A 144179-nucleotide genomic window follows, 5' to 3' on the forward strand; every position below is an offset into this window, starting at 1 on the left:
TTATCTTGTATGTGTTATTGTCGTAGATAACACAGGAGAGTCTTGGGGCCGTTAATTGTTAAATGAAAGCCTGTATATTTTCTTATTTTATTACTTCAATTTCATATTATCTGATCATTAATAGCATATATGGAATCCAGTGTGTAAGAAAGCTAATAATAATAAACTACTTACTCGAAATCGATGGAATTATCAATAAAATTAATGTTAATGAAAGTAATACTATTTTCAAACGACTTATTATCAAAAAGTTTTTTAAGCTTTCAACGAATTAACTATTATTCAATTTAATGTTTATTTCAAATAGAAAGCAATCTTTCTTTGTGAATATCAAAGTATGATTTCTTTATGGATGTTCTCTGCAAACATTTTCTTAATCAAGAATACTAGGAAAAAGAAAATTTGCAATTATAAGTATTAAGCCATTTCGTGAAGGAAACAAGTTTCGTCTCCGTGTTAATTTCTGATGTATAATTATTGTAGAACAAAAATAAAATTTACATTTGTACACCGTGAAGGTTTCATTTATATATTAATACGTGAAGCAAAAATTTTGTATCCCTTTTTACGAAATGTGCGCGGACGGAGGAGTATGAAATTTTCCACACTTATAGAGAATATAGAGAAGAAGTGCACAATGCTAATATTTTTTTTAAGTAATGCATAAAAGATACATTAAATCAATAAAGAAAACATTACATAAGTGTATGTAATGTTTTCTTTATTGATTTAATGTATCTTATGTAGTGACATATCATGTATTTGATGCACACACGCATGCATACTATTTATTGTCAAACTTTTGTTCTTGACGTCTGTTGTCAAATTGAGATTAAATATTGTTTGTCTTTGTTAATACTTTTTATAGTGTAGTCTTGGCAAAATTTGTGATTATAGAAGTATAAAATACAATCATAATAGTGTACAAACTTACAATTCCAATCAATTATAGTCGAATTTCGACTACTGCGGGACCTCTAGTTTTGAAAATTATTCCTCATCTGTGATGTCTGTGTGAAATGTACTGGATTTATTTTTATTTTTCTAAAAGTTTAATTTAGGAAAAGTGAAGTTCTTTATTTCATTTTATTTCTGTAAAAGCGACAAATCTATAAAGTAGCTACCGGAAACAATAGACGTCACAACATATAGGCCGTTATATTTCTTACATGAGGTCGAATTCACTAATGCGTTCAACAATTTTATTACTATAGTGTTTAAAAATTATAATGGTTTTTAAATAAAAAAATAAAGTTAATATCCAATTAATGTGTTGGTCAGCTCCAACGCACGACTGACTTTACTCTTTAATATTTTTTATTTATTGATAATTATTGATTGCAGAGTAGATATTTCTACATTTCCAGTGATAAATGAAAATTATTATTTACTATTAATTAAAAAAATCCTTTCGACCCCGTAAACAGGAATGGATGCACACGATGGTGGAATTGAACCCTTGTTTAAAACTCGGTCTCTTAACCCACGAGGCCACGAAATATTAAAAATACTTGTGTATTCATAATTGAAATATTGTAACATATAATATAGTACATAATATAGCAAAGAAGCCGTAAATTTTTCATGATGAAATCAATTCTTATACATATAACAACATTACTAAGCTCTTATAGTTTGCTAGTATTGATTGCAGACTGCTTGCGACAAACAACTCATAAAAAGTTACATTGAAAAATTTAAGTAATCACAGTTGTTTTTCTTTAGTTATACTTGGCACAGATTTAACAGCCACTCTAAAGTTTCCACAGGAATTTTAGTATAGAAAACTCGCGAAGAATTATATTTCATCCTTTCAGTGGTTGTTAAATGCGTAATCTTCTGTTTTCGTTTTCACAGCTATTAATAACTGTCATTATAAATAAATTGTTTGCTGAATAGGGAAATATAAAAAATATATATACTTTGGTAGTAACTGTCTTTTTAGAGTTATTACACAGACCAACTCATCACGGAACACGTGATTGCCTCTGCTTGCTGCCATCGTGAAACCTTAGGTCAAAGTTATACTAAAAAATACTTCAAACGAGGCTTGTGGAAAGTATTAAGCGGTAGTCAGCGGCTCGGCTCTGCCCCTGGCATTGTTGAAGTCCATGGGCGACGATAACCACTCACCATCAGGTGGGCCGTGTGCTCGTCTGCCTAAAAGGCAATAAAAATAAAAAAAAATATAGGGCATTAGAAATAGACTGGCAGAGATACATCGCTACCATGGATATTATTTTGATTGATACAAACAAATAAATAAAATTAAATAAATTAGGTAATTAAAAAAATACTTTAACTTTGTGAATATTAAACGGCAATTTTTAAGTAAACACCCAATATTACGATTATATTATACGAGATATTATTATACGATTGATTACATAATATGGCTTTAACACGATGGCGGCGCATCTAAATTAATGTAAAATAATGTAAAATTTTGACATATTTACGTGATAAGGTAATATGATATAATTATGTGTAAGATTAAATTAGGTACTATATTTTCTAATTTAGTGAAGTATCGCACCACAAGGCCCACAGAAAATTAAGAGGTGATTGATATACATATAGTTATATACCAAACACCCATGAAGGGAAGGTCCTACTATGATCTCAATTGCACGAATAAGTTATGGGCATAGGGAATGGAATTTATGTATATACACGATTTTTGTACCCGATCTAAATATAATAAAATACGAACCTTTGTAATTTGAACCTAAGCCATTTATTATTCTCATAATTTATTTCCCTCGTGAATGAATACTGCGGATTAGTGTGTGTGTGCTTCATTATTTGTACAATAAGTAAATATGAAAACTACATGTTATTGTTATGTTCAGTGAGAACAAAATATTATTATGCAGAATTGTTAGTAAATAAGATTTTTTTTTTTTTATATGAAAATGTAACTAAACTACCCCTTTGTCATTGAAAAACTTTAACAAAATTGTGTCTGCTCATTGAAGCACAAAAATGCAGACGTAATAAGCTGCTTGTGGCCCACCTGATGGTGAGTGGTTACCGTCACCCATGGACGTCAGCAATGCCAGGGGTAGAGCCAAGCCGTTGCCTACCGAAAAATTTCAATGCCCTTCTCGAAGAAGTACTCGAGGTTTACGGGAACCAAGAAGCTCTACAAATGTATTTGTACTGCCTTTCGGGTACTGAAAATTTTTCGTTATTGATTTTAGGTTTCGAACGACCACGCGGTTCGTTTTTAGATCAACATTTGCATGTCGGAAGCGTCAAAACCAATAACGTGTCGTGCGTTCGTTTATAGCGTCCACTCCGTACACGTCATTGATGTTGTGAGGCAATGCTTATACGGCTTTACTCCCGCGGCGGAGCTCATATTCCAAAAGTACTCGTATTTTTATTATGTCCATATTCTTGAAAAAGTTACAAATGCACAAAACATTAATTAATAAACAAATGAATTAGGACGTAGATTTTTTTTTTCTTAATTAAACTCATTCATTCAAACATAAAGTAGGTTTCAAATGGTAACTTCATAGGTAAAAGACTTATTACGATAAAATTTAGCTAGTATGATTATTACATTTTGTCATTTGGACTAAACAACCGATTGGGACGAAATAACGGAAAAAATGCATACAATTTGTGGTAGAACCTCTTGTGAGTCCGCGCGGGTAGGTACCACCACCCTGCCTATTTCGGCCGTGAAGCAGTAATGCGTTTCGGTTTGAAGGGTGGGGCAACCGTTGTAACTATACTTGAGACCTCAGAACTTATATCTCAAGGTGGGTGGCGCATTTACGTTGTAGATGTCTATGGGCTCTAGTAAGCACTTAACACCAGGTGGGCTGTGAGCTTGTCCACCCATCTAAGCAATAAATAAAAAAAATACACGTTCTCAGCGGCACAGTAAAGAACATAGGGTACCGTCATGTATTTTATGGTAATTAGGCTACGATAATTAATCAGATTATTGAACTACGATATGCATGTTTAAAAAAAATTAAAAAATAAGTCTTTAAGCAACTTTTATTCTTACCAATTATATTATTTACAGTCGTTCGTCAACACGAAAACTGTGCAGTATTCGAACCGCTCTAAGCTTTAATTGTCTTCGACTCAGAAAAACCAGAAAGAGAGGAGGGGATGTCGTATCCCCCAACAGGGCACAGAACAGGCCTCGGAACGAACCCCTCTGCCTGGACAGGGATACCTAGACAAATTACTAATTGTCTAAATTATTGTGTATTGCACTGTATTTATGTGATGCCTTCGTCTTGCAAAAGTATGTAGAATGTAGTTTTAATGAAAAAAAGTATAATATCGGTGCAGGAATTTTAATTTTTAAATGATAACTACAACATACCCAGTCATTAATGAACGTTCTTAGTTCATTAGAAAGTATCTCGTGTTGCGAAAAAACCAATTGCTCATTAGTTCTTGAAATTTTTGCTGCGGTCGAGAAAAGATCGTGTTTTCGAGTCAAAGCATCGGGTCTCTGAACTTACGGGTCTCATGGGACACAGCCGTAAAATATACTGTGCCCAAGAGGAAAGACTGCAGTAATTTCCTCGGTAACTGCGGATTTTGAATCATTAAAAATACTTCGAAATCGATTTTATCGTTGAATTTCGAATATTGCATCGGAAAATTGAATTAGATAAAAATTTGAAGCTGATTGATCGAAAAAATAAATAATAATAAATAATAATAATAATAAAGATCATTTATTGCCTTTCACATCATAAAATGAAAAAAAAAAAAAAAAGAGAAAAAGGCAAAAGGAGGTGGCTCTGCTATTGCTGTTCAAGGTTGATAAATTGAACAGCGCTGATTTTCAGTCACCCCCGTTTCCCTTTGGTTCTTTGCGGGAATGAAGACTCCGTACGTGTGTACATACTCAGAATATGGTATAAATTAGTAAAATTAGTAAATTATATAAGAAATGTTTTTCAAATCGTATACTAAAAATTATATAGGAAGCTCCAACGAAAACAAACACCTCGCGCAAAATTTTGTCGATTGCACATTCGACTGAAGCTCTCTCAATACAACCCGCATCATGCACTGCATTATAAAGCTCGATTTATATCTACACGTATACTTCAATCGCCGATGCAAGTATAAAAATATTTTCCGTGCATTCTGTCCGAACGCATCGCGATCTATAGTTAGGGTTAACTTAAGGGTCTAGTGCGTCGTTCTCAATGGCACTTTAAAAATAGTCGATTCATTTTTATTCGTATAGATAAACTAATTCATAGCCAACCTGATTGCAGGCAACCATAGATAATACAACAAACTAGGGAACTAAAATATTTTTTCTATTGTTTTTCAACAACGAAGCGCGCGCTATATTTGTCAGCGTTATTCCGGACAAAGTTGCAATGTAAACTCAAGCAATTAAAATTTGTTGGGGACGTGGAACTGAAATTATGCATGAAGTGAGAGCAGTAGCCAGTAGGTTTTCCGTCGACTATTAATATTAATGAACCTGTGACACGCCGTTCAGGCGGGCCCCTGCTTCTGTTTCTTTTGATTGTAAATTCAGTTTTGTTACCGTACTTGTTGCGTTTTGAATTTCTAATGTGTTCCAAATCTATGAGGGCGGACGCGAGGAGACTGTGAAATTATAAAAATTCTGTTTATCGCTGAGACAAAATTATTGAATGTGTAATCGGATTTTATTTAGGTTTAAATTTTTTCGAGAGAATACGAAGTTAGGTTCATTTATCATTTATTTTATTTAAATAAGTACATATGTTAAGCAACAGTTAAACACAAAAAGGTACACGGTCATCAATAAATAGAAGTCTATTGATTGCACTTTCAAATGTAGTAATAGCCATTTCTTATATAATCGTGTAATAAAAATCAAACCCGCAAAATTATAATTTGCGTAATTACTGGTGGTAGGACCTCATGTGAGTCCGGACGGGTAGGTACCATCGCCTTGCCTATTTCTGCCGTGAAGCAGTAATGCGTTTCGGTTTGAAGGGCGGGGCAACCGTTGTAACGATACTGAGACCTTAGAACTTATATCTCAAGGTGGGTGGCGCATTTACGTTGTTGATGCCCATGGGGTCCAGTAACCACTTAACATCGGGTGAGCTGTGAGCTCGTCCACCCATCTAAGCAATAATAAATAAATAAAACTTAAGTATGGACACATGACGACTCACTTGATTAAATGACCCCCATGAATATCACGACAGTGCTTCAACATGTTTCAACATATAGACATGTCTTAATACTAATTTCTTATATTAACACATTGAACGCCAAGCGGGCCCTCCGGTGGGCCTAGCCTAAGTGCCAAGAAATCGATATATTTTATCAACAATATTAGATTTTCATTTTAAAATTTATAAAATGTGATATATTGCACGGCAGATAAAACTTAGAGACTTTTACCATCCAGTTTTTAAGATATTTTAAAAGGCTTATAATCTCTATATTAATACGTGAAGCAAAAACTTTTTACGAAAATTGCGCGGTCGGAGAAGTATGAAATTTCCCACGCTTATAGCGAAGGAGTGCGGAATGTTATTTGTTTTTTTAAAATTATGCATTAATAATATACTGAAGCAATTAAAAAAACATTACACACCCTACCATGTATTTGACACACATACATATATTATACTCTTTGCTTACTGTCAAATTTTTATTGCTTAAAGTCTGCGGTCAAATTGAGAATCGGTTAATATTGTTTCCACATCTTTAATATTATTTGTCTATAGTGTAGTCTTGGCGAAATCTGTTAAGAAGTGTGATAGTCTTTGACAATAGAACCATAATAATAATGTTCAAACTTATAATTTCAATAAATTATAGACGAATTTCGACTACTGCGGGACCACGAGTCATGATAAAAACTACAACATTCTATTGGATTCAAACAAAGCGCTCGATTCGGCTAAAAGGCCCGGCTCAAATATCATTTAGACTTTAAATACGGCGCTTAGAGTGCAGAGTTATACTGTAGGATATTTAAAGGTTGAAACCCACACTGGCTGGTAACACAATACTGTCTATTTCAGTCGCAGTCGCAGTTGTAGGCAGCGGCTTGGCTCTGCCCCTGGCATTGCTGACGTCCATGAGCGACGGTGACCACTTACCATCAGGTGGGCCGTATGCTCGTCTGCCTACAAAGGCAAAAAAAAAAAATTAAAAAAAAATACCTTCATAATTGGAAACCCGAAAGTGTCTTTCAGTGAGAACGGTGACTAGGCAGTTAATTTTTTTTGATTATTTCTCGCTAGCACTTTTAAAGCTGTGTTGAAATGCAGAGCTGCAAAAAGTGTTCGAGTATTGAACTGATCTACTAAGGTGTTTAGATTTAAATCTTTGTGAATCTGAAATGTTGTCTTTCGTTATATATAAAAGCTTCGTGTTTCCAATTGTGAATCGTTTTAAAGCTGGCAGCTGACGCGTATTATGATAGTGTATTATGACGTACCTGGATCTTTCGATTTTCCGATACACATATATGTATGTACTGGTATATAATTTTACATACGTATAATGATTGTATAGTTAGTTATACGAGTATGTATAAATATCAAAACCTGTTAAAAATGATTACCGGCGATTGCGTGAACTGCGATTTTGGAACGGCGAATTGTGAGCTAACATGAACATCTACCTATTTCTACCGCTTAGTAGTCACAGCTTGAAGGCTGAAACAGCCATTACATAATACAATTGAGACTTTGATCTCATGTCTCAAGACGGGTGGCAACATTCACGTTGTGCTATCTGTGGATCCCGGGTTGAAAAACAGCCCAAGGCTTCGTTTCATAGGGAATAAAACCAACACCGAGTAACACCAAGTAGGCAACATTTTTATAACCGAATGTGTATTTTTAAATGCATGACTGAATTTAAATATTTCATTCGAACAAGCTCGGATATCGCTCGAGGAATGATAATTTGGAGGGAATAAATAATTAAATTCATAAAATATCGAAGCTTTTATTTACAAAATTATCAACATACAATAATTTATATCACTTTGGGAATTTGCAGGTTTACTTGCATAACGCGAACATACTTACCTATTTAACTATAAGTACTTAAACAAACAAAAATATTTACTTAAATACAATTCCATGATTTATTAATAAAAAAAATTTAATCAAACTTAATGTTTATTGGAAGTTGACATTGTATTCTTCTTGAGTGAAATGCTTCGGAAGTAATTGGTCTATATAATTTATTAAGGTAGATAATATATTGATAATATATTCGATTATAAAATAGAGTTACTAAAACTTCAAATCGTTGCATGTTGAGGGTAAGACATAATAGCTCGTATTATTTAAATTTAAAAATAGATTTTGTTTAACTGTATGCAAGCAATTCCATATAAGTAGTAGAATCCGATTTCATAGCTTTAGTCTACTCGGAATTTCACGGATTAATATCGAATGTATTTAATTTTATCTTCATTAAAGCATAATATTTGCGTTTATTGAAATATGTACATATTTATTAAACCGGTATATATTTTTGTTGAAACACAATTTCCGAATCCAAATATTTCAGCTTAATTGAATCGTAAAGATAATACTTGCAAGTGATTGTGTTTATTTTAGCAATGAAACCTCATTTGCAAACTATCTACTTTTTTTTTACAATTGATACTCATTTCATATCATGGCCCCACACCGTATAAACACAATCACATCAAACTATTATTATTATATAAATAAATAAACATTTTGGCGTTTATTTTACATAATACAACTACAAAGCGTAATTTATATTTATTGTCACAGATGTGAGAAGAAAACAACAAAACTATTTTATACATAGAAAATAACATTTTTCATTAGAAACGAATACTTACGTTTACATTCATTTATTTACATTTTTTAACTTACAAAGACGTTACATAGATACATAAAAGTTGTAACAATGTTATTCATTATGACGTATCTACATAAATATATATAGATATGTTTTGTTATTTGTAAACATAAAGTTTTAAGCATGCTAATAATATCACAATGACTTGATAGATGATGAAGATTTAAACTATTAAATATAATTATTCGAGAAGAAAAACTTCTTTGGGTAATTTTGTACTCCGTTCTTCGTTACTTGTGTAATGTGTGTTAATTAAATGTTAATTAAACTGTAATATTTAAGGAAATTTAATTTTCTCACACCAACACCAAACTCATTTCGTTGCACGTCAAGGTTTTATTTCGATGCAGCGTGAAAATTAGGAAATTATAGTTATTTATACGTAAATAGTCTTCAAAAGACAGTAAGTATTTATATAGCTCATGTAGGAATGTACTATACGAAAGGAGGAGAGTGTGTTAAATAGGACTGTAGTCTACAAGAAAATTAGCAGATTCATTGACTTTGAAAATAGCACTGTTGTCGTTTTTGCGATTATTTTTTTTCTAAAACGTATTAGCTTCACCCGAATTACAATTTTATTTTCGCGAATGTTATAAGTAGCCTAAAGAATAGCACAACACAACAAATGAGCACTAGCCTTTATACCATTACCGTTTATTTCACTATAAAAACAGCATAATATTTTCTTATGGAAGACGAAATAAATTAATGAGGTGATTTTTTTTTTTTAAGTTTTATATTCACAGTTACACAGTATCATAAAATCCAGCCACGTATAAAATCGTTATAATTTTAAAAATATATTAACTTTAATCAATTTCTAGCTAAAACTGAACTTTTTTGTAAGGTTCCTTTTGAATTACATTAGAATTCGATTTAGCAACCATGAGTAATCTTAATGTAATAAAATCTAATAAAATATTTATCGATCGTAATTGAAACACGACTCCACAAAGGTCCTATGACCGATGACAGTTTTAGAGGCCTTCTTAAACACAAAACGATTCTAGTTTTTTTTAACTGTCTATTAAAACAATTTATTTCACTAATTAGCTTGGCAATTGACATGATTGATGTTTTAAAATTATTTCCTTCTTTGACTGTGCATCAGTGCTCTGACTCTCTTTAAATTGGTTGTAGTGATTTCATCATTTGGTTGTAGTTGTAACGCTCGTCTGTATGAGGTTGCGGCTGCCGTGTATTTCCCGTTGAGATGTAAAATGGCACCCAAGTTCGAATGGTACTCGGCGTCCTGTTAACAAAATCTTTTTTAATGAAAAAATCAGATCGTCTATTTACTCAGCTCTATTCCTGGCATAACTGATGCTTATGGGCGGTGATGACAACTCATTATCAAGTGCTATGCTGGTCTCCTTTAAGAAGCAATAAATAAATCTGGAAAGGCATCAAATATTATTTATTTAAATATGCTTACATTTTTATGCCTTTTATGTCTGAAATTTTTATATAGACACAAATCCTCATTCACACATATAAGATTTTCTGAATTTAATTTACCTATTTTGGCCTATGTTAGGCCTTCCTTCAGTCTGAACTTTTTTTACATATTTCCAACAATATAGAATCTTACAATCCCATACGCGGCATGTGAAGAAAAAGAAGGCAAGAAGGCCTCATATCCCAAAAATCCACCACAGTACAGCGAGTACGTAACAGAAATCAATTATATTATTAAAGAGGTTGTTAATTAAGTTTTTTTGCAGACTGTACCTCAGGATTTAACTGTACCGCTCGAGCGTACCAACGCTCGGCCGCCCTGCACCTCCGAGCGTCACGGAGCGCTCTGGCAGCCGCCGCAGCCCTCGCGCCGCTGTCAGGCGACAGCTGCGCAGCCACGACCATCTGTTCCGCAGATTCGCGGAAGCGACGATGTGATCTCAGAAACATGCCTACCATAAGAAGATAATCACTTACATATCGTCTTCTCGCATGAAAACTGTATAATCTCAAAACTTACTAATTTTACAGGTGTATGTTTTAAAGGTTTAACGTGTGATATTTTTAATATTAATCATCTTTGCAAAATTCTTTTTTTTATTTTTTACTAGTTACATTATCTGTCTTTTAAAGTAAGATAAAATTATGTATTAATTTTGTTAATAGTACTCAAAATATAGGAGAACTAAAAAAAAATTAAAACTAAACAACGCTCTTTTGACAGTATTTATGAGAAAAATACTGTTGATACCAACTGATTCCACATATTAACTTAATTTCGAATATTTTTGGAAATTGTACACTTTTAATGCGAAAAAACGATATCGACGCTTGAAAGGCAAACGTGACTAAGCGACAATAACTGCTTTATACATAAATGATAGGCAATAACCATATTCGATGCGCAAAAAAAATATATTTCTAGGTCTATTAAAATTATTTCAATCCTACAGCTAGATTCGTTAAAATATAATTTTTTTCGTGTATTTCAACTTTAAATTAGTCTACTGTAAAGTTCACGCATTGTTGCTTAGTAACGTTTGCCTTTCAAGATAAAACATTTGATTTAAATAAAATAAGCGGCATTTAAGCTATTTTCACCGCGAGACACTGCCTGTGCTACATAAAATTCAAATCTCAAAGATTCAGATTCCAAAACAAGCTGTAGCATTTACATTACAGTCGGATCTGTTTTTACAAAATAATTTTCGCACCAATCCGTGAGTAGTCTCTATCTCTAAACTATGATTCTCAGATCAATTATTTAAAAAAAATCTAAGAATAAAACTGATAGCATAAATTATCTTAGAATAATAAGACTATGGTCTGTTGGGAATCCTGTCCGTTTGGTTAACCGCCAGCAATTCAACTATTGTACGAATAATAACGACAAATTTTATCCTATTATCATAGTATTTGTACCCCGTGGTATTAACAAACACGCCGGTAATATGAATGTAATTAAGAGCCCTCTGCCTTTAAAAAATTAAGTGACGAATGCATTTTATCATATTGACAGCTTTTATAAAAGTGTGTGTTTTAGTGGGTAGCTTGAATGTTCTCGTATTTTCTTCCGTAGTTACAACAACATTCAATGTCGACTTAACACCTTAGTCGTCTGTGACCACGCAAAACTATTTCAAAGCGTCGGATAAAATTGCAAGGGATATAAAACGTGAGATTTAATCATAAAATCAGTTTTCATTTGCTATCAGTAAAAAGCCATATTGCAAGAAAAAAATATCGTTAGACATTTTTAGTAGCATCTGTAAACATGAAATCATCATGAAATTACTATTGCTAACATCTTAACAACCAATAAATTATTAAAATGTTAGCAAAATCTCATCACCGCCAAATCTACTCTAGGGACAGAGACACGAAAATTCAATTTACAAAGGAATTTTTTTGTCTACATTTGAAGTAAATACCAAAAGCGCCGTTTTTTTTGTTTCGTCTTTCTTAAATCATAGATAAAATTATCTTTTTCTTTCTTAATTTTAGTCTTGAGATTTGTCTTTGGCCTATTCAATTCGTAATGTTTAATAATCATTTTATCATATTGCTCAAAACTAAATAAGCAACGGTTGAAAATAAAAATCGTTAGTACATATTCACGAAATTTATTTATTTAGTCAAGTATTTTTTTGTGAATAATTTATAACTTTTCATTACAAAAAATGTAGGACAAAAAATTCTGGGAATTTTACTTCAAAGATTATTTAGACGAAATTGCTCTCACGGACGAGCGTTATGACCGTACCTTTCGTGCTTGACATGATCAAGACTGGCACTGGTATGGTATGTTTGTCACCATTTTTAATTTTTAATTAATCATTCGTATTTTTCGAGGGTTTTTTTGACTTTTACCAATTTTTGGAACGAAGATCCTTATGGTACGATGCAGAGGAGTACCCTAACCGGGGAAAAACGTCCGTAACGTAAGATTTTTATTAGTAATGCACACAGGGTACGACTTAGCTTTGTAATAACGTACAAATTAGTAATGTACACAGTGTACGACTTAAGTTTGTAACAACGTACAAAAAATAACATATTTTTTTATCATTCATTGACAACGATCTCAGAGCGTTCGTTTGCGCAATACACTATGCAAACAACCGCGAATGAAGTCTACCACAATAAGTTCGGACGTTACCGAATGACCGTGGGTTGTTGCGAAACCTCCAGTTTTATTTTCTTTATACCTCGAATAGAACTTAAAATTAATATTTTTATAATAAGGAACTTCGTTCCTATCCGGTGTCCCACGACACCACACATCTTTTTTTTTATTGAACAGATGAGATGCCCCCATTATATTGTATAATTTTAGCCGAATGAGGTAGGATTGTAGTACTTATTTATGTGGTTTCACAATAAGCCCTAACCCTATGAAAAATCTATCGCATGACAGGTACTGGAGCCCATAAAAAACACAACATGAAAGTCGCCACGCACCTCGAAGCTTTAGATCGAAGAATCTAATATATTGTATAATGGCTAATCCATCGTTCAAACCGGAATGGCAGACTGCTTCGTGACAGAAACAGGCAAACTGATGGTACCTGCCCATGCGGGCTTATAATATGCCACTAGTAATTACGCCCAACCGTTGTACATTATACTAGACCATAATAATTATACTATACGTATAATATTAATACCTATATATTATTAGTTTCTGTACGTGACTTGTTTGGCTGTCGTAAAATCAAGGTTCTAGTTACGCAAGTAGTGGCTAACTTACTGAAAACCTTTTGATACTTAGAATCATTATTGTAGAAAATGTCTGGAAAGTTTATTGGAAAATTGTTCTTCATATTTTGCTGATACAATTACTTATGTGAAGTTTCTACTTTGCTTCTAAAAGTAATTGAAATATCACAGATTATGAGTTGAAAAACTCATGCATTAGTTTTGGAATTGTAAGTATTGATTATATAAGTAAGCAATAATGAACGAACATTATTTACAAAGCTATTCGAGTTCTAAAACAAAAAGTCTCGTTACACATATTTTATACAACAAGGGCGTTAGCGGAGATAAAATTGAAATCCCAGGAATTTTCGATTTCAGACAATGAATAATTATTTTTTATTTATTTCCCAGACGTCTGGTAAATAATAAATCGGCGAGCGCGTAAAGTACTCAAAAAGAGTCTATAAAATCTTACCAAATTGATCTCTTATAGAAGGATCTTGAGGTGCTAACAGCAGCGCCTTTTTGAACCACAACTCGGCTTCCATACTTCTACTCGTCTGTAACATTGCGTGACGTCAGTTGTGTGTACATTTTAATTTCATACATTATGTATATTTGAAGTAAACACAAATATCTACTAGTTTTATTGTTGGCAAGTAGCTTTACTTTAGCGTTTAATGAAGCCAATAAAAATCCTATATTGAACGACCACATTTAAAAGTAAATTTGAAAGATGATGAAATGATGATTAGTGAAGTTAATGATGAAATTTGTGACCACGGATTCATCCTAAAGCAACTTTCCTGTAATCGATAAAGCGCATCGCCAACCCTCACCGGTAGGTGCCGCCGTCGTGTCTATTTCTGATCTCAAGCTCATCTCGACTCTGGTTTGATGAGGAGGAGAGGTCTTATATACTATCCAGTTAAGATTTAGATCTTAGGTCCTAAGGTGTCTGTGGCTTCAATTTTTTTTTAGCAAGCTGACAGTAGAGCCTTTAATTAGTGTACGTATGAATTACTTACGTTTCTCGCAAGTATTTGTGCAAGTGTGACATGTGTGCGTACGTCTTGAGGTGCTATGGCCAAGGCTGAAAGAATGCTGTTTTCCGCCAACGGCCATTGTTGAAGCTGCACATATATTTCACTCGCCATAGATAGCACGTTCTGAAATAAAAAATATATTATAGGTAACGTTTTAGGAAACGTTATTGATGAACGGGTCAGCTTAATCGTCCATAATATTGACAGCACTTAACAATCAGTAACAAGCCGTATTTTAAAAACTTAAGTGTGCTCAGCCTGTCCATTCTGAAATCTATGATATAAAATACGTACGTGCGCTGTACCACGATAGCGTCATAAAACCGTTTTCTAGTAATACCAATAGTAGATAATAAATACACTTCGATCGGTCTTCGAAATTTAATAACATCAATTCATTTCAATTCAACAATATAATGGAAGGTTTTTACGTTTAAAGTTTCTTGTGAGGGCACAAATGAGAGTGCAGAAAAGAAAATTTTCTTCCAAAATGTACATGTAGCCTCAATGAATTCCCAATCTTGTGAAACACACAACATGCGCAATATATGAACAACATTAGGAGTGTCGCGTAGCCTTGTGAACGAAGATCTTCAGCTTGAACCAGGATTCCTCAGGCTTTACTGGTACTTCTTATTATTTATTCTGGTTTATGGTTATTCTAATTATCTTTTCATCAATAAATATTCAATTAAATAAATTAATTATTTTTGTTTTAACTTCTCAATTTGAGAACGGCGAATAGATAGGTAATTTTCGTAATATCGGAGAATTTCTACTTTTATAAATTAATTTACTAAAATGAATAGAGTATAAATGAGTGGCGGTATAGACGATAGGCAGCGGCTTGGCTCTGCCCCTAGCATTGCTGAAGTCCATGGGCGACGGTAACTACTCATCATCAGGTGGGCCGTATGCTCGTCTGCCTACAAGGGCAATAAAAAAAAGAAGATAGATTAATTTTATGATACATTTGGTCTAAAGCTAAGAAGGAAACAGGGAAAACATTTATATGAACTAAGCACAACCCGGGTTTGTTCTTAGACTTGGTTCACCAGGGCGGGTGTGAAATATCAAACTATTATGATAGGCGGGCGGATAACACAACAGGTTTGTGCGAATTAAAGCGCATGATTTTTAAATCGGGCCCAGGCAGCGAGCTACCCTGCGGCAACAAACTAGTTAAGTCTTCGACTATTGAAGTCACTGGACTTATGCTCTTCCAACATTTCATGGTATAATGACGTTAAATATGATTAAAGTATGAGTTGTTGTAATTCAACATGAACCAGCTAAATTGTAGAGTTTTCCTAATATTTATGCCTAAGTTGTCCTTTTTTGTATAAATTTCTTGGATAATCCTTTCCTAATGTCGAAAATTCTTTTTATTCTACGATTCGGTTGATAGAAAATAAATCTGTTGAATTAATTACAATTAATTATTTATTGAATCTAATTTGCTATACGGCCACAACGCTTGCTAGGGGTGCCGTGTCAATTTAGATTAGCACCGCTCCATCTATTTACTTAGATAACATAAGTCAACACCTCATAATTCATCATATTAAAATTTTGCTATCGAATAAAAATAAAAATATGGTTACGCCTCGCTCATCGTTCTCACCACCGCTTGTTTCCGTAAACCCATACCTAACGTATAGTATTACACATCAACCCAATATCGATGTGAACCAAACTACATAGATATATATATTGATATTAGTTGCTAAGCGTTCTTTATGTTCAAAGCTACACCACACACAGAGACACGCCGAATATACTAAAGCTATTTACTATTACTAACTGCTAAATCATGTACAGTACATTGATTTACGTATACGAACTATCAACACTGGCCGGTATTGGACGATTGAAATACTTTTTGTGGGACAATTTCAGGTTTAAGTATTTCATGTCTTTCCTGGTATAGATGACCTTTATTTTACCTAGACCTAGAAAATTATTAAAGGGGCCATATCTCAGCCTATATATACCAAAATACTCTTGATTGCTGCCCATCTTGAGATATCTGGTCTAAATATCAATTTGTTATGAAATAACAGCCTTATTTTCATTCAAACCGGATTACATAAATTTTACCGATTGCTTCTTGCGCGCTGTAAGGCGTTTGTGTAAGATTTTTAGGTCTACATAAATACTTGAAAAGTTGACACTGCCTATTGGATTTTGTCATATTTGTAGCTCAGCATCGCCTTAAGATAAATTGCCTAGATGTGTGGACGAGCTCACAGCCCACCCGGTGTTAAGTGGTTACTGGAACCCATAGACATCTACAACGTAAATACGCCACACACTTTGAGATAGAAATTCTAAGGTCTCAGTATAGTTACAACGGCTGCCCCACCCTTCAAACCGAAACGCATTACTGCTTCACGGCAGAAATAAGCGGGGCGCTGGTACCTACCCGTGCGGACTCACAAGAGGTCCTACCACCAGTAATAAGTCTAGGCAATAAAAAAAAAAAAAAAAAGATAAATTCGCCATTTTGTACAGATGCAAATTTGTAGGTAAAATTTCTGTCAGCATTTTTTATTACTATTATTATATAAGTTCATTACATTTTACGCAATACATAATATAGTTAGATTTGAACGATTTTTTTGAATTGATATTTAATATCGCTTGCACATAGTGCCAGCAAACAAATCAGCCTATTAAACCCTGTATAAACAAAACGCATAATATTCATAGTAGTCGAGAAGCATCATTGCGGAGGTTTTTCAGTATTTTTTCCCTAGAAAATATTAGAATATTTATCTTATTCCTGTGTTACACACAAACATATTCCGAAGTGCCGTGCGAGAATATTTTCTTTAAATTATAGCTTCATAAATTCTTTGAGATAGTTACTACCTATATTTGTGTCGTTAGTAGTCGTTATTATTATTTAGTATCAATTTATGTGGTTTTAAGTAGCTAATTATGAAAAACCAATAAATACATCCTGTTGCCTGTTTCATTTTTATTACAAGTAATGCTGAAGATCGAATCGCGATATAGTCAAGTAATGACGTCACCAGACGCCAGACGCAATATCAACAGTAACTAGACTACGGACATTCCACCTGATGTTTTAAATACATTCGCTATTTTTTGATTCACATCAGCTTTAGTGAGACCATACCAACCTATAGACAAATTATAAGAAAAGCCATATAATTCCACTGCCTAAATTAATTATTGTTCAGTCATAAAAAATTCTGTGAATTCAAGTCCAAATTTTTTCATTTACTTTACGATTTATATGTCAATTATCTTTAAAATAATTGCTGTTCTCTACTCGTATAGTTATAAGTTTCATTAAAAAATACCTCGAGATTAATAACGCTTAATGTTAGAGCCGAAATCGGTTTTACAGTTTTAGCAATCTTACTATTTTAATTAATTATTTAATTCTATAAAATTATGTAATTAAAATAGTAAGATTGCTAAAACTGTACAGAAATCCCATTATAGGCGAACAATGTTCTTGACATTAGATGATGTACATAATAGTTCTAAAAGTACCTTATGCGCAGCGTACACTCCAGTGTCCTTAATTAGGTTTCAATCAATAATTCCGTAACTAATACACAAAGTCGTAAACCAGAAATTTAATAAAAAAAATTGTACTGTGCGATTTCACAGAGAAAAATGGATAATCAGCTCACATGTCGGGTCCATCCAACGATAGGAGTATTGCTGTCTGGTAATATTTGCAGGGCGTCTTTGTACGCTGACAGCGCTTTATGCCAATGTCCCCGCTGCGAGTGTAAAGCTGCTAGTTGCACCAACGCAGAGACACGTGCGGCTTCGTGTTCGCGTCGATCTCTCACCCGGATACCGTCCGCGCGCGACCCGGCGCGCAACGCACTCGCCGCCTCAGCTAACCGCCCGTCCGCCATTAGCGAAGTTCCCAAATTCACGTATGCCACTAAAATAGTTAATTTGTCTTTATTTTTTTATTGCTTAAATGGGTGGCCGAGCCCACCCGGTGTTAAGTAGTTACTGGAGCCCATATACATCTACAACGTAAATGTGCCACTCATCTTGAGATATAAGTTCTAAGGTCTCAGTATATATATATAGTACTCAGTATAGTTATAACGGCTGCTCTACCCTTCAAACCGAAACGCAGTACTGCGGCAGAAATAGGCGGCGTGGGCCACTAGTAATTACGCAAATTAAAATTTTTCGGGTTTGATTTTTATTACACGATGTTATTCCTTCACCGTGGAAGTCAATCGTGAACATTTGTCAATTACGTATTTCATTATAAAAATTGGTACCCGCCTACGGGATTCGGACACCGTTGCATCACTAGATACGAATTCACCGGACGTCTTATCCTTTAGGCCACGACGACGACAAATCTAGCAATTTAGCATCTAAAAATCAAGCAATACAATTGCTACTAGACTGCACTAAAAGTATCGGGAATGGAATATTTCCACTGTTCCTGTCATATTAAAATCTTTTTAATTGAAAACTCCTTGGTTTTAAAAATCGAATACCATTTATTTATTTAAAAAAAGATTCTCGGTCTTGTCACGAGGTTTTGTCAAACTTGTTTAGTCGTTGAGAAAATGGAATTGACTCGAGAAAATTCAAGAGCGATGATTTATTATGACTTTCGAAGTGGTTTAACACAAAAACAGTGTGTTGACCGGATGATTTCTGCATTTCGTGATGAAGCCGCATCCAAAACCACAATTTATCGCTGGTTTGCTGAGTTTCAACGTGGACGTGTCAAGCTCAGTGATGATCCCTGTTAAGGTCGTCCAAAAACTACAGTCACCCAAGAAAACGTTGATGCTGTGCGTAAGCTGATTGAGGAAGATCGACATGTGACATACCGCGAAATTCAGGCAACTTTAGACATTGGCATGAGTCAAATACAAATAATCTTGCATGAACAATTAGGTGTAAAAAAGTTGTTTTCCCGATGGATACCGCATTCGCTCTGTGAAGAGCAAAAAGCGGCTCGCGTTACTTGGTGCGTCAGAACTCTCGAAAGATTCCACGCAGGATCCTCAAATGCTGTATACAACATTGTATCAGGTGACGAATCCTGGATATACGCGTACGAACCCGAAACAAAGAACCAGTCACGAGTTTGGGTGTTCGAAAATGAGTTAAAGCCAACAAAAATTGTTCGTTCACGGAGTATTGCAAAAAAAATGGTGGCCACGTTTGTCTCCAAAACTGGCCATGTTACGACTATTCCTCTTGAGGGACAAAGAACGATTAATGCAGAATGGTATGCTAGCATTTGTTTGCCACAGGTTGTTTCTGAACTCCGTAAAGAGAACTGCAACCGCCGCATCATCCTCCTCACGACAATGCGAGTTCTCACACCGCGCACAGAACAAAAGAGTTTTTAGAGCAAGAAAACATAGAATTATTAGACCATCCGCCGTACAGCCCCGACCTAAGCCCTAATGATCTCTATACTTTCCCTAAAATAAAGAATAAATTGCGTGGACAGAGATTTTCATCACCTGAAGAAGCTGTGGACGCCTACAAAACGGCCATTTTGGAGACCCCAACTTCCGAATGGAATGGTTGCTTCAATGATTGGTTCCATCGTATGGAAAAATGTGTCAAATTTCGCGGATAATACTTCGAAAAGCAATAAATACGTTTTTAAATAGTAATGTTGTGTCACTTCGTTAATTCCCGAAATTTTCAGTGCCGCCCCCGTACATAGCAAGTGACTGAGGATAAATAAAATAAACAGAGATCGACTGTTATATTATTTTACAGTCGTTATGTTATGAAAATAGCAAAATCATTTAATTTTATTGACTTTTTTTTACCGAAACGTATTTTATTCTTGATTTTTAATTAAATGGATGGACGAGCTTATTCACCATTTAATGCTAGGTGGTTTCCGGAGCCCATAAACATCTCAAGGAGGAAGCTTAAAGGTTCCAATCTCAATCGGATTTGCATCGATTTGCGGCTCATGATGATGGGACCTATGTGTGTGGGCTTCTAATACAACTTATATAAAAATTAAAAACAAAAAAAAAACATTTCTTTTTTCTTAAATAAGATAGAGTGGACTCATTATTAAAGCAAATCAAAACTTAAAGACGGTAACTATAAATTTCTGTATAATATTTTAGTTTAATCTTATTAATTACGTAGCAGCCCTGATTCTTACTACTATCTTGAAGTAATTGAATAAAATAATGTAATTAATTATACGTAGACCGTTAATAATGGCTATCACATAATTTTCAGAGAAGACTTTTGTAATTTTTAATAATTAAATTTATCTCGGCAACTTACGAGCCATTGAAGGTCGAAAGTAAATTGCTCTCTCAAAACTTTTGATAGCTTCGCCGTACCTCCTTTGGTTCTGTAGTAAAATTCCCCTGAAACAAAGAAAACAGCGTTGTTATTATGTTTTATTCGAAATAAATATAATACGTAATTCGTAACAATTCCCAATAAAAATAGTATCAATTAGAGTAGTATCGATCACATATTTCATTTCCGGAAAACGCTTGGAATTCTGCTTTTATTAATCCGTGGCAACAATCCGTAGCTTATTTTTATATCGCTCTAATTGAGCGACATAAAAATAAGCTTTATTCTCACTTCTAATTTAACGAAGCTAACAAAAATTATCTGGAAGATTAAATCAAGACTTTGGTAACTCTAAATCAGTACTTCAATTCTAATTCGAAGAGTTTAGTACTGGTGGTAGGACCAATGTGAGTTCGCGCGGGTAGGTACCACCACCCTGCCTATTTCTGCCGTGAACCAATAATGCGTTTCGGTATGAAAGGTGGGGCAGCCGTTGTAACTATACTGAGATCTTAGAACTTATATATCAAGGTGGGCGGCGCATTTACGTTGTAGATGTCTATGAGCTCCAGTAACCACTTAACACCAGTAGGGCTGTGAGCTCGTCCAACCATCTAAGCAATAAAAAACAAGAAAGGTTGCCAATCGGTAACATAAAAATGAGCATGTTTGCAGAAATTTAACGAAAATCTTTTATAGCTGACCAAAAACAAACGATATAATACAGCCAACAGTTACGTCAATGGGCTTCGATATTGCACTGACCGATTTCGATTTCCTGCTAATCAGTCTCGAGCATTTTGCCGTTCCTAATTCATGGCCTGAATGTATACCGCAGAATTGAACCGACCATTAATGAATATTGGATCCAAATTACTTTAACATAGGGAATTGCATGGAATTTTCGTTTTGTCCATATACACCCATACAATAGAATTTTTCGAGCATGCTGTTTGTTAATCAAAAATCGAATTTCTATAGTCCATTGCTTTGTCGTATGTATAATACACATATGTAAATATAAAATCTTCTCTTTGATCGATTTTATAGCTCTTAATGAGTAAACAGGCCACTCAAGACCTACCTGGTCTGGCCAGACGTTGTGAAGTCGTTACAGGAGTTCCAAATGTAAGGTCGGAGTTTGAAATTGTAGTGTTTAGCACCTGTTCTACAATTGAAATATGCTTATTACGTGATTGAAATAAGTACGATGGTATAACCAACTCATTCAAGATCATCGCTTGTCTTACCGACACTACCGACGGTCTTTGATGATTACATCTAATGAATCTAATAATTGGGTCTCGTTTGGAATATTTCTTAAAAAATATATATATTGTTCAATATCTGGATGCATCTGTTTTTTCAAGTGTATTTTTGACGTAATATTAAATGTGAGAGGTTTATTCAATTCTCACATAATTATTATGTAGGTCATAAGCTAGCTTAGTTAAAAAAGGTGTGTATGAAATTTAAAAAAAAACAAATAGATAGGTACATGTGTAAATTAAATAAAGGTACGTATTGAATGATTTAGCAAAAATAAAACGGTAGGCGTATATATGTAAGTGCGGTAGTGCAATATTGTCCGCATGAATAATGCAGGTTCCGCAACGAGGCTGTGCTCGGGACCGACGAACACTAATGAGAACCATCCAACCCTGCCGGCCATTATACCTCCTCTTCGCAAGCAATAATTTGTTACTAATTCCCTTCTAATTGTTGCAACGTTCTTGCTCCTCGCAAAATAATGAAGTTTTTTTATTTTTATTTCTACGAAAAATTCAGACTTCGTAAATAAACGGTTGTGTAATATTTTTCCTCCTCCTTGCGTCGTTTTCCTCATTACTGAGGGTCGTGACTCTCTCGCTGCATCAATCTCTCTTGTACGATTGTTCACCATCTGCTGCGATCTTTGGCATCGTGGAGGGTATCGTGGAGTTTGATGTCCAGACAAGACCGAATTTGGTCCGACTCGTGGGACTGCGTCCTCTGGGACGCTTGCCCTCTATCTTACTCGTCACCATCAACTGCTCAAGATTGTATCCCTCCTTTCAATGTAATATTTTTAACGTGCCTTAAATTAGAAATTCACGTAGAATGAAATATTGTAAATTATAAATATTTTAATTCGTGCATCACACTCGATAAACCTATCAAAAGCTCTTCATTCATAAAACAACGCGAAGCCGAAAATGATTCGATTAGTATTTTTCGGCTCTGAAGTTGTGTTTATGCCGTTGCTAGTTTCTATTAGTGACGGTGATCACTTATAAAAAAAAGATTTTCTTTTCTCTGAGTGCTTATAATCATCACCAAATTAATTATGCGCTTCATGTTGATAAAATATTTTTGTTTTTTGTTTTTGTTTGAATAAAAACAGTATAATCGGTGTAGTGTTTTTTATAGCTCTAATTGCCGCTCGACATCCGGCACACCTAATGTAGATGAAAGACCTATTTAAATCAGCGGCGAATACTATTTTATTCGTTTTCTATTTAAAATCATAGCTCACTTTAAAAGTTTTAAGTGGCTCACTCCAAGTGGCACACAGCTCCAGCCCACTTATTATGTACTTTAATTTTCGTATTTTTTCCGACTCGAAACGATCTAATTTTTTTTATTTAATTCATTTATAGCAGTGAGCGAAGAAATGGTATATGGTAGAAGAGTATGGAAGGAGAAAACATGTTGCGCCGACCCCAGGTAACTGGGAGAAGGGCAGGATAATAATAATAATAATATATTACAAGACGAGCGAACAAGCTGATGGAAATCAGGATGGCCACTTAACATCAGGATGTTATTAGACCCATTGACATCACAATGAGGATGCCACCACCAATCTTGCGATATGCCAATTCTCACTCATTCTCATTCGCATTACGAATGTTCCAACCCTTCAAAACCACAATACAAGTTTGCTTCGTAAGAAATATGTTGGTAGAACAACCTGTCTGGGTGTGCCTACAGTATACCCATCCACTATTAATTACACAACTTCTGGCTATTGAGGGTTTTTTAATTATTATTATAGATGATTTTATTACTTCGTTGTGAAAGCCATTCTTGAACATGTGTTAAATAGAAATATTCGTACTAGTCTGATTTAATATCAACATAATCGAATCATACGATACAATTGCGCCAAGCGTATTTTCCTTTACAAAGTTTTGTAATTTACTAATATATTATTTATTTATTCCTCTAATACATTATCCAATGTTTGTCGGACAAGGTTAGATAAGCCAAGAGCACATGTGTCATCGGATCATTTCGGACATGTGCAAAAGTATTAAATTATGGGATTCCCAGAACAATTTCGCTTTAAAGCCATAAATTATGATAAGCCCCGCCAACGTTGCCGTTGCATAAATTAATATGACGAAATGTTTGTTTAATTTGGCACGTTCGGGAAATATGGCAGCTTTGTCGGTCACCGTGCACCGTCGCCATAACTCACACGAATACGTTACAACCAACGAATTGTACATTTATTGAAATCTTGAATTCGATCGTGTGTAATGCTTGGATTTGTTGTAAGCATGATAAAATTGTTTGTGGGCATGATAAAAATAACTTTTTTATTCCACGCACAGGCAGACAAGCATGTAGCCCATCTGATGGTGGCTACTGATGTTTGTCATAAACATAAGCGACTTAAGACGCCTATAATCTCTGCTTACTACTAAGGACTCTTCTCAAAACTCATTTTAAGAAACCACAGTGCCGAGAAAGCTCCTCAAAAGAAAGCTCCCTCAAAGCCCGAATTTTTGCGTAGCATTATAAATAAATACGTAGCATTATTAAAAATCGGTGGTTCCATCACCAATATTTCGCACATAACAGATTTAATATATCAAACTTCAACTCCTGTACAAAGCTGCAAGGCTTTTCTGGTGCTGTGTCGACATTTGGCTTCTGTTGGGAACCCGTAGATTTGGCGTGGCAACCAAATTAGAACACACGTATGCAGCACAATTAAAATAGAATGGTAGTACCCATCCGTTATGATCTGCCATCAACAAATGCCGGTTGGCGTTTGTGGTACGCTGACATCATATTTAGTAGCGATGCATCTTATTCATGGATGAGCCTTTTTTACGACACTCAGGGGAGGAGAAAGCATACTATTCTTTCTATGCATTTCGTGCATTTCGTGCTATCCTAGACCGAAAACTACACAGCCAATAACTATAAGTGTAACTATAAGTATAACTATAAGTATAACTTTTTTTTCCTACCTAAGCTGATAGCCTTGAGAGGCTATTTCAGCGTAACCTTAACTAGTACGTGAGCTCACGGGGCTCAAACCGGAGTGATGCTAATACTGACCCTAGCAAGAGCAGTGCTTCGCAAAATCTACCACCGGATCGGAAACGCAACCCACTGAGAGCATCCGGTGAGAAACTCAGTGGGCTGTGTCTATGGGTTAATTCGCTCGTCGAGCCCTTCGTCGCATGCGATGGGTTCGACGAGGACGATGACCGGATATAACTATAACTTATAAGTATAACTCTAAGTATAACTATAAGTATAACTTATAAGTAAAACTATAAGTTACTTATTGTCTACTTTACAACAACGCTTATTTCCTTACTTACAAAAGCAATGACGTCACGGAGTTTTCAATTCGTTTAATTATAAATTGTAGAGTAGTAGCGGCAGCGTGGTTTACTTAGCGCATGATATAAGTAATTTATACAATGAACGCCTATGAAATGAGTCGGATGCCTCAACCGAGGCGGGGTTTGTACAGTCACGCGATACTAACATTCCGCGATTTAACCGAGGTGACAAATTGTGAATTGAATTAATGTTTATAAGCGCGCTTTAATAATAACGCAACGCAAACTATTTTATGTCGTCAATTTATGGAGACAAAGGCTCCTTCGGATTATTATTTTTCATTGTTTCCGCTTTCATTATTTGTGTTGGTGTACTGGATTTCACGTTAATGGAATTTCTCAATTATCTACGATTCTATGACGTTTTTGAAGGTTCTTCTTCATCATTTGTTTCGACTGAAATTGAAATATTTTCAAAAATGTTGTTGTGTGTTTTGTTGTTTATTGTTGTGTTAATTCAATAGTATACTTTTTATTTCATTAGATGGACAGATGAGATCATGGCTCACCTGCTACTAGTGATACTAGACTAGTACAAACAAATCCAATAAAGTGAATACTGCCATTCAGCAGGAGACGCGAGTACGACGCCTCAACTTAAAATATTATAAGTAAGCCAGTAGTACCTACCGATGTAGCATCATCATATATCCTTTTATTATATTATATACCTAATACGATACCACACCTAATACCTAATATCATACTTAATATAAAGACTCATTAAAAGAGTCTGCAAGGGTGGCGGCAATCACTTTGTGTATATAATTTGTTTAAGGACTCGTCTTCACCTATTTACAAGAAAAAACCCATTAATTTAGCAGCAATTTTTTTTTCAATTTTAAATATTTTACCATCAGTACAGGCAATGTAAGCCTCTAAATCTTTAAATCCCACACATTTAACAAACACATACGTTCCTAAAAGCTCTTACATTTTGTTTTATATTTTTGAAATAAAAATCCCCGCAAATTTCCCCACAAAGGTTTAAAAGCTAAAAGCACGTTGTCTAGGCTTAATCTAATCCCCTTAGCTAAAGCAACCGTCTGTAAATCACTTATCCGTAGCAAAATGCTACAAAACTACACTTTTCCAGCTTAATCTTGAATACGTACAACAAAAAGCGAAACTTTACAAAGTAAAATGAAATTTCATTTTTCAGACGCTGAAAGTAAAAGTGATTTTACTTAATTCAGATTATATGAAAAATTGTTGTACCTACATCGTGCATAGCAATGAAAATAATAACAAAAAAATTCGAATCTCATGCAGGTACCAAGTTTTGTTGTGAAATACATTTAAGATTCATACTCACGAATGAGACTGACGAATGACTTCACAATGAAGGAATTTCATAGACATACTCATATATATAGACATAGACCTCAAGTCTCAAGATAGCCAGCGGCATTCACACTGTGATGTCTATATGGACCTCGGTAACCACTAACACAAGATGGGCATTGAGCTCAAGTGAGCTGAGAAAGTAAGTAGAGACCAGAATTTGGGCTCTGTTTCATTAAAATCGCATGTGGTAAAAAACACCTAACGTCTCTTTTGGAAATCACTCATACCGTTAGACGTAAGAAATTTCATACGAAATCCTATTTATTATTTATGAGAAAGTAATTTTAAGTCTATTAATGTTTAACGTTCAAACCACTGAACTGAATATTACGTATGGAAATTGTCCGAACCATGGAAAAATATAGGAAGTATTTTATGCCATTGCTGAGCACGTGTTTCTGCTAGGACTTAGAGTGAACGCATGTGGGCGAAGTTGCGGGCGCGAAGGCATTTTCGAGATACTTCGAAAAAAATTTGAAAAGCTTGTTCGAAATAAGCAGTAGTTAAAGTATGCGAATTGAAGATCCGAATTTGCACTTTTTTCAATGAAAACCTAATCCGTAATATACGGCTTAACTTCTCAGCTTACTTGAGCTCACGGCCCTCTTGATGTTAATACGAATTGAGATATAATTTTGATTACATTTTTAAATAGACAGGTTAGATGCCCCTGTCGACTCACATTCCGGACATGTTAAATGCATTATATTAACGACGATGTCATAACCCGTTCTAGTTTCCATTATCATTTAAAATGATGTGGCCTTTTTTAAATTTAACTTTTTAAACTCGATTATTTTTAACGGATTCACAACGTTCTTGCTATTAAATATTAGTTAGCAGAGCTCTTTCATTAAAATACAATTATCTTCCCTCTTTCTCAACTTTTGATTTTAAATTGGCTTTTCTAAAGAAGAAAAAAAAAAAAAAAACGGTAATTCAAACATTCGTCTTCAGTAACTAAAAACCTTCGAAAAGTTTCATCATATTAATAAAGATCTTTTTCAACATTTCGTTTGAAGTTTCGCTATGTTTCTCAAACAGAAAAGTTTTCATTTTATGTATTACATTTTAAGAGACACTTTACGTATACTCTGTATACATTTATATATAGACATGTAAATGTAATATACATTTATATGTAGGTAAGTGTATTATTGTGTATATAAGTATATACCAAAGTTTTATTTGGTAATAGGTTATAGAGATAGCTGGAAATTTTGGCTTAAAAAGATTTCCGGTTATTTTGCAATACAATTCAAATAGAGATCTCATTTAACGGCGACTTCAGGCAGACGACGTTATTATTCTGACTCAATTACCATTAAAATGCTCATACCAAAGCCAGAAGCACAGCTAATCCGCTACCTACCCCTGCGGACTTTTTTCAAATCTCGTCTGAAGAAGTACTCTATAGTGCTCAAGTAACGCTATCGAGTAGTTCACTCCAGACCTGAATGATACGTGATAAAAATGATGTCTGGAAACGTATAAGCTCAGACGAATGAACTCAGTTCGATAGTGAACTATAATCGTGTGCTTTCTGTACAGCTTGTGCATTCCGCAAAGCTACAATCCTATAACATAACATAACATAGTACAATACATAAATACAATAACATAGTCTATGCCACTCAACAGTGGAATGCCGTGCCGGTATCTAATAGATATACGGCATTGCTAAATTCCTTTAAAAGTTTGATAAAGGAACGTTATTAGTCTGAGTAATGTCACTCTAACAATTGTAAACGGTGTATGTATAATATTGTATGCAGCTTAAGTACATTGTTGTGTGTGTGCGAACTATGTGACATATTTGGTGTCAGACGTCTGCCGAAGTTTATGAAATCCAAACGAAGATATCGCATAATTAAGAAATGGAGCCCTAGCCTTCGTTTTATTCAAACAACAAGCCATGATTGCTTCGCGAACTAAATAAAACGGACAGTCAGAGTCCGCGCCGGCTTAAAACACATCGCACCAATAATTACCTACAACATTTATTTACACTTAAAAAATTTTAATTATCATATTTTTTTTTATTTTTTTTTTATTGCTTAGATGTATGGACGAGCTCACAGCCCACCTGGTGTTAAGTGGTTACTGGAGCCCACAGACATCTACAACGTAAATGCGCCACACACCTTGAGATATAGTTCTAAGGTCTCAGTGTAGTCACAACGGCTGCCCCACCCTTCAAACCGAAACGCATTACTGCTTCACGGCAGAAATAGGCGGGGCGGTGGTACCTACCCGTGCGGACTCACAAGTGCTCCTACCACCAGTAAAAAATAACATGTCATTATTTCTACCTTCAGTATTAGTTACATTGACAGCTTTTTAAGATCTTGTTATTTTGTTATGCTTTTGGTACTTAAAGTAACACCTATACGACGTAATCGATTTTAGGGGCATATTTAAAAAAAATGTTCATTGAACAATTTCATAACTTAAATTTAGAACATAGTGTTTCAAACTAAAAAAAAACCTATTATATAATATCTACCCATTAATTTAATTTAAGTGCAAGCATTAGACGCCCGTGTAACATAAATTGCATTTGCATGTACGTCGTCCAGACCAAATCGTTTCACAAACAAGTACCTATGCAAATAGCGGGCGAGTGTTGTTGTCACGGGTCTAGATGGCGAGAATGTTAAATATGTGCGAGTGTGTGTGCAAACAGGAGTTTAATCTGCACCTTATCGCTATCGGGGCGCGCTGCTAATGTAGGACGACCACGACTTTACGATTTACTACACAGAAATCCGAATAATATCTTTATTATAAAAGATTTTGTATTTAATCTCGGCCTTATTATTAATACCAGCATTTTTAATACTTGTAACATTAGAATAATTTTGAATACTTGATTTTACTGTAAAAGCAATATTAATCATTTCACGGCTTGCGAAAATCGAAGAAGATACTAAACATTTCAAAAATGAACTGATTTGGTGTTATTTTTCTCGTGGCAAATTTATATTTGTCTGGGGCTTATTATTAAATCGCGCTTGATGTTGGTAGGCGGAGCTCATAAAGGCTTTTTGGAACAGCCGAATCCTATAGATACATATATCGTTCACCTGAAACGTGACGTTAAAAGAGTATATAGAAATTACATTTTCAAACGATTCACGGATATTTAGAACGGCTGCTACTTATTTCTAAACTCGACCACCTAAATTCTGCAAACTGTAAAAAAATGAGATTACTGTGTTGTAACAATCCGATCAATAGAATTTCTAGAAGGATATGCACAAACCTTAAAACACACACTTTGGTACCCGTATTTACTGGTGGTATGACCTCTTGTGAGTCCGCACGGGTAGGTACCACCGCCCAGCCTATTTCTGCCGTGAAGCAGTAATGCGTGTCGGCTTGAAGGGTGGGACAGCCGTTCTAAATATACTGAGACCTTAGAACTCATATCTCAAGGTGAGTGGCGACTTTTATGTTGTAGATGTCTATGGGCTCCTGTAACCACTTAACACCAGGTGGGCTATGAGCTCGTCCACCCACCTATGCAATAACAAAAATTAAAATTAAAAAATATTAAAAAATATATATGACAGACACTAATGAAATCATTTTACTTCATAAAAAGCTGAAGTCCACATAAATCTGGATTTATTTCACAACATGGTATCCCTAGTGACGCGAGAGTGCAGTGCTAAAGCTTCGAGATACCTACTGTTGCCTCGTATCGACGATTTAAAAAAAGCCCCTTCTGGTAATATATAGGTTTTGTATTTCTATTCGATAGGAATGTTTGTAGCGACAAAAATAATTTATCTTTTACGTATTTTCGTGCTCCAACAAAGAATTCCACAGCCACTTGTAGATCAATTTACAGATACAGCTGTACCAATGTGTCCACGATGCATTGGGTTTTAAATGGTTCACGTCAACCTTGAAACAACACGCACAATTATCATAATATTAGCTTTAGCTACTTTGGGATAGCGCTAAATTTTACCCACGACTTCATTTACGTAGAAGGTGAAAATATTTTAGAATAATAAAATGTTAAGGAGCTATTTAAGGTAACAAAATCACGCTTTTTAACCGACTTCAAAAGAGGAGGTTATCAATTCGAACACAATTTTCTTTATCTATGTATGTTCACCGATTTCTCGAGAATGCTTGAACCGATTCTGAAGAAAGAAGAATTATCTTTTTTTTGTTCGAATGGTCCCGTAATCTTCAGGATCAGGATCTGGTGATGGGATCCTCGAGAATTCGAGAAAAATCAGAAAATTCGAAAATTCGAGAAAAATGGTAGTGTGTGTAATGTTTTTTTTTTCATTGATTTTATGCATTTTTTATGCATAATTTAAAAAAATATTAACATTCTGCACTCCTTCTCTATATTCTCTATAAGTGTGAGAAATTTCATAATCCTCCATCCCGCAATTTTCGTAAAAAAGGGTACAAAGTTTTTGCTTCACGTATTAATGTAGAGATAAATGTAAAAATCATCTTCATGAAACACCTTCGCAAATAATGCTTTATTTAAAAAAAAAAGGTTAGCATAAAAAACGTTATAGTGGGCCAACTTTAAAATATAGACAAATGCGGTCGCGGACTTTTTTAGAACTTTTTTTTCTTCTTTTTTTTCCTTTTTCATTCTTTATTATAGCCTAACCTAGAAAGGGAAACAATTTTAGCGTAACTTTAACCGTTTTCGCAGCGCATGCAGCGGAAGTTCTCAAAAAGGAAAAGAACCCTAATTTTGAAACATTCTTTATTAGTACTCCACTTGTATTGATCTTGTCGTGATAGCGTTTATATAAAGCCTTTCCCAATAAATAGGTTATCTAACACTGAAAGAATTTATCAAATCAGACCCGTATTTCCTAAGATTAGCGCGTTCGACCAAACAAACAAACAAACTCTTCAGCTTTATAATATTAGTATAGATCATTTTGGAATGATGAAAATTCAAATATTTAAACCGGAACACATCGCTGTTTCACGGTAGATATAAACAGGACGATGGTCAATATACACATATACGGCCCCCTCCTGGCTGAGCATTTGCTCGCCCACTTGTCCTGGTGAAACTGGCAAGGCCTTCGGGCCACCAGTAATGTTTCAATCATAAAAATAAATAAAAAAATACACATATACACCTTATACAGTCCCTGCCATCAGTGTTTACGCATATTTATAAATATTGCGGGCTTTTTTATATATTTTACAATGTTATACCGTGATTGTGAACCCCAGCATAGTCGCAATAGCGATCGTTTTAAGTTTTAGAGCATGACGAGTCCAAATGAATGAAGTCTAACGGTATACGGAATAAATTTGACGGTCCAATGAAAGAACAATTTTTTTTATTGCCCTTGTAGGCGTATACGACCCATCTGATGGTGAGTGGTTACCGCCGCCCATGGACTTCAGCAATGCCAGGGGCAGAGCCAAGCCGCTGCCTACCGTTTAATACTCTCCACGAGCCTCTTTTGAAGAAGGACATGTCATTGCGCTCGGGAAATACCGTGGAGGGGAGCTCATTCCATAGCCGGATGGTACGTGGCAAAAAAGACCTCTGGAAACGCACTGTCGATGAACGCAGCGGTTCCAGATAATATGGACGAACTCTGCTCCGATGGCGGGAGGTGCGATGATAAAAAGGAGATGAAGGGATCATCTCAAACAATTCCTGAGAACTACTAGACTACTGAAACGAAATTGAAATGTACATTTCAGATAAGTATTTAAATTCTTTATATATTTAAATTAAATTACAAATATGTAATTACGTAGCGTGATACAAATGTATTTACATCAACTGTTATCCAGATCGATGTTAATTATTGTAATAAATAAAAAAATATTACATTACTGTATTCGAATGAACACAATCCCATTTACGACGAAATCATAAGTCCCATTGTATTGGTTCATTTCACCGTAACCTTAATAAGACCTTTTCTATTTATGCCGAACTTTTAATACCGCTATTGTTCGAGCATTCCATTTCTTTCGATTACAAGTGCTCGGCGTAATATTAAAGATCCTATCGAGGCACGCGCGCAATATAATACGACCTTAATAGAATAAGAAGATGCGAGATGTTCAGCTATTCGGCTTTCCCTTGAAACGCATGCTCGGCTATCATCACGTACAGATAGCTACTTAGCAACCGTGACACACGGACTTTGTGTCCATCGAACCATTTTGGACCTGCTAAAAATAAGTATGTGTCCGTTTTCCTCAATTACATTCAGGTATGACTTTTCTTTTTTATCAAATGAAACGTGACACCAAAATTATTTCAATTTGGAATAATTGGAATCGACATTTCCGGCGATGTCCAATTTCGGACTCATTTTGAGGGCAAAGGTGAGTTAGCCTCAAAAATGCTGGGGATCCTCAACAGAGCGAGGCGGTACATCATGCCTGGACAAAAAGACTTTTCCTTTACAAAGCACGGGTCTGGCCTCGCGTGGAGTATTGCTTTCACCTCTGGGCCGGGGCTCTCAAATACCAGCTACTTCCATTTGACTCCATACAGAAGAGGGCCGTTCGGATTTTCGATAATCCCATTCTCACGGATCGTTTGGAACCTTTGGGTTTGGAACCAGCGGAGGGACTTCGGTTAACTCTGAATTCTGTATCATATGTTCCATGAGGAGTGCTCTGTGTAATTGTTTGTGATCATACAATCATCTCGTTGTTACCGTCGCACCGCCCGCCACCGTAGTAGAATTCATCCATACTACCTGGAGCTACTGCGGTCATTCAGAGTGCGTTTCCAGAGATCGTATTTGCCACGTACCATTCGACTTTGGAACGAGCTCTTTTCCACGATGTTTCCCGAGCGCTATGACATATCATTTTTCAAACGAGGCCTGTGGAGAGTATTAAACTGTAGGCAGCGGCTTGGCTCTACAACTAGTATTGCTGACGTCCATGAGCTACGGTAACCACACACCATCAAGTGGGCCGAATGCTGATCTGCTTCAACAGACAAAAAAAAAGACAAAAAAATTGCCACGCGTTTTTTAATTTTTAACTGAATACGTCAAAACGGTTTTTTGTATCAGAAGTTTGAAATATAATACAATAATTTAAATTTACCAACGATTTCATTGGTCTAAAGATACATAATAAGTAGCATATGTACATTATAATTTAAATGGAAAGTACATTTCTTAGTGTGAAGGAAGGTTTATTCGACATTTTACCATTTCGTAAGTACTACCTACGTCGAAGAGCTCATACCAACATTATTAAGGTTTTATTCAAACAAGCGGGGAGCTAACGTGCTAAAATGGGAGGCTAAACAATACCCTGTTACCTTCATACGTGGCCCGGATTGAAACTGACCTGCTCATAAATACGTTGGCTTACATAATGCTCTGCTTCTGTCTAACACAATGGAAAATCCAAGGTACTTTCTATGGGTTTCTGTAGATAACACAACAATATAATGCTTAATTATAATGCTACGCTTAAGCACAATATGTATTGCTAGTTTGCTTATTTCTCGTAATGATCCGCAAAAATGCGTGATGATAATCTAAGATAGCAATTTAAACAATACCTTTTAAAAGAAAAATAGTAACGAATAATTAAAAAAAAAACGATAAACTGAGCTTAATCATTTTAAGCATTCTGAAAAGGCCTTTCTATATTTTGGAAGCATTAAAAAATATTTCAACATTCATAAACAAGAACTTAGTTACATGCACTTTACACGACCTGCGAATAAAAGTATTGGATGCATAAGTCAAAATGTGGAACAGTTGGAAGGCCTGCTTAAAACCAAACCTACAGTAGTAAGACTATGTATAGTGAAACGAAAGCTTGTTCTACACCTACTTTTTTGTTACATCATAGAAATAATTTTAAACTTTTTAAAGTTACAGCGAAATAGGTATCATTTAGAGTCTTGGCATAGTGAAATTATTTTAACTGTGTGGCTCGATGTTAATATGTGAGACTGTCTGGAAGGCTAATAATTGTAGAGAACTGTGCCCCCGATTAATTCAAGGATGAGTACTCGACCAATTTATGGGTTGAGTCGACGTGTGCCTATTGACGAAGTAATTGCTACTCTCACTTCGGTAGCTACGGTCTCCTCGGTTCTTTGTGTAATCTGGAAAGTTCCAGTCCTTTTGTCTAACTTCAATCGGAGTCGATGCATCGAAGCCATGATAAAATCGACGATCATTACTAATTTCAAAAAGTATTTTGTTTACTCTGAATAAGTGATAACAGACTCATAAATGTTATGATTAAAGTTATTCTATACTCGTAAAACGTTTCAATCAATGTTATATTCCTAATATAGTATTCCTAGAATAATACTATAGATCACTTACGTATTTCATAGTAATGCAACATAATAATATAATACATTTCGTGAAAAGAAACTTAGTTTCCAACAAAAACTAGTTCAATCTAAAACCTACCAATATTGAGAAAGTTTCCTTTCAATCTTTTGAACTTCTAATATAGCCATTATACTTTTTATATTTTATAATATTTTCTTTTCCCGATGTCCTTAATAGGGTTTGGACCTTTTGCCTTTTCAGTCCCCAGGGAAAGCCACGCCGAGTATTATTTCTCTTTCACTAAGGGTAAACACAGACCTTTTGAATGTATTATTAAACTTTTGTTGTTATCGAGATTAGAATAATATGGGCTTCATGTCAAATCTTTGTCTCTTTTATCAAACCAATCGTTTCTGAAAGTTTTCCGTTTTGAATAGAATTCGAAAGGGAATTCTTTTGTTTGTGTAAAAAAGATATGGCCAATTTTATTGTAAAACGGGCTGAAGATGTATGTATGTATACTACAAAGGAATTGGTAAAAGGAATGTAGATCGTTTGTCGAGCTGAGATTCAAATTCTTGGCCTTGTATAAAAAAAGGAATTGAAAATTCCTTTTACTAAAAAATACTTGTACTCTGTTTTTTGTGTGTGAATTAAGCCTTCTAAGGTTGTGATTATAGTGAATCCAAGCAGAAAAAATTAACTCACAGATTGTAATGAACGTCGGCCATGTTCGGTCTATATTTGAGCGCCTTCAAAAACGCTGCTTCCGCTTCCGCCATTCGCCCCTGAGCCGTCAGCACACTACCAAGATTTCCATACGCTGAAAAAATTAAGTTTAATTAGTCACTCAGAAAAAAGTAGTTTAGTAATTTAATTAGTAAATATGCCTTATCCATTATCATCATTTATACGTACGTACCAAAATTACCACGCAACTATATAATAATTATTTGTTACCGGCCAAACCCAGATATTTTTTTCTGTGTATATTAAAAACATTTCTCAATATAATAAATTGAAAATTCCCGAATATGTCAATATCTACGTTCAGAATGAAACCTGTACAACTCATTATTTCTCTTCTCACAATGACTGTTTCTAAACGATATTTAATTTGTTATTTATAAAATAAAAAATACCAGTCACGAGCAAGCTTTGTAACAAATGAACCATGGAAACGTTAATTACAATAACTAGGAGTTCGCGAAGCTTTCCCGCGGGATTATACGAAAGGGCTTAGACTAAGGTTGGCGCACGATCTTAGTACAAAAAGAACAAACTCAGTTTTTATTGTCGTTGACTCTGTTATCGTATACATAGAGTGTGTAAAGAGACTGCTTACGGAGTCACAACGGTATAATATTTACTTTGCGAAAAACCCGCACATTGGTTTCTTCGATTTATAAACTACTACTGTTATAGAACATTAGCCGCGCTGACTAATTCACTTTAGTGAGCGGAAAACGTTATTCATTTATAAAAATGTTTTGATAAATTAAAATCGTCAAAACTCGTCAGTAAATCGCGATTCATCCAGACTTATGTTAATTTCATAGGTTACATCTCTTTTGTTTTGATATTATCTGACTATCATCTGTTCCGATCAATGGCACATGCTCTGTCGGAGCAGCGGTTTACATCATATGAAGATACCAAAAATTGGGTTGATTCGTGGATAGCTTCAAAAGACGAGGAGTTTTTCAGACGTGGAATTCGAACTCTGCCTGAGAGATGGGAAAAAGTAGTTGCTAGTGATGGACAATACTTCGATTAAATTTAAATTACCGTTCTTTCGTTTCGTCTATAATTATAGATTGAAATATTGGCGCACATGTTTTTTAGATTTAAATTATTTTTACTTTTCATTGTAGTAAATAGGGTTGCATTGAAAAATATATTTTTTTGAGTATAACCTTTTTAGGTATGTCATGTCAGTAATCACTCTATCTTTTTTTTTGTTTTCGAAGAAGGTTCCAATACATTCTGTACAATCAAATTATTTAAGTCGTAAACAAACTTTGTTTTTCTCTGTTCGTTTGCGCACACTACCTAATGCCCACGATGACTTCAATAATTTGTATTTGTTTTTATAGCATACTGAAACAGTTGAAATCTCAACCTTATGTCTGAAAATCTAAAAACCACTAAAAATAACTAACATTATAACCTACCAACTGATGTAATAAAAAGTGAATTTAAACTACACGTTAGTACATTTGCGTTACGTATAAAAAGGTTGAGAGCCGCTGGTGTAGCTTCATCAATTTGCGATCTAATTTCGTGCCTAAGCACGTTGACATTTCGTTAGCAATCGTAAAATGGATCCCGTCGGTCCGGAGATCAGTTCGACGTGCGATACCGATCATTTAAGGTACCATGCAATTGTGGCTTTGCACGTGCCATGAGCACGTCGTGATGTATACGTATTTATGTACACACATGCAATGAGTATTCGAAACATACGATATAAACTAATTCACTGGTGGTAGGACCTCTTGTGAGTCCGCACGGGCAGGTATCACCACCCCGCCTATTTCTGCCGTGAACCGGTAATGCGTTTCGGTTTGAAGGGTGGAACAGCCGTTGTAACTATACTGAGACTTTAGAACTTATACCTCAAGGTGGGTGGCGCATTTACGTTGTAGATGTCTATGGGCTCCAGTAACCACTTTACACCAGGTGGGCTGTGAGCTCGTCCACCCATCTAAGCAATAAAAAAACTAAAAAAAAGGACGCTTATGTCTTATTCCTAACCCGAAATGCAAAAAATTGCGAATGGTCGTATGAATTTCTACTAATGTTTCTTGTGTTAATAAGATTCACGCAATATAACACAATAAACAACTAGCTGATCCGTGGAATGGACGATATCTACAAATCGCAATGAACAATAGAACTTCCCCCAAGGGAAAAAATGCTGTTTTAAAAATATAAATAAACCAAAACTAAATGTCATTTTGCACCGTTTAATAAATAGATATCGCTTCTTAATGTAATTAAGCGGTTATCGAAGCCCATGGACATCAACAACGTGAATACCGCTACCCATCTTGAGACACGAGTGATAAGTCTCAGTTTTACGTGTGTAACGACTGTCTCACCCTTCGGACTTTATACATAAATAATATAAAGTATATAACCTAATTAACGTGAACTCTAACGAAGTAAGTTAATATTGAAAATGCGTTTGCAAAACGAGTACTCCGATATCAAATGCTCAATTACAAAATGTACCAAATAGGTTTCAATTAAATGGTAGGTAGATCAATATCGGTAGTGCTAGGCGTTTGATAACGTTTGAATATTATATCACTACATTTCAACATTTCAGATTACATACTTAATAAGTAGGTATGTATTAAATAGTACATATGTACATACATGTATATGTACGTATATGGACATCTTTAATAGCCGGCTTTTGTTAAATAGCCCAATAGACTTTGCCTGCATGGCATAGTACCATGATTCTGATTACTTTTAACGCAAAACAGTCATGCGTTCTGATATGAAGAGTACGGTAGCTGTCTAATTCAATTAGGGTTTCGACAAGGTCAATAAGTTTCAATAAGGTCTATCAAAGGTCGGCGACTGCATTTACAATATCTATAGGTTGCAATAGCGTCACAGCAACAGATAGGCTTTGCGTGAAGAAAATGTTGAGATAACATATTAAGATTGAAGTAATTAAATTAAGCTCTATTTTTACTATAATAATAGCATTAAAACCGTGCATTAATTATTTTAAAACATCGAAATGTTTTTCGTCTATGCCTTGTTAAAAATATAAAGAAAACATAACAGCGTTAGCATGTTTATACAAAAGCTTTTGTATTTTTTTTTATATTCAACGAATCCCCCTCGATCTTAACCCTTTTGGAATTATTAATAGTGCCCTCAAGGTAACACGTGCACCTCATTCACTGAAGTGTAGTCATAATTTTGCTATCGACTGGAATTTCAATGAAAATATACGCAAATAGATGGGTACAAAAAAAAACGGCAGAAGGAGACGAATCCTTTATTAATAAATAAGTAAACATACCTACCTATTCTAAAATATTTCTATGATCACGATTTTTTTATTTTCGTTAAGATCGTGAATAAAGATTGTAATCGAGTACTTTACTTAACTGGGTCATATAAAAACGAAAATGAAAAAATTTCTTATCCCATTTACGATCAGCACCATTAGCTGCAAGAAAAACAGAGCGAAAAATATATAAGAGACACGACGTCACTTACTCGAAGTCGTTCCGCTGATTGGAATATCGTTCTAAAAGCTTTTTTATGTTCCGATTACCGAGCTAACATGCGAGACATTACCAATACCCGTAGGGTTTCATAGTTAGTTTAATTTTACAAATAACTAAAGAGACGATTTATGTCCTGTCCTTTTAACGTTTATATAACTCACTACTGGTGGTAGGGCGTTTTGAAAATCCGTACAGTTATGTATGTGCTCACCACCATAATGTCCTTTTTGATCGCGGACCATTTCTATTAGAATTTCAGTTTGGTGGGACAGCCGACCGACATTGACTTCATGTCCCAAGATAGGTGGTGACTTTGTTATATATTACGGCTTCAAGTAATCACTTCACACTAGATGGACAGTGAGATTATTCACCCAACAGCGCAACTAAAAAATTAGTCAAGACAAGCAATTATGTACCTATGTATAGATGAATAATGGTAATTTTTAAAATGGATAAGACCTCTTTCTTACACTAAAAACAAGTTGAATGTATCATCTACTACATGGCCGAGACGCAAAATCTAATTTATCTGTCCATGTATCTATCAATATCTAAGAAAATAACACCAAATGTTTATATCCAGTACAATTTGTTTACAAATTAGATTATTTTTTCTTTTCTTTTTTTGCATGTTGTGTGCTCAACTTTAATTCCCTTTTTAATTTGCTTACTTTGAAGTTCTCATGATTTTCATTTTGTTTATTCGATTTATATTCTAGTATTTATAGGACTCCTGATAGTTGTTTTTGAGGGGACCCTGGATCGCATAAGATTTCAGAGCAATAAGTAAAAAAAAATTACTAGGAATTTCAAACACGGATCTAGTAAATTTCAACACTTAGACAAGAAAGACACTTATTTCTTTCATTCTCGAAGGAGTAAAAAACTAAATCAAGTATCTGGACCAGAGGACGAGTGTCTAAGCAAGTTGTGACGTCCAAGTATCCGTTCTCCAGCGAGATAATAGCGTTAATCTCTGAAAGTCGCCACTCGAAGATATCGGGCCCTTAGATGGGGGCGATAAACCTCCGAGCTTAACCGATTACATCGCACACCAGCCGGCCAAGTGTTGTAAGAAATAGATGTACTTGGCCTAATCCAGATTAGAGGGACGTTATCTGTTATTCTGTCTAATGAGTCTGACCGACGATTTTTGTTTTTAGTTTTCTAACGTATGGAACATGTGCTTGTACTTCCGCGATAAATTTTCAAAGGAAAATAAATACGACAACCAAATGAACTAAATTTTTTTATTATTTCTACACCTCGTTGGTTAGTACTTACTGGTGGTAGGATCTCTTGTGAGTCCGCGCGGGTGGGTACCACCACCCTGCCTATTTCTGCCGTGAAGCAGTAATGCGTTTCGGTTTGAAGGGTGGGGCAGCCGTTGTAAATATACTTGAGACCTTATAACTTATATCTCAAGGTGGGTGGCGCATTTACGTTGTGGATGTCTATGGGCTCCGGTAACCACTTAACACCAGGTGGGCTGTGAGGTCGTCCACCCATCTAAGCAATAACAAAAAATTAGTAGCTCTGACTTAGTTTGTACATTAGTTTTATTGAAGAATTGAATGAACAAGCTCATGGCCGCATACCGCAGCGTAAATGACGCTGTCTACTTACTTTGGGCCATGAGGTCGGATTTTCAACTATATTATATGAAATCTGTTCCACCCTTCAAACTGGAAAGAGTAGAAAGAGCTTTTACCTATCCATCCAATAAAAATAGTATATTAATAGAATGTATACTCAGCCAAACATATTAAATTTACATATTATTATATAAATCAACTTTATTCTGAGGAATTTACAAAGTGAATTAATTACATCATTTCGAACGTCCATACTTTTATATCTCTTACTTCGTCTGTCAAAAGGTTCTTAAATGTCAAAGCCATTAAAGTCCAGGACAATATACCTAGCACTACGTATCGGTGTATCAAGTAAAGCCGGCTTTTGCCGATTAGATCGGCACCGCTCTTGTGACAGCGTTTCGAGTGAATTCGTGTAATAGGGAGCGCTTCGTGATTGGCCTGTTTCGAATAGCCGCCGGAGACAAATTGGATCCAGTTAGCCTTTAGCTCGTGTTTCCTAAAGGTAAAAAGAGAAATAGAGGCCTATTAGCTTTAACGAAAACGCCTAGTTAAATAGATTTTACAATTCACACAAAACAGACGTGAAAGAATAACGACTTACCAAGAATGACAAATCTTAAAATAGCTTTGATCTTGAGCTACGATTAATTGTAAAATGAGTTTTAAATAAAATGAATAAAGATAAAGTGACATTATTGTACCTTGAAAATACTTCTACACATAATTTCAAATTTGTCTAAATATCTAATTTTTTATCCTCGCAGCTTTGAACATGGATTAGTTTGCAAATCCGTCGATGCAGTCCGTAACTAAAGTAGATAAGAATCAAACGACGTAAGCCAAGACAAATTGTATGTTTTATTTTTTCTAAAGTCTATCGACAATAACTCGTAATGCCCTCGTAGTAAGGGGTTTCGATGTGAAGTCAAGAAGGTTATGTAAAGAGTTCTTAATGCTTTTGACCTCGTATTCCCAAGCTCATGGCGTAACAGGTGCTAAGCCCAAGTAAACCGAAAAGACGCAAAGGGTGACTGCTTGATGAAAAAACCTAAGTGCCCTTAAGCTACTAAATAAGCCAGTTATTTGAACTAATAATATAATGGATGGATGATACAGATTAAATTACAGGAAATGTCAATAAGCGACGACCCCGCTCTTGGGTTTCATAACAAGATATTTTTGTACATCGGTCTTCCTCTGGTTCATTGTGAACATTTATACTACACTTTATCAATTACAACTCACACTTATTATCATATCGATAATATACTTTCTTTAATTATATACTAGAGGGCAAAGGGGAGGGAGAGACAAGTAGAGGGGGAAGAAGTCAACCGAAGAAGACATGGATGGAGTGTGTGAATGTCGATATGAGAGAGAGAGAGAGGAGTTAGTGTTGAGATGACGGCTGATAGAAGAGAATGGAAAAGAAAAATTAACTGTGCCGACCCCACCTAACGATAGGCAGCGGCTTGGCTCTGTCGCTGACATTGCTGAAGTCCATGGGCGACGGTAACCACTCACCATCAGGTGGGCCGTATACTCGTCTGCCTGCATGGGCAATAAAAAAAACCTAGTGAGAGAAAAGAAGAAGGTGGCACTGAAATATATCTTTATTAAATGGTATAACAAAAAATCATTAGAATAAAAGAACTCACAAAGTTACGAGCTCATTTCTTCGCGCAATTATCATTACGGTCGAGTGACCATGACTAGTTACAAATAAACACGTTTTGATTACATTTTCCAATACAATTATCTTTATTTATTTAGTTTGTACTGGAATACTAGGTAATCTGCTGGAATCTCAATAGGAATTCTCCTGTTGACTTTAATTCAATTTTCGTGAAAATCCAGTGAATATTATTCAAATGCAGTAATTTTCAGATTGAATCTATCAATGTCTATATTGAGGTCGAGTTAATTGATAGTTAAGTCTCCTCAACTAGTCAAATCGATCACTGAATAATTAAATCACGCCGTTGTTTATGGTACGGAGATTATATCCTTGGCGCAAACTCGTCTTTATGAACAAATCAAAAGTGAGACAGAGAGAAAAACGTTGCCAAGGTTTTAAACGTTTAGATTTATTTTATGATAAAATCTTAAAATCGCATGAAATAAAAAAAAATCTTAGACAAACAAGCCGCAGTGGAAGATGATACTTTTTCGTGACTGAAGTATTGCGATAACAATATGAAAACTAAGATTTATTAGTATTAGCGGATGTACTGAAAGCACTTAAACTACAAATAATAGGCCCTTATCTCCCAAGGAACCACAATAGCGAACTAATGAGTTTTTCATTTCATCGACAATTTAAAGAATCAATTTCCATAGTTCATTGCTAATTAACAAGATGCGATGTCTTAACACTATATTCTTATGTTTTGATTTGGTAAAGTATGTAATTTAGTTCAAAACTCTTTTGGAATTAAAAGAACATCAATCTTCAATAAATTGATTATATGCATATGCAATGCTACTGAAAAATATTGTTTCATTCTCTTTCATAAAATGATGAGTGAAACCAAATTCACTCCAAAATTAATAAATCAAATTTGCGGAAAACCAAAACGGTTTCAGTTACACTCTGTAGAGAGTACAACGGTTGCTAATGTATTTAATCCTCATGAGAAAATAAGTCGCGGCACAGCTGTGGCAACGGACGACCTCAATATTTTACAAGTGATTTGGGATCTCGTAAAAATACAAGAAGTTCGATAGGAACTTTTAAAAGCGAGTGCTGCCTCTTATTTTTTTCTTACAAACCCATCTTGGCCAACTTGGATAGTTTTACATCGGAGACCCTTCGATAAAGTGTCATAATTTACTTGAAATATTGTTTTTCTGGCAACGGGAACATATTTTGCTATCTTATTTGGGGTTTTCGAATAGTTCCAGAGTTTCTATTCTTCCGATAGTTTATCAACCAACTATACCCATACAGGGACCTGTTGATTATTATTATTTATGGTATAACTTAATATTCAAAGGCTGCATAGAATTTCCATAGGCTCGCTAAAAATTTACATGCGTGAATTTATTGCCTGTCTCAAAAAATAATAGCGACCATATCATTTTTGTTCCACAAGAACCCTGTAGAAGTAACATCCAAATAGGATTCTACATATACGTGGAATGGTCTATGGAATGAGAACCATCACGCAAAACTTTTCTCTTTGCGCAAAAGTTTGTGATGTGAACTGAAACCCGAGGCGGCCTCCCTCGGGACGTACATGCATGTTTAATGGCGTCCTAGAAAGGTCAAGAGTCTGAATGTGAGTGGAGGCAGTGAATACATTACCAGCCCCAAGTGGGCAGATGTTCGAAAGCAAACAGGCGTGCCGTGACAACCTCTTTTCCAAGTTAGAGGACCAGCACGCGGTGGACAGGTAGTTTGTAGCTGTCTCTCAAACAAATTAATTGTATCTTAGTTTAGAGTTGTAACGAGGGAGCAACTCAAACAAAGTTTGAGAAAGTTAAGAATTACGGAGGCCAGCTTTATTTAGCTCAGATATTAATGCCTTAACTCGCAGCATTTTGAAACGGTGCTTGTCAATGAATCTGAATATATAATGATAAAAATTATGGCAATACCGAAATTAACAACATATATAAGATATAGTCGATCGGTCTTTGATCATCGTTATTATCGTAATCATCATCATAACTAATATAAAGTAATAGCAATAATAATATAGACTATGAAGCATACTAACCTTTTGGTGGATTGATATGCAACGAACTTTTGAACAGATTTTCTTCATCCCTCCAGTCAATATTTCTTGATAAAGTCCTAGCACACATGGCCGAAAGTAATATGAGAAGCGACATCATAAATATCCTACTTCGTTTCTCATTTCGGTGCCAATTTTTTGTCAAAGTTCCAGCCCCAAGTCCAAGTAATAAACAAAAGCCTACACTAGGGGTATACAACACTCTTTCGGCAATCACAAAACCGACGTAGAATAAAAAATTTGTTGCAGGTATAAATGGCAAAACCATAAAAGCAACAAACATTAAAAATGCAACTTGCGGACTGCGATTAACTATTCTGTAAAGATTCTGTGTCCTAGTTTTAGAATGAGGTATTGGGCAAATGCAAACAGAATTATGCATCATAATGTTGTTGTTGTTACTAGCTCGGCACAAGCTCGTGTGCTCATCAGTGAGCGAATGTTTGCAACCGGTGCACGGACACAATAGCTTTTTAGATGATACATTCTCTTTGTGCGGACCATGATAGCTTTTTCTCTCGACACAGTCTTGTCCTCTATTGTATTGTTTGCAGTTATTATAATTCCATCTATGTTTAGTCTTGCAACTTTGCTTTTTGTAGAATTTCATTTCTCTGACTAAATTATCTGGAGGTTTTTTGAATTCATTAACTAAGAGCCGCCAAGTTACTTTAGATATGACAGCGTAAAACGCCATTGTGAAGATGTTACGTGGATCAAGTATAGTAACTATTCTTGGTATAGCGTCCATGGACCAATCGAAACTGAGGTGATAGGGGAAAATCAGAAGAAAAAAATTGAAAATGGGAAGGTAGGCAAAAGTGTAGACTCTTGTAAAGAGTGAGGGATCTCTTGAGGCTGGGTTATCAGCTGCTGCAAACGGAGCAGGTACCCCGGCTAGTCTCAGCCGCCAGTAAAGCAACGCGAAGCCGCCCATGCTGAGCGCGCAGACACTACGCCATCTCCACTGAAACAAAAGAAATGCCGATCAGCTCTTTGCACAAACAACAACAATTTTTAGGTCAAAACTTCACTTTTATTACGGAGAGAAAAGTTAGTTTTATTTTTGTAAATATCCTTATTTCTTCCCAGTCCTGGTGATTGATTGCCTCAGAGCAATATTTCATTAATATCTGTCGAAGAATTTGCCGCGATCCGATCGGAAGTATAGATTTTTTACAACCCGTCACTTATAATATGCTTTTCTGCTTTGTAAACAACTGTAATATTTTTCAGCTTGTGAAAATGAAAAGTACAAGCATTTACTTTGTGCGTAAGATGAAAGAAAAAATATTAAACTGACAGCATTGAGCTGTTGAAATTAATATGGAAAATGTGAAAAACGGGAAAAAGGTAGGTACGTGTCAAAGAAGTTTTTGAAACAATAAACTGTTTAAGAACTGTTTAAATCAAGTTTTAAGAAATTAAAAACTATGCCAGCAAAATGTCGACAAAATGCACTCGTTAATTCAATTCACTTTGCATTCGTTTGACCTTTAGAAGAATTCTAGATTCAAACAGTCTTGTCCTAAACAAAACACCTGCATCAAGGCAACTTTCTTGGCAAGTACCAAAGCAACATGCCGTAAGGAAAAGTCTCATTTTTGGTATATAAAAAAAACTTACATCAATACTATTACAGTATTGATGGAAGTTTTTTTTCTCTTTTAAGTTCTCTCACATATCTTCACTTTATATTATTATATACTTTTATGACTTAAACTAAAACAGAAGTTTGTAACTGGATTTTTGTTTGTCCTCTCAAACAATACGAAATGTGAGGACAACCAACGCGGCGGTGACTATGATATTGGATTTTTCACGGCTTAACTAACTTTTAAAATTATGAAATGGAGGCGATTTCCGCGAATTTTTTATAGAAAAATGAATTAACAACATTTTACACGTTACAGTCACGGCACTAGTGACATGCTATAACAATTTCAATATAATGTATCGTAGTGAAATTTACTTTAAATTACAAAAACTTTTAACAGACTATTTCATGCTCTATCAGATATTATACGAAGCACGAGGTTGAAGTTTTAATTACATTCGAGTTTTAATACGATATTGTACAAGTACGTAGTATACAGTTGCAACACCTTCGAATATTTTATGACTTGTTCATACAGCCTATATTACTATATTATTGTAACTATATAGAGACCTTAGAGTTTATATCTCAGGGTGGGTGGCGCATTTACGTTATAGATGTCTATGGGATCCAGTAACCGCTAACACCAGGTGGGCTGTAAGCTCGTCTACCCATCTAATCAATAAAAAAAGCCTTCAATAGTTCATTCTTCTGAGTTATAAGTGATTTTCAAAAACTACAATCTACTTCGGGAACGTCGATACTGCGCAGCATAGAATGCTTCTATTCGATATTAAAACGCTATAACTTGAAATTTAGACTGATTGTAACTGATCGACTGATTTATAAGTACATACATTTACGATTACTTGTTCGAACTGATTCATCAACGTAGAGCTTAAGCCGCTAGACCTAAAAACTTGAGATTTCAAGAGATTGAGATATGATTATCATTTGATCATTTGAGATATGATTATACATATATTTATTGGATCTTTTAATGTAGTAAGTGAAACTTAAGAAGGATTTTTGGTAATTACAGCCCCTGAGGAAAAAAGTAAAATACTGGTTCGTTCAACCAGTGTATCTGAATGTTCAATCAGTGTATGTATGCAGGAAAATTCGTAATCCTCAATATAAGAAATCCGAAACTGCATACCCTTGCATCTAGCTAGAAATGCTGGTACAATTTTTAATTTTTTTTCCATCAAAGATTGAATTAGAGATCAACTAAAAGGCGGAAGTTCATAATTTTTGAACGAAGAAGCGTGAAATTTATTACCAAAATGTAGGAAAAAATACAATACATAACACACATATAATTACTAAAAATTGCCACAATCGTTGGCATTTTAAATATCCAAACATTGACATTTCATATCGTTAAAGAAAATTTTACAGTGTTTACAACAACTAGTGGTCCCGCCGTAGTCGAAATTCGACTATAATTAATTGAATTATAAGTTTCAACATTATTATGGTCCTATTGTTACAGATTTCGCCAAGATTACACTATAGACAAATACTCGTAATATTAAAGATAAACAATACTAACCTATTTTCAATTTGACTACAGACTTTAAGCAATAACAAAAGTATATGTGTGTGTGTCAAATACATGGTAGCGTGTGTAATGTTTTCTTTATTGATTTAATGTATCTTTTATGCATTATTTTAAAAAAAACATTAGCATTGTGCACTTCTTCTCTATATTCTCTATAAGTGTGGAAAATTTCATAATCCTCCGTCCGCGCAATTTTCTTAAAAAGGGATACATAGTTTTTGCTTCACGTATTAATATATAGATAACATTGTATTTATTTTTAATCGCTACTTTCTTCATATGCGAGAAAATTTAATCCCAAAACAGAATGCTCTTTGAGAAAATTGATTTATGCAGACGATATTCGCGGCGAGACATCCCTTAGGTTATTAAATTACTGCTAGCAATATAACACCCACACCCTCCCAAGCACTACATGATTAATATGGAAATACGATCAACCAGGTATTTTAATCTACTTAAAGTGGTGTTATTATGAAAGTTTTCAGGGTTATTTACTAGCGGAGGGGTCCGATTCACACGAGTCGAGCGCGCTGCCGGCTTGTTAGTGGCGGGAAGGTCGAGGAAAAGATTTATGAAGGTTCCCTCGTCCCCTGTTCGACCTAGCCCAGGGGAAACCCCTGTGCAGAACTAACGATGCCGTTTCGGATTCCTAGCACAATTTACACGACCAAGGGAGACTGTGTGGGGGCTAACCGGAAATCTCAGAGAAACTTAAATGAACTACATATTAATCAGTCGGAATTAGGGTGTAGGGAGCTGAATAATAAAACGAATCTTTTCTCACCTCTATTCCGATGTGTTAGAGAAATCGAACACTATTGAATATTCAAATGGTTGTCAATATTGCATTAGCGTGATACCGCTTGCTTTAGTAATTGGTGTCTCTCGGTAGTTTGATGGCAATTGTTTTTAATTTCTTAATGTCGTGTGTAAAAAATATTCGGGCTATTATTACCCCTTTTGACTAATTTACGATAATTTTTTAATTTTTTTATTTATTGCGTAGATGTGTGGACGAGCTCACAGCCCACCTGGTATTAAGTGGTTACTGGAGCCCATAGACATCTACAACGTAAGTGCGCCACACACCTTGAGATATAGTCCTAAGGTCTCAGTATAGTCACAACGGCTGCCCCGCCCTTCAAACCGAAACGGATTACTGCTTCACGGCAGAAATAGGCGGAGCGGTGGTACCTACCCGTGCGGACTCACAAGAGGTCCTACCACCAGTAAAAATTTAAAACATTCTGCCGGTTGCACGTGGAAATAAGGAAAAATGATCGACCTAAATATTGACGCCAGCACAGCACTTATCTGGAAAATTTAGTGGCTGGCTGACATTACCATCGCAACGCCGTCTCGCAAATGCCGTCTCATTTGCCAATTCCGTTTCAAAAACTTTGTAATTTAAACAGTATCTTCTTTGTCTGATTAGTGAGAAAGTTATGTTGATTGCTTATTTTATGGTGCAGTTTTCTGTTGTTTTATTCGTGGAATTTTCATATTTTAAGCTCAAAATTTACTTTAAGAAGTTGATAGTTTTATATTATATCTAAATTTTTTGATATTGTTTTACTCTAGTAAATAAACATTCTATATATAGTTATATAGACTAGGAATAAAGTAAACATTTTTGCACCGTCTATAAAGCGAGGTACGCGGCCGGTGTTGAGGGCACCATTAACTTTAATGCCCTCATAACTATTCGACATTTCTACAACAGGAAAAAGCTCTTTAATTTCGAACCGCTTTTTATCACTCCCAATTCTTCTTAATATCTTCCTGGGGGTATGATTAAGGCTAATGGAAAGTGAAATATACCATCAAATACGGCACGAGGCAATTGAATGGACATACGTCAGTGTTCAACTTTTCCTGGTACTAAAAATAAAAATATTATACTTCTTAGCGGGTGTGACTGAACCCAGTGATTCAATGTTATTAAATTAATTTTGTCAACTTCGCTACAATTACGTTTAAATTATTTAAATTTTAATATTTATTGAAATTCTGTATCCTGTCATTGGGAAGTTTGTACCCTTAAGTCACCATGCTGGGCATGCGGGTTGGTGACTAGGAAGCTTAACGTCGTACCCAGGAGGAAACCAGTAGCGTGGGGCGTCCTCCAACCAGGTGGACCGACGACTTAGTGCGCACGGCGGGAAGTCGTTGGATGCGGAAGGCGGAGGACCGCATTCTGTGGAAAGCATTGGGGAAGACCTATGTCCAGCGGTGGGCAGATAAAGGCTGATGATGATGATGATTTATTGGAATATTTAAAAAGTTTTATTCACGCAAGCTAATATTTGTAGCGCGCGATTATTATTACTCCATGGTCAATTTATTTGAAATGATTACTGTAAGCCCATGCAATGGGATGTAAGGTTGAAGAATTCGTTTTAATTTTGTATTAGCGCCACCCAATCCTTCAAACTACAGTGCAACTCCTTCTAAACAAAAACTTATGTATGAAAACTACCTCAACAAGTACTGTTCCTTGGTTATAGCCGAAACTGTTGCTCACGTTTCAAAACTCCAACTGTAATTTTAACTGTAAATAAGCAAGTTTCTTGTGGCGAACAAATTTCATATCGTCATGAACAGGTAACTGCCGAAATTCGAGTCACGTATGGAGCAGCAAATAACGTTATGAGAGAAATCGTGCCTAGTTCGGGTATAACTGTAGCCGGTCCTATGCTGTTAGCCTGTCTTATTATAACTAAAGATGTAGACCGCCTCACCGCCGCGTTTCTCTTCTAGCTTCTCATACATCCCAACGAGGGTTTTATAAATATGAAGCAAGAATACATCCCGTTGAGCTCATGGTGATTTTGAAGAATACTTTTATCGAGGAAAATGATGATGTAATATTTTCCACGAAGGTCTTTGTTCTATTGAACAATGAATAAACCAAATATATTGAATTACATAAGTTTCTCTACAAATAATGAAATTAAATTCTTGATGCCACCAACTAAACTAATATAATATTGAAACATAGTGACTTTAGTCACACTGTAATTCCATTATTCATCGTATCCCTATAATTTAGGTACATTAACGAACTTTACACAACTTGACAATAGACAAAACTTGCCTCGCCTTTGTGCTTTCCTCGGTTAACAATAACGCAGCCTACTTTGAAACTGACGGGAAAATGCACAGCTCAATTCCTAACACACGTATATACATTTAGCTAGTGTTTATGTACTTGACTTGTATAAATTTATTGGAATAAAGGGGCAGTAGATAGTAGTTACTTGACGATAATCACTTGATTTTATTATATTATTAGTTAAAAGTGATAAATTTGTTCCGCTATTAACCATGAGATACAACGCCGCTTTTTCAAAGTATTTCTTTTAGCTAAAACTTTGGTCTAACATCTTGAGATGTGGAGATCACTTTATCATGTCTAAGGACTCCGGTATGCACTTAGCATCAAATGTCTTACCAGTTCATCTTTCTGATTGAGTTTTTATCATACTAATAATAATATATTTATATTGATTGCACATCACGAACACAATTCAAACATAAAATTACAATAGACGGACTAGTCCCGCAAAGCATTGTCTCCTAGACAACCATTGAACAAAAGTAAGCACGAATAAAAAGAACTGCTATGCACTAATTTCGTTATTTTTTTGTGTTTCATCAGGTGGGTTGTATGCTCATCTGCTTACAAGTGTAAAAAAAAATCAAATTAAAATCATTCTACAATTATTTTCAAAAATTAAGTAGCAAACCCCACCAATACATTATAACTATCACGAAATTATGTCTGAAATAATCGTACAACCGTTTATAAATGGTTGTACGATTTTTACCATTTTTATTGAAACGACCGCCATGCCAATCGACATCCCAAAATAAGTATTACGCTAGAAATCCTCGCTAAAGACAACAAGTGTACAAAATCTCATCTCAATCGTATAAATGACGCCCGAACGCGTCACACGGATAAACAAACCATGATCCAAACATTGTATACTTGAATGAGTTTTTATTATTATTTTTAAACTAATCAAATTCAAAATACTGGCTGACTTTATTATGTAAGTAAAATATGCCTCACGCGTCGTCGTCTTGAAAAATATCACAACGTAATCACTCATTAAATAGACATGATGAGGTCCAACACGACATGTTCAACAGACTGTCGACTTTATTATATATATTTGCATTTATTTTGTTTTTTACACATTTTATGTAACGGCTATCTTTCCTATATCTTCAGTTAAAACAAATCATTTTCAATTGATTTACGGAACGCTACAATATCGAAGTGATGTTCGGTAGAGGGAAGATCTGATCAGAGGATCTTATCGATTATAAATTTTAGTTACTTATCAAACTAGATCAAGTGGGGCTAGTTATCAAAGTACCGGTTTACGTCCTTGGCCTCCTCCAGTTACTGCTTCATTTCGGGCAGTACAGCGGAAGTGGCAATGTAATTCAAATTCCGATGCTGTCTTAAGGTCTGCATCAAAATAAAAAGTCCCCCTTTGAAAGGTTGTGTCCTCTGTTTTGGCTCACTTTCACTTGTCGATAACTCGGTCTATATGTCGCAGGCAATTTGTATGATTCCGCCGTTTACAAACGGCGTCGTCATTATAAAAACGCTCGCCGTTATGTAAATTGCCAAAGGCAAAATGATAACTCGTTCAATAGTTATAATTTCGACATTGGTTGTAGCTTTAGGGTGACCATAATAAAATGCAGTTTATAATAATCAGACATTATTTCCGTTCTCAGGTACTAATGAAGATTTCAAGTAAGACTAAATTATGTGCTTTGGTTTTCTTAAAGTACTTAGTTAAAATATTTAAGTAACAAAACAACATTTAAATTACACACTTTATATACTCATGACAATAATAAAACTTCTAAGGATAATATGACACTTTCAAATAAAACAAACAGGTCGTAAGTAAAACCATATTATTTTGAAGTTTGAAGTATTCATGGTCTTGACTCTGCTCATTAAAATCTCGAGATATAATCGGTTTAACTACGATACCTTTATTTGGTATGTTACGTTTGGATTTACAAACAGGACATAACGATACGAATAAATCAATCGCTTTTCTCACACTAATAAATCTATCCTTCGTTTGATACTGAATTTTGTCTCGATCACCATGTTCACCAGATTCTGTGGCCACCTTAGCATTTTTTAGGTGCCGAATAACCTCAAAAATCTTACTATTTGTCCAAGGCTTTTTTACAGCTTCCATTTGAGAATAGTATTTTTTTTTTAATTCACTGTAATATATACCTTTAAAATCAGAATTCTTTCCTAAAATGTCTTCTCCACACGATATATTTGCACTGTTTTCAATTATTTTTTGACGCGGTTGTTATTATTTTGATCAACAGTGGCACGCGTGGGAAAAAATTGAACTAAGCATTTCAATTTGCCGCGGCATTATGAAAACGGCGTTTGAATTGTCGATGCTATGTTGTGGCATATTATAAAGTGACACGGCAGTTTACATTTTGTCTTCGACATTTTACATAACGGCGAGCGTTTTTATAATGACGACGCCGTTTGTAAACGGCGGAATCATACAAATTGCCTGCGACATATACACAACACGCGGAAACTACCGACAGCCGAGATGACGACTAATGAAAGTCATAATTCGATAACGTCATCTTTATTACCCACGGCGGGAAATCGCTACAAGCGCCACGAGTATAAAGCCCAATGATAATTATGGGTCAGTATTAATTAATTCTTCCACCAAATCCGACCGATCAATTCAAATGGTTACCGCGTGCTGGTTCTAGGGCTAGATTGAACAGAAAATCTCTCTCACTTCAATAAGGCCCATTAACCAATGAATATGAGTACCAATTGCTGGTGGTAGAATGTGGTGATGATTAATCATTCGCGCATTAGGTTAGTAATTTAATCGTGTACTTATTTTAGGGGCCATTTCATCGACGACCACCCAACCGGGGTCCCACGGGCTGCGTTACGGAGAAGATATACGCATAGGACTAAGCGCCTGATGCAACAGAATAGAGCCCTTTTTCTATTTGGCGATTACATACTGGAAATAACAATTTTTACGCTTCATAAAATCTTACGATGTCAGACGAGCGCCAACTCACCTGATACCACTTTGTAAACAATACCCAATTTCGTGTTAGGTACTAAAATATATTATCATACATGAAGGTATTTATTTTCAGTCGACTTAAAAAATCATACGTTCACAAAGAAGCTCACACTGTTTCTTCTTTTTTTCAAATTATGTATAATTTGATTTTTTTAAATATAGCACGTAAACAAAAATATGTATTTTGTATTTTGAGGATATGTTTTTCCTGATTAAAAATAATTGTACATTATAGAAGTCATACCTACTCGTTTCTAGCAACGCGTCCATGCCCGTGTTCAGCTCCCGTAGCCAATTACCTACATTTTTTTCTGGAGAAATGTGTAACCTAACACGTGTTAAAGAACGACTTCCTTATTTCACAAAGCGCTTATTTTTTTATTGTTGTAGATTCCGGCAACCACCAAACACCAGGTGGACCGTGAACTTGTCCGACCATCTAAGCAATAAAAAATAGTTAAAAAATATGATTACTAAGAAAATAACTATATTAAGCTGATAATTATGTCAATATAAAAAAGTATATTAATTAATGTACAGCTGTCGAAAATATTTTTTTTCTTAAAATAAATTTCCATTTTATTGGTAAAAGATGGTCGGTGTAATTGTTGTAATCTTTTTCGTTTCAATTGCCACTTGAATGCACCTTGATTCTTTTCGGAATTAGGAATTTCTCATCAGAGTGCGATTTAAGTTGTTTTATAGCATTGATCATTACATAAATGATTATCTGAATGGTCCTATAGAGTTAAGGTAGCCGGCATTAGAGAGCACTAGGACAGCAATATTCTACAGCTTGCCGAATCTATATAATATACAAAGTCAAAACCTTCAAGTCAAAATCCAAAATATATTTAAAAATAATACAATTTATGTATATTCACGTATATAAATAATTTAATATTCTATTACTTCTCCTTGATTCGGTAGGTATCAGCTTGACTGTTCCCCTAGCATTACTGATGTCTATAAGCATTGGTAACCAGTCACCACCACCACCATATTTGGTCTACGGGGGTTATAAAAGAGCAGGAATCTTTCATTTGCGTAATTACTGATGGTAGGACCTCTTGTGAGTCCGCACGGGTAGTTACCACCACCCTGCCTATTTCTGTCGTGAAGCTGTAATGCGTTTCGGTTTAAAGGGTAGGCACCCGTTGTAACTATACTTGAGACCTTAGAACTTTATCTCAAGGTGAGTGGCGCACTTACGTTGTAGATGTCTGTAGGCTCCAGTAAATACTTAACACCAGGTGGGCTGTGAGCTCGTCCACCCATCTGAGCAATAAAAAGAATCCCCCACCAAAAAGGGAATTTATGCATAAATTCCATAAATTACAAAATTAACCATTTAACGCAACTAGAGTAAGATATGCTTTTTTTTCGAACTCAAATTAAACTCTAACTACATTATAATTAAGTCATGACAGTGATACATAATATTTATATATAATCAAAATCACTACCTTGATTCGATTTACGTCATGGTTAGGAATGACAGACTCACCGCCTCCAAAGGCGGGACTGCCATTTACTATAGGCGGGCCCTGCACGTTGTCCCTCTCGATACTCCCTCGCTCTCACATATCGAGGCGTCAGTGTGCCGTATCTCGCTGACGGGACACCAGCCGATCGTCATCGCATCCGTTTATCTCCCCCCGGACAAGCCCCTTCTGAGCAGTGACATCGAGTCACTGTTCGGCATGGGAGACTCCGTCATCCTGGCAGGCGATTTAAATTGCCACCACACTAGGTGGAACTGCCATCGTACTAACGTTAACGGTAGGCGTCTCGACGCGTTTATAGACGACCTCACCTTTGAAATAGTCGGTCCCCCAACTCCAACATGTTATCCGTATAACATCGCGCTCCGTCCGAGCACTATAGACCTGGCATTGCTTAGGAACGTAACTCTGCGCTTGCGTTCCATCGAAGCAATGTCAGAGCTCGACTCAGACCACCGACCTGTCGTTATGCAGCTCGGTCGCCCCCACAACCCAGTCACTGTTACGAGGACCATGGTGGATTGGAATAAGCTGGGCACGTGCCTAGCCGACACCGCTCCGCCAATCCTCCCTTACGGCCCGGATTCGAATCTATCCCCCGAGGACACCGTCGAATCCATAAACATCATTACCGATCACATATCTTCCGCGATCATTAGATCTTCTAAAGAAGTCGATGTGGAGGACAGCTTCCACCGCATCAGACTGTCCCCCGATCTTAGGAATCTCTTAAGAGTTAGGAACGCGGCAATCCGGGCCTACGATCGTCTTCCCACGCATTCAAACCGGATTCGGATGCGTCGTCTACAACGCGAAGTCCACTCCCGCTTAAGCGACGCGCGTAACGATAATTGGCATAGTTATTTAGAACAACTCGCGCCCTCCCACCAAGCATACTGGCGACTAGCTAGGACTCTCAAATCCGAAACTACCGCTACTATGCCTCCCCTCGTACGCCCTTCAGGCCAACCACCGGCATTCGATGACGATGACAAGGCTGAGCTGCTGGCCGATGCACTGCAAGAGCAGTGCACCACCAGCACTCAACACGCGGCCCCCGAACACACCGAGTTAGTCGACAGGGAGGTCGAGCGCAGAGCTTCCCTGCCGCCCTCGGACGCGTTACCCCCCATTACCACTGACGAAGTTAGAGACGCGATCCACAACCTACAACCTAGGAAGGCACCCGGCTCCGACGGCATCCACAACCGCGCGCTTAAACTCTTGCCAGTCCAACTGATAGCAATGTTGGCTACAATTTTAAATGCCGCTATGACGCACTGCATCTTTCCCGCGGTGTGGAAAGAAGCGGACGTTATCGGTATACATAAGCCGGGCAAACCGACAAACGAAACTTCTAGTTACCGTCCGATTAGTCTCCTCTCGACGATAGGAAAAATTTACGAACGGCTCCTTAGGAAACGCCTCTGGGATTTTGTTACCGCGAACAAAATTCTCATAGACGAACAGTTCGGATTCCGCTCAAAACACTCGTGCGTACAACAAGTGCACCGCCTCACGGAGCACATTCTGATAGGACTAAATAGGCGAAAACAAATCCCGACCGGCGCCCTCTTCTTCGACATCGCGAAGGCGTTCGACAAAGTCTGGCACAACGGTTTAATTTATAAACTGTACAACATGGGAGTGCCAGACAGACTCGTGCTCATCATACGAGACTTCTTGTCGAACCGTTCGTTTCGATATCGAGTAGAGGGAACTCGTTCTCGTCCCCGTCAACTGACCGCCGGAGTCCCGCAAGGCTCCGCGCTCTCCCCGTTATTATTTAGTTTGTATATCAATGATATACCCCGGTCTCCGGAGACCCATCTAGCGCTCTTCGCCGATGACACGGCTATCTACTACTCGTGTAGGAAGATGTCGCTGCTTCATCGGCGACTCCAGATCGCAGTAGCCACCATGGGACAGTGGTTCCGGAAGTGGCGAATAGACATCAACCCCACGAAAAGCGCAGCGGTGCTCTTCAAAAGGGGTCGCCCTCCGAACATCACTTCGAGCATCCCACTCCGTAGTAGGCGCGCAAACACCTCCGCCGTTAGTCCCATCACTCTCTTTGGCCAGCCCATTCCGTGGGTCTCGAAGGTCAAATATCTAGGCGTCACCCTCGACAGAGGGATGACATTCCGTCCCCATATAAAAACGGTACGCGACCGCGTCGCGTTTATTCTAGGACGACTCTATCCAATGCTTTGTAGTCGAAGCAACATGTCCCTCCGTAATAAGGTAACTCTCTACAAAACTTGTATACGCCCCGTCATGACGTATGCAAGCGTAGTGTTCGCTCACGCAGCCCGCACCAACTTGAAATCCCTTCAGGTTATTCAATCACGATTCTGCAGGATAGCCGTCGGAGCGCCTTGGTTCCTTAGGAATGTGGATCTCCACGACGACCTGGAGCTAGACTCCCTTAGTAAGTATCTACAGTCGGCATCGCTGCGCCATTTTGAGAAGGCGGCACGACATGAGAACCCTCTCATCGTAGCCGCTGGAAATTACATACCCGACCCAGTAGACCGAATGGTAAACCGTCGACGTCGCCCAAAGCACGTCATTACGGATCCTCCTGATCCATTAACGGTGCTTTTAGGCACCACAAGCACCGGTCACCGTCCTCGTCGAACCCGTCGCTTGCGACGAAGGGTTCGACGAGCGAACTAACCCATAGACACAGCCCACTGAGTTTCTCGCCGGATCTTCTCAGTGGGTCGCGTTTCCGATCCGGTGGTAGATTCTGCGAAGCACTGCTCTTGCTAGGGTCAGTGTTAGCAACTCTCCGGTTGAGCCCCGCGAGCTCACCTACTAACGTTAGGGCGAAGCTGAAATAGCCTCTCAAGGCTATCAGCATAGGTAGGAAAAAAAAAAAAAAAAAAAAAAAAAAAATGATTCGATTTGGTAACAGCGAGTCTATACACATTGAAACTCTAAAACGCGAACTCGATACTAAAACGCATTATGTTTTCAAAAAGAAGCTATTCTGAGAATTTCTAAATTTATATCGCTGTTTACAGTTTCGATACTTTATCTTGAGCTCATTGTCGTGCAACGCAGCGTTTTCCAGAAGCTTCTGTGACGTAACGAAGCAGCCATTTTGTACAGCGCATTGAATCCTAAATGACAAAAGTCACATTAAAATTATTGCTACGGTATTGTACAGTGTGGTTACTGACGACGAAAACTGTAAAACATTCGATACCTCGGAAGTAATAAAATAAAAAAATGCATTAGATATGACTGCGATTCGCGAAAACTGAAGAAATAGACGGTGTATAGTCTCTAGAAATATTGAGGGTGTACGCGATCGCGGTCTCTTCGAGATACTATTAGTACTACTACTGGTTGCCACTTTCATCTTCTATCGTGAAGACCACTAATATTATGATGACGTATTGAAAGACACATTCTTATTCCTCTAAATGACGATAAGACGTCACCGGAACCCTAAGACCTGAACGTGAATACGCCGTCTATTTTGAGATATAAAGTCGAAGTCTCAATTGTTTTGCTTAAGTACTGTTCGACCCTTCAAACCGGAAAGTAGTACTACATACCGATTCTATATTTTGCACATTATATTTATATATTACTTACTTTTTATTATTTTAAAAATACATAATAAACCTTACGTGTCGTATGTAACTTTTGTTAAATCGACATGAAAGGAAAAATATGTCGTAAAACATGAGCTGTTTATAAAAGAATAGCAGATGTCAGGGGTCAGTGATCTCGTACAACTCGGAATAGGCGTCCACCTTCACAGCAGATTGCGGTACCCACCTGTCCTAGTTAAGCGTACTTCTTCCATCCCACAAAAAAAGTTGACTACGGATAAACTCCTGTCGCTCAACAGCCCACGTCCGACAGAACTCAACCGAAACATATGGGAGGCAAAGTAATGCGTTTCATGCGGAACGCATCCACACTACCTTACCCCCACAGGACACCAGCGCTACAGACATCAGGACCTTCCCGGTTGATGCACTCGTAGAGATCGAGAATCGCTTGCCACGATTTATCACTGCCGTGCATTGGAATAACAAGTCGGTACTAATTTAAACAAGCAAAGATACGGAACCACCTTTCTCCACCATGTACAGTTCGGTTCCCTGTCGTGGACCATGCATAATGGAGTACGCCTAGCTCAGTAAATAAACAATAATTTCCACGAATACTATATTACTACATCAATAATATTGTCTACTAATTGGCATGGAACATTTTCCTTATTAAAATTTCTACGAACGATTACTTTATTATGCCCTGTATTTGACAATACTAAGTAACTAAACATCAAATTGTGAAATGAAAAATAACTTTTCATCCAAAAACAAATCGTGAAAGCATTTAGAATATTTACAAATACGAAACTTTTACGATGCTTTATTGCTCTAATGAAATAGTAAACGGCTGGAGTATTCGAAAATTGTATTGAAACAAAATCTAATAAAACGATTGTTAGAAAAAATATTGCGTATAAATTAGTTTTAGACGAGCAATGTTGGGGGTGCGTAACGTTGCGTGAAAAGCTCACATTAACTTTCCATTTTAAAATGTACTAAAATAAATAATTGAGTGCGCTCGCGGTGTTCCTCGCAGTTAAAAGAAAACAATAGCCGCCGGCTATTGGGGTGTTTGTTGATTATTTCATGTGATAGGCATATTTTTTATCGGCGGATCTATTTCCGGAGGCCGCGGAATAATTGTTCGTCTTTATATCAGTCAAAAAGAAGATTAGTATATTTTTTATTATTAAGAATCAGACCTGCAATTCGGATTATTAATTCGCAGTCCGAGAAATCAAAGATAAGTGATTCAGCGATACACTGATACATATAATATAATATGATATTTTTATGAGACACATATAATTCCAAAATGTTATTGTTAGAAAAATCTATAGATTACAACTATAAAAGGAGAATAAATCGTAAAATGCTTGAAATTTTGGAAATAGATCCCATTGATATCGAAGGTATATAAATTGTAATTGAACGTAGTACATATGTACATGTACACATACATGTTTATATCGAACGCAGAATATGCCCTAATGATCGATAAGGATTAAATTTCATTCTGTGTGAACAAACAGAACGACTACACATTTTCGATTCATACACGACTCAAGTCAAATGACTTCCAAGAATCTTCCTGCAAATATATATTATAAACAGGCGCACACGTATTATACTTGCTCGGAAAAATAAACACAATATTTACAAAGATCAAAAAGTCGCTTTACTTTGTGGGGTGTTTTTTGTCGCAAACCAAAAAAATATTAATCATGTTTTCACTTTACGTCAATCCCAATTCCAGACATATGTATAGAATTTGTTTACAGCGTTTTATGGTTTCGGGCCGTTATAAATGTATGGAACAAGTTTTAATGTTTTCTTAGATATTTATTCCGAAATACGCATCACGCTTGCCCGTAAATAATGGTAAACCGAGTATTTACCGTCACAGCAAGAGTCAACAGAGTGTTCTCTTTGTACCGAGCCGTTGAGTAAACAAACGTAATCCTCACAGCGTCGCGGATGAGACAGTGCCCGGATACACCCGGCGAAGGTGAAGCACGAAAGATCACCTACTTCCGTAAACGCTAAATCGACTTTATTTCCTATTTATCTGCCGTGAAGCAATCATGCGTTCCGGATTCAAGAGATACCGATAACCGATATTCTGATGTAGATGAGATTTCCATCTCATATCTCAAGGTGGGCGGGTATATTTACTATGTGGTGTCTACGGCCCGGTATTTTCTAAAGATTGAGTCGTTCGTTCTAATTTAAGCTAAAAATGAACAATTTCTAATTTAAAATCAAATTTTGAATAGATTTTATGAGATTATTTTGAGATCCTTCATTGTTACATAATAATTAAGAAGTGGTAAGCTAATGAAATCAAGTGCTCCTAAGTATACGACAGTAAAGTGTGAAAGGAAAAGTTCAAGAGGCCCACACGTTGGACGAATCAAATATCTGACCAACTGGATTTACATATCAGCGCCGTAATTCACACAGCGGCTGATCGCGGCAAATGGACGCATAGTGTTTAAAAAGTAGTACAGATTCACAATCCTCAGCAACGAAGGAATGATCAATAAAAAAAAGAGCTCTACAATTATAGAGATACAAACGTAATAAGCGCCAGTACGTAACACAAGATTTTCACCTATTCATACTATGGATTAAAAGTATCAGGAAATTTAAAAAAATAAAATAATAAAACCAAAATGTGTTTCCAGCAATAGATACTGCTAAGCATGTTGGAACATCGTATTTTCGATTTTTTAAATTCAGAACAACATTGGCAAATCTCAATTATAGTATCGACCTCAATTCCAGTCCAGTATTTATTTACAACTGTGTATCAGAGATAAACAGAAGTGTTCATTTGGTATGTACAAATGGACTGATTTGTAATATCATAAATGTTTCGTCGCTTCCAGCAAGTGGTTCAGTACGTGGTGCTGACGTTAGGAATATTTGCGATCCACATTTCGATGCTCCAATTAATGTTACAAGTCTATCAGCCACTTACGTGTCTGCAAACGTTCACGAACGTTCAATTACAATTTTCAAGAGGAACTTCGGATCCTCAACATTGAATTTACATTTTAATTATGAACTTTTCGTATTGTTCTGAATGCGATACACGGTCGCTTTTTTTTAATTATTATATTTTGGGTGTCAGACATATAAATTAAACAGACTAACTCTATTCACACTCTGATTTAATCTGCCAACTTTACATTGATGCGTCTTATTCGATTACTGTGTTCTGACCGTCTGCATTCTCATTTAAATATGTCTCAGCCGGCTATCCCCCCTTGACTGGTCACGTGGCTTAGTCACGTGACTTTAAAAGCAGTCAATTGAGCGACTAATAAACAATAATATTTAAAAGTTTTGCAATACAAACCTCATATCTAATAATAATTCTTAATATCTATAGGACTTTATATAATCATATTAATATAAATAATCATAACCTTACATATATGTTTAAATGAACAACCTATTAGAGAGAATATCCGTGCCTAGTTTCAGAGTACCCACATTACGTTACGTTAAGAAAACATTACATTATGACTGGAGAGTCAGGTTTACATTTGATTACGACTCAGTGTTTTGACTTTTTCGAAAACTATTTTTTAAGTAACAGTTTTAATAATAATTTTATAATCGAATAATTTTATCGCGATTAAAAAAACTAGCAAATAAGTCTAACACAAAACGATGACTTTACACTTCATATTTCCACCTAATTGTTTTAATTACACTTTTAACATCAACCCCAGACATACGAGGGCGTTATTGCCTTATATGCTTCGACCTAGTAATAATGAGGTTAATTAACATTTTCTGCGGTCACATATCATAATTAATGATTTAGGCCTTAGCTAAAATTACGTAGTAAAACAAAAAACAATTTGGGCCAATCCTTAACAGGTTCATGGCAATAAAAAAAAAACAATGTTAAACGTATTCTAGTTAACTAGACTTAATTCAGCCACTTGAACTTTCGTGTGTAACACTCATAAAATTATCACGAAGTTACGGGAAAAGTTGAAAACAAGCTGTTAGTAAATCGAGCCTAAAACGGTGGGTCAGTTTTATAATGATCGTACTACTTAACAACAATTGTTTTTATAAATATAATTTAGAATTTTCTTTACAGCTTTGCCGCCAACGTTATATTTTAATTTAATATAAGGTGAACGAAATTATCGCTTGATCGTCATAATCGGCAACGGCGATATAATTTGTTTTAATTTTGTTGAGTACTCATACTTGTAAAACTACGATTAGCTTATTAGATTTTTGTTTAATTTGAAATTCTTTAATTTTATGTTGCTTGAAACAGTGATGAAAATAATTTTTTATACAACAATATTTTAAATCAAAAAGATATTGTATATTCAGAAGAAAATATATTTTTTTTTTTGAAGAATTTCTAAATATCAGTACATTCATAAAACAATACACAAAGAAAAAATTGTTAAGTGTTCTTTTCTCCTGTGTTTGCTAGCTGATTTTATTTTATTTCTTCTCGTCATCGAATTTTTTTTTCACATATATCAGTAGCATAACAAAAGATCAAGCTTAATATATAAAATGAGTCTAAATTTTGAGATATCAGTGATCACAGTCGACAATATTGGTCATTGAACAAGTATTACATCTAAATACACTAACAAATAATACAAAAAAGAAAAATACTTGATGACTTTATAAAAAATACCGCAATTTTTCTTAGCACTACAATTACCATGAGAAATAATTAGTCGCACTTGCTGTGCTGGCATTTTACAATTCATTAAGTTGTGGCCAAGATATAAAACAAGACCTTCGTTTTAAAAAAATACATTGTTATTAAAAAAACGTCTTAAAAATGTTTTTTTTTAAATCAGGATTGATTTTTTCCCGACCCATCATCAAATCAATTAATACTATCGTCTGTCTTCGTTTTCGAAAGCGGTCTTCTAACACCCAGTATATTGACAAAAACAAAATCCGTATTCCTGTACCCCAGCCTTCTCGAAATACCAAAACTATTAATAATAATAATAATAATAATACATTTTTATTTCAGAATTAAATTCCATATGAAGTGATAGTAATGCAAAATATTGAAGTGTTAGTAATACAAAATCTGTCTTAAAAAAAAGCAGCTCATTTTATTTATTTTACATTGAACATGGCTGGTCTTGAGCCAGCATGGACTTCATTCCAGTGCCTCAGTGTAGGGCAGCAATGGCGACTCCCTATCGCGGCCAGGAGGCTGTTCGGGCTGTCCCGGAGCCGGCACCACGCGGAGGCCACGCGCTTACGAATGTACATTATAGTAGTAGTGACAAAATGAGTTGCTACTTAAGGTAGTTAAGCTACAAAGAGATATTATTATTAGAGAAGATCAAAGATCACTCAAAAATACGCGTCTCATGAAGATATTAAATTTTAGAAATGTTTTGCACTGCACCAAATCTTCTACGAGTATAAACTCAGTAGTCGACGCGCGGGATCAAAACAAACACACGGATAATATGATTTTTCCGCTCAAGTAGAGGTAACATATTATCTTTTCTACTTCAGTAACAATTCCGTTGCACCGTGTACATTTCAACGTTGTTTGCCATTGACATTCTTCTACAATAAATCGGTAGGTAACGATTTAAATATACAATAAAATTTGTCAGTCATTACTTACTTTTGAAATTCTCAAAATATTACGACTATACCCTTTTCAAAAAAGAAAAGCTGCATAAACATTTTGTTCTCTGACGATATTCAGCAATTAAAACTTGAAAGCAGAGATAGTCGAAATGACTGATGCCACTAATTAACTCAAATTATTTTATCGAGTTTCTACTAATTGTGAAGCAATTAGCGTCGTCCTTTTTGTAAACCACTAATTGTTAAACATCAAAAATTAAATGTGAATATCAAATCTAGTTATTAATCTTACTAATGAATAAATGAAATATAACTTTTTCTTATATTTAAATTATAAAATGAATACGCGATATGATTTTTTTTATCATTGTTTTTCCATTCTCATAGTACTTACTATCCTTCGTAGCGTTGTTACAACAATATACATATCTGTTTCGATACAAGAGATTCAATTTTTAAATATATGTAATTTATAAAATCAAGAATCTTAATATGTAATTATCATTCCAAATTACGGGAGCTGCTAACAGCTGAACCTGTTATTAATCCTGATTATAATTTCGAAGCCAAGATTTCATTATCGTGTGATGCAAATTAACGAACCCCAATATAACGAATGAAATTGTATTGAAATTGATTCTGTGGCTGGCTTTTATTTATTTAATTAGAAATTTTATATGTTCTATTATTTGTATTATATGTCTACTAGAGCGTCCATTTATTTCACCATATATCAAGCTAAGTGTTAAGCTTTCGATTTATAATCTTGCTAGTAGTAGGGCGTCATTTAAAACAAAAATGACAGGTACCACCGCCCTGTCTATTTCTACTACAATGTATTCATGCACTGCGGATAAAAGATTCGGTAGCGATTATATTGACTTCCACATAATATCTCAAGGTGAGATGTGGTATATGCACTTAAATTTATGGGCACCAGTGACCACGTAATACCAAATGGGCCGACAGTTTGTTCACTCATTTGATGCCATCAAATTTTTTTCGCACAAAACAAAACACAAACATAAACAAACTAATTTTTCACTCACATGCCAATCCCCATATACTATCATATTCGTAACTTTTGTTCTATTTGTTTTGACAATAATTATTAAATAACATTAATATAGGGATTTATGAAATTCTTGTGCTAACTGACAACATAGATATAACAATTTGCGGTACTTTAACAAAAAAATAAATATGAAAGCCTGTCCCATCTAGTATTTTTATTTAGTGGGAAGAGTAAAAGTAATGAAATTGCAAAAAGTCCGCGGCTTATGCAAATCCCTCAGTAATCACTCGGCAAAAATAAAACAGTATCAATGGCACAATTTACGAGTTTCTGCTGATCCGGGCGGCTAACCTCGTGATGTCATTCAAAAATTGTATTGAGACGTATTTTTTTTTTTAATTTCTGCTATCTAAAATAAATGGTGGTTTTGTCTATTACCAAAGCCATTTTATATAGCTAACAATTTTTAAGTATTGAAACGAAATTGACCAAAGTAAAATCCACATCCAGTATAATTTATCCGAAACACTCCGACAACGACAAAGTTAAACTAAGTAACATTTAAAAAGTTTGTTCATCATCAGCCTGCGGCAGTCCACTGCTGGACATAGGCCTCCCCCAAATAATATGACTGCCACCGTAGCCAGGAATAGTAAAGCTGCCGGGAACTGGGGGCCGTTTTTTATTTGTAGCTGCCATAAGGGGGGGTTATGCCGTAATCGCCACGCTTGGCAGGCGGGCTGGCGATCGCAGTGCTCGGTGCCTTGCACCGGTAATGCTGCTGCCCGTTACCGGCCAGGAGATTTCCGCACCGAGCGGTTTTGTTGATGGTTATTCCGCCATCTATCGGTCGCCAGAGCCCTGTCCGTCAATCAGCAGGATGCACCACGTGCAGGTAGGGTTGGCATTTGAGACAGTGTGGTGTTAATTTGCCCCATTACATCCCTCCAAAAGTTTGTTCCAATACTACCAATTTTTTGTCTGAATATGAACCTCAATTGTGCATTATAGAATTAAAGTCGTTCCATAGTAAATTCTCAATGCAATTGCTTAAGATTATTCCGCTATCTGCAATTTAGCATTGCACCACCTGCTACTAGAGTAGAGCTCATAACAACTACCCAGAACCACGTCGCTCATCTACAATACAATTCAAGAGATCTTTTTAGTCATGTACAATAAGGCTCTGAAATGAAATCTCAGCCTGGTATTCGCCGAGCGCTATGACAAGTATTTCTTCACACGAAACTTAAAAGGGCGACTTGACCGTGTCCTTATCAAAGCTGACGTCCATGAGCGATGGTGATCACTTATAAGCAGATGAACCATTTGCTGAGCTTGCTGGAGATCTGTCGGAGGCGTTAAAAAAACTTAAATAATACCGTCGTTAGCTTAAATATTTTTAGTAAGCAATATTTTTTATGAAGTCATTGAAATTAAAATATATTTACGATATTAAAGCAAAACACTCTTTCATTACTCGCGTTACAGTCTCGATGGTTGACTTGAAAATGGAAACCAAGTGAGGGGGTAGTTAACTGAAAACCATTTGGGAAAGATCTAAGCTTTCACAGAGTTTAATTCAGTGTCGGAGTAGAGGTTTCGTCTAACACAAGGAACTGGCTCTTTGACTTGAACTCTGCAGGGGAGGTACGGCGAAGCGAGAATTTTATTTTAACTGGCTTACGTCTCGAGACCTTAACTTAGTTTTTTTATTACTCTGTCCGTAATTGTCTTTGTAATCTTTGGCAGCCCTCTGTAATAAAATTCTTACCGAAAGCAATTCATTTCAAATTTAGCTATTCTTGTGTTTAATCAAATTATTTTAGAGCCCGACAGTAAACCTAGGATCTATTATCGTGATTTTTTTTATTGAAAAAAATATTACATACATAGTTGGAAAACAAAAAAAATGTTCAGCAATTTTAACATAAACAATGAAGAAGAAAAAACTAATATTTTCTTTGATGAAACACAATTATGCTTTATAAAATCTTAATTGTTTTTACAAAACATTAACCATCAATTAACGCTACGTTACTGATTCATAATTCATAAGCGATCAATGTCAAAGTGAGCAGACATGTTTCGTTTAAAATATGAACACTGTTCCGAGCTTCCTCTGTTCGGTGTTTGAGCAATTCCGTCTGAAATACGAGGTCATTGTTGGTGGCAACGACAGCGTTGGAGTCCGAGGGGTGGGGTGAGGGGGGCGGTAACGCCACTAGTGGGAAGAGGGTAGCACCAGCAAACCCATTACTGTACTGGGCGAGAAAGAAATAGGAGGCTTGTGTCGTACTCCGTTCAAGTAATTGTGTTTCATCTATTCTGCCATATTTCAAAGTGAAATAGTGTTAATGATGAAATTTCATCACCAAAATATAAGATTATAGTTACTTTTTTTTTTAAATATACGAACTCAACCGTTCGTTTTTATTTATTTTTTATTGGTTAGATGGTTAGACGAGCTCGCGGCCCACTTGTTGTGAAGTGGCTACCGGAGCCCATAGACATCTACAACGTAAATCCTGTCATCTACCTTCAGATATAGTTCTAAGGTCTCAGTTTTTACAGTATAACGGCTGTCCCACCCTTCAAACCGAAACGCATTACTGCTTCACGTCAGAAATAGACAGGGTGGTACCCGTGCGGACTCACAAGAGGTCCTACTACTTTAAAAATAATATAAATAAATATAAATATAAATATTTACGAACAATCACGCCACGTTAACTGGCCCCGTGATAAGTTCGTAAAGAACTTGTGTTACAGGTACCAGATAACGGAAATAAATATAATATTTTTATTATACACATACATATATTTAATATACACCCATAACCCTGGAAAGACATTTATATTTATCATACAAATATCTTCCCTTGGCGGGATTCGAACCCGCGACCCCCTTGTGTAGTGACTATGTCACTTACCACTACACCAGACGGCCGTACTAGTAACTTGTCATTAGTCTCCGTTAAGACAAATGTAATGAATGCGAATGATCTCAGTCTCCTAGTAGCCAATTAAGCGTTTACCTTTTACCTTCATAATTAAACTAGTTCGACACACTATACAAAGTAGACAAGTTTCATTAGAATTAGAGGTAGGGGAATTGAAAGATTCCCGTACACAAATTCCAACTACATAATAATATGAACAACATATCAAGTGTAAAGTTACGAGTAAGATGTACATAGTTACTAAATTTAATTAATCGTGCATAAATGGACGTTCATTCAATATTAATGTATTTATAAATAATGCGATGAATGTGTATGTAAACTGTACCTAAAATTAGTAAATTATGTGCCACTAATTATGTGCCACTTATAGGTTATACCTAAACTTACCAAGTCAGGTTTTTTAATTACAGTGGTTACAGTGTTTCAGAAGGTGATTGCGAAACTTCTACAATTCAACGTCAAGATCATTCTAGGGAACTTTTACAACTTCGAAACATCGTGCACTGGGTGCCCGCGTAAAGTACGAAAATTTATTACAGAATGTTTTTACAGGCTTTCGAAGTTCCTTAATCTAAAATCGATAGGAACGGTGCCGAACAAAGTTGCGAATAGCACCTTAAGTTCCATGTCTCTAGGCAAACTGTATGAGCGTCTGCTCTACAAGCGCCTCAGAGATTTCGTCTCATCCAAGGGCATTCTCATCGATGAACAATTCGGATTCCGTACAAATCATTCATGCGTTCAACAGGTGCACCGCCTCACGGAGCACATTCTTGTGGGGCTTAATCGACCAAAACCGTTATACACGGGAGCTCTCTTCTTCGACGTCGCAAAAGCGTTCGACAAAGTCTGGCACAATGGTTTGATTTTCAAACTATTCAACATGGGCGTGCCGGATAGTCTCGTGCTCATCATACGGAACTTCTTGTCGAACCGCTCTTTTCGATATCGAGTCGAGGGAACCCGCTCCTCCCCACGACCTCTCACAGCTGGAGTCCCGCAAGGCTCTGTCCTCTCACCCCTCCTATTTAGCTTATTCGTCAACGATATTCCCCGGTCGCCGCCGACCCATTTAGCTTTATTCGCCGACGACACGACTGTTTACTATTCTAGTAGAAATAAGTCCCTAATCGCGAAGAAGCTTCAGAGCGCAGCCCTAGCCCTAGGACAGTGGTTCCGAAAATGGCGCATAGACATCAACCCAGCGAAAAGTACTGCGGTGCTATTTCAGAGGGGAAGCTCCACACGGATTTCCTCCCGGATTAGGAGGAGGAATCTCACACCCCCGATTACTCTCTTTAGACAACCCATACCCTGGGCCAGGAAGGTCAAGTACCTGGGCGTTACCCTGGATGCATCGATGACATTCCGCCCGCATATAAAATCAGTCCGTGACCGTGCCGCGTTTATTCTCGGTAGACTCTACCCCATGATCTGTAAGCGGAGTAAAATGTCCCTTCGGAACAAGGTGACACTTTACAAAACTTGCATAAGGCCCGTCATGACTTACGCGAGTGTGGTGTTCGCTCACGCAGCCCGCACACACATAGACACCCTCCAATCCCTACAATCCCGCTTTTGCAGGTTAGCTGTCGGCGCTCCGTGGTTCGTGAGGAACGTTGACCTACACGACGACCTGGGCCTCGAATCAATTCGGAAATACATGAAGTCAGCGTCGGAACGATACTTCGATAAGGCTATGCGTCATGATAATCGCCTTATCGTTGCCGCCGCTGACTACTCTCCGAATCCTGATCATGCAGGAGCCAGTCACCGTCGACGCCCTAGACACGTCCTTACGGATCCATCAGATCCAATAACCTTTGCATTAGATGCCTTCAGCTCTAATACTAGGGGCAGGCTTAGGGACCCCGGTAACCGTACTCGTCGAACTCGACAAAGAGGTCGACGTGCAACCTAACCCATGCATCAGCCCGCTGAGTTTCTCGCCGGATCTTCTCAGCGGGTCGCGATTCCGATCCGGTAGTAGATTCATTCGCGAAACAATTGCTCTTGAGTTGTTAGGTCTCCTTCGGAGGCGCTCGGGCAGTTGTTAGCAAATCCCACCCCTCTTGGCTGAGCCTTTGCTCGCCCACCTGTCCTGGTGAAACTGGAAAGGCCTTCGGGCCACCAGTAAACTTTCAATCATAAAAAAAAAAAAAAAAAAAAAAAAAAAAAAAAAACCTTAAGTTCGGAATCGAAGGAAGTCGGACCTTTCGCTCAGCACCTGGCGAAAGATATGCTTCGCTGATAGAGCATACTATGGAAGCTGCAGCGGATGAAATTAATCTTTACCCTTAATTGAGATTCGAACTAAACTTTTAGCAAGAACCTTAAAAGTAAATTTTAAATAACTGAAATAGTATAAAAATACAATCTAAATATTATGGGTGGAAGAAGTAAATGCTTATAGTTACTTTTTTTAAATCGAATTTTGGTAAACTTGTACAGTAGCAAGGCTTTCTTCAGACAAGGCTTAAAGCGAGTCTTCAATGCCGAGCAGCGCTGGCATTCTTGATATTCAAGAGCAACGATGACGATTCACCGATGGGCAGCCTAACTTCGAATATAATGAAAAAAATGTGAGCCGTCACGGGACGCCTGGCAGATGTGAAACATCGACATTATTTTGTAAAAGTAATATGCAGAAAAGAACAGATTGTGATAGGAACTAAATATGTCATAATGATGAAATAAAATATTACGAAAAAATAATTTGTTTTCAAGTAAAACACAGGTTATGTGTACTGTTGTAAACAACACTGTATACACTACGGAGTATACACTATAGGTATCCGAGCTCAGTGTAGCGAGAGAGATGGCTTAACGCCGGATCGAGTGGGAGAGAATCGCACAGTCGATTGCGCATGGCGACGCGTCGCCACGGCATGCGTCGCCACGCCAGAAATCGGTTTTACGTGCGGCTATAGATGTTTCACATCATAATACACACAAATCCATCTCGACTACGGATTCCGACTTTACATAAGGCAATATGTACTCGTTCATTAGGGCGTGTGTGAATAGCTTTTAATATTTACTTAGGCATGGCTAAAGTAATAAAGCGAACAGGGGTAGGTAGGGAGAAGCAATCACGCTTAAAGGGTTTAAATAATCGGTATCCAATACTATGCAATAAAGTTAGACCTAATTTTGGTTTTTTTTTATTGAGTAAATGGGTAAGTGGGCTTACAGTTCATCATTCGTTAAGCGACCACCTAATTGAGGTCATTGTGAATTTATTATTAATTTTAATGTTTAACACCTGCTCCAATCTTGATTAAATTGATTGAAGCATATAACAATAGATGCGCTAAAATAGACGTTTTTCATGCATACGGAATGAATACAGGAGGAGACTTGAATATAACAAATCGTTTAACTGCATAAAACGCATCTGCTACTATCGTTTCCAGATTATTCGATTTTGCTCCAGAATCCCAGCTGAACTTAATAGAAAAATAAATTGAGTTTTTAGTTTCATTGGCTATCTAAAAAGTTATTTTATCGACAGTTCTGATGAGCTGATTCCTTAATTTAAACAATAATAAACGTCCCACTAAAATTAAAGATTCATACCAAGTACTTTTATTTGTTTGAAAATCGAAACGCTCTATGGTTCTTTCTAGTGTTTGCTACTTTAATTTTCCGCGATCAATAAAACTGTTCTCTAAAAAATTTTACATTGTAAAACGAACCCAATGAAAACTTAACTAAGGCGTAAAATTTCTTGGAATTGTAGACGCGGTACCAACTAACGGATTAGTTCTTTTTTTAAATGAAGCCTCGCTTTAACATTTTACTAAAAGCCCTATTTGTCCCTGAGGATCCTTCTTAGGTTCAAATTTCATAATTATTTCAAGACGTGTTTAAAAAATGGCAATATTTGAGAGTGGGGCGTACTCTGAGCCGGTACGAGTAGGCAGAGCCCTGAAACTACGATACTTCAGGAAAAATGTTTTTTTGTACGGAAACTAGCGACATCTTGTAGCGGATGCCCCTAAACTATATGTTGTTAAAGTTAAGGCATTTAATTATCGTATAACTAAACACAGGAAAAAAAAAAAAAAACATACAAGTCATTATTTGTTATACACAAATTGATAAAATTTTATCAATTTGTGGTTTGTGAACATTTACAAAATCCTTCATCAAAAATACAATATGGGATAGGTAATATGTTCCTGCCATCTATAAGAGCAATGAGAAACTAATCAAAGTGAAGCCATCTAGTGGCCAACGCCCGTAAACATTTTAGAGCAATGAGAAACTAATCGAAGCGAAGCCATCTAGTGGCCGACGCCCGTAAACATTTTTGTTGAGTGCCTGAGTTGGTTATCTATAGCCAATTTATGTGTATTATCTATGAGTGGTTACCGTCGCCCATGGACTTCAGCAATACCAGGGGCAGAGTCAAGCCGCTGCCTACTAAGTGGTTAAGTGGTTACTGGAGCCCATAGACATCTACGACGTAAATGCGCCACCCACCTTGAGATAAAAGTTCTAAGGTCTCATTTTTAGAGTACAGCGGCTGCCCCACCCTTCAAGCCGAAACGCATTACTGCTTCACGGCAGAAATAGACAGGGCGGTGGTACCCGCGCGGACTCACAAGAGGTCCTACCTTCAGTAAAACTTCACACACACACACACACACACACACACACACACACTTCACACTTCTCATCTGTAAACACATAGACAACGTATCAATAGATTATACAAAACATAAAAATTTAATGTGGCTCTTTGAATTCCTAACGTTATTACATGACACAGAAAGCACCCGATAAAGGAATTCGCGTAAATAAACAAAACCGACAGTCGAATCTTTTGTTTTAAAATAACACTTGGCGAGGAATCAATGTAACTTAATGCCTGAGTCACTGATGGTATGAAATAAAAAGCATTTATTTAATATAAGCAACGGGAACGTTACTTCGTCTCTAGGCTTTGGTTTTTTTTTTGTCGGCATTTTTTTTCCTACCTAAGCTGATTGATAGCCTTGAGAGGCTATTTCAGCGTAACCTTAACTAGTAGGTGAGCTCACGGGGCTCAAATCTGACGACGTTGCTAACACGAACCCTAGCAAGAGACGTGCTTCGCAGAACCTACCACCGGATCGGAAACGCGACCCACTGAGAAGATCCGGCGAGAGACTCAGTGGGCTGTTTCTGTGAGAGCTTTGGTAATTTTCTTCCTCCGCGAACATAAATATTTGTGTATTCATGTATTTAGTTTGCGTTATTTCAATTATTTTTGGCGTCTTGTCTGTTGAAGGTAATAAATAACAATACTATTTTACCTCTCAAAAAGTATATCTACTAGAAAAATCACACCCATCATATTCGTACCCATCGTAACGTAGTGATTAAATTACTTAGTTCAAAAAACAGGTAATATTTATTCCTGATAAAATATTATGTTATTGCTGTATTTAATGCATATAGACAAACTGAAGCTGTTTAGAAGAAATATGCAAAATATATTGTACGAAGATGCGTTGTTGCGGATTTTATAAATAAGAAATACATAGTTTACCCCTAGCCTCCGCTATCACCTCTGATATTGAACAGAATAACACGTATTAGTTATTATATTAACCAATTGCCGCAAATTTCCAATTACCAAATGCACCACCATCTTCATGCATTTTGTTCAGATGCAAAATAATACCACAGATAGCTAATCAATATTTTCTTTAATGATATTATGACTATACAAATCGCAATGAATCACAGATGAATAGGATGGGAATTGATACCTTTCGTGAGATGATTCTCCCTCTACGCACTGACTCAATTGATTTTATCGACATTGTCCGTCCCATTTATCTTTATTTTAATTTCTTTGAATATTTTATGGTCTGGCCTGGTGACGAGACATTTAAGCGAAATCATCATTTTCTTTATATATATATTCTGTTGTAATATGTAAAAAGATACGAAGCGAAATGAGATTAAGTCTATCAATTTGAGACTTCAATCAAATGGGATGAAATGAAATGAAAAGAGATGAAATAAAGTCTCAGTAAAATTGTGATTATTAACTGAGACTTTTCAGTGGAGTTTTTGGAAGAACTCGAGAAAGGGCGTCCTGCGGCTTTGTTTCATTTTCCTACATTTTCACTTTCCATTTTCAGACTAAGAGAGACTTTCCTCATCTCGAAGAATCCTCCACGCACAACGGTTTGACTGTTACTCACTTCATGTATTTTTTAAATAATTCATTATAGCGATATGGAAAAGTATTAACAATTTTACCGGCGGTAGAGTCTTCTAAGCCGGTACGGGTAGGTACCACCACACAGGCTATTTCTGCAATGAAGCAGTAATGCGTTATGCAGTAATGCATTTAAAAACTGACACCTTAGAACTCATGACTCAATTTGGGTGGCAACATTTACGTTATAGATCCCGCTAACCACTTAACACCAGTAGGACTGTGAGCTCATCCACAAATCTACGCAATAAAAATAATAATTTGAAGCCGTGACATTGTTTCTTTATTGTATCGAATACACAGTAAACAATTAACATTTAATTATTCCACGCTCGATTTATGTACGCGAATGAGATTTTATTAAATTTATTGCGAACGCGAAGTTGAAGCGATAAACGCCAAGATACGCTGTAATAACCAATATTTTCACATAACTTCAAAATGCTCCCGGTTAAAGGGTGCAAAAGCCCGGTTACCTGATCCAATAAAATCTTAAAAACCGACATAAAAATGAAATTACGCGTTCAACTTGTTTTTCCTTTGCGCGCATATATGTTTAAAAACGTACATCAACACTATCTTACTTCATCGTACAATAAAAAACTAGTTTAATTTTTATTGTAAAACTTGGGGTATTGAAAAACTCACATTATTGTTAGCTACTGAACCAGCTGGCTATGCGTGGGTGCAAGAGGATTTTGTATTATATTTTACAAATGATAAAGTTTAATTTGTTTGACTCTTAAATACTAACTAGGTGATGACCGAGTTTTCCTCGGTTTTTTTTTTTTGATAACGGCATCTTGTTGTGTCTTTAAAGCGGTTAGTTGCCCTCAATTAAGAAAAATAGTATTATTATTCGCCAATAGATGTCGGGAAGAGTTGATTATTGAAAACACGAATAAAACAACATTATCTGAAAATAAATCGTAGCTAGATCGATTTATCGCCCCCCAAATCCCTTGTATACTAAATTTTATGAAAATCGTTGGAGCCGTTTCCGAGATTTAGATTATATATATACCTATATATACAAGAATTGCTCGTTTAAAGGTAGAAATAAGATAAAATAAATTGAAGCCTGAAACGGGAATAAATACGTGTATTCCTCGAACTGTTATATTATTTACGATATTCATTAAGCTTATATGGTGTGTCATCATCCGGCACTCACAATTGTGATATCTGGGTATAAGTAATCTGATGCTCCAGCAAGTATTAGAATGAACCGTAGAAAATATACCTTTTGTACCTTTGAGGTGTTTCCGTTGCAACCCTGAGGGCACGTAATTCAGAGACCCGAGCTTGGTATTCAGTGGGTTGAAAATTATTATTAAATTAAGTTACTGTGACTAGAAATGGCATACTGAAGGAGTCTGTTGTCAACTGCAGATTTTACTTTACGGGCCCCATCGCACACGCTGATATCGATGTTGTCGCTCCCTACCTAAGCTTGCAGATATTCCCATGCAAAAAAAAGACAATTCCGTTCTTTAGCTCTCTCTTTTTGTTAATCGCGTTTAACAACACACAGTGTTACTTCCAATTATATTTTATACTTAATAAACGACATCAAAACATAATCTAGGCCTAAATCTTAAAAAACTTTTATAAAAAAGAAGCAATCAATTCTAAAATGCGCACAATATTAAGGTTCGGCAACCATCACTCAAGTTCAAAAACAGTAGAGAGTTCATTTAAATCTTATAACTCGTTAGCCCGCTTCTTTTGTTCACCCGACCGTGCCATTTGTGGCCACTCTAGTGTGGACGCAACCCTCATAATAAACTTTGAACCAGTGTTTTGAATAAAAACAAAAATCTTCTCGTTTAACTATGCGACGTTTTGTGTACAACATCGAGTCGGAGCGTGTATTAATGACAGTGTTTCTTCTTGCTCGTTTCCGTTCTTTTGTGAATGCTCACGCGAGCTTCCCCGGTTTTTGAATAGCGCATACGTGAGCGAACAATTGTCGTCAGCATTAAGACGCTTTGTGTTTTATAAAGAGTTTCATATTTATTAAATTGGTCGAGTCGTTACATGAATTCAAAGGCTATCTGGGTCGTGTTCTTGGTGATACAATCTTTATGTAACACAATTTGCAATTGCTGTATTGTATTTGTCCATTTGTTTATTGCAAACTGTTGAACTTCCTGGTAATAAGCGATTACTATAACTGTCGGAAACTACAACACGATTAATCTCTAACATGCATAGTAATTAAATAATTTACGTATGTAGATAACCCGGCTGACTTTTTAGCAATAAACAAATACATTACAACAAGTTCTGTTCCGCAAAAAATTTGGGATTATTTATTGTAACTAGAGGTCCCGCAGTAGTCGAAATTCGACTATAATTGGAATTGTAAGTTTGTACACTATTATGGTTGTATTTTATATTTGTCTATAATCACCAAATTTCGCCAAGGCTACACTACAAAAAAATATTAATAAAGACAAACAATATTTAATCTATTCTCAATTTGACAACAGACGTCAAGAACAAAATTTTGACAATAAATAGTATGAATGCGTGTGTGCGTCAAATACATGGTATGTAGTGTGTGTAATGTTTTCTCTATTGATTTAATGTATCTTTTATGCATTATTTTAAAAAAATATTAGCATCGTGCACTTCTTCTCTATATTCTCTATAAGTGTGGAAAATTTCATACTCCTCCGTCCGCGCAATTTTCGTAAAAAGGGATACAAAATTTTTGCTTCACGTATTAATATATAGATATAAGTCTAGCGACAGTTTTTCCCCGCATATGTTATGTGCGGCCAATTTCAGGCTTCCAGCTCCGCATAAAGATGCGAATATGACATGAAAGTCGATAAATTTGGTCAATAGCCATTATACGCCGTTGTCGGAGTGCGAAAATATGGATGCGAAGGGGGAGTTCACCGCCCTTTGATTTAAGATCGTTTAGGAACGCGGTATGGGTAGGTATTAAATATAATGTTAACGAAAGTTTTAAAGTGTCTGTTAGGTCAGACGTTCCATATACTCCGATCAAGAAATGCTTCGCAACAGAATAGTTACTACCTTCTCGTGCGGTCTCCTGATACGCCCTTTTGCTTACCAGTTATTGCGCAAATTTATAAATTTTTATTTTTTTGTACGACGATTTATACGATGTTATTCCGTGATAGTGAGAATCGATTCGTGAACACTAATAAGGTACTAATTTATTTCTAATTGGTTCGCGCTGCGGTATTTGAACTTTGGTACAATCCCATTAGCTCGATTCTACAGCGGCTGTTTTATCTTTTAGCCACGACGACCTCTAATACCATTGTTAACTACATAGAATATAACTGTGCGAATATTTTTTTAATGTTACCATTTAAGGAATCGCCAGTATTACTTACGCCTGGTTTAATTTTCGCAATCGAATCTCTCACTCGCCCCCTCAAAATTTTAGTCCTTTTTGACTATATATTCATTCAAAAAAATATGACTTTCACGTTACAAACGTTACCATTACTTCAACATAAAATATAAATCAAATTTAATATTCACGTATTCTACTTCTTATAAAGGTTAAGGATTACTTTGTTTTTCGTAGCGAAATACGATTTAACCTAATCTCGAAAACATACAGGATCTTTTAGTCGTCTAACGTCTTACGTAATCGTATTGAGATTCAAGAACAATGCTCAATAATCTCAGTAAAAAACGTTATTGTATTATTAGCTTAGTCAAAGACAGAAAGGTTTTGCCTTCAAATTCGATTTAACAACAGGCCGAGAATTACTTTTTCTTTTCATTAGTTTAAGTTGACAAATGAAAAATACTTAACTGCTTATCAAATATATTAATTGTAAAATATATATTAATCACTGTATCTGTTTGTTGTGACTGAGTTGAAATACTCTACAGTTTTGATTGTCCCTGCATGCTATTCTATATACAATAATTAGGATATATCTATTCCAAGATATAATAACATTGACAGAAGTGTGTCATCGTCATAAGACGTCCACTGCTTGCCATAATGATCGGCCCGGGGCTGTTCACATACAATGGATTCCCGGGCCCTTCAACAGATCGTCGGCTCACCTTATGGGAAGCCTACCCACGCTGCCACTTTGGAATCTTGGAACTTTGGAATCCTTCGGCTATTTCAGATTGTAGTTCTTCTGCGTATTTCCTCAATCTGGATTTGATCTCGCAGGGAAACTCCGAATAGCATTATCTATTAATTATTCTTTAGGTGACTTTGAACCTTCTGATAAGGACTATTGTGACCACGTCTCATTGTCGTATGTCAACACACACTAGTCAAAGAATTCCGTTTTAAGATACTACGGTATTTTGGATGAGAAGATTCTGCTAATGATGCCCGAGTTGGATATGACGATCGACCTCTTTCTCGAAGATGGATCTACATATCTAGATAGTTTTCCATGGGACCAACTTAGAACTTGGGACCTATGGGAACTTGAACTATGACTATGGGACCAACATACTCGTCACCAACTTCGAACTTGCCATATTTATTGAGTTTACTTACATCTATGTTACCTCGAAAAGGCGAATATTCTTTTTCTTTCTTCTTTTAATTTTTTTGTTCCTTCAATAATTATTCAATTTTTATTTAAATTGTGTTTGAGTACGTATTGTATGTAACATATTTTTTACGTTTTTTACGTTCTATATTGACTGGTGAGAGAGCTCATGACATACCAGACGGCTGCCGGAGCCCATATAAATCAGAGTATGAATGTTGCCTTAAAACACCTTAAGACATGAGATGTAAGTCTTGATTGTGTATCATCTACCCTATCCTTCAAAACGGAGCGCATGCTGCTTTGCAACCGGAACGAACAAGAAACCTACCAGTAACATTGACGATATTTAAGTCTTTATTTAGTAACCGACAACTCAAGTAAGAAACGTAATAAAATTTTAAACTTGACGGTTGGATGGAACGTATTTCCATAATCACATCTCACGAAAACATGAAACTTTCAATCCTAAATGAATTAGGTAATTAAAGTAAAAAGTTTCACTGTACGTGTAATTCTGCTGTTACAAACTTTTGTGTTAAACGAATTGAACATATTCTTAGAAAGACGTGGGTATCATCTCTTTGTCTAATTTTAAGGATTACGTGGTTTATTTAATTCGTAAATTGCACGTATATCATCTTTTTTGTATTTAAATATGTATATTGAAATTTCTTCTTTGGTTTAAGAATTGTGTTGTTTTCATAAAACATTCGCGGTTTTCAATTTGTTAAATACCATGAGATTCCGTACCGATTTCAAAGCTTACCATGACTTGTGTTTTTTTTTTTTTTGTAACAATTTTGCGCCTTCTTTTTCGTTCCCTTATTGTTGAGGATCATGATTCTTCTGTAAACTTAGCACTGTTTTTCTCCACCTTTTCATAGCTTTTGCTTGGCGGAGAGCTTGATTCAAATAATTTTACCGCAATGTAAAGTGTTGTAACAAAAGCTAAAGTGAACGACAGTTATTTATAGCATTATTATTTCATGACAAATCAATTAAAATTGATATTCAGTATACATTAAGATTCAATTTTGTCCTTATGTCATTATCAGTCATTATAGATTATATTAACATAAAATTATAAAGGTCGATGTCCCAAGAAAACTACACGAGTATCGGTAAAAAATATATTATTTATGACTTTCAGTTGCATCATGCATAAAACACAAGAGTCACTTCGGGCCTTGTAAAGTTCGTATCTCCGGAGGAAAGAGGACATTGAAAACTCCATGCGGGTAAACGCCACAGCTGGCATCCATCCCAGCAAACACACACCTAAACATAGTACGAACTAACAAAATAGAAAATACCATTACTCTTCTCACGAGACACGAAGGCGTTCAAGCAGTGTTATTTACAACCTGGTTTGTTTATAGCTATGCGCAAATGTCGTGACTATCGCATCTACTGACTGGAGACAGAATGTCTGTTAATAGTATTAGATAGCCTTACGAAATACAATCAAGTCACCTAATAAATCTTTGTTGTGATCAAACACAACGATATTTAATAAAACATTTATTCACTATCACTTAAATGTTTTAACGTGGTAACGTTACATACATAAATACGTACCTAAAAGGAATGACCTCCACGATAAAGGAATATTATCGTGTTATAAAAATCAAGCAAACAGTATTTATAGCTACCCACATAGATAGGTGACGACCTTGTCTATTCATACCGCTATGAAATAATGCGTTTCGATTTGAATGGCAGTATGGTCGTTATACAACTTGAGATTTGAGCCTCATTTCTGTACATCGATGACGTCATTCATGCTATGCCGTCTATGACCTTTGGTCACCGCTTAAGATCAGGTTGGCCGTGAGAAATAAGAAACATAGCTTATTGGGGTGTATTTGTAACCAGCATGGATTCCACCATCCAAGTTTTACCATCCTGCCGTATTCTACCGCGGAGAATTCTTACGTCATTCGTTTGCTCTGCTTTGAGACACATGCTAAGCGTTAGAAGTCAGATAACTATTTAACATATTTTAATAGTTACGAAACTAATATATTTATAACTAGCTGATCTGGCAGAGTTCGTAGTGCCTCAATCGATAAATAAAAGACCTAAGCTTTTGTATAAAATAAACTTAAAACAAACAAAAGGAATCCGTCCGACGGGGGACACATCAAAGAAAAACAATTTTTATTTAATTCCGAGCATTTTCATATTTATTTACCTTTTAAACCTTCTCTGGACTTCCACAAATAATTCAAGACCAAAATTAGTCAAATCGGTTCAGCCGTTCTCGAGTTTTAGCGAGACTAACGAACAGCAATTCCTTTTTATATTATATATAAATAGATAGATTTCATAGTCTAAGTATTTTTAATAAACTGATTAGTAAACTGATCTAAGCTACAATACCATTCTCATATCAAAATAAATAACTCTGTCATCTACGAAATTATACTCTTGTCTATCCAATTTTCTTAACAATAATAGGACAAACTAAATTATAGGCAACCACAACAAAACAAATAATTCAAGATTCCTAAATAGCATTCGTAAGTATACTTGAATTAACGTTTAGAATTTCAAGCAATTACGTCATCGGTATTTTCGTATTCATGAAACACAAAAAAATTATAAATATACAATCCACAAACTCGATATCGTCTATTTATTCGACCCACAAATCTAAGAAAGATTATTACCTACGGTCAGTCCACTGCCGTCATAATGATCATTATTTACTCATTATCGTCTCTGCGGAAGGCAAAGCTCACGAAAACCTTCCACAAAAAAAAAATAACACTATAAATAGTACACCAACACCACTTTATTTGACTACTCGAATAGCAAACAACATAAAAACCGGACTTCATTTCTGACTCATTAATGTAATTTACTGCTCTTTCCACATTTCATTTAAATCGATTTATTTTCATTGACAGAAAGCGATCTGACGGCCCTACCATTTGTAAAGTGTTTACCGGATCCCTTGGAGAGTACAACGTGAACCCCGCCGTCTACCTTCAGACCTGAAATTAAAGTTCCGATCACATTGGAAAATAGACGAATTTATCCTTCGAACCAGAATAGTAAATACTCTACCGTGCTTTATTAAATATTTAATTCAGTCAGCATTTCAATATAAAGTAATATTAATAAAATGAGCCAATCATGGAAAATCGAATTTATTGGGTACGTGAAATGAATAAGAATTTATAAGCGTGATATTTCATGTCCAGACTCGTTTCGCTGGTCGTGGGCAATCTTGGGGCATTGGCATTCAAATTGATGGTAAGGGTACGTTTCACCATTAGAGGGGACTTATTAATTCCCCTTTCGACAGGCCAACCGAGGAGGCAATAAATTCACCTCAACCAAAGGGATGACCAATTTCAGAACATTTACGAGCCACAAATTACGCGACCGCTGAAATATACTGGGCCGGGGACGGCAGAGAACGGAGGGCAAGTGAGAGTAGAAAAAGCCCAAATGTTAATTTAATGTTGAGAGCTACAGAAAATTACGCCAGTCCTCTGGATGGAAGAAATATTGGGCCGTGTCCGTGGAAAGGTTCAGATACTAATTTTATGCAGGGTAAATGAGCCGAAGGCAGGCCGTTGAATCGATATTCATTTGGCTAAGCGTACCGTTAATTTTTCCTTCGAAACGATATCATGAATATTACTTGCCTACTTAGTTTGCAATTTTAAATTGTAAAGTTAACACTCTATCGAGGGAGGCCGAGCCTTTAATGTTGGGTAATTGTATTATTTGATTGTTGTTTTCTCAAATTTTGTAGCTTTCCACGTAGAACAACTCAGGTGAACTAGAAGAAATTTACTGTTGGTAATACGTATTGTAAGCCCGTACGTGTAGGTACCACCACCCTGCCTGTTTCCGCCGTGAAGCAGTAATGCGTTTCGGTTTGAAGGGTAGGGCCGCCGCTGTAACTATACTGAGAATTTAGAACTTATATCTCAAGGTAGGTGGCGCATTTACGTTGAAGATGTCTATGGGCTTCCATAACCATTTAACACCAGGTGGGCTGTGAGTTCATCCACCCATCTAAGTAATAAAAAAAAATCTTGAGTTCCGGTTTTAAGTGTTGGAATAGCCGTTATACTAGACAATTTACACATGTCTCAGGGTGGGTGGCAGTATTGTGATGTCTATGAGTTTCGACCACTTAATACTAAGAGACCCGTGAACTCGTTAACTCATGCATACAATAAAAACAAAACGGTTTTATGGAAAAAATGAGAAAACCCGCAAGTTTCTGTTTTGAAAGGAAGTTTTATTTGCTCGCGATATATCCGAGCCAGTTTTGTAACGTTGTGCTCGCTAACTGTTTTATCACTTTATTGCATGAGATCGCATGAACTACCAAGGATAAGGTAATAAAATAGTATCGTCATCCGGAATTTTCACTTTTACCAACAAAAATCTCCAACGAAAATAACCCAGTTCCTGTAAGTTTTGTTGAGGACCATAAAATTGGTTTATTAAATATACAATCAAATGAAATTTCACTTAATTCGTGTTTCGTTTGCCGGTATCGTGGAAAATAATTCGAAAAACAATTTGCGCCTGAGAGCGATATTTAACGCCCATGAATATTCAATTGTTTACATTTAGCCCTTCTTGGTCATCGACTAAATCATAATTAAACCGTGCAATTAGCGCTAAGAGTTATTTTTACGCAATTTTAAACAAAATTGAATATTGTTTTAAAAAATGTTCCAAACTAAAGATATCATACAAAAATTTATAAAACAACAAATAAAATCCATATTTACATACGAGTATATGCATAATTGAAGCTAAGTTAAGGTTCAATCTAACGTTTTTCATTATTTCCAACGTTTTGAGCTTACAGTTACAGTTTTAGTGGTCACGGACGAAGAATAAGAAGAACTAGCAAGCGCAGTGGCTCGCAGAATCTACCACCGGATTGGAATCGCGACCAACTGAGAAGATCCGGCGAGAAACTCAGTAAGCTAATTAATTATTTATCTTAAATATGAAGTGTATTTATTGTCTATGGAGTTCTGGAGGTCGTTCGTGGTCACGAAAACTGTAAGGTATTCAAAACGACGGAAATTACGAGTACATAATGACAATAAAACTCGATTTTATTATAAATCGTAAACATTACTTTAATTACGTCTATTATACGCGAAAATCAAAGAAAAAACTACAAACATGTAGCTTTTACGTTTTTCTATTATGTTGTTTAAGTAATTATGATTTTATTATATGATCAGTTTACTATTTTACTACCGAAATGATCTCCAATGGATGAATGTCATGGGTGACCGCATTCGAAAATTGAATTTAATTAAGCCACAGAATTAAACAGACCTCGGGCTGCGATAAACGATACCCTTACTGCCTTTTTGTGTGGAACTAAGCCCTGTGAGCTCTTTTATTAACCTTTCCTTTTTGGGTAAAATGTAGCCATAAATTGTTTACTGTTATTATTATCAAACGCTACGAATTTTGTTACAAATTAAAATGCATAAAAATATTATTTTTGCGGTTTTCATGACGCTCTTTCTTTCTTAATATGATTACATTTGTTTTTTCACAACCCTACCAAGTTAAACGAGGATTTATTGTATTTACAGTATTCTGTTACATTAAGCCTAAACTGTCGTAAAATATAGTTATTTGAGTAAATAACCATTATTAAAAAAATATTGACAAATATTAATTTGTGTATTTATAAATAATAGCTAAAGACGGAACAGTTCACCTTCTTTGGTCTTTTTTGTTTGTTTTTTCGCTATTGACACTATTTAGTGGCATAAATTTTAGAAATACTCGGTTTTTTTTTTATTGCTTATATGGATGGACGAGCTCACAGCCCACCTTGTGTTAAGTGGTTAATGGAGCCCATAGACATCCACAACGTAAATGCGCCACCCACCTTGAGATATAAGTTCTAAGGTCTCAAGTATAGTTACGATGGCTGCCCCACCCTTCAAACCGAAACGCATTACTGCTTCACGGTAGAAATAGTCACAAGGGTCACAAGAAGTCCTACCACTAGAAATTACGCAAATTATAATTTTGCGGGTTTCATTTTTATTACACTATGTTATTCCTTCACCGTAGAAGTAAATCGTGAACATTTGTTGAGTACGTATTTCATTAGAAAAATTGGTACCCGCCTGAGATTCGAACACCGGTGCATCGCTCAACACGAATGCGCCGGACGTCTTCTCCGTTAGGCCACGACGACTTCAAAAGACTCGTACCTATGCTATTTCCGTCTTTATAAGAAGAAATTTCAATAAAAAACAAAAGAAAAATGTAATACATAAATCTTGAAATAGCAATGATTATGTTGCAATTTCAACCATTAGGGAAGTAATAGTCATAACAAAAACCAACGGTCAATTATCGCAGAACACATTCTTCATAACGAGTTTTATATAATTTAAAAATATCTTAGAGAATTCAGATACCGTAAGCAATCTATAAATATCTGAAAAATAAAGTTAAATAACGAGGTAGTCAGCTTAGAAGCATCGCTTAGTAGAGGGAATTGGTAGTGCGATAATAAAATGTTTATCTTCTTCGTATTTCCCGAGTGGGTAAACTCAATGGCCGGAAAATTAAAAGTAAAAACACAGGTAGCGCTCCACTCACTATCGAAGTGGCTCAGTGTTTTTCGTGCTAAGCGTACTGAAAATAATAAAGAAACACAATTGCCAGCATACTCAACAGTCACAGTAACAAATTGCAAAGTAGATTATATTATTGTTGTACTAATGAAATTTTACCACGCTCCGCTGTAAATATCACTAAATACACTATTTATTAAACTAAACATGCACCGCTTATTACATTTTGATTGAATTGCAAAAACCTGCATTGAAGTACAAACTATAAGTACCAATTCAATCGGATTGTTCGAATACATGGATAAGTTAACAATTAAACAAGACTTATATACAATTTTAATAAAATTTCACTGTTGGTAGGACGACTTGTGAGTCCGTACGGGTAGGTACCGCCACCTTGCCTATTTCTGCCGTGAAGCAGTAGTGCGTTTCGGTTTGAAGGGCGGGGCAGCCGCTGCACTGTTAAAAGTGAGAACTTACAACTCATGTCTCAAGGTGGATGGCGGCATTTACGTTGTAGATGTCTACGGGCTCCGAAAACCACTTAACATCAGGTGGGCCGTGAGATCGTCCATCCATCTAAGCAATAAATAAAAAAATGCTACAATTAATTAAAAACGGATTTTAGCTAGTGATTACTGGACTGAAATAGTGCTCATTGCATATTGCTGTACTTGAATAACACATTATTTTTTGTTTGAATGTTTTTCCATAAATTCTAGCAGCTGCAAAATGACAGGAACTGAGCATATTTTCAGATTTATATTTGTCTGTTTTTCTATTTAACTTTTTACCAGGCCTAAGCTGCTTAACGAGTGAACAGATAACGAGACTTTCATTGCCAATTAAAGAATTTATCCAAAAATAAGAGACGCTCTTGTAAGCCCTAAAGTATCTCGAACTTCCGCGTCGAATTAAAAAAAAACTAACACGCATTATCTATTAATAGTTTTATTTCAAACTAGCTGACCCGGCAGACTTCGTAGTGCCTCAATCGATAAATAAAAGACGTAAACTTTATTTTATTCCGAGAATTTTCATATTTAATTACCTTTCAAACCTCGTCTGGACTTCGACAAATAATTCAAGACCAAAATTAGCCAAATCGGTCCAGCCGTGAGTTTTAGCGAGACTAACGAACAGCAATTAATTTTTATCTAACTAGTCAGGTCATAAGTATTGTCACACAGTAAAAACTTTTCTTTTAGAATGCTGGCCACAAAAAAGTTTATTGAATTCGAATTTCGAATTGTTCATGAAAATAAAAATGTATACTTTTAGAATTTTACTCATTTTTAAATATGGAGTGGACGCTTAAAGAAAACCGTGTTGTAGTTATTGCGTTGCATCGTTGCGGTTACGCGCCAATTCAAATTTTTAACATACTGATAAATTTGAATATAACCAAAAGATTCGTTTATCGTACCATCAAACGATACAATGAAGACTAGTGTAGATGACAGGTCAAGAAGTGGTCGCCCTCGGTCTGTTAGGACTCCAGCAGTGATAAAAGCTGTGAAGGCGCGAATTCAAAGAAATCCCAAACGTAAGCAGAAACTGTTGGCCCTTCAGATGGGGTTAAGCAGAACCACGGTGAAAAGGGTGTTAAATGAAGACTTAGGGCTTCGGGCATATCGAAGAAAAACAGGACATCGTTTGAATGCTCGTCTAATGGACCTGAGACTGAAGAGATGCCGCGCTTTGTTGAAGCGGTACGCGGGAAAAAAATATCGGGAAATTCTTTTTTCGGATGAAAAAATTTTTACCGTAGAAGAGAGCTACAACAAACAAAATGATAAGGTGTACGCACACAGTAGTGAAGAAGCGAGCAACCGTATTCCGCGTGTCCAACGAGGTCATTTTCCATCTTCGCTCATGGTATGGTTGGGAGTTTCTTATTGGGGCTTAACAGAGGTACATTTTTGTGAGAAAGGTGTAAAAACGAATGCAGTTGTGTATCAAAATACAGTCCTGACGAACCTTGTGGAACCTGTTTCTCATACCATGTTCAATAACAGGCACTGGGTATTCCAACAAGATTCGGCGCCAGCTCATAGAGCGAAGAGCACACAAGACTGGCTGGCGGCGCGTGAAATCGACTTCATCCGGCACGAAGACGGGCCCTCCTCCAGTCCAGATTTGAATCCGTTAGATTACAAGATATGGCAACACTTGGAGGAAAAGGCGTGCTCAAAGCCTCATCCCAATTTGGAGTCACTCAAGACGTCCTTGATTAAGGCAGCCGCCGATATTGACATGTACCTCGTTCGTGCTGCGATAGACGACTGGCCGCGCAGATTGAAGGCCTGTATTCAAAATCACGGAGGTCATTTTGAATAAACTTTAGTGTCATAAGAATCTATGTTTTGTTAAGTTCATTTTGGTATATGAATGGTTACATAATGAATAAACTTGTTTCAATTATTTTACATTAAACATGTGACAGAATTTATGACCTGACAGGTATATAGATAGATAGATAACCCTTCTTTACTTTGGTACTTAAAATTTATTATTTAAAATTCTTATTGACGAACCAGCTGAAGTTCTGGAATCCAAACTGATTCCTCCCAGTAGAATTCACGTAGTGTTCAAAGAGTATTCTACTTAAAAACAGAATGTTACAGTGAGTGAGACTGGATTAGTCGAGGCTTTAGTTCTGAACACACAACAGTTGGATTCAGCTCTAAACACGTATGCAGCTCAAGAAAAGTACCGCGTCATGCAGCGCAATCCATTTGATTGCTTCGAGAACAACGCGTCGCACTGTTAAGATTTGTTCTACGTCAATTTAAAGCGTTCTAAAATGTCTACATCTGTAAACCTTTTATTTATTTATTTATTTATTTATTTATAACTTCATATACTAGAAAGTATAAAGGCGGACTTAATGCCATAGGCATTCTCTAAGAGTCTACCTTAGGGGAGTGCAGAAATGAACCTTGGTAGGTGTAGTATGAAGGTGATATTACTTAAACATGTGTTTATGTATATATAACATACATAATATTTATAGATACAAATACTCGTACTTAAATAAATACATATACATAAATATATAGATATACATAAATATAAAAACATATATGAACAAATATTATCATTAGATGACTCTGTTAACTCTCTGAGAAACATATCATCAATTTTTTATCATTGTCTTGTATTACTTGTGTACAATTGAACTAAAATATAAGTATGGTATAAGTTCACAACTTTACTACCATTATATTCTAAACTTGGTAAATTAGTTCGCATACATTTTATTCGTGTCTTTTTATTGGTATTGATGAGAAGACAAACTTCTCGATCTTACCTGGTGCAATGTGATTATTAGATCACATAGAAACTTAAATATGAGTGCCGTTAGCCAAATTAACTTATAGAAAAAGTTCATACCGTGAAACCGGAACACATGACAGCTTCGTGGAAAGAATAAACTGGATGCTAACATAATTAAAAACTAAATTTTATACCGATTCGACTATAATTATACATACATCATGACGACAGCATATTTATCGTAAGCATTATGGTACCTGCCAAAGAAATGAGCCCCTGAAAAGACGCATCACTCGACGATGTATACGGCTTATTTAAAAAAAAACTGGACATACAAATTATTTAGTAATTACTTCTCACCTTAAAGTAGGATTCCTCGTGTCGAGGACCTCTCAGGAAGTCATAGAATATGCAAAGTGGCAGAACCATTATCGCCGGTTCTTTGCACAAAGTGGCGGCTGCAGCGAACACAAGTGTCCCTCCCAACGCGACCCACTGCAAAAGTTCACTCGTATCCCCACTGACACTATCACTGTACTGACACTTAACCTGTCTCACGGTCCCTTTTATATCACAAGCGTCAAACACCTTCATCGGTCCTGATTTACTCGCCTTTAGCAGTCTACGAAAGTTTAGCATTATGTGCTGCATTAAACCGTGGCAAGTTAAGCGGAATGATTGATCTCTCGACGAAACTTCGCACCGGATCGTTTTTTCTTTCACTATTGTTCGATGTTTCTTTTTATATTGTTCATCGCGAAGACGAATGTGTTCAGTGTAAATTAGGAAACTCAAAAGGAATAAATTACAGGAAACGAGGTCGGCTCGGCCGACTACCCCTGCCACTGCTTCTGTGTGTATCGGATGTGCAGCGAAGGTAAGTCCAGCGACGGCAGTGCCGACTCTCATACAATACGGAGGTAAAAGTCTCCGAGCCGTTGTCACCACTAAAACGGTGGCTGTGCAATGAAATATTATGTTGAGAAAGTGATAACTCCAAGGCTTGAATCCGCCGAATGCGTAGTTCAGTCGATATGTCGCAACGCAAAGCGGTCTGTAGGAGCCGTGCGAGCCGGGATCTGAGAGTGGAGTACCCCAGAAATCGTTTTCAAATAACGACCATAGTGGAGTGTGCCCGATGACGTCCGGGTTGGATAGGATCGCTCGTCTGTGAAACAAAATAGTAAATGTGATTATTTTATATTAACTTTTTTATACCAACTTATTTTATGAAATATAGAAAAAGAAAGCCAAATTTAAATGTTTATTTCTTTCAGGAGACATCTTGCATTCTGCAAAAAAAACAATTTGTGTCTGACATCCGAAAAACCATCAGTATACATGATTATGTACAAATATGCATATATTTATATAATAATCTATGATGTTTATGATTTATCCATAAAATTACCTATCACATAAATAAACGTAAAAAAATATGAAATTTACAACTATTAAAATAATTAGCTATAGAATTCAAGATGTTAATAAATATTTAAATGTGAAACTATCTGGAATCCACATAGGTCGTTATAAAGTTTCCGCAAATGTCAGAAGATACTCGGAACCAATTTACACTGAAGTAATTATATGGCTTTGGCTTCCGCGAATAGCGGCGTACTAAGTAACGGTGTAGGGTTTATGTTACTGGATACATTTACGAGAAAGTTAAATTAAACACTGATCAGAGACAAACGCTATCAATTAAACTTCAACAAATAAATCAATGTTCAAAATAAAGTTTTTCGATCAGAATTTTTTGAATTGACCCTTTTTTATTTATTTATTTATTTATTTATTTATTACACTTCATGTAAAATTTACATTGGCGGACTTAATGCCTAAGGCATTCTCTACCAGTCAACCAAAGGTAGTGCAAAGTGAATAGTGGTAGGTGCAATGAAATTTATAATAGGTTACAAATACATACACACATAAAAAAGTATATACATACATATATACACAAGCACATATACATACATACATACACACACACAAACATACATATAATAGTTTACACAGTATTAAAAGGAATATATTAATAAATTTCCTCCTCATTAACATTTATTGGCTCATATAACAAAATTTGATATGATTTGATTGTTTTTTGACTACATCATAACCTCAAAGCCATTACCCACCACAAACCATAAGGTTGAAGACTCATTTCCATTATCTTACAGACTATGCTAGCCTTTAAAACGGAACGCATAACTTCTTAGCACCAGATATACGATACCCTTACCAACCTGTGATTTTTAACCAACTTTCAAATCAAAAAGCAAATTTTAATTCATAAAGTAATAAGTTGAGATTTTACTAATAAACCTATGGGTAAAAATAAGTCCACAGCCAACGGGACGCTATGTTTTTTATCAGCTTTGATTAAAAAACTTTTTCTTCGTAACTTTTTCTCAGCCCTGTTCTACCTTTTCCAGTGTAATAAAAAAAGATCAATATCCGTGATTTGGCGGCTATGATAGACTAGTGCTGTTCGAGACGCTTATTTATTTAAATTCCGGAGTCAATTGCTGAAGTGGTACCGTTAATTTAAATATCGAAGACAATTACCATTCCCGAAATCTCCTTATTTTTGTATTGTAAACAAATCTACATTTATTATGGTTTAAAATTCAAATTAAACAAACAATTCATTTAAAAAATCGATATTTGGCAATCTGGAAAAATGGAAATAAACTGTAGTCTTCACATATCTGGAAATCATATAAAGTAGCAAAAGATTCAGCAAAAGCCTGTCCTCTTTGTTTCGCATCAGAATTTAATACCACCGAACAAATTCAAATGGGCGTCCCAAACTGGTTGATTTAAATAAAATATTACTTTTTACCTGACCGGCTAGTCGTTCATCTGAGCTGTATCTATTCGATGTTTTCCCAAATGATTGGCCCCCGATCCCCGGACCTTTGTTTCGGAGGGCGTCTCAATACTATCTAAATAATGGACACGTTTTAACACAAGCAACGATCTTCCCCCTTAAATTGATTTTGTGAACCGTATTTTGACGTTTTCCGGTTGATGTGTGAAGTGCCTAAACGCTCTCGGTTCAGTGGTTGTCTATACGTGCTCGCTGACCTATGACATCTATTTCAGACCATAGAGCTTAAATTTTGAATTAGATTAGTCAATTCACTTGAGTCAATTCACGCTATATACAAAATTTCAATATAATTTTTCAAGGTTTAAATACTATAAAATTGTTATCAACTATAATGAACTATCACGAATTAAAGATAGTCCGTTCTTTATTTAAATTATCTCGGGTTATTATTTTGGATCTATTAAACCATCATTCGGTACCTATTTCCTTTCCCGGAATCGACATGAATCAGACTGACCTAACAAGGACGGACCCAACGTAAGTCTTTTATCTATTGATCCCTCATATATTTTATTCCTTCATTTTAGACTGGGAGTGGAAAGCCAGAGAAATAGCCGATTGAATAATATATTTTTATGGAACCAAAAGCGCGCTTACTATGCGTAGGAGGAAAAATCATCTCTAACGTTCAACCATTGTATTGCAAATTGTGAATAAGACGCCTTTTCCTTTACTTATTTACATAAAAAGTTTTCGAAGTATTTTGTTCGAAAATGATTTTCGTTTTGGACTTTTCCCTTTAGATGTTGCGCGTAATATATTATGATATGATATAAACAACTAATCAAACAAGTGAAACTAGTGAAAAAAGGAAAACTATTTATTTTTTATCAAATATTAATTTTCGACATGAAGTAATCATCATCATCATCATCATCATCAGCCTGCGGCAGTCCACTGCTGGACATAGGCCTCCCCCAAAACTCGCCACTGAACCCGATCTTCGTAATGTTCGTAATAAATTATGTAGCAACTTCAGTATGAAGTACAACTTTCGATTGCTAATAATCATCAAGATTGGGAATTACCGACTTTTAGGACTCGTGATAATATGAATTTTGTTAATGTTTCAATTTTCGGAAACTGAAGATTACTTTTTAATTTCTAAATTAATATTAGCGTTCTAATATAAATAAAATTAGTCTCCGAGGTATTTCCAACCATAGTTCCGAAGAACTTAAGCGAAAATGCGTAATGTAACGCGCTTCGATAACATAAAATAAGCGGAATACCTCAGTAGGCTTCGGTTATGGCCATTTTCAGTTTATAGCATTCGCTATTCCGTAACCGGTACTACCTCGTTTTCACATTCAACGAAGCGGCGATATCGACACACACGAATATTTATATCAATGAATTTAAGTATAACTGACGTGAGAACAAACGTCTCCACAGTTTCTAAAAGTATTATTACTCCCATTTTAATGTTTAAAATATTTTGATCCAATTCTTGTTCCAATTAGCTAAAACTAGCTAGGTAGCTAAAACGGACGAGCTCACAGCCCACCTGGTGTTAAGTGGTTACTGGAGCCCATAGACATCTACAACGTAAATGCGCCACCCACCTCGAGATATAAGTTCTAAGGTCTCAGTATAGTTACAACGGCTGCCCCACCCTTCGAACCGAAACGCATTACTGCTTCACGGCGGGGTGGTGGTACCTACCCGTGCGGACTCCCAAGACGTCCTACCACCAGTGATTACGCAAATTATAGTTTTGCGGGTTTGATTTTTATTTCACGATGTTATTCCTTCACCGTGGAAGTCAATCGTGAACATTAAAATTTGTTAAGTACGTATTACATTAGAAAAATTGGTATCCGCCCGTATCGGGATTCGAACACCGGTGCATTGCTACATACGAATGCACCGGACGTCTTATCCTTTAGGCCACGACGACTTCGTAAGACGTAAGACTTCGCAAGACGCTATTACGAGCTATAAATAGCCTTATGATGGTACAACTCGGCAACTTTACGTAATTTAATCAGATTTTTTTTGCGTAATTCTTATATTGGACAGGCAAAGGGAACGTAGCTCATACAGTCAAATGTTTTGTGACAAAAGCCAAAGCCGTATCTTTTGTGACATTTGAAATGAAAATAAATTAATATAAAACAACATCGATGGTGTTGGACAAAATGAAACGAAATAGCATCTCGGTAAAATGGTTAGAATTTAGTGAAAATTCAATGGGTTTTTTGGAGGGACGTAAGAAGCTAAGCCAAGCTATTTCATTTCAGTTAGATCGATTTAGATGTATTACTACAAAATTGTTGTGTAATTGTTTTTTTTTTAACGAATTCAAACCCTTAATAGAACAAGCTATGTGAATAGCACTCGTTATGACAAATCAAAAGAACTCTGGTGGTAGGACCCCTTGTGAGTCCGCGCGGGTAGGTACCACCGCCCTGCCTATTTCTGCCGTGAAGCAGTAATGCCTTTCGGTCTGAAGGATAGGGCGGCCGTTGTAACTATACTGAGATCTTAGAACTTATATCTCAAGGTGAGTGGCGCATTTACGTTGTAGATGTCTATGGGCCGCAGTAACCACTTAACACCAGGTTGGTTGTGAGCTCGTCCACCCATCTAAGCAATAAAAAAAAACTCAAACTTTATAATTTTATTAGACCTTGCATGGTTCCATCGAGTTTTATCACGAGACCAGATCGTCAATACTACACTACAATATTATACAACAATATTATTTTATAGTTTTTACGAATATGCATATTGGATAATTTTTGTTTATCACAATAATAGGAAGTGGGTGAAAGCTTTTTGAAAGTCCATTACATTCATGAAGAGTATGTAGCTTTTCGAGAATCATCAAATCAAGATGATCTCGCGAAGGAATAACATTTAGAAGATGTCGGTCATAGATAAAACCCATGATGTTTAAGTCATATGTAGTAATGATTAGCTGGCATCTATTTATTTCATTAGTTGGTTTTTTCATGTGATATTTTAATCCTGATTGTCCTATGGAATAGTATAAGGTCGTAAGTATGAGCTATATGTTATGCGCTTACAATACGATCCTCTTACAGAAATTAAGAGTACAAAATTAACCAACGCTTGTATTATCTTATCCGTCTAGTTGTCCTCATATCTCTAGTATTTATGTAGAAATCATTCGTTAGGAAAGTTTGTACCTGCTCGTGTGGTTTGTACTACGGCGTGGTTGCATCATTAGAAACCAGTATACTAGGCATCTCATCCTTTATTTTTCATTTGATTAAATAATAAATAATGCTTAAATAAGCATGGCGTGGATATAAGTGGAGACACAGTATTATTAAAAAATATTTAGATAAACATGCCATACGATAACCACATCAACAACAAATTTTTCAATAGTATAGTAATGTTAATAATGAAACAGAAGATAATCTCCGTATGCCTTATGTGAATTTGTTAATACCAAAACTTAAATACCGCTGCTCTCTTTGACACGTGACGTCCAATTCTCAATTTTTAATTTAAAAGCCTATTTTAATTTTTTTTACTTATTTTCCTTTTATTTCATATGTATACAAAATAGATACTTGCCACAAGTCTCAAACCAGCATAGACTGAATAAGAACACTTCGGATATTTCATAGATTAGCAAAAAAGTGTAAATCCCGCAACATAATTGCAACATAACATTAATTTACTAGAAAAAATATATTTTTTCAAAAGGTTTAGCGTTTAGTTAAGCTATTAGTCAAAGATTATTATTTAAATAAACACATTTAAAGTAAATTTAAGTATTAAATTTAACAGTAAATGTAACAGTGAAACATTAATTATTAATTAATTTGGAACATCAAATAAATACTCTGTGTTGTAATAGAATTAATAGAGCACAAGTCACCCGGGAGTTTGAAAACGCTGCTGTGCCGACAGTTTCTCTTCTCACAAAATGAAGTCCTCATATTGAAAAATACAAAAATCAATAAAATACTGTGATTTCAACATACATACATGCTACGGATGTATCATTTGCCGAAACATTTCATTTGAGTACGTAACTGAAGATCCTCAAATCCAGTTCTAATAACGAAGCATAAATAAACAATTTTATCGTGAGGTGCCCTTCCCCAATAACATATAATCTGGAATTTTATGTCGGGAGCCCCTCAAAACGCTATTGGCCCGTATTGGTTTTCATAAGCGTATCGATAAAAACAACTCGCTTCCAAGGAAAAATCGAAACTAAGATTGAGATAAAGTTAGGGATAGTGAAGAACTTTTTGCAGGGAAAGTTGGGGCAGCTGCGGCGTGGACCCGTCACGTAAGCTCCCAATTACGAAACACTGGCGGTTTTCCACGAGCCCAGAAACGGAACAAAGTTCATCGATTTTATCACGATTATCGGCCGGCAACTGTTTTCAGAAACTCGAAGCTGTTATAAACGTATAGATCAGTTGTAGTCGTGATATTTTATGATATTCTATTTAATTTAATTATTTATAGCGTTGAAGTCGTCGTGGCCTAACAGATAAGACGTCCGGTGCATTCGTGTTGAGCGATGCAACGGTGTTCGAATCTCAGGCGGGTACCAATTTTTCTAATGAAATACGTACTCAACAAATTTAATGTTCACGATTGACTTCCACAGTGAAGGAATAACATCGTGTAATAAAAATCAAACCCACAAAATTATAATTTGCGTAATTACTGGTGGTAGGACCTCTTGTGAGTCCGCACGGGTAGGTACCACCGCCCCTCCTGTTTCTGCCGTGAAGCAGTAATGCGTTTCGGTTTGTAGGGTGGGGCAGCCGTTGTAACTATACTGAGACCTTAGAACTTATATCTCAAGGTGTGTGGCACATTTACGTTGTAGATGTCTATGGGCTCCAGTAACCACTTAACACCAGGTGGGCTGTGAGCTCGTCCACACATCTAAGCAATAAATAAATAAAAACACTGTAAAGCAGATCAAACTAGGCAGCGTCTAGAAACTGTAACCTTTTTGACAAAATCTGAAATCTCTAAGCAAACGTAAAGCTGTCGTTACAAAAATTAATAATACTTGATCTATTTATAAGAAACCTCTGACATACTAAACGAACACAACATTTTAGTATTTTTTGTAATATATCCTTTGAGATGGGAGATTTCAAAGCGGCGTATCTCGACGGGTTTCTTCGTGATTTGTTTAACGAAAAATTCCTATTGACTCCTTCTGTACTGTGCACTTTTTTTTGACGTCCTTAAATGCCGTACTGCCGTGTCAAAAGGAAACGGGTAGCAAATGAAAAATATTTGGAAGCTTTTCAACGGGGAAACAGAAGCTTAATGACCTTGCAAATGTATTCACAGCAAAGAAAAAGTTCAAATTATATTCAACTAAATTAAATGTATGCACTCAAAGAATACCAACTCGATATTTTTACACGTAAATTTTTTAACAAAAATCTTCAAATTCACAATAATATATCATCAAACTTAAGATGCTGTTCTGATAAAATATAATAGAATTTTAGTATTATTTCGAGTATGTGTTTTTTAGAATGGACTGCGTCATTACACAATCCAATTCAACACTATCAGATTCTTAAGGTATGCAGCAAAAATATACAAAGCCGTGAAATAAATCCTTAGACAAAACAATCTCGCCGTGCCTCCTCGGTCACGGGGATTCTTTATTCAAACGATATTCACAGTTATACTTAGGTACAGTACAAAACAAAAAAGTACAAAGAATAAATCAGATACAGTAACGCGGTTACCCTTGTGCCCCCAGGGTACACCGGGATCAAAGGAGAAATCTAAATTATTCAGCATGACAAAGTCGTGGTCTTTAGCAAATAGCGCGGATAACTTTTTTGCTGCTCCTTCGATTCCTGCGGGATCTTTATTTAGGTGTTAATTGGTCGGACTCTTCAAAGGGATTTACGCGTGAACTGCCTTTTCGCTTTTTTTAACGGATTTTTATCTCGGTGGCCCCACAATTGATTTTAACAAGGTTTAAATGGATTACTTGTAATTGTTGCAGGTTTAATGCATTTCAATACGGGCTCAGCTTTAAATTTAGTTTTAAATATATAATTATCAATAGAGTCACAATTACAAAGAAACTCAATCCACAAACAACTTTTTGGTTCATCTCAACTACAACTCCGCTTAGAGCTGTGACAATTTTTTATGAGGATTCATATACATATACATATATATCTATAATGTTGTTATAATAATATAACAGTTATGCTAAGTTAAGCTTATTCAAGCATTCATGCTACATCGAATAACTAGAGTATCTCAATTGCAAATCGAATTAACCAAATTTTTTTTTTTTTTTTTATTGCTTAGATGGGTGGACGAGCTCACAGCCCACCTGGTGTTAAGTGGTTACTGGAGCCCATAGACATCTACAACGTAAATGCGCCACCCACCTTGAGATATAAGTTCTAAGGTCTCAGTATAGTTACAACGGCTACCCCACCCTTCAAACCGAAACGCATTACTGCTTCACGGCAGAAATAGGCAGGGCGGTGGTACCTACCCGTGCGGACTCACAATAGGTCCTACCACCAGTGGTTTTGCAAATAGATCTGTATAGTCTTCTTATCAATACAAAGCGATTTTCACAGATATTTGACCTTCGAAATTGAAACTAAATTCGTACTACCGGTCTGATTGACAGAGACGGTAAATCTTCTCGAACGTCACACATTTAGCGGTTTTATATTTATTTATCTATACGAAAATACATCTGGAACTAATCTCAGTAACATCTAATAATGAAGCATATATGTGATCGATTTGTAACCTGTCAAAATTTTATTGAAATTTTTAACTTTTAGCCTAGGATAATGAACTCCGCTCATAAAAGGCTAATTTATTTCATACGTTACTTACTGATATTACGGTGGTTGAATCGGCTAGTGGTAGCAGAAACAAGTAGCCGGGTTAGTACAATACATTTTATTGTACCACGTGGTAGTTAGGTAATTTATAGTCCAATCTCTCCTTCACCAGTAGCAGTTCGCCCTACTAAATATTTCCTCATTTCGTTCAATTTATCACGTTACGTTGGTATTTTCCTCTTTTCACGCGCTCGATACAAAAGGGTTAAAAGGGCTGAGCCAGCTGTCCGACATGAAAAATATTTTTTTAAAAAGCTAAATCATGTACTGACGTACCTAAAATGAGTTAACAAAGAAAGTAGGAGGCGAAGTTCCTTTCTTTTCTTCCATTATAGATAAGATGCTTTTATCTCACTCCAGATTTTAAAATAACGAAGTCAATATTGCGAAAATTTGTTTGAGATCAGTCTATTTTCACATTTTGCATCTATTTTCTTGGTAGCGTAAATGACCAGATAATGTCATGACGTTATTGAGATCCGTAGAAATGCGAATTTAATCGCCTATTTTAAAAAATGACGCTGATTCTTATGTATTTCACATCAATCGCAAAACAAATTATATGTTCCAGTTCGTGTAATCATTATTGAAATCGTTAGAATATCGAATTCGTCTTTATATTTATAGGTTACCATTTTATGCTTGGCCTGTTATGAGATCATTCACAAGACTTCAAAACCATGACATAGAAGGTGGTAGGACCTCTTGTGAGTCCGCGCGGGTAGGTACCACCGCCCTGCCTATTTCTATGCAGTAATGCGTTTCGGTTTGAAGGGTAGGGCAGCCGCTGTAACTATATTGTGATCTTAGAACTTATATCTCAAAGTGAGTGGCGCATTTACGTTGTAGATGTCTATGGGTTCCAGTAACCACTTACTTAACACCAGGTCGGCTGTGAGCTCGTCTAAAAGTAAAAAGTGCGGTAGTTACGGCAATAATAAAAATACCTAATTCTAATTACAGCTTACCTGTCATCGTAGACGAAGCCGGCGTCTAAGGTGTTATAGTATAGTAAGAAGGCCAACAGCGCGCTCGCTGCCGTCACCCAGTGATCCATGGCGGTGCCTTCTACATCAGCGTTGATTCCACATCACTTCTGCAAAAAAAAATTTGGTAAATTCTAGCCGATTCTAGTACTACTACTCTATGTCTATTGCGGATTATCGCGTGTTTCGATTTTAAGAGTATCAGCCAACTAGATGCCTAGAATATCACTGTTGCTATAATGCTATAGGGAAAGTTGGTTTTTAAATATTGTCTTTTTATTAACCTTGTAGGCAGACGAGCATACGGCCCAGCTGATGGTGAGTGGTTACCGTCGCCCATGAACTTCAGCAATTCCAGGGGCAGAGCCAATTCGCTGCCTACCGAATCTGAAAGTAGACAACGAAACTTACGGTTTTGGTGCTCACGAGCTCCGGTAATCACTTAACAACAAATTATTCTTCCATCGTCTTGAAAGTATACTGGTGGTAGGACCTCATGTGAGTCCGCGCGGGTAGGTACCACCACCCTGCCTATTTCTGCCGTGAAGCAGTAATACGTTTCAGTTTGAAGGGTGGGGCAGCCGTTATAACTATACTTGAGACCTTAGAACTTATATCTCAAGGTGGGTGGCGCATTTACGTCGTAAATGTCTATGGGCCCCAGTAACCACTTAACACTAGATATTGCTTTTCGTGCGGCTCGACGAGCGGCTGTGAGCTCGTCCACCCATCTAAGCAATAGAAAAAAAAAGTACCTTAATTGTAATAACGATATAACACAAAATTGAAAATAAAAAATAAAAGCGGCTTCGTCATAATAAAAAAGAACATCAACAATGTAGTCGAAGTCAATTAAATATGCATTATTAAAGATAACACAAAAACTACATTTCAGATTAATAAAAATTGACCACATTAGAAGTACTACTAGCTTTCAAATTAATAAAAAGACTCACCAAAATTGGTTTACCAAAAAAAAAACTCTGAGCTAAGAACATACATAAAGAAAAACGTAGTCAAATTGAAAACCTCATTCTTTTTGGAAAATTATCAATAAATATAGCTCACTTCTTTAATTAAATAGTATTTAATAGACACGTCTATAATAATTATCGTTTAAAATAAGATAAACCTGTCTACTCGCTCGATTAACTGTACGATAAAATCACAAAGAAAATTATTGCATAATAGCAATACTACAGCGCATTGAATAAACTTTGCATCATAAAAAACATTTCAAAAAAAAATCCGTTGATTACAGACCCATTCAAAGGATTTCTATAAAAAGTTATTTTCATTTGGAACATTATTCATGTCATGTCATCGCGTAGTCAGTTTTAGGTTACGTTCCATTTAAGTCTCATTGCTCTAAAACTTTTTTATGTGATTCACAAATGAATAAGTGAATCATTCCAGTTACCAAATATAGTTTGTTTCAATATTTCATCAGATAATTAATTACCTATGTATACGAATTAAAAAACATTAATCATTTTTTTTTTCCAAATTTAAGTTTGACACTTTTAATTAATGTACGAAAATTACTGAAGTCTGTGACACTGTGCCGAGGGGCGTTTTCAAATGAGAACATTTTTCATGTCAATGTGTCTGTGGCACGTCTCTTGTTCACGGTTTTAACTAAACTGTGCTTAACTAAACTTGTTACGTTCTGTTTATGCTTCAAATAAACTTCTACAATCTCATTTACGACGTGTTCGTTACTAAAAAAAAGTGTTTCAAACTAAAAATAGAATCAACTCTCAAAATTACCAGTCACATGAAGTTTTTGTGAATTGCTTTCTGTTAGAATAATTCGACTTTCTTATTTCGTTAAAGTAGTTACGATACTGATACTAAAACGTCATACGTATTTTTGACCTCATTATTTACTAGGTATTATACCAGCATATGTCTCGCGGCTCTATTCGCAAAATAACATTAGATGAATTAAATTTGGTTATGAAAAAGCTCTGAATATAATATTGTAACTCCGGATTATGTCGTCATAACGAGATATTAAGATTTGCCTTTAGGTATGTACCTAAACAATACTTATATTTATTTATTTTAAAAAGAACCCTTGTTGCAATCCATGGTCTTCTATTAAAAATGTATAATTTTAATTTCCCTTTTAAGCTTATGACAAACTTCACTATCCTTAAACAATTATAAACCACAATAAAATAATCAATAAACAAGTTTGAATCAAAATATTTCTGAGCCCTTAATATCTTTAAGCACGTGTCATAAAACGGATAAATTAAAAAGCACAGAAAAGACGTCATGTCTCGCGAGAACGCCCCGCTCAAACGAGGCACAACAATTCATACGAATGTGACGTCAACTCGGAAAGAAAACTTTATTCTTTCAGACAGATCCGCCGTAGTCTTCAACATGTTTTCGTTATACATTCGATTAAAGCCGATCAATATGAGATACAATAAATTCTAAATAAATAAAAAATACTCTTTGGATAATTTGATAAGGAAAATTCCTGACAGCAAAAAATATTGACACGCACTTAGAGCTAATACTAAAGATTACTTAGGCGATTAGTTTTAAGCGCAGATGTAGACTAAAGAAACGAATTGATTAAATTGATGATACTAAAAAAAAATACAATTCGCTAAAAATACATCAGACAATATAACAACAATACATAAAAATATTGAACTGTTACGACTAGTAGTCGTGGCCTAAAGGATAATACGTCCGGTGCATTCGTGTTGAAGCGATGCACCGGTGTTCGAATCCCGCAGGCGGGTACCAATTTTTCTAATGAAATATGTACTCAACAAATGTTCACGATTGACTTCCACGGTGAAGGAATAACATCGTGTAATAAAAATCAAACCCGCAAAATTATAATTTGCGTAATTACTGGTGGTAGGACCTCTTGTGAGTCCGCGCGGATAGGTACCACCGCCCTGCTTATTTCTGCCGTGAAGCAGTAATGCGTTTCGGTTTGAAGGGTGGGGTAGCCGTTGTAACTATACTGAGACTTTAGAACTTGTATCTCAAGGTGGGTGGCGCGTCTACGTTGTAGATGTCTATGGGCTCCAGTAACCACTTAACATCAGGTGGGCTGTGAGCTCGTCCACCCATCTAAGCAATAAAAAAAAAAAAAAAAAAAACTTTATGAACCTGAACTCACACGTGGCGTTCTGCGGTAGGAAATATACACAATCATCCTTAGTCAATAGAGTCTAAATTCGTACCGAAACAAAACCGAAATCACAATCGATTCTTTCCTGTTAGCTAACAGGACGGACAATTCAATTTCGTATAATAACACATTCACTTCGTCAAGGCAAATCTGTAATAGTTCCTTTTGTAATACAATAGGGTCGAAGATAAGCGGTTTCCAGACATTGTTATTGTATTCTATAAACACAAGCGCGGTCTAGCTGGTGTTGATAATAATAATATCCTTCCTGATGTAGCTATCCTACATTTCAAGCTTGGGCAATTTACGAATACTTCGTGGCAAATATATTGCGTAGGCTGGAAACATTCACCACCCACACGAGGATCCAAATAAATCCTACAAAACATGATTCAAACAGGTACATAAATGGGTCGTTTAAAATTGAATAAGCACGTATTCCAATTTCATTATCTGTTAGACTCCGTTCGTACTGACGTCCTTGTTTCGTGACTATTTTTGACTCTTGTAACCCCACATAATATTTTTTTTTTATCTTTAGGTGGGTGAATGAGCTCACGGCCCATCTGGTGTTAAGTGGTTACCGGAGCCCATAGACATCTACAACGTAAATGCCGCCATCCGCCTTAAGATATGAGTTCTAAGATCTCAGTTTTTACAACACAACGGCTGCCCTTCCAAAAATAAACGCATTACTGCTTCACGGCAGGAATAGGCAGGGTGGTGGTTCCTACCGGTGCGGACTCACAAAACGTCCTACCACCAGTAATTACGCAAACTATAATTATGCAGATTTGATTTTTATAACACGAACATTTGCTAAGTACGTATTTCATTAGAAAAATTGGCACTTGCCGGCGGGATTTGACCACCGTTACATCGCTAGATACGAATGAACCGGACGTCTTATCCTTTAGGACACGATGGCTTCAAAATTGTCTATGTTACACTAATTCTTAGAAGACATCGCCGCTAGAGCTGAAAGTAAGATATAAACTAGATTAAACTTTGTATGCAACAAAACCAATTTGCAGACTTTGGCCAATATACCTAATTTATTTGTGTGTGATTGAAATCTTCTATCATTTCACTATTAATTTAATAGGTCACTTGAACTTTATGCAAAAACTCTAGATGCTAGATCTAAAGTTATTGAAAAAAGTTCACAAAAAATGTAATATTTGAATTTAATATAAGGGTAATACATACATGGATTCATAACAATTACTTAGGAATATGAGCAGGTTTAATTTCAAAATCTATTTATAGACACATTAACTACTTTATGACAAAGATTAGAATAAACGTAGTCCTTTGCAATGACCGTCTGCTTGAAACCTAAAAGAAATTTACAAAATACGCTGTTTAATTTATTTCTGATTTATAACATTTCGAGAAATGTTTGGTTGTTTAAGTATTCGAAACGAAATTCAAAATGTTCTTAACAACACACCGCTAAATTGTTACAATTTTCTGCTTAAGCTTATTGGCGTACGTATGACACTTTCACAAAAAGAAAATGTCTCACCTCAGCCCAAATATAAATAATCTATACTAAAATATAAATCTACAGTGATTTTTACGGATGTTCCGTTATAACTACTGAACCATGCATCCGATTGACTTGGTATGTTGAAAATACATGTACTTAATGGATAGGCTAATATTTACATGAGTGTTGGACTCCCTAATAATAATGACAATAATGTTAATTTTAAATGCCCAGCGAAGCGGGAAAGTACGGCTTGTACCTTATAAATCCGTCTGATTCCGACCCCAAATATACATTTAGATTCAAATATTACTTAAAAATAAATCAGCTGATTTTTTTAATGATTTTTGGCTAATCTTACGGAAGCAATAATGACTCTTCATCATCTGTTTATTTTGCATTGAATAAATATCTCGGAGCAAATAAACAAGAGTTTGTGTGGTGATAATAAAAAAAGGATCTGATACAGGTAGCCCACCCACTAGAAGGGCCAATATTATTTAAGCAAAGGAAAAGTTATTTTTGAAATGGAAGGGCTAAACATTTGCGTTACGCTTTTTTTTTTTTGGAATGCTGTGGATAGAGATATGTTGCCTATGTGTGTGGCTTTCCTAAATGACCAAAAATTAGGTATATTTCGTGGTATAGATATATCCTTGTTAGATTTGAAGATCTAAAAGATAATACACCCGGTGTACTCTCAATGAGTAACGTGACTACGTCAGCGTTAAAATTTCGCAGGCAGGTAACAGTTTTTATATTAAAATATGCACATAAATTATATCGACGATGACAAAATAATATGACGTAATAAAAATGAAACGCGTAAAAATATATGTAGCCTTCCTAAATTACTGGCAGTGGGATGTATTCTGAACTCGAATCACTGATCACCACAGCGAATCACTCATATGTTCCGGTATGACGGGTTACCCAGTCATTGTACTGTTCCACGATGACCTGGAGCTCGACTCATTTAGTAAGTATCTACAGTCGGCATCGCTGCGTTATTTTGAGAAGGCGGCACGACATGAGAACCCTCTCAGCGTAGCCGCTGGAAATTACATACCCGACCCAGTAGACCGAATGGTAAACCGTCGACGTCGCCCAAAGCACGTCATTACGGATCCTCCTGATCCATTAACGGTGTTTTTAGGCACCACAAACACCGGTCACTGTCCTCGTCGAACCCGTCGCTTGCGACGAAGGGCTCGACGAGCGAACTAACCCATAGACACAGCCCACTGAGTTTCTCGCCGGATCTTCTTTGTGGGTCGCGTTTCCGATCCGGTGGTAGATTCTGCGAAGAACTGCTCTTGCTAGGGTCAGTGTTAGCAACTCTCCGGTTGAGCCCCGCGAGCTCACCTACAAACGTTAGGGCGAAGCTGAAATAGCCTCCCAAGGCTATCAGCATAGGTAGGAAAAAAAAAATATTACTGTTCAATTTAGACTTAAACCTCATGTCTCAAAGTGAGTTGCAGTATTCACGCTGTACTATCTATAAGCTCCGGTAACCACTGAGCCCGAAGCGGCCGTGAGCTCAATCACCCATTTATAAAAACCACTTTTTTTTATATGCTCCCGTTGATTTTTCCAGTTAATATCAATCGTATACATATATGTCCTTAGTAACAATGTAATATTTTAAGTTATTAGAAGTTTCGAAAAACCAATATTTTGATGAAAACAAGTTAAGCACAGGTTTTTGATGAAGAAAGATGAAACACAAACACTTTTGCTACAGTTTTATAATAGTTAAAATACAAACAGACACAACATATTTACATTTAATTCGATGGTTTTATGAAGTTTTCTATAGTAAAGTTTATTTTATACTCCTAGGAAGTGAAACGTGTATCCTTCTCATCAAAAAGACTTAAGAAGAGAAAGCGAAATCTGTACTCATCTACAGAGGTGCTCTTTTGCTCTTTGATGCTAGTTAACGGTTAGTAAATACAATTCAATTCCCAGTTACTTTGGAATCTTTTTTTGTGTTTGATAGATTACTGGTGGCCCGAACGGCTTTCCAATTTTACCAAGACAGGTGGGCAAGCAAGAGCTCAGCCAGGAGAAGTGGGATTTGCTAATAGCTACCCTGGCGCCTCCAAAGGAGTCCTAACAACTCAAGAGTAGCTGCTTCGCGAATGAATCTACTACCGGATTGGAAACGCAACCCGCTGAGAAGATGCGGCGAGAAACTCAGCAGGCTGATGTTTAAGTTAGGTTGCACGTCGAAGTCTTTACCGAGTTCGACAAATACGGCTACCGCGGTCCCTACTCCTAGTGTTAGAGCTGAAGGCGTTTAATGCAAGGGCTATTGGATCTAATAGATCCGTAAGGATATGTCTAGAGCGTCGACGGTGACTGACTCCTGCGTGATCAAGATTCGGGGAGTAGTCAGCGGCAGCAACGATAAGGTGATTATCATGACTCATAGCTTATCAAAGTAGCGTTCCGATGCTGACTGTGTTTCATCATGTGTTTCTAGATTGATTCGAGGCCCAAGTCGTCGGGTAGGTCAACGTCTCTCTCGAACTACAGAGCTCCGCTGCAAAAGCGATATTGTAGGGATTGGAGGGTGTCTATGTGTGTGCGGGCCGCGTGAGCGAACACCACACTCGCGTAAGTCATGAGGGGCCTTGTGGAAAGTGTCACCTTGTTCCGAAGGGACATTTTACTCCGCTTACAGATCATGCGGTATTATAGTCTGCCGAGAATAAACGCGGCACGCTCGCGGTCTGATTTTATATGAGAGCGGAATGTCATGGATGCATCCAAGGTAACTCCCAGGTACTTGACCTTCCTGGCCCAGGGTATAGGTTGTTCAAAGAGGGTGATCGAGGGTGTGATATTTCTCCTTTTAATGCGGGCGGTGGTAATACTCGTTAAGTTTCCTCTTTGCCATAGCACTGCTGTGCTTATTGTTGGATTGATATCTATGTGCCATTTTCGGAACCACTGTCCGAGGGCTACGGCTGCGCTCTGGAGGTTGCTCGCGATTAGGGACTTGTTTCTAAGAAAAGGGCTCTCGTGTATAACGGTTTAGATCCGTTAAGTCTTACGAGAATGTGCTCCGTGAGGCGGTGCAATTTTTTTTTTATTGCCTAGATATGTGGACGAGCTCACAGCCCACCTGGTGTTAAGTGGTTACTGGAACCCATAGACATCTACAACGTAAATGCGCCACTCACCTTGAGATATAAGTTCTAAGGTCTCAGTATAGTTACAACGACTGCCCCACCCTTCAAACCGAAACGCATTACTGGTTCACGGCAGAAATAGGCGGGGCGGTGGTATCTACCCGTGCAGACTCACAAGAGGTCCTACCACCAGTAATTACGCAAATTATAATTTTGCGGGTTTTATTTTTATTACACGATGTTATTCCTTCACCGTAGAAGTCAATCGTGAACAATTGTTAAGTACGTATTACATTAGAAAAATTGGTATCCGCCCGTATCGGGATTCGAACACCGTTGCATCGATATATACGAATGCACCGGATGTCTTATCCTTTAGGCCACGACGACTTCAAACCTGTTGTACGGATGATTGATTTGCGCGAAATTCGAATTGTTCATCGGTGAGAATGCTCTTGGCTGAGGCGAAGTCTCTGAGGAGTTTGTAGAGCAGACTATCAAGAGACTGTCTAGAGACATGAGAAGACTAATCAGGGGCAGCTTTCGAATCATGAAACATTGCTTCACTTAAACTCAAGTGGTTACCAATTTGCCCCCGCCACAACACTCATGTCCTTTCATTACTATATTATACTCTCTTTAACCCCCATACATACATATCTCAAAGAACGATTCGAGTTCCTAGGTGATACGCATATTTTTTCCCTGAGATCATCGAATAGCCTGAGACTGAAAATGCAGGCGCATTCATCATCATTCTTTGACAATTCATTCATGCTTAGTGATGTTTGTTTGCAGCATTATCATTTATCATTTCCATACTGTTGATTTATTATGTGTATGTAAGTATATTAGTATGTATTGTATGTAAATATGTATATTGGTATATAAATCAGTTAGTTATATATTTCATATTATATGTAAATGGTATATATCTGTATATTGTATGTATATATTTTCTATAATAATGTATTGTCTATAGTACACCGCAACACACCTGCTATATTTTTATGTTTTTCAAAATTTCTGTAAATTAAACGGTTGTCTGGAAGAAATCGCTTTTAGCGATAAGACCGCCTATTGTACAAATGTATCTGCTTTTTGACTGTTCTTTGAATGTAAATTGTGTTTTGGTGTGCAATAAAGTGTATTCACTCTCTCTCTCTCTCTCTGTACGAAAAATCTGAACAGTGCTGATCGACATTGCTTCTATCTATTATTTATACAATAAATCCTGATTATGATGATGATGAAATTAAACTTCTCAAGATATCTATTTTTATTTCGAAATTTCGATAACTACTGAAATACTAGAAACTAAATATATCTAATACATCAGAAATGTATGTATATATGTAATACTTTATTGCAAACAATGGAAATATGTTTTAAGAATAGGAACAGAATTTTCCGTGACATATTATAACAGGGAAAACGTAAAGCGTCAAAATTACAGATATTATTGTAAATGTGAAAGCGGAGAGCAAAATCCTTAATAATTCAAGGAACTCTTACTTTGAAGTAAATTAAGTATGTATATATAATGAAATCTCCAATTTTTAAAGGTATTACTGAATTACCACCCATCTAAGCGATAAAAAACATTTATTATAATACGTGTTACATTGTGAATGATTATTTTCAATTACATGTCAGGATTGGTTTTGATTTTCTTAAATAGAGGTCATAGGACTTACGAGAATAAAAGCAGCTGAGTGAAAAATAATAATATACGTAAATGAAAAATGTCCCATAGAAACCAAAGACCATGTTCTAGATTACTCGATTGTTTTGTCAAACATATAATATTGTATAATAGTAGATAGAATATTTTATTAACAGTTTATTTATACATACGAGTGTATCTACATTGCAACTGATGAGAATAGTTTTACGTCACACTTAAATATCAGCAGCCTGCAGTTTTAGTGCACATATAAGCAGCTTGAGGCTTTTCAAATCTCCTTTGAAATAAAAACACTTCATTAAGAATATTGTTTCTTCAAAACCGAGAAAAAGTATCATTCACACACTCATCGATCAATCATCCTATAAATTTTGGTACTTATTTGCAACACGAATATTTTATGAATGAGATATAAATTTAATCTAGGTGCATAATTAATTCAAACAAATTGTGAAGTAAGCACTAACACTTTAGCGTCATCGGCCCATAAATTTGTATTGCTGGCCAAAGGCCTTCTCCAAGTTTCAGTGACTACTCCCCCATAATGATCGGTTCTGCGCAGCCCACATCCAGCAGACTTACGCGCAGTTCGTCTGGTCACCTCGCGAGAGGTATATCTATGTTGCGTCTTCGGTGTACGGTTACCAATCGAGAACATTTTAGCTCCAGCGGCCATCAGTTCTTCGAGCGATGCACCTTAGCCGTGTGCTATCAGCGTCAAAAAAGAATAACACCTCATCTCGTCCCTTAGGTATCATAAAAGGTTGCTAAGGAATTCTCCACAAAATGGGCAACAGCATTATCCGAGTATAACAGCACACTATGCCAACCTACCCCCTCTCTGGCTGACAGAAATAAAAACCACATTATCTAAGATAATATAAATAAAACCTAGATCTTGTGTAAAGACCCAATTACATTCACACAATGTTTCACTCCTACATTCACTGCTCAAGCTTTAAGCTTTATAAATTAGAATTTTAAGCATTGTGCTTTTTCAATTTCAATATATTTTTCATTTTTTTTAAAACATTCAGAAAACACAGGTGAGCTGTATAAAAAATACCACCTTAAATTAATATAGCTGTTTAAAATAGCTCAGCTACATTATAACTGCTATAATTTCGTTTATATTACGAGCACAAAAAAAAACAATTAATTTGTATAACTAGCCATTTAAAATTTAAATATTATTCTAAGATAACTCATAAATTTTACATTATTACAATGTGAATATGAAACAAAAACCAACTAAGTTATTTAAAAATACATTAATTGAAAACGCTAGCCTAAAATAATTTCTAAGAACCATGTCTATTGATGAATAATTAATTTATCCTTCGAACGTTTTCGACGAAAAAATTAAAAAACCTAGCAAAGAATTGAAAGAAAACATTTTAGGGATCGGTATAAAAAAAAATTACAGAGATAATTATGGCTCACTCAAACAGTTAGGCCACCCTAAAGATAATACCTATTTTGTATGACCCAGTTATACACTAAGTCTTAGATATACACTTAGACACGCTATTAGCAAAATACTAGTATATTAACTCAATAACATTGTTACCGGAGCCAATAAAGAATACAACACTGAGTGCTGCTGCGAACTTATAGACCATCGCACCGCCCACAACCGGAGCAAAGTTCATTCATACTATCTAGAATCACTGCTTTCGTCGTCCACAGTACATTACCAGATATCTTTTCTGCCACATACCATCCGGCTTTGGAATGAGCTCGCGACCGCTGTGACATGTCCTTCTTCAAACAACTCTTACAGAGAGTACCCTCAGGTAGGCAGCGGCTTTGCTCTATCTAAGTATTGCTGACGTGCATGAGCGAAGGTAACCATCAGCTGTATCTGCTCGACTGTCTACTAGGGCAATAAAAAAAATAAAAAAACCTGAGATCGAAGTCGTTATAACGGTTGTAACGATGGGCTTATTAAATCGGGAACAAATGAATGCTTTACAGCAGAAAACAGACAAGATACCATATACGCTTTTTTTTCCTTTCTGTAAACCCTTTTTCTGGGCCTGCGAGGATCTCGACCCAAGGAGCAAGCAGGATATGTGGGACTGTTCAGTCCGCAGACGTTAGGAGCGGACCGCGGGCCTAAGGATAGTATTTAGGACCCTACCTATAAAGCGACTCCCCTGCACTCTCGCCCAATCGTCCGATCCCCTGAGGTCAGAACCCAAGCGATATAAGGGATTTACCGCGGTTAACACTGCAAACAGACGCGCGACTCACTCGGTAAACCTATCATCCCAAGAACGCCCGCTCAACATAGCCTTCAAGGCGAATCGAAGACTCTGGAACGTCGGCTGTTTCGGTAAGACCGCCCAGGTGGTGCCGACGGTGTCCCGGAATATCCCGCTGGGTCAGAATGAACTTGCCGCAGACGTTGTTTCTTCTAACACTAATAACCGCGTAACATTAGGTAAGCAGTAATATTGACTACGTACGTGGTACCTACTTTTGCGTTTATACAAAAATGCAAATTTAAAAACGACACCCGATTATTTTCAAACGATTACAAAATGACATCATTTAACTAATATTTTGTTAAAAACATAACCCTTTAAATATTTAAAAACAAATGTATGTCCAACTGCCACAATAGATATTATATAAAACACTTTACCAATAAATATACAAAGTATAGAAAGTTTGGAACTAAAGCGAAATTTGACTAAACACAATTTACTGTCTAATGAATAAAAGTCTCAAGTGGAACACTTCTGCGGAAGTGACACCCATCCCAATGAACCGTAGCCTCAATTCGAAGCAGTAAAAATAAAACGGGAAACAGTAACACGCGTCGAGATCACAAGCACTCACGCTCCTACACTACGTTGATTCTTTCACACGAGATTAACGTTCAATTCAAAAGGTAAACGTCGTTTTGTAAGCTATAAATTTCTCAGTGCGGCTCGTTACACCCGCGAGAACGCACAATTTCATCGGAAATTAGTATCTAGTACAAGCTCGAGCGAAATTAATAGACGCAACGTTTCCGAAACCTCAGCGGAATGTATTATTACCCGACTCTACCTGTAGGCATGACGTTTACAAAAAAAAAAAACTTCTCGAACAGACATGGCTTTGGATCTTTCGAATTATTTAGGGGTAACGAATAATGACAAATACAAAATAATGAACGTTGTTTACGGAACCACATAAAATAAACACAATATAATATATGTGTTTGAATATTTTATTTTGTACTAATGTTCTGATTTGCTCAGACGTAGATGTGTATTAATTTCGGGTCTCTATGACTTTCTTACATTCTTACAGAGAAAGTTCGAACATTCGAACGCCTAAACATGCATATAATTAAATTTCTAATATTAAATTAAAATAAAATACTAAATTAATAATATTAAAATAATATTAATAATATTAAATAATAAAAATATTAAAAGGAGTCCCTTTAGGCAAGATTCCGAAGATACTGGCAGCGTTCCCTCTTTGAATAGCTAGACTAATTCTTTGTCCAAGGTAGCTGCCAGCTCTTCGGTCTCCTGTGGTGTCGACTAACCTTTTTGCTATTTCCTTAGAAAGCCTTATGGCGCTAGGACCCCACGGACCAAGGGTCTCGACACCGAATGGGACAAAAACATATTCCGAGCCTAGACCCCTATATTTGCATACTTTGGCTTTTTCAGCCGCTTAACAAGCTGCACCAGCTCTATTGTTGGTTCCATGTAGATGGGAAGGGGCCAGCGTGTCTGAACAGGTTGCATCCCATACCAGATGTGTATTTATGTGCGCTTATTATTATATTTTATTTACAACAAAAAATGGTGAACACGGCCATCCTTCTGTTAAGTGATTACCGCAACCATCTATTTATCTTGAGGCCTTGAGGTATTTGTCGCTATATTATAATATTTAGATTGTTGTAAGTATACTGTACACTGCTGGAATATTTAGACTTAGCTTTTCCTTAAAACCTTCTTTCACTACCGTTAGTTTGCTGAAAAACTCATAAATTCAAAAGTTTACATATTCCCTGTTAATAAAAAAAGGCTTGAAAGGCCACATTACAAACAAAAGAATTCAAACGAAACAAAGGTGAATTAAAAAAGTTTTGATTTCACTCTAGACAGAGAGCGAAGTATTGCGATAAATACCATCAGAACATGCGCGTGGCTTCAAAATGGCGCGTGGCCTCTTTTATACTATTATTTACAAGAAATACAAGTAAGAAGGAGTTCCCTCTTAAATCCCTTCAAAAACTTTATAACCCGATTTAAAATTGTTTCTTCAAAAAAGGCTCTAAATTTTGTACTAAGCCGATTAGTTTCAACAAATAATACTCCAATAAACATCCTCTAATATTTGTTTACCATCGATCCATTCTCTATATAAAATACAGTGTTCATTAGAACAAGAAATTTATACTAATTTTAGCCCCGCCCACATGAAATCCTGGAATCCGTTTCTGTGCGCGTCTATGTTATGACGGCATTATTCATTTGTAAACTTGCGAAGCATTTTAAGAAGCCCACAGTATGTTATATAGAAGAACTTTGGGAAATTTAATTCCACGCACGAACGATCGAGAAAATAATGCAGTGTATCGAAAACGATTTTTTTACTGAAACAGAATTTTATATTTTACGATTGGAGTTCTTCCACGATACGGCTTAATTTTATTCAAGCAAATTAACAAATTTATGAATATATAAAATCAAATTCATGTTAGTAATGTATCATTAATAATGGTTTTTGATTGATTTTAGCTACACATTGGAAACAATTCATCCCAAGTTTCTTTAACTTATTATATTAACATTTATTCATAACCAATTGTTTTTATATAATGTTATTAAATATTTTTTTTATTGTTTTTAAAAATTGTATGTATTGATATTGTATGTTTTGTATAACAAATATGAGAGCATAATAATAACAATTATATGCGTTTCGGTTTGAAGGGTGGGGCAGCCGTTGTAACTATACTGAGACCTTAGAACTTATATTATCTCATGGTGGGTGGCGCATTTACGTCGTAGATGTCGATGGGCTCCAGTAACCACTTAACATCAAATAGGCTGTGAGCTCGCCCACCCATCTAAGCAATAAAAAAAAATAAAAAAAATGAATAGTCCTAAAAGTAATTGACTATTTGCAATCAACCTGTAATTAAGGCAAATATTCAGAAATAAGATCCTGTAAAGTTTATACTAAAGTTCGATCTTCATCCAAATTGAAACACTGTGGGGCCGAAACTAGGACAAATTGTACAAAGTTATGTGCTTCCAGTGGGAATGAATTCATTTAAGTCCTTTACAGTTTATACATATAATGTTAAGTCTAAAGCTATCAAACATTTTTCACTCTCTAGCGGGAATAAAACAGATAAAATATTCCAAAGCGACCGACATATCTGTATTGAAATGTTCACCACTTTTTAATGCATGACATACCTTTTTTTTGAGTTCAGATTATTTTTTATAAAAAAAATATACAACTATTTTAAATTTAAAATAAAAATATTGGATCAAAATTAATAAAATTTATTCTAATATTAAGAGCGGGGCCATAAACAGGGCCTAATGCGGCATCAGGCCTAAATCCGTCACTGGCCCCATCATTCAAGGTGGAACGCATAACTCCTTCACGATAAAAATAGACATGTGCAGACCTAAAATATGCGCTAACCAGCAAATTCCGGTCAACAATCGTAGCTCGTTGATACAATACGCAGAGAACGCTGCTACCCATGCTCTGATGAGTTGTCACCCAATTGAAGAGTATCGATTCGAAGATTAATAGTACATTATAAAGAAATTGTTTGATCTACATCACTTTTCTATTATTCATAGCTTATTGCTTTTCATCAATATGATACCGTCCTACGGGTAAAGCGTTTAGGAAATACTGCTGCGCACAATTTCCTCCCTTCTGTACACGCCTACCAATCCCTCAAATTGTATGCTATATATACCTCGAAAATACCCGGCTCCGAATTCTACGCACTAACGCTACCAAATGACACAAAATTATTCATAAGGATATTCATGAATAAAGATGGTGGATAGCAGTAAATACTTTTTCGTGTTAGAAATTTTAAAATACTTCCTTTATTGGTATATTTAAATTTGTTTTATTGAAAAAAACAAGTTTTTTTTTCGTTGGGACGTTTGGTATCATTACCTGTCTAGCACTAAGAGAATACTGACACTCAAATAGACAAAGCTATTTTGAACACCGACATAGTCGCTTCGCCTCATGCGAGCACAACGGATATCTTATCCTTAAGGCCAAGACGCCTTGAAATGTATGTTTTATTAAGAACAGCAATTAAACACCCTGTATGTATACTTGCAAAAAAAATCGCATATATAAGTATTATGATTTAAATAAGGGAATAATATTTTTCCAAATCCGAAATAAGTATGATATAAAGAAATAATACATATCTAAATCCAAAATACATATACATATTATTTGTAAATATATGGAAACTCGAAAAATATCACGGAATTGGACTGTTTGTGAGCTTTAAAGATCTTGAATAATTCTGTACATAGCATGTGTACGTGCTCATTTACACAATGAATGAACCAATCCACATGTGGTTTCCTGTAATATAATATAATAATCTGACGTTTCATTTACGAGTATAATATAAGTTTATTTGTATAATATATAATCTGACATTTCATTTGAATAAGTTTATTTGTAATAGTATTTTGTATTTTCTTCAGTTTTCGCGATTTTTTTATTAAATCACTTTTACGACTCAATCTCGCGTTTTTTATCGTCATTTCATTATTTTCAACGTTTTGAATACTTCACAGTTTTCAGGGTCAGGGACGACCGACTTTTTCAGTTCCGAATTTCTGAGTTTGAATGAATAAGTTTATGCATATATTCAAAACTGTTTCAATGTAGTATAATGATTAGAATGTGAAAATACATGGCCACGAATAGCATCTCTACAATATTCGCGAATGTTCTTTCTCTTTATTTAACATAGCCTTCTTCTTCTTCTTATCAGTCCATGGACGTCCACTGCTGGACATAGGCCTCCCCCAAGCCTCGCCACAAAGACCGGTCCTGCGCTGCCGGCATCCAGCGGATCTCCGCGAACCTCAATAGATCGTCGGCCCATCTTGTGGGAGGCCTACCCGCGCTACGTCTTCCATTACGCGGTCGCCACTCTAGAACTTTCTGGCCCCAACGGCCATCCGTTCTACGAGCAATGTGTCCTGCCCACTGCCACTTCAATACCGCAATCCTTTGGGCTATGTCGGTTACCATGGTTTTCCTGCGAATCTCCTCATTTCTGATTTGATCTCGCAGGGAAACTCCGAGCATATATACATAGCCTTCATTATTAATAAATAAGTGAAACCACCAGGGCACATCGGGGCTTGGTATTTGTAAGTTAAAACAAAGTACTCGTAATTTTTTACTAAAACTTACTTCTACCAAAATCGTTTTTACTCTTAATTTTAAATCAAACATCCATTTAAATTTTTCGCCTTTTAATATAACAAACAACGATAAAATATAAAACCAGACTATAAGCCGTAACATTACGAATCGACCGTTCAATTTTACCTGCAATAACCGTTTCATTCTATTAACAGCCGGTGTTATGTGGCCCATAAACAAAATCAATTTCCATCAATTTAATAACCGGTCCCCTACCGACGTACACGGTGCCAATCAGTGGCTAATCAATCTTGCAGTTCTAGATTACTTATTGGTCCCACTGAAATCGACCGAAGGGAACATTGAAACTTCCAGTTGTATTCAACTTTGTTTAATATATGTACATATGTAGTCCCACTAACCTGTTCGACCTTGATTCTAATGTCGTGCAGGTGAAAGTTGTTTTTAGTTTATAACGGATTGAATGATACTTTTTTCGGTAACTTTTTTATTGCTTAGATGGGTGGACGAGCTCACAGTCCACCTGGTGTTTAGTGGTTACTGGAGCACATAGACATCTACAACGTAAATGCGCCACCCACTTTGAGATATAAGTTCTAAGGTCTCAAGTACAGTTACAACGGCTGCCCCACCCTTTAAGCCGAAACGCATTACTGCTTCACGGCAGAAATAGGCGGTGGTACCCACCCATGCGGACTTACAAGAGCTCCTACCACCAGTAATTACGCAAATTATAATTTTGCGGGTTTGATTTTTATTACACGATGTTATTCCTTCACCGTGGAAGTCAATCGTGAACATTTGTTGAGTACGTATTTCATTAGAAAAATTGGTACCCGCCTGAGATTCGAACACCGGTGCATCGCTTCAACACGAATGCACCGGACGTCTTATCCGTTAGGCCACGACGACTTTCTAATTCGTCTTACATTATACGGGTATTGCAGTTTAGTTATATTTTTTATTCGACAGATTGACAGATCCTATGTTTGATTTAAAGCCTTGTAGAAAATGCTAGACCTGAGATCAGCAAATCCGGGATAAAGCTCTCATAGAATAATAAAGCAAAACGCGCCGTGTACGCTCGTATCGAGCGATGTGAATATGCCAGAAAGCAAATCCTATAACAGATACCTAACAATTTTTAGTATGTGAATTCATACCCAATACTTTTTCATGAACGGCTTCAATGATTAAGGAATATCGTAGATATCAGATAGTGACTCTTGTACTGGTGGTAGGACCTATTGTGAGTCCGCGCGGGTAGGTACCACCGCCCTGCCTATTTCTGCCGTGAAGCAGTAATGCGTTTCGGTTTGAAGGGTGGGGCAGCCGTTGTAACTATACTGAGATCTTAGAACTTATATCTCAAGGTGGGTGGCGCATTTACGTTGTAGATGTCCATGGGCTCCAGTAACCACTTAACACCAGGTGGACTGTGAGCTCGTCCACACATGTAAGCAATAAAAAAAAAAAACGTTCACTGTATTATTATTTCAATGGTATAGCTACTTATATAAAAGTATGTAAATAGATAAGTCACATGCAGTCTACTCCGCTGATGAGATATTATGAAACACGACCAGGATTTTCAGTGGAGGTACGAGCTATAAAACATGAGTTATATCAGAGTACGCCCGATGTTTAAAGCTGCAGGATAAAGACACAAACATTGAATTATGAAGCCTTATTTTTTTTAACACGCATAAAAATGCTGTATACTTTTCATAGTCTTGAGATATATGTGAATACCAAACGCTTCCAAATAAAATATATAAATCAACAATTCGAAACGACGTTAGTATTTTCCAAAAACAAATTAAAATCTAAACTTTCAATCTAAAATAATATCCCTTTAGTTTTATTAATATGTCCGATTGTAAAATGTGCGATTTTTTCATTCTTGGAAAACATTTGAATTCGAATGACTAATAGCTTTATAAAGCCAAATAAAACAATAACATTAAAAAATATGAATAATATAATAATTGATTTAATTTTGAGTGAGACAATGAGTGCATTTTATTTAAGATGTACAGGAAAAAACATACGTAATTGCTTAAGAGATGAATACACTCATGTACAATTAAAAATCAAAAAACTTTTAACCTGAAAAAGAAATTGATTGAAACAATAAAGAAAACGACGAAAGAAGACCAACTCCTCGGAGATATATTAAATTATTTTGTTTGAACTCAAACATGAAAACAAATCTCGGTAACGTTCACAAACTCGATAACAAACGTTGAATACGCAAACATAATCTGATATCAGTAAAAACACGGTTCACAAACGAAAAACAAAATTAGCCTTTAGGAGAGTCTATATATTAATACGTGAAGTAAAAACTTTGTATCCCTTTTTACGAAAATTGCGCGGACGGAGGAGTATGAAATTTCACACACTTACAGAGAATAAAGAGAAGAAGTGCACAATGCTAATATTTTTTTTAAATAATGCATAAAAGATACATTAATCAATAAAGAAAACATTACACACACTAAATACCATGTATTTGACGCACACACGCATGCATACTATTTATTGTCAAACTTTTGTTCTTGACGTCTGTTGTCAAATTGAGATTAAATATTGTTTGTTTGCCTTTGTTAATATTTTTTATAGTGTAGTCTTGGCAAAATTTGCGATTATAAAATACAATCATAATAGTGTACAAATTTACAATTCCAATTAATTATAGTCGGATTTCGACTACTGCGGGACCTCTAGTTTATTTTAACTCGTAAGAAGATTGTCATTCGAAGAATTCATTTCGTTTAAGCTTGTTAACATCGTATGAGTTGTCGTCGGATAGGGTGAGAACCCTCCACGAAAGCCAATGAGCCAATACGGTATGTTATTCCGATTCTATATCTTAAGCGTTTACGTTATCATGCTCTACGGGCCTCTACGACTGCTACGAACTCGCTACGAGCGCTCGAGAATTCATATCGTAGGCTTGACTCCTAAAATTTTAGTGTAATTGTGTGTGACGGTTTATAAATGGTAACGCGAAGTAAAAATTAATAGAACAATATTCGTTTTTTATAAAATTTCCTTCTTTTAATCTAATAATTATTAAATCTTTATTCGGTAGGCAGCGGCTTGGCTCTGCCCCTGGCATTGCTGAAGTCCATGGGCGACGGTAACCATTCACCATCAGGTGGGCCGTATGCTCGTCTGCCTACAAGGGGTATAAAAAAAAAAAAAATTCGTACGTCAACAAATCGACCCTATTGGAGTATCAATGGAGCTAGGTATATTACAATAACAAACGCCAAGTCATTTCTTTTATTTTTGCTAATTCTTATTGAATAATATTAGTTTTAATGGAATGATATTTTAATACTAATGTAAAGTGAAGAACTAATATTATAAAACTTAGATGTCTTGAAATACAATTACAAAATAAATGGTGTTGTTTACATTACTGTAAAAATAAACATTACGAATGATGACCGTGACTGTGAATTCTAAAACTACCGTATGCTGTTACCTTTCTTCGCTCAATCCTTCCTTTGTTCACTTCATAATTTAATTTAAACACTAATCGAGTGTCCACGCCGTACCGTTGACAACAACTAGTTGTAGTGTCTACTAAAAACTTAAGTAATTTCTGCTAAATGTGTCCGGTAAAATTACCGTTGTCATTTTCTTAGAAAGCGTTCACATTCGAGCGCGAATCATTTATATAGGCTGACCGTTACTGACTACAAAGAATAGCGAGCGCGTGTTCATGCGCACGGCTAGGCATGATCGTGAGCTCCGGTCGCTCGCCGGTAGCCGACTGACGTTGGTACATACGACACATCTGCATTTAAGAAGCCGCTATCGTTATGCGACTAATCGATTGGTCGAAGCGAGTCGCACTGTCTTCCTTCTCCCTCCGACATTTCTCTCGCTCATTTTTCACGCATGCGTCTTACGGTGTAATTTTCTTTTAAAAGTGACGAAAAGTAAATAAACTCATACGAACTGTTTATTTGCAAACTAGAGATGTAAGTTTAGATCAAACAGGAAAGTTTGGCGCTTTCGATCCATTACCAAAGTGCGACGCTGAAAATGTCAGTAATCGGTAATCGTATCGTAAAATTTTATTTTGTAGAGCTCTCTGCTATTGGCAAGAAAATCCGGCTTGTTAGCCTTAGATGGTGGCCAAGGCATAGAAAACGTCACTTGTTGCATGGCGACTTACAGCGACGAAAAGCCACGCACGCAACATATTACACTTCGTTTTTCCAACAAAAGAATTTAGTGTTTCCCACTTATAAAATGATTGATTTTTTTAATTCCTGTTTTTGGTTCGCTAGAGACGATTTGATTAAATTAGTTAGTTTAAAGTGTTTTGTATCAATTAACTGTCATTTGAAATCTAAATTTATATTGCGATAAGTACAACGGAATCTATTTTCAGCAGCACATTCAACATCTGTTTGTTTGTTGTATATTAATGAATCCATATTATTTTAAAATAGGCGGGTAGTCAAATTACAAATACAGGAGAGAAAAGAATAAAAATAAAACGAGTAAAAGGGATAAAAAATCCACAAAATCAGTAAGCGCGATGTCTTGTGCCTCGACAGCATTATACGTAAGTTAATCCCACTAAATTAGAACCAAATTTAATTACAAGGACGCAAGCAGTGATTGCATAATATGATTACATTCCATTCAAACATTAACATAGTAGGTACACCTCGATCGTTGTATCAGAGCCGAATCAACTACAAATCAAAACAAAGTACAAATAGCCAAGATCACTATCAGCAGAGGACGTGATTAGCAAGTAATGTGAAGAAATAACCGGGCGTTAATTTCCCTGCAGATCGAAGACCTAAATAATGCGGATAATACTGTATACTGGGATGTTCAAGAAAGATAGTTCTTCACATAGTTGCTAAGAGAAGGAAGGGATCCGTTTTAGATTAGCGATCTTCTGCTGCGAAAGAAGCAGATCTCAACAGTACGGATTCTTTTCATGTTACGGTTACAACACGTGGACAACGTTGTAATGATTCTTACGTATTGCGTAGATTGGTGATCGAACCCATAAACTAGAAACCGCACCCCCCTTAAGAAATGTATTGCGTCTGTGCTATCTGACGCTTCAAACCGGACCGCGGCAGAAATAAGCTCAATACTATTGCTTACCCATGTACATAGATTTTGAAATGCGGTGGTGGTGAAAAATACACCACGGACTGCAGATAGTCTTATTCTACTGTAAATTTACGGACGTGTGTCGATAGCAAAAACCGAACTGTAAACCTATTTGCGTATTTTAATTACGGATTTTAATATAACTTGAAACTAGGTAGGTAAAACTAGGTAGGTAAACTAGGTAGTTAAGCGGTAGGCAGCGGCTTGGCTCGGTAGGCAGCGGCTTGGCTCTGCCCCTGGCATTGCTAAAGTCCATGGGCGACGGTAACCACTCACCATCAGGTGGGCCGTATGGTCGTCTGCCTACAGGGGAATAAAAAAAATTAAAAAAAATCGGAGCTTAAAAGTTCGACCGGACATTTCTACTGCATTAGACTTTCATAGAAAACGACTGAATGCAATAATTTAATTTCCAAATTCAAATGCATATTATGTGAAATATTTAACAAAGACAGTAGTAGTGAGTATTACACTATTTGTAAAGTGCACGCTATTTGTTTAGTCAGAGCGGTCGATAGGTGCTCCAGAAAGCGAGCTCTTAACATGTAGCCGGGAGCTGTATTAAACGATGCGGAAATTCCCACTTACTCTCTGATTGCCACAGTAGGAAGGCTAATGTCATTGTTGATTCGGAATGTCGACTGTGCTCACTGAAGCTACATTTTTGTCTTTAAGTGCTTTTTGTTAATGCACGTGATTTTATTGGCCAGGTGAATAGACAAACTCACAGCTTACTTGTTGTAAAATGGTTAGCGGAGCCCATAGATAGATAGTTGGTCGTTGACTATCGCCTCGACGACCCGTCGGTCGGGCGTCATCGGGGTGGCGCCGCGTATCTGGTTGTAGTGTTGACCGCGGGAACCCCCCTACTCTGACCGGGTTTTGTCTCCGGCCGGAGATCGGACGTCAGGTGTAAGAGAGTTGTTTAGTGGGTAGGGCCCTAAAATTCTTTGGGCCTGCGGCCTGCTCCCATCACCATGCAGATCGTCGAGTCCCACATACCCCGCGCGCCCCCTTAGGCGCGGAGACCTCGTAGGAGGTTCGGACGGGGCCGAAAAAAAAATGCCCATAGACATCAAAAACGTTAATGCCGCACCCACATTGATACATGAGTTATAAGTCTCAGTTTTACAACACAGCGACTGCTCCATCCTTCATACCGAACCGCATTATTACTTCACGGACGATATAGGCAGAGCGGTGGTACCTGTTCCGAGCGAACAAATAAGATCACATACCACCAGTAATTATGCTAATTGTATTTTTTTGCGGGTTTGTTATTATTATTTTTATTATACAGTGTTATTTCTTCACCATGGAAGTCATTCTCGAACAATTATTCAGTATGATTAAAGAAAATAGTTATCTGCCTGCGAGACTCAAATATGTATCGACACAATCGCAAACCTATATTATTTTAGTCAAAACTCGGGACAGTCATTAGTTTTCCTTTTGTATGACCTCTCTAAATGGTCTGGACAATCTGAGTTCTACCCAGCTGATAGTTGCGTGGAGTTGTTGGCTTACAGAACAAATTTCGCCCTATATCTTCCTGCGTGGGAGTCTCAATAATCATTAACATATAGGTTTGCATGGAAATTAAATTTGTGCCCCTCTCCACTATAACCTCAGCTTACGTAGCGGTACTTAATGTTATCGTGCCTCCGCCCATCCCGTAAAGTGTAAACAATAAAATCATAGTGCAAAGCAACTTACCGCAAACGATTGTTTACTGTACGCCATAAACTAAACACTACTTAAGCTGACGGCTCGTTGTCGTCCAGATGCTTTAACTTGATTAATAGATGATTTGAGAACGGCCTGATTAATACGCGAGGAGCAGGTACGTAAACAGAGTTCCGCATTGTGGCTCTTAGCCGTATTTGCGTATTTCTCTAGTGATATGTTTGTAATTAAAGAAGACAACTCAAATGATAAAAGATTGATGATTATTACAGAATGGACAGTTCGATTACCTCGTTTATCTAGTGGCTAATGACTCACATTACTGTATTATGGAGTGGGATCGAAACGCGGTTGGATTTAGGATTTGTTAAAGTTTTTTTTTTCCTTAGATGGGTGGACGAGCTCACAGCCCACCTGGTTACTGGAGCCCATAGCCATCTAAAACGTAAATACGCCACCCACTTGAGATATAAGTTTAAAGGTCTTAACTATAGTTACAACGACCGCCCCACCCTTCAAACCAAAACGCATTACTGCTTCACGGCAGAAATAGGCAGGGTGGTGGTACCTACCAGTGCGGACTCACAAGAGGTCCTACCACGAGTTTGCTATTCGGTATCCGTGTGTACATCTAGTTGTCTTTTACGAATGTTTCCAATACCTACCCATAAAAAAAACTGCTAGCATTGTCTATTGAAGGGTAAAATTGGCATATAAAGTCCACATATTATTGTTATAGGCGCGTTGGGTCCTTTCATTACAAACAATTCTTCACTTACAAATTTTGTATTACATCTGCTGCATTAAATGCAGCTTAGCTACGGCATGACAGTTGGAAAACAACGTAACGATATATTGTATTTGTAAAGCAATCATTCTATTATTTTAGGGTAAAAGTTAAACAGCAATCATAAATCAACAAGGAATTGAGCGATAATTTCTTTGATTAAATTAGAAAAAGAGAATTCAAAGAAATGTTAAATAAAAAAATTTGTAGTTCACACATGTTTGAAATCTTGCATAATAAAGAAATAAAATACTAACATTTAAAATTTTAAATATAATATTTGAAATATTAAAAATTATAATACTTACAATATTAATTAGTAACAAAGCAAGCGTACTTACAATTGCCTCTTAAAACACACATACAATTACACCAAAAAAAATCAGACATGTATTTGTAAAATGATCATAAAATGAAAATAACCCTCTCGCTAAAATATCAATTACGTGTCTGTCGTGCCTCAATCCATTGGAAGCCTGTAACGTCTTAATCATGTTCAAACAAACTATTTCAACGCTGCATGATTGATTTCAATAACGACATTGTACCGTTCTGTAGGGTTTCTGCTAAATTGTTTGCGTTCTATTATATTCGATTGCGTATTACTCTGCTATTGTCGTATTCACAGAAGTCGATTTCAATATTACAATTGGTGAAATTTTGTCACTAAAATGAGAGTGAAAAATAGTTCATTCAACCTATCATTTTATTGTATATTTCTGTGTGAAAAGAAACTCAATTATCAGGATTTTTTAATAAAAAATTAGACGTTATATCTCATCTTATATCATCTTATATCTCAAGGTGGGTGGCGCATTTACGTCGCAGATGTCTATGGGCTCCAGTAGCTACTTAACACCAGATGGGTTGTGAGCTCGTCGATCCATCTTAGCAATAAAAAAGTACAATAATAATAATAATATTCAAATGCATTCAAATGCGTTCAAAAATTCACGAAAAACATTTTATTCGTCTGTGTGATCACGTAAATTGTAAAGTATTCAAATTGTTGAAAACCATAGATACATTTTTTTTTGCTTAGATGGAGCCCATAGACATCTACAAGGTAAATGCCACCACCCACCTTCTGCCAGCGGGATTCGAACACTGACTGACAAAGTTGCATCGCTCGATACGAATGCGCCGGGCGTCTTATCCTTTAGGCCACGACGACTTCAAAATATAATCACAATGATAAACTCGAGATTAAGCCGTAAAAGTAGTTTTAACTGTGTCTGTGACTCGTGAAAATCGAAGTAAATAATATCACTAGCTAAAATTGTGGATCTTAAGCTCGCGTGCGCTCTGAAGCTCGTCTGACGTTAATCGTTGGCCTACCTTAGTCATGACCGAACCCGTAAATATAACAACGACAAAGCCACTGCTCAAAAAACGTTATTCAAGCTCCAACATTGATATAAAGATCCAATTCTTTAGACCGGAATGCTAAGGCTTCGCAGTAAAAATGGTAGTGTAGTTTCCTCCCAAGCGAGCTTCAACGCTATAACACTTTACTCAATTCACAAACACAACACATAATTTTATTACTGTACATCAAATTATAAACAATACAGATCTGTTACTAATTTTACTGAACTCGATAAAAGTTATGAAATTAAAAATTGTTTTTGATTATAATACGAATAAAAACTTCGTGTTTAATTAGTGCGACACACAAGTTAACGACAATACTAAGTGCGTTTACCTAATTACCGCTTTCTGATTAAAGTTATTAAAGCCTCGTCTAATATTTCAATTTGACACATCATTTTTTTTTCTTAACCTCGAATAAATAACTTTCGCTAACACCAATGAATAAATTGGAATAACTGTTTTATTATATTAATGTATGTACTTGAACATCCTGGAATCCGAACAACGTATCACTCTACAGAGTTTTAACACTAGTACCTACATAAAAAAAAATTTGAACAACTTACTGCTATCTTTTGTTACCATATACTTATGTTTGAAGTAGATAACTATAAAATAGGTATATATTGTACAACAAACACACCCATGATCTATCTTAATAATAAAAACATTAAATATTAATATTCCCTCACGGTGAGTTCATTAAAAGTTATGAGACAATTAATGAAAACACTAAGATTAATATGATTATCTTCTTATTGTCTGCATTATTTATGTAAAAGCATTATAACTGAGAAACGAAAACACAGATCAAACAATCTAAGGATTAATAATATTTTAATAATAAGATTTTTTTCGAAATTAGAACTTTTAAACCATCGCAAATAAATGGTGCACTTAAATTTTATTCATAATCCACTATTGTAATAAACTACAGAACGAGAATGCGTTACCCTTTAGCAAATAACAGACTAATAACACCTCCATATCTCCGTCAAAGCAATAAAAGTCAATAACGTAAATTAATGAAACAATACGTAGAGACAATGAACAGCAGAACAATATTGAAGGGAGAAGGCACTAATGAAATGTAGCTAGCGAGCGAGCCTGAATCAATGTACCGAAACAAACGCACCAACTTTCATTCCGGTTTCTACAGAATATCAATGATGGAAACAAAGATTGCTGTATTTTATCTCCGCGATCTACGAAGCTAATTTATTCATAATATGAAAAGCAATATTGGAATCTATTCAACGTCATTATGTGAAAATGTTTCTTTTGCATCTAGGATTGTACTCGTTTTACGTGAGAAAATATATAGGGTTTTAAAATGCGATGTATAAACGTGAAATTTATATTTTAATTAAAAAAAATACCTGTTACTTTAAATCATACATGTTATAAGAATTAAATGAATTGAAATGTCTCTTATTTTTCTTAAGTTTCTGTCGTCTTGAGAAACGATAGTTTATCTCTTTGCAATTGAGCTCTGTAGATGTGGAATCTTCTTCTTTTTCTTCACCTTATCCGACTAGGTGGGGTCGGCACAGCGAATTTTTCTCTTCCATTCTCTTCTATCAGCCGTCATCTCAATATTCACTTCTATTTCTCTGATATCATCATTCACACACTCCATCAATGTCTTCTTCTGTCGACCTCTTCCCCCTGTATCTGGGTATATCTGGAATATAACATAATATATGTAGGATAAAAGCTGTGTCGCTTCTTGAGCACAATTTTGTTTCCCTATAAGAAATTGCCCAAAGTTTGACAAATACGGCGCATTGCTTATAGTTTCTATTTGCGAAGCTCTAGTGCAAGCTCTCCCTGCTGCATCAGAACTACGTAAGTCGGAACTTGAATTCGAAAATCATTATTTTAAATTAGAAACTCCATTCTTATATTGATATTCTCTTGAAACGATATCTCAATATTCTTGAAACGATGTTTGTAGTGAGTACTCGGCCAAAAAATTTGTCAAACAATAATAAGTCACCAATTTTTTTTATTTGTTAATATTGTACTTAGTTCTATAAAAAAAATGGTAACATTCAGGCATAATTTTAACTTAAAGTGGCCACTGCCTTAAAAGGCAACTTTCCACTTTTCCCCTATTAGCCGGTATGTTTTATTACCTTGTGTGTTGAATTTTATTGCTTCATGATTAATTTACCTATCCTATTATGATCAGTACAGCAGTTCAGTTGTGAAACCTTTCAGATATTCCTCATGAAATCATCACCGAATTAATTATAAAAATGATAACGAATTTAATATTGTTACGCCGGTAAGAGTAACGCCATCTATTGCCGAATAGCCGTACAAATATCGAAGGACCTAGTATCATCTAAAACGCTCGCGAAGTACAACGCCATGTATTGTCAGATAGCGGAAACACATCGAAGGAACTCGACTTGTGAGGAATGTTCTCGACGATTCTGAAGATGTCGTTTCGACTATAAAAACATTGCAGAGATGGCAAGCAGGCAGTCTGTAATCGGAACTACTCAAAGCGAAACAGCGAACGGATCACCAGAAGCGAAGCGGAACAACCGAATTGAGAATTTTAAAGTGTTCTGTGTGTGTGTTCTAAGTGATAAATACAGTTTTAATGTATACTTCGGTGGAATTTTATTGGTCCCGAAACCTAGCGCGTAACAGTATTATAATAATATAAAAAAATGTAGCAAGTTGTAAAAAAACTTGTTTACACCAAATTGAATTTAATACTAAACTAATATACTCTACATATTCGTCGCGCTAATTGAAAAGCCATTCCCTAGACACCGACATCAACATAAGTCGCATAGAATTATATCTCTAAGAAAGCCTCTAATCTTATAATCCAATTAGAGGACTAAAATAATTAATGAATAAGAACAGAAGGGCTGTAAGTACACACCCTGTGTAATAAGCTGAAATTCGAGAGAACCAAATAAAGATATAATACAAAGCGTTCCACATAAACACTATACTATTCTCAAATTATCGTAAAATTCTAGATCACGTTACCAAGGTTTTTTTTTCAAAGTTCTTAAATATTAACAACGTTTAAAATTATGAATGAAGATGCTTGTGTTAGTTATATATTTGCTTGAGTGCATTTCACTGAAAAAGGAATCCTAATTTTAATAGAAAAATACATAGCACACAAAACATTATGGATAGCCAATCTGTGATGACAAATACACCTACCTAATAACGAATAACTGGTTCATAAATTACGTTATTGCTCTATGTAGCCATACGAGCTTGTTTCTTACAAATCTTACTACAAAGTTATTATAAGAATTGAATAAAAACTATCCAGCTTCAATTTTAATAACTATCGATACACTAACGATGCACCAGAGGCTATGTATTATACAAAAACAAGCTCATGTAGATGTTATAGAATATTTAAGCGACGCCAAAATTCAGCAGCTAATTTTCCTTCTTCGTCACCACTCTTAAAATCATTTACTACTCAACCTAAATCCCATCTACGTTGCTGGTCGGTGGACGTATTATATAACCGCTCAGGTTAATCTTTTGCAATTTAGTTCTGCCGCAAAGCAATCATGCGCTCAGTTCCGAAGTGCGGGATAGAGATTATTTTAATGGAAGGTAGTGTCTTCCAGAGGCAATTCACATTGTTGTATATGAGCATCGGTAACCAATGAATTTCATATTAACTCTAAAATAATTTGTACATTTACGTCGATAAAAGAAACAGCTTAAAATTGCTAATTTATTGAACAATTCGAAATCATTCTGTAACAATATGTTCCGTTGTCCTTTGAAGACGATGGATGTATTTAGATATAAAACCAAAAAAACATAAATATTTTTAAATCAATAACAAAGATTTAAAACATCAAACGCTATCTAAAATTAACGAAAACCTACCCAAGCTACAAGTAATTTAATTTTTTATCTAGAAACAGTTTATATAAATTTTGTTTCCAGAGACATGCTTCAATTGTGATTTTGGATTCTTTTCAAATGTAGCTTAAATCGTAATTTAATATTTGACATTTTTGTAAATACAACGTTTAATACGTATGTATGTATGTATATGCAGTAAATCTACATGATCATACCATAAACGAGCGAAACTTTATCCTAGTTGATGAGTCGGGACGTATTTTGCCAAAAAGGAATCACGCACACTTGGTGCTGTGCTCAAACTTTTCATTGTTACATCTTAACTTATGTAATATAGCGTCTGCTTCTTTAATACTTCGAAAGACGCTCGATTACGTTTAACGGCGCAGTCGGATGAATTTTCTTATTTACAGTTAAGCTGGCAGAAAATCCATAGGAGTCGTACGCAGACGACGCGATTTCGCACTACACGTAGTCGATAAGAGAAGTTCAGAACACATTGTCACAATTGGAATTCAATTTCCTTGTGTGTTGAGTCTTTTTATTTACGTACTCTCGACGGCGTTCGTAAATAAATGGAATCTTTTCCGATGTTGACAAGTACACTCGAGACTCACGTCACTACGCGGAAAAAAATAACTTCGACGCAATTGCTCTTGACATATTTTAAACTTAGAGAATGAGATATTATACAAAGTTACATGTCACAAGAAATGAACAGAATATAGAATAAGCACTGTAACAAATTACTGATAGAGCTTCAAAAGAGGAACTGGTAAGTTGAGACGCTAGATTTTCTATATTAAATTATATACTGTTGTATATGATTGAGTAGAAAAGATTTAGAACTGCTTAGTATCGTTTTTATTAAGCTATTGCATATATTTTACCGCGGGCCTTGAGCGCGGCTTGAGAGCGGAATCGTGAAATCCGGTAACGAAAAAAACCTTCCACCCCTCACTCCGCCTACCATGTAGCTCGCGTTCAACACATTCACACGTTGCGCTTGTGTAGTGTTTAAAGTAAGAAGTCTAAACACCGAGTTATGTACTATCAAAATATGTGATATAATTTGGGGGGTAACACAGCTTTTGCGTCAAGCGCCATCTATCGGCGACAAACGGAATTGTAAAATAGAAAATTATATCACATCACAATGCGTTGGGCGTGCCATTTTCTATCGCTTAGTCGAAGAATTTTATTACTACTCCTACTACCATTCAGTGTTGGAGTGACATTAAAAATAAACTAGCTAAACCGTTGATTCTGGGCGAATGATAGTTAGAACTAGCATCCAAAGGCGTGTCTCTATCCCATGTAGCGCCCTCTAGTGAGTGCGCGGTCAAAATGGAATACTCACAATGTAGCAGATTCATTGAAAGTTAGCCCACTGAGTTTCTCGCCGGATCTTATTTTATTGTTGTTTTAATATTAAATTATTATTATTGCATAAGTTGATAAAAAATGCTATGCAATAGCTTTACCGCGGCAGTCTTCGAGTGCCACACGTCATTTTATTATTAAATTATTGCGAAATAGCGACTTAGGGAACTTCTTAAAATAAGCTAACTGCAGCAGCAGTACGCGATTTAAAAACAAAAAAATGGATATTTTGATATTTTTGTAGCTTGTCTTCCAGTTCATCGAAATATTCTATTGTTCTGTGAAACATTTTACCATAAGTCGTTATGCAGCCATATACTATAATTATACCAAAAAGTCACACCTGCATCATTAAAAATTTTGATTGCTAATAATTATGTAGTTGCTTTATTATTGTGTTTTTTTTAATAGAATATATTATTATTTATATAATTATTCATGATAAATAAACATAAACAGTGTTTATTTTCATGTATTTTAACGGAACTGTCTTAATGCAGATTGTAGTCACACCTAGAAGACTTTTTTTTTTTAGACTAGACTTAAAAATGTTCTTGTTTACATTCAAATTGAATTTTACGTGCATGATAGTGGCAACAGTCTTCTGAACATCATATCGAGTAAGATCGAGGGACTGTTAATTAATATAGCCTTTGAAGCAGGCAGTTGGAAAAAATATTTTGTAATAAATAGTCTAATAGTTATGTGTTAGGTTTTTAAGTTACTAACATAGATTATAAAAAATACATACTAACAAAATGTTATGGTTTATTTACTGAAATATAGATACATAATAATAATAAAAATTATGCAACTATGTGAACAAAAGAATGTTAAGTCTATTAATATAATATTAGCGGTCGCCCGATACACGAAATTCGACTATAATTATTAATTTAAATTATAAGTTTGAACATTAATACGGTTCTATTATCAAAAACTTTACTTCTACGAGTATAATCACAGATTTCGCTAAGGCTACACCATAGACAAATAATATTAAAGAAAAACAATATTAATCTATTCTCAACTTGACCACAGACTTTAATAATAAACAAAATAGTATATACCTAGGCGTGTGCGTGTCAAATACATGTTAGTGTGTGTAATACTTTCTTTATTGGTTCAATGTATTTTTTATGCATTATTTAAAAAAAATATTACCATTGTGCACTCCTTCTCTATATTCTCTATAAGTGTGAGAAATTTCATACTCCTCCGTTCGCACAATTATCGTAAAAAGGGATACAAAGTTTTTGCTTCACGTATTAATATATAGATATTTATAATAGTCGTTCCGTACGGTCTCAAAATACATCCTACAATTAATTAGCCTAATTTATAAATTTTGCAGATTTCATAATATTTGTTCTATGGGCTGTTGTTATTCTTTCATTCATGAACACGAAGGGATAAGGACGATTATTATTCATTCGTGAACACGTTTTCAGTACATATTACTCCTGCTCCCTTCTACCTTAGACAACTGAATGTTATTACGATAACCATTTGTGTTTTAATGTGAAATGATATCTTTTTCATTTGAATATTTAGGCTAACACTTTGGCCGTTTTAATGACAACAATGCTATTGATAGGCGTGTCAATAAATTTATAATATTCTACTTCGAAATAAGGAAGTGGACGTAAAAATTAATTAAACTGCATGTAATAAATTCGTCATAATAATATGTGCGCTGAAGGAGCTTAGATCGCTAACAACTTCCATAGTACCTTATTTTATAATAATATCCTGAACGATACGCTCAGCCTTTACGTGGCTGAATTTTCTTCGGAATACCTTATTCAGTGCAACAATATGTCCGTCATGTATTATACTTAAAATCTTTTGTTCGCGTAGTCATATCGTATCACGTACACTTTTATAGGCGGTTATTGATGACGCCGATATCGCTCCCGTATCGATCTAATATCAATAACCCATCGTCAAAAGGTCTCCTCGTGGCCCCGAGGTAGGTAATTTTAATTTTAGCAAAAATGGCCTCGGCCTTGTCTACTTGTAATGGACAAGCGGCTTATTCTGAAATTGTAGTTCTCAAGACACAATACAATTTTCTTCAATGTTCATGCTATAATCAGCGTTGTTCTAAACATGTCTTGTACTTTGAATAAATATTCATAGCGTATGTAGTGTGTTGTAGGAAAAAAGTATCATGAATATTTTGTGGTCTAAAAACGTTATCAGTTCACGAAAGGAAAAAACCTTGACACAAGAAACAAACACATCTGTAAGTTTTATACTAGTGTAACGGACGTGACGTCAGCTGTCATGCCCTGCCGCCAGCCAAGCCGCCAAGCCATATTAACACGCCCCCTTCCGCCATAGCCACCGCCACCGCCGCCAGCCAAAGCCAACGAAGGGGGGATAGTGTTAATAAAACAAGCCATGCCAGCCATTTCTAACTACTTTTCTGCATTCTTGCACAAATAAAAGAACTTGTCGTTACGCTGCTGGTTTTTATTGTCACATCATTTGCAACAATCAGAAGTGGCATAAAGAAATGAAACAACGTCATATACACGCTCAGATGTCTCGGTCTTCTGACAAGTTTGAAGAAGATGAAGCTCCTATTTCACTGGCGAGGAAAGTGTTGAAAAATTGCTTCAGAAAGAGGTCCACAAGGCGATACTTGAGCTACAGGATGAAGAACCTGGAACAATCAAATCAAAGGGACTTCGACGTCGTCGGACCAAAAGCGCCTGCCGCCCTGTCCTTCCATCATTCTGGTTCACGTAGAGGGAAACTAAAAGAGCAGCAACGTGGTTACTCCACTGCGGCACTACGAGCTTCACGGCGCTTCACGAGATTCACGGCTACGAGCTTCCTTCTCCCTGCCTGCGACGCTGCTGAACGGCGAAGACAGCTACATCAAAGACATCAACATGGGCTCGGAGACCATCCTGTGGCCGCCGGGCGAGGTCCTGCTGAGGGCCAACAGCTGCGAGGAGCCACAGCCAAACAGCCAGGTGTGTTGCATTTCTACTTGCCATAGCCATGCCATTACAAATATTTCGAGATTTGTGGGTAGAAATAAAAAAAATTAAAAGGAGCCATTAAATATTAGGAGTCATTCAGATTAAAAAAAATACAGTATAAGCATTGCTTTGCTACGAATACACATGATTTAGGTATTGCCAATTTAGTTCAAATGCAAATTAAGCTTACTAGTGATCAGCCCGTGTATCGCCACTTTTAGACATCGGCATTATAAAATAATCTGAATCTAGTCATGCTTCACCAGTGGTCTTATTAAGAAAAAGAACGGCGACAGTAGGCTATGCGTTGATTATCGTGCGTTAAACGCTATGGTAAAATATAAAAGTATCCACCGAACAGTACTGCACGAGTTTAGATTTAGCCCAGGGCTACCATCAATTGAGCATTGTGCCAGACACACAACTGCTTTCATTACACCGCAAGGTCATTATTTCTAGTACACTAGAATTCCTTTTGGTTTAGCAAATGCGCCATCTGTATTCATGCGTTTCTTCTTTATCTCCACCTTATTCCACTAGGTGGGGTAGTTAAATGCGTTTAATAAATAAAATAATTGAGTCTGTGGGTAGAAAAGAAATGGGTAAAAATAAATGTAGGTCAAATCGAGATACTAGCAATTTTAAACGATTTACATCTACCCTCAGTTGGTATAAAATCGGGTTCAATAATTATTGAGAAAGTACTTGGGAAATTTTATGGTGGAGACTTAAAATTAAATATGAGTAAATGCTCATTCTTGGAGGAACAAGTCACTTATTAGGTCATGAAATATCTTCAGACGGTATACAGCCGGGTGCAACAAAAATTGACGGCCGTTTCGCAGTGTCCTGTGCCAAATAATGCTTATAGTGTGCGACAGTTTATTGGTTTAAAAAAAAAAAAAGATAAATCATGGGTGTGGGGCCGTGAACAAAACGCGAATTTCGAACAACTGAAAAACAGCTTACGTTTCAAACCCGTGCTAGCTCTGTATAATCCTATGCTTCCTACAGAAATACAAACCGATGCGTGTAACTTAGGAATTTCTGGTATACTATTACAAAAACAAACTGACAACTCACTGCGGCCTGTTATACTATTTTAGCCGGGTTACTAGGAAGGAAGAATGTGTATCATAGTTAAGAGCTCATAACCTGGCGGTCATACAATCGCTACGTAGGTTCCGTGTTTATGAAGTAGGTAAACATGATATAGTAGAAACTGATTGTACTGTGGTTTGTGCTACGCTTACCAAACGCGACATTATACCATGCATTGCGCGATGGTGAGTTTTGAAAGAAGATTATGACATTAGTGTTGAGTATAGACCTGGTGAACGTATGGAAAATTTGTAGACGCGCTTAATAGGCATCCTGTTGACATGATGAACGTGAATCGTCTTAGTTACTGATTGATTCTGTACTGTGCAATGTCAGGACGAAAAGCTTAGTTCGATTATAAAGCAATCTATACTAACATTATAAAGCTGAAGAGTTTGTTTGTTTGAACGCGCTAATCTCAAGAACTGCTGGTCCGATTTGAAAAATTCTTTCAGTGTTAAATAACCCATTTATTGAGAAAGGTTATAGGCTATATAACGCTAGCACCGCTAAGACCATCACTGGGTCAGCTAAGACCAATACAAGCGAAGTACCAGTAAGTAATGTTTCAAAATCGGGTTATTTTCCCTTTTGAGAGCTTCCGGTGCGTGCGCTGCAGAAACTGTTAAAGTTTCGCTAAAATAATGTGACAGAATTGTACCCCTTTAAAAGATCTAAAAAAAAATGTCCGCGATAGCATATGTTAAGGTTGGCTCACTATAACGTTTTTTTTATGCTAATCAATTTGTACTAAAATAAAGCATTCTTTGTGAACTATATTCCACGCGGACGAAGTCGCGCTGATGTTAAAGATAATTATGAATGAACTAGTTCGAAAATTTTTTAAGGGAAATAGACTCGCAGTCCCTTCGGCTAAATGGAAAATTGTACAAATGCACTATGACGACATTTGTCACGTGGATCTAAATCATCGTTTAGCTCTGATTAAAAGCCAATATTGGTTTCTTAAAATGACACGCTTTATTAGGAAATACGTGGCAGCATGTCTTTATTGTACACATGAGAAGGATAACTATGTTAAAAAAAAGAAGACTGTCTATATCCGATCTCTAAACCATCTGATACTATGCGCATGGTACAAATATATAACATGATGCCCTTCTGTAGGACATCTAAAGGGCACCAACCAGTACATGATCGTAATGAAAGATGCGTTGTCTAAATTTGTGATAGCTGAACTAACGCGTACTGTAAATTTAATCGGGACCATTCGTGCATTGAAAAATATATTAATAGGGTTTGTCCAGATACCCGAATCACGTGGTGACAGACTACGGGAAAGCTTTTACGAGTAGGTACTTTAAAAAAATATATCAGAAGATAAACAGTTTAGGCATACGTTAAACGGTATTGCTTGTCCGCGCGCTAATTGGCCAGGTTGAACAAACTAAACATACAATTTTGTGTTGCGGGCAACTGATCCTAGTGAAGCTTCAAATAATTTAGTGAACTCCATTAATTGAGGCACAAACAACACAATTAAAAGTAACAGCGGCTACAAGCCTTGTGATTTAATCTTTGCGCGCTCTGGTAGGTCAATATGTGATGTTTCGATTCCTGGTCTCGAACCAGAAACTGTTGACGCACGGCGTAAGATAGCTGCAGCTAGGATAAAACAAGCGAGTACACACAACATTAATATAAAAAAAAAGCTCATGTTTATAAGAAAAGGCATTTTGTATCATAGAGACAGGCGCCAACTGGTTAGTAGCGCCGCTAGGATTAATACCAAATTAGACGATTTGTACTCAGGTCCGTATGTAGTAACTAAAGTAGTAGGTAACAATTGTTATCGAATTAGAAGTATATCTAAAAGGTTTACGAAGTTATAAAAACTTCACTGGCCTGGTATCAACAGATTCATTAAAGCCCTATAAAAGTATAGCCCATGTGTCCGATAGCGCTAGTAGTTCCGATGAGCAGCTCGAAACTGAAGACCTTATTGATTTATTTGAGAACTAAATGTTTTTGTGTGTTCCCCATTGCGGGAGCAATTGTTGCAGGATGGCCGAATGTAACGGACGTGACGTCAGCTGTCATGCCCTGCCGCCAGCCAAGCCGCCAAGCCATATTAACACGCCCCCTTCCGCCATAGCCACCGCCACCGCCGCCAGCCAAAGCCAACGAAGGGGGGATAGTGTTAATAAAACAAGCCATGCCAGCCATTTCTAACTACTTTTCTGCATTCTTGCACAAATAAAAGAACTTGTCGTTACGCTGCTGGTTTTTATTGTCACATCATTTGCAACACTAGCTAAGTTAATATTGACTAATAAAGAATATCTATTAAATAATATTGTGTAGAATTTTGGGTTGAACATTTTATCTTATTAGGTTTTGTTTTATTGTGTATTGGTTTTTCATTAGGCTGGGATAACTACCCCGATACCATACCATAATGTGGAGTTTGATGTATGTACAAATAATGAAATAAACATTACGCGTTGATAAAGAAGACTGTGTACATATGTCTTTCACAAACGTAACTTAGTTTTATTTGTATCGGCAGTAAGCTCTACTGTGAACATGGCTAGGTTTGAAATTGTCTGAAATTTTCTGTTTGCAATTTGAATCATCAACTTCAAATTGCAAATTGCTTCATATCTCAAGATAGGTCGAGGAGCTTACCTTGTAATGTTTATGAACTCAAAAGCAATAAAAAATCTGTGACGTGACATATAAACAAGTACTACTAATAAACTCTCGCTCTCAAAAAACTAGTCTTCTCTTAACAGTCAAAAAGATCTTTAGTATCCTACTTATTGAAGCCATAAATATAAATATATTTTTTTATTTCAATCTGCAGCTTCAATTAATTTTAATTTCGATTATATGTACCTTTTTCGATTCTTTTCATTTCGCACTATTTTTAGCTTATGTACCATTTTCAAAAGACTTAAGATTGAAGGTAACGAACATTGTATAGTCTATGTTTATTATAATTTAGCGTTTTAGTTCACACCAGGCTCTACTGGAAATGGCTCAGTAATGTTGTTAGATTAGTGTATGAGTGGTAATACCAATGGGATCAACATGTAAACAAATTGCTTATTGTGTCTTTCATAAACAAAACCTTCTTAGAGAATATGTTTCTTTTACATAAAAGAATAAAGCAATCAATGAAAAAAAACTATCCGAGACACGTAACATTCCAGGAAATAGACACATATTCTTTTGTGCGTGTGTTTGTCACTGAACTCCTCCTAAACGGCTGGACTGATTTGAATGATTTTTTTGTATGCATTTGGGTGGCGCCCTGGATGGTTCAGATTCACAAGATCAGCCCGGCAGATGGCGCTGCAGTCGGTATATAGGTTATTTATCTTTCATAGACATAATTTATGTGCGAAAACAACGTTTGCCGGTTCAGCTAGTTGTGTATGTATATTTTAAAACAAAAAAACTAATTCCATACCGTTCAAGCTATATTCAGCAAAAGCAAACAATAAAATTCATCAAAATATACACAATATATTATTATGTGTACAAACATTATAATATCCTTATGTTTCGAAACTAAACACAGCCTTAATTAAAATGTTGGACAACAATTTGAAATGATTATTTGGTGAAAATGCAGCCAGCATTTTCTATTCACAGAATATACTTGCAAGCATGATTCTCTCCATTTTTGCAAGCTATTTTGTGGGATCAAATATAAATTAATTTCAATGTGAGAATAATAGACTTTGAACCGAATAAATAAAAATAATTTCTTAAAATAATATAGAATGCTCAATCCTTCAACGCTCTTAACCTGAAACTGAAGGTAACTAGGTATTTTAAGCTATTGCATAGATACTATCGCGGGCCTTGAGCGCGGCTTGAGAGCGGAATCATGAAATTCCGTGACGAAAAAAACCTTCCACCCCTCACTACGCCTACTATGAAGCTCGCGTTCAACACACTCACACATTGCGCTTGTGTAGTGTTTAAAGTAAGAAGTCTAAGCACCGATTTATGTACTATCAAAATATGTGATATAATTTCGTGGGTAACACAACGATAGCGCGATTCAGAGTTTCGTGAAGCGCCATCTATCGGCGACAAACGGAATTGTAAAATAGAAAATTATATCACTATGCGTTGGGCGTGCCATTTTCTATCGCTTAGTCGAAGAATTTTATTACTTCTCCTACTATTCATTCAGTGATTGGAGTGGCATTAAAAATAAACTAGCTAAACCGTTGATTCTGGGCGAATGAGAGTTAGAACTAGCATCCAAAGGCGTGTCTCTATCCCATGTAGCGCCCTCTAGTGAGTGCGCGGTCAAAATGGAATACTCACAATGTAGCAGATTCATTGAAAGTTAGCCCACTGAGTTTCTCGCCGGATCTTATTTTATTGTTGTTTTAATATTACATTATTATTGTCGATTTATAATTGCATAAGTTGATAAAAAATGCTATGCAATAGCTTTACCGCGGCAGTCTCCGAGTGTCACACGTCTTTTTTGTTATACTTTAAATTACTTAGTTAGTTTTAAATAAAAAAGTTCTAAGTAATGCGTGATTGTCAGAAAACGAAAAATGAAAAAAATAATTCGAATCAGAATACAGACACTCCGCTAGTATAGACCAACCCACTCGGACGATAACTTTTATGTACTACTAATTATTATTAATGGTAGGTAGGTGCCGACATAAAAGTAATAAATAAATGGGCTGTGAAAGAAAACGACCTGAATATTATTTCGGACTTTACGATAGAGACCGTCGACCGATAACACGCAACTATAGCAAACTATTATCCTTATATGCATAAATTTACATTTATTGTTATTAATGGCTAAAGTAGTAATGGCTCATAATAATAAAAGCATTCAACGATATACATACTATCACAATTCCTAGCTTTTATTAACTCAATTTTATTCATACAAAATCCTAAGCAATTCTGAAAGAATCCTTAATATCATATAAGCTCGAAATAGGGTAAATATTTAAAATGCCGATACTGGTATTCAGCTGCTTCTTTCCAAATACTTTGGCTTTATTGATATTTCAGTCAATTAACCAATTGATGATTGCTTCTCAACAGAAATAAGTAAAAAGATGCTATCGATCCAGGTTACATCAGAGAGACATTAACAAAAGTTAACTACTAATAATAACGATGGTAGAATCTTCGTTATTCATTAAAAAGACAATTTCCAGTCCAGAAAATAGTAACTCAAAATTCCAATTATAACAATATTTAATAGCTTATGAATTGTTAAAATTAACTTACAGAACTTTAAATTCAAATTTTAACGAGTTTGATTGAACATGGTAATCTTTTTAGTGTCATAAATAAGATATGAACAGAGTTCAGTTTGAATTTAGCACTTGTTTGAAACTGTCGAATAAATTCGTTGGCAACTAACTCCCTGTAACAAATAACACCTCTTTATGAGTCATTGGTATTTAGCTGAACACTTTTTGGATTAAGCTCTCCAGCTTACTTTAGAACTAACTTAAAATTGCTTGATTGCTAAATATATTTGTATACCTACAATGTATTATTCAATTAGGTAAGGTAATGTTTTAATTTCGATGAGTGATATTTTTATTGGTATGTTTTATAAAGAAACAAACATCTCCACTCTTTTAGATAAAAACCGTAACTGCTTGATCTGTCACCTTTTAGTTAGGATGTAAATGTTCAAAGTTAAGGCTTAGTTTTGATCTTCACACTTCGAATTTCGTTTTCTTCTGTGTATGCTCCATACAGGAGTACTACATAAACTACACATCCAAGATCACACAATTTGTTTGCAATTTCAATACGTACTTGTTAAGTTAATTACATGGGCAGACGAACTCACGGATCACTCAGTATTAAATGGTGATATTAAAAATTTACGGTGCTAAAGTAATAACTACGAAGAACAAGACCTTTATGAGAGACCGTGAGTTTTTTCAGTAGACTGACGGGCCTAATTTTGTTAGGAACTTGTATATTTGCACACTTTTCTTGTATATTATTAATGATTTTCAGATTTATGCCAAATTTCTTTTATTAAATGACAGCTACTGCTCTATACTGCCATCTCACCGTGAGACCTAACTTCAAATACCTGAGTGAGTTCCGTCTTTTCCGTTCCGTCTACGACACCATTTTCCAGATAATAAATAGAAATATTACTACATTACTTGTTTATTAAATTCTCAAATAAAGTATTGAAAATATTGTCTGTTGATCGGCTGGTTTACATTTTTATACAAACGCAAGAATTTGCCCAAATATAACATACACAGGAATCCAGATTAGTCAAACAGCTTAATCTACGAAGATCCAATTAATCAAAATGTTAAGCGGGTTTTCATCATGAATGCGGTGAATGCTGTGTTGAAATTATAAGGAAAAATGCAAACTAAAAATGAACGGCAATATTTCGACTTCCGGGCTACTTGCCAACTCGATTTGCATTGCAGAAAGATGAACTATAAAATGGTTTTATGCCACACGAGATAAGCAATCAAGGTGCTTTTAGAATTTCATTTTATTTTGGAACATTTATTAAACTGGAACACGGTGCTATAGCTGCGTATAGAGCAATTGCAATGCAGATTTTATCATTTACTGGGATTTCGTACATATATTTCAACGGTAAAAATATATTCGAAAATTTTCTTCAAAGGTGAGAAAACCAAACTAAGTGATGTTAGTGGACAAAACTAATTTTAGAACCGAATAGTATAAAGGCTTAGCCTCTAGTAATAACCGTATTGACGAGCTTCAGTAACGCATCAGTTGGGATGTATGCTTGCATTATAATTTGCGTAATTACTGGTGGTAGGACCATTTGTGAGTCCGCGCGGATAGGTACCACCGCCCTGCCTATTTCTGCCGTGAAGCAGTAATGCGTTTCGGTTTGAAGGGTGGGGCAGCCGTTGTATCTATACTGATACTTTAGAACTTGTATCTCAAGGTGGGTGGCGCATTTACGTTGTAGATGTCTATGGGCTCCAGTAACCACTTAACACCAGGTGGGCTGTGAGATCGTCCACCGATCTAAGCAATAAAAAAAAAATTATGCATTATGGACAGTAAAAACTTCAACAATTGTTATATTCGTTTGCTCGCGTGTGTTAAGTAATGTAACTAATGCGTATTGTTTCATATATAGGTCGATACTCTTGGCAGCCTTCGGTTATATTATCTGCTATATAACGTGTACATGTAGTGGTAGGCAGCGGCTTGGCTCTGCCCCTGGCATTTATGATGTCCATGGGCGACGGTAACCACTCACTATCAGGTGAGTCGTGCGCTCGTCCGCCTACAAGGGCAATAAAAAAATTTGTTGTAATGAGGAAAAACATTAATACGATTTAACAAAAATAAATAACTAAAGGTTTATTTTTAAAACCATGCGGTAAAGTTTCTTTCAAAATCAGCGTTATGCCAAGTGTTATCAGCTATGAATCACAAAAAGCATTCAACTCCGGCCTCTTGAAGCTAGTTCTACATCATCCGTTCGTTGCGGAAGTAAACATCTTGTATGTACATATTTATATACTTTTGTATGCAATAGAAAACGTTTGTGAAGCCGCAAGAATTCACAGTCCGTCTGTTTTGCTGAGAAGGAATTATCTAAAAGAGCCGTTATGCAATTTAATTTAACTTCAGCCTAGTAAGTTTAAGGTGAATATGCGGTTATAATATTTAAGGGCTTCAGTAATAGCTGAACGTGAGAAATTTTTAAAAACAACCTTTTAAAGTCTAATCAAAGATAACCATGCCTTTTTGGTGAATTAAATGAGATTTAACTTTGGTATACAAATTGAGAATGGCAAACATTCGTAATTCCAGAGAGAAATGAGAATTCTTAGGGACCTTAAGTTATGATATCACAAGGGACTTAACGAGATGACACATAAAGAGGCGTAGGAAATTGACTTCCGCTTTAAGTCTTCTAAAAGCTCGGGATAAGTTTACAAAAGCAAATAGCACAACAGAGAACTGGGTAAATTTTAACTGAAAACCCACAATACACAAGGAATTTTATAATTATTTTCATAAGTAAATAGAAAATTTATATTTGAAAATAATTTTGGTAATGTATGTTTGTTTGTTATATACTACATTTAGTACTTGGCATTCTACGAGTATTTGGCATTCCATATACTCGTCAGAAAACGTAATCTAAAAAAAAAAAAGGTAGCAAATATTGTCTAAACTGAATATCGTTACAATATCACTTCTCTGAACATTCAGTATGTCAGTTAACAGACTTACAAGACATCAATGTCATTGCAGGCTGCTTGTCTGTGGTTGTGATTGACGTTGCTTCTCTGGCCTTTCCAAAATACCACTGAACCAAACCAAAGAAAGAAGAATTGTCATTAAGTCAGTGGAGTTATCAAGAGCAAGCTAGAGTGGTCTCACGAAAGGTATCCGTTCCCAACCGAGCAATTTGTGATGAGTTGTGATTCTTAAAGTTGTAAAAACATTAAAGAAGGCATTGATTAGCAGCTATCTGTGGTGCTATTTTGCGTCTGAACAAAATGCAAGATAATGGTGTATCTTCATCAATTTTTTGTTTAGTGTGACTTCGCCGTCGTGTATATTGTATTATAACTAATCTTGATAATTCATGCTTATGCATTTTCGTTGTACACTTTTTCACCTTCCATAGCCTATTTTAGTCTGATCTTGATTTACTGGAAGAGTAGCTAGTAGTAGTAGAGTAATAGAGTAATAGAGAAGCTCACTTTTTGAACGTAGCATTTAAGTTGTTTCTTTTCCGATATGTTTTTGTAGGTATAATAATAATCCCGGCAGGCTGGTTCTGGTCCAGCGGGGTATTCCGGGACACCAGCG

The 144179-nt window shown here is 36.1% G+C and overlaps 2 protein-coding genes across 2 annotated transcripts; one reads left to right on the top strand and one right to left on the bottom strand.

Moving 5' to 3' along the window:
* Positions 1-7951: 7951 nt before the first annotated feature.
* Positions 7952-120800, bottom strand: Tmtc2 (Transmembrane O-mannosyltransferase targeting cadherins 2). The gene is made up of 11 exons (XM_089731897.1): positions 120493-120800; positions 100072-100199; positions 89708-90515; positions 44734-45718; positions 35860-35974; positions 20868-20953; positions 18242-18504; positions 14553-14693; positions 14000-14084; positions 10597-10775; positions 7952-10117 (listed from the first exon to the last, which is right to left on the bottom strand). Exons 2-11 carry the CDS (start codon positions 100158-100160, stop codon positions 9950-9952), a joined length of 2919 nt encoding a protein of 972 aa, XP_089588023.1. The 5' UTR covers positions 100161-100199; positions 120493-120800; the 3' UTR covers positions 7952-9949.
* A 12719-nt stretch (positions 120801-133519) lies between these two features.
* LOC149501783 (uncharacterized) lies at positions 133520-137589 on the top strand. Its single transcript, XM_089731898.1, has 2 exons — positions 133520-134243; positions 137378-137589. The coding sequence occupies exons 1-2, from the start codon at positions 133778-133780 to the stop codon at positions 137467-137469; spliced, it is 558 nt and encodes a 185-aa protein (XP_089588024.1). The 5' UTR covers positions 133520-133777; the 3' UTR covers positions 137470-137589.
* The last annotated feature ends 6590 nt before the right edge of the window (positions 137590-144179 follow it).

The sequence above is a fragment of the Bombyx mandarina genome, chromosome 12, assembly GCF_030267445.1.
Source record: "Bombyx mandarina strain Sakado chromosome 12, ASM3026744v2".
Classification (NCBI taxonomy): domain Eukaryota; kingdom Metazoa; phylum Arthropoda; class Insecta; order Lepidoptera; family Bombycidae; genus Bombyx; species Bombyx mandarina.

Excerpts from the sequence above, each read along its gene's own strand:
- LOC149501783 (XM_089731898.1), top strand. The coding sequence starts at position 133,778 with ATGAAACAACGTCATATACACGCTCAGATGTCTCGGTCTTCTGACAAG. Across the intron at positions 134,244-137,377 it reads AGCCACAGCCAAACAGCCAG|GATGGCCGAATGTAACGGAC; the intron begins GTGTGTTGCATT and ends CAATTGTTGCAG.
- Tmtc2 (XM_089731897.1), bottom strand. The coding sequence starts at position 100,160 with ATGGATCACTGGGTGACGGCAGCGAGCGCGCTGTTGGCCTTCTTACTA. Across the intron at positions 18,505-20,867 it reads CTTTCGACCTTCAATGGCTC|TGGCATACGTGAATTTGGGA; the intron begins GTAAGTTGCCGA and ends TAACTATTTTAG. Across the intron at positions 10,118-10,596 it reads CGGTACAGTTAAATCCTGAG|GACGCCGAGTACCATTCGAA; the intron begins GTACAGTCTGCA and ends TTTTGTTAACAG.